The sequence below is a fragment of the Maylandia zebra genome, linkage group LG3 (assembly GCF_041146795.1).
Source record: "Maylandia zebra isolate NMK-2024a linkage group LG3, Mzebra_GT3a, whole genome shotgun sequence".
In the NCBI taxonomy this organism is placed as follows: Eukaryota; Metazoa; Chordata; class Actinopteri; order Cichliformes; family Cichlidae; genus Maylandia; species Maylandia zebra.
In genome coordinates, this window is record NC_135169.1 from 34,235,181 (window position 1) to 34,349,583 (window position 114,403).

The window sequence follows — 114,403 nt, forward strand, 5'->3', positions numbered from 1 at the left end:
TACAAGACGAACTGCCAACTCTTGAGTGAGGATTGCTGTGTGTTAATGCTTAAATGGAAACATTTAAGAAGCTTGTGTGAATATGGGTGAATATTCCATGTTGTATAAAGCACTTTTAGTGCTCCACGAGAGTAGAAAAAATGCTATATAAGAGTCATTTTGTTTACCATTTAACAACAGGCTGTGTTTGACTAATTTGTGCCAACTATTTTTTTTAATTAATTTCAGGTGCGGAAACTTGAGGCTATAGGCTACAAGCCCATTTTATTTATTGCCAAAAAAGACAAGGTTTCACATAAGTGGGTAGCAGATGTTATTACCCATTTGGACCCCACTTCTACTACAAGAAGTTTCCTGGAGAAGATGCAGAGGGCTTATGAATTTATACTGTCTAAGGGTAAGAGTGTACCCCGCCTTTCGCCCTATGACAGCTGGGATAGGCTCCAGCGCCCCCCGCGACCCTGAAAAGGATAAGCGGAAGCGAATGGATGGATGGATAAGGGTAAGAGTGAAGTCTGTTGTATACTTTCAGTTCAGGTAATTCATACTAATTAATATAGCAACATTTCACAACAAGTCGTCTCAACTTGCTTTCACAATCAGAATACTTCATTAATCTTTAACCAAATTGTGTAAGTATATTTTAAGGTCATTAAATAACCATTGAAGGATATGTTATCAAAGGCTTTGTTCACACTGCAGGTCTTAATGCTCAATTCTGACTTTTTGATCAAATCCGATTTTTTTGTCTGCTTGCTCACACTACAAATAAAATGTGACAGCAAACGCGCTCTAGTGTGAACCCTCAAAGCAGCCCGCATGCGCAAAAGAAGAAGTCACACGCACACAAGAAGACGTCTGTTTAGACCCAGACCAAACAGTATTGTTTGACTGATGGCCGTTAATATAAAGACTTGTTTCGGACTTTACGTTTCCCAATTTTGCTTTAAGTTAAAAAGTTATTTTGTTACTTACATATGGCCTAATAATGATCCTTATTGCTGTTTTAGAGAGGAGCGGTGCTTCAAAGGATAGTTGCAGATTTCTGTCAGAATCTGCAGATTACACAGTACAAAGAAAATGTTCACGTTTCTCCAACGTTGTCTTCCCAACAGTTTCACTGGATGGCCAGGAAGCGTTCACAATGTCTTCTCTAGCGCTGATAATTGGCGTCTGTCTTGTGTCAGTGACGTAGAAGACGGATTTAATGCGACATGACCATTCAAACAGCAAACTTTCTAAAACATCGGATATGTATCGGACACACACACACACACATACACTGATATGCACACACTGATCCTCCCTCCCTTTCCAAACGCCTTCGATGCTTGTGCCCTACCGGGGAAGATGGCAGTCGACTGGACCAGCACAGATATGCTGCAGGACCAGATGCGCTGTCTACACCGGCTCTCTCTTACCCTTTACCCGCCCCTGTTGCTTGTCTTGTGTTTCTATGGTGTATTGATAGTCATGTGCTTTTTGTGCTGAGGTGTTTTTTCTGTTATCAAACTGTTCTCCCACTAGGTGCTCAGTCTGAGTGGAGTTTTTTTTCTCCTCCTCTTACCTCATGTTATGTATTTTTTCGTTGTTTTTTTCCTATCAGCCTACCTTTCTGACATGTCTCCCCAATGTGATGTTTGTGTCAAGTTGGTCAGAAGGTTCCTTTGTAAGTGCGCATGCGCCATTAGCATGCTGCCTGCTGTAACCCTAATTTCCTTCGGGATTAATAAAGTATTCTGATTCTGATTCTGATTCAGTACCACATACGAAAGTGACCCAGGTCGGATTTAAAAATATCAGATTTGTGCCGTTCACACTGTCATACCATGATCAGATATGGGTCGCATAGGGTCAAAAAAGTCAGATTTGATGCGCTTTCGCCTGCAGTGTGAACGTAGCCAAAGTGTAGTTCCTGCTAAATATAAGGCCTTTTTTGTGAAAGATTTTTTTTTTTTTTTTTTTTTGCCTGTCCCGTTTGGCTCTTTTGCCATCAGAATTGTTGTCTAAAGGCAAACAAAGATGCCCAACGGATTTACGTTACCAAATTGACCATCCCAGCCTTGCCGTAATGGTCCATTTGATTCACCTGTTATTGTTTATTTTTTTTTCACTTACTGAATACGGGACAGACTTGACTGGGGAAAAGAAGGGGAGAAAGAAAGAGGGAAAGAGAAACAGCTGAGAAGAGGGACGGGGGAGAAGGGCAAAAGACAAAAACCAACAGAACGGGCAGAAAAAAAAAAAAGAAATAAAAAATGCATATATCGATCACCTGGATCACCTGCTGAGAAAGAAAAAAGAAAGCAAGCAGAAGAGAACAAGAGTAATAGAATAAACAACATCACAATGATATATGGGAATATGACAGTAAATACTAAATATTAAACATTATTGTGCAGCACATAAGATCAACAGAACACAGTATGCTTTGAGGTAGGAGCCAAAAAGGGTGTAGTTTGTGGGTGTGATCACCCGTGTGTACACCTGTGAGCATGGACGCGCTTGTTTTTTTTTGTTTTTTTTTAAAGGTTCCTTCATGTAATAATCTGCTAGAGGGTGTGGGGGGGCCACAGCCCCGTCCTCCAGGGCATGAAGCAGGTATGGAGGAGATCAAAACTCCAGACATCCAGAGGCCCCCAGAACACAAGAGACCAAGGAAGACCAACAGAGGGGCAGCCGCGCCACTGTCCCAGAAAGAGCTGAGGAGAGTCCCAGATGAGGACTCACTCAGCAGCCGCGGAGCAGAAGCCAGGGGGAGTTGCAGTGACGCGCCCGTGAGCTCCGCCGGCAGCCAGCTGCGCCTGAGTGACCGAGCCCCCGGCCAAGAGGCCGGGGGCACCCCACCTCCGAAGTGGCCCGAGCGAGCCCCAGGCTCCAGGCCCCGATAAGCGGCCGCCAAGGAGTGAGCCGGTGTGTACCTGGACGCCCATCCCCGGACACAAAGAACCACCAACGCACCGATGTCTGAGGGAGTCCGCCACTGGCAGGGGAAGTGGTGGTAGGGGGAGATAGGCCTCCAAACCTTGGAGGGCCTGAGATGTCCCCAGAGAGGTGGCGCCTGACACCCAACCTGACATATAGACACAGACATACAGGCACACACAGATACAAACATCCATTCCCACCCTCATGCTCTCATATGCACTTACTCCACACTCAACCAACGTGGAGACAGACATAAAGAGACGCTGTACACACGATCACACTCCCCAAGCGTACTCTACAAACCGGGTCTAGGTACCCTTGCCCCTGGAGGGGGGAACTGCACCCAGACCCAGGTGGTGTTACCCTTTTCCCTGTGGTGGGGGGAGGCAGACCGCCCCGACTCCGCAGCAGCAGGAAGGCCCCACACCCCAGACCGCAGTCGGACGGCCAACTCCTCCTCCTAGCCCCCCCGCTCCAGCAGGTCGCAGAGAATGGGGGTGAGAGAAGACTCCAAACCTCCCTCCACCCGCTCATTGTAGTGTTGATGCATGTGTGTTCTAAGGTGCATTTAAAACCCAGGAGGGCTTGGAGCTACCTGCCAGAGAGCAGCAGGTAAGCGCATGGTCCCTCCTGCTAGCCCTCAATGTCTACGTGTATTTAAAATTGAGAGGTGGGCAACGACGCTAGAGGTGAGGTGTACACCCTGATGGTACTTTGGATTCCGTGTATCGTGCCCACCCCCAAGATCCTATATGTATGTGTAATGAGAGTGTGAGTAATGTGAATGTCTAAGTTGTGGGATAAAATTGTGAAAGATTTTTATGAAAGTAAATATGTTTTATAGGACCCTCCACACCAGTGCAACCCAATACCCCCACAGAACAGCAGCTTGTGCAGTCCAAGAATGCCACCAAGGAGCACTGTGCCGACAAACAGACCCACATCAAAGAGCACGCAGAGATCCCCAGTGAAGAACAGGCAGAGACCCTGATCAATAAGCAAGCAGAGAGCCTCGCCAAGGAGCAGCCTGAGATGACCACCCAGGAACATCAAGCTTCTAGGCTCCTCGAGGAGCACCCAAAGAGCCTGTCAGACGAGCAGACAGAGACTGATTTTGTTCTCAATCTTGTTCCTTTATCTCCTTCTTCTGTTCACAATTTATAGTATGTACTTTAAAAAAACACTCAACTGAGGTGGGTTCACTTTATGACCCCAGAAGACAAATGGATTATGGCAATCAGGAGGACATTACAAATTTTGACTTCTTGAGTGAAAACTTGATTTCTTGTGTATACAGAGTCTTATGTTTTTTTAAATGTAATTTTTCATTTCTTAGGCTGTCGAAGATGTAGTAGGCCGCAGGTGTTCCAGTTTGAAGCAGTCACTGAGAGCAGGATAAATGAGGTAATACTTAAAATGTTTTAATTTGCTTTTCAGTAGACTTTTTACAGTAAGCCTATCTCAAGTTGTTTTCATACATATACTACAGCCATGAACTGTGCTACACGGGGAAATTCAAATGTACTTTTGAGACTAGTGAAGGGAAATGATTAATGGAATTACATTAAAAGATTGTATTTCATGCGTATGTTCTTAAACAATTCTGCAAAATGAATCACAGATATTGAATACTTGCTACATCTAAGCAGCAAAAACCTACATGGCTAACATAGAAATGACTGTATATGAGGAAGGATCATAGTGTTTTCTGTGTAAGCCTATATCTTTAGTTGGTCTTGTTGAATCAGGATCATAGAAAGCACAATTTATAGATCCTGATACATGCTGACCAGCCCTGTCTCACTGTAAATAGTAGATAATCATGTGTAGTTTGACGTGTTTAAATGAACACAATTCTAACAATTCATAATGGGATGATATTGATTATGTCAGTGTATGATGTTACAAGTACTTAAAACTTTCAGAAGAAAAGAACATAGCCAGAGTCAAAAACAGATGGACGCAGTAAACTAAACCTGTGATCAAAATAATTTTTTGTAAATGCCACAATTGGATAGATGCTTTTCAAATTCCTATTATTATTATTTTTTATTAATGGAAATGCCTTACATACACATACCTACACATCTATTAAAGTGTGTTTACATGGGTCTGTGTGTGTCTCAGGTGTGCACACTGGATTACACACAAGCTTTATGAAGACACCTATCCATTAACCATGTTATTTAACGATTGCCTCTCTGATTCCTTCTGTCTAGGGGAACGCAGAAGTAAAAGTGCGTCGGTTGCCTTGCTCTGTTTGGTAAGAAGCTCTTGATATTTCTTTCTCTGAGAATGTTCTGTTTCCATCTATTACCTTGTTGGAGCAGAAATGAAAATGGAAAACCAGGTATTTTGTCACGTCTTACTTCTCGCTTTTTTTTCTTATTCTATCTCGATTATTTAATCAATTAAGGATTATTGGAAAGTTTCTTGCCATCTTTGTGGAATCATAAAATTTAAAAATGGAATACGAAGTATTTTTGAAACTGTTCAGAAAACACACGTAGTGTCTCACTTAGATGCAAAAATACTGGGAATAATTCCAGCTGGACTGTGCTGTGACCATAAGAGCCCTCACATTAATGGTAAGAAATATATGAAAGCTATGAGGACACTGACAAAGTGGAGAGAATATGTCCATGTCTTGCACAGATTTATGTGTGTCAAAGGATAAATTGCCTAAGCAGTGGAGGAAGTATTCAGATTCTTAACTTTCCAAAGAAGTACTAATATCACACTGTGAAAGCTTTCAGTTGTTTTGCATCCTGTATTTCTAGCATTACAATTGTGTGACAGCAATACATCTCTACAAATTAAAGAGAAAACAAGCCTTTAGAATGATCAAAAAGAAATTAATTATCACATTTGGACAATTTTTATTTTCACTTCACAGAAAGGATATTATGAAATGTTAAACTGAAAAACAATAACTAAATCTTTCATATGTGTTGAGTGTAACTGTACACTAGTGTTTTGTTTGTAATCCATCTAAATTACAAATAGTGTAGCAGAAGTTAAAAATATCCATAAAAATGACAATTTGCATTTTAGTACAGTACTTAAGTAAATGTATTTATCATGTTCCACCTCTGGGCCCTGTTTCAGGAAGCCGGTTTAGTGGAAAAACTGAGTAAGTATACCCTGAGTTAACGAAAACTCTGGGTTTTCGGTTTCACAAAGCGAGTTCAGCTGCAGCCTGAGTGAGTCACTATGACGACACACTCCGTGAAGCTAACCTGCCCCCTAGCAGGTTTACTACAACTAACCCTGACTGTCTCCGCCCCTTTGTCGGAAACCTGACAGTAGGAAGTGTCGGACATGGCGTGCCACTTCCTTGAAGAGCCAGTAGATCGTGAAGCCCAAATTCTCCGCAGAGCTCTCCGCCGGGAGAGAGTGATCAGAGCGCGTTTGGACATTTTATCATTTCCTGATGATTTTCTGTGCGAACGTTACCGTTTCTCAGCACTTTATTTGGATAACATCCTCAGGCCATATATTACGCATGTGACACATCGCGGACATGCTCTCAGTTCATTGCATATTATTTGTATTGCACTTCGGTTTCTTGCAAACGGGAGCTTTCTGTATAATATTGGTGACGCTGAGCACGTTTCCAAGGCTACCGTCTGTCGGGCAGTCAGGAATGTTACAGTTGCACTGAAACGTCTCCTGTACTCGTCTGTGGTGTTCCCCGGTCATAGACCCACAAGATTTATCAAAGAGGGATGCCACAAAATTGCAGGTATCAGGATGAACAAAACTTAATTCATGATGTGGTGATATTTGAACTACTACTTAAATTGCACATTTATTTTTAGGGTTCCCAGGCGTGATTGGCTGTATAGATGGCACTCACATTCCAATCATTGCTCCTTCAGTAAATGAAGGAGACTATGTGAACAGGAAGTCTTTCCACAGCATTAATGTACAGGTACATAGTTCCCTGTAGCATGTCAAACTAACAAATTATTTCATTATAGTAATGGATGCTAATTTGTGTTCTCTGCACTGTGAAGATCATATGTGATGCTGCCAACATTATCACAAATGTGGAAGCCAAGTGGCCAGGCTCTGTCCATGACTCACAAATATTCCGTGAATGTACACTGAGCACAAAATTTGGACATGGTGAGTTGAGAATACTTTAAAATATATAAAGACCAATTGCTTCAGGGACATTTGAACTGAAGTGTACCCTTCTGTCTTAGGAGAGTTCACTGGCTACTTGCTTGGTGATAGGGGGTATCCATGTTTACCCTATTTGCTTACCCCTTACCCTGACCCTGAACCGGGCCCACAGCAGCGATATAATCTGGCTAATTGCAGGACAAGAGCCAGAATTGAAATGACTATCGGAATGCTTAAGGCCCGGTTCCAGTGCCTGCAAAGACTCAGGGTCACCCCAGAAAGGGCATGTGACATTATTGTGGCATGTGTGATTCTTCACAACATTGCCACAATTAGAGGAGAACACTGTCCTTCTGAACCAAACATCAGCAGTGATCCAAACCATGAACATCCTGACCCTCCCACGGACATACAAGATGGAAGAGCAGTCAGAGACACCATATGTCACAATCATTTCTTTTGACCCATCACCTCAACATGTTGAAAGAAGAATAAACAGATTTTTTGTTCAACTGGCTTTATTGGTCACCTGTGTTTCCTGTACACAAAGTATTAAAAGATGTAAACCTCATAAAGTGTCTCTGTTGCTTCCTCCTCTGTAACAGCTGTCAATGTTTCTTCATTATTTTCCTGTAGTAAAGAAATAAACAACATTGCTGTTCTACTGTAAACTCATCTAATCTGTGGAGTATTACTCACAACTGCATGTTGGTCTGGCTCAACAGGAGGCTGCACCAGATGCAGTACACCATCACCATCAACTGATAGAATATGAGGTTTATACAGGTCACTTATAACTTACAAGGGACCAAATGGCAATTAACAAACATACCAATCACCTTACACTTCATTGTCATTATGCTCTCAAAGACAACCAAGACTGAGGGAAGGCAAAATCAGTCGGAAAATAACTTCACTACAAAATAATTCATTATGGTAAAGAGTTTATCAAATGAATGTGTCGCACTGCAAAGGTGACTGTGAAGAAAGGATGTATGCACATCATGTATTATTTTGAATTTACCCCCTATGTAGGCACTTGTGTCTTGCGGGGTTATTGCCTCAGAGGATGTCCCCGCAGAGATGCCTTCGGCCACAGGGCGCCCACTGTTTTGGCTGAGGGCCAACTGCTCAGCCTCTGTGAGTGGTGGTGGTGGAGGACCCCCACCTGTTTTTCGGGCCTCCGCTTTTTTTCTGTTGGCTATAATGGGCCACATTTGAGCATACAGAGTAAGCAAATATGTACTTGTAATGTGCTCAGATAATTTCAATAAGTGCTTACAGAGGGGAAATTAATGTAGCCTCTAACTGCAATTGATTTACATCGGACAAACAGACCAAGCACTATGGCTCATACTACAATTACACCTTACCTGTTTGGACTATATTTTTATATTTCATTTTTACTTGCTGCCAGGAACGTTTGGGGCCTGTTGGGTTGCACCTGCGCTCACATCACGTCACAAAATAAAATGTATAAAATAACAAATAAAATAACATATGATAAAATAACGTGTTAAATGGGTGGAAATCCCTCGATCAATGTTTAAATTAACACTCACGCATTGACTCTGTCGGCTATGTTTTGCCATGCATGCTTTTGCAGCTGTGGCTGTGTTACTTTTTTCCGCGGAATTTGCATGTTATCGGCATATGCTGCCATCAGAATTTCGGCCTCAAGCGCTGTGAAATACATTGACCGCGCCTTCTTTCCCTCCGTCTCCATGGTGACTCGCTTAATCTGTGCTCCGCTTATCAGGGCTTTATGTATCCTCGTCCGCGCGCTTCACTTGGGGTTAAAGCAACTCCGCGTTGACTGAACTAATTGTTATCAGCCTTTCTGAAACGGAATATTCCGAGTTGGACAGTTCGGGGTTACTCAACCGTGAGTGTCGTTTTTCACTCTGAGTTTTCCAAACCGGCTTCCTGAAACAGGGCCCTGGTGTTAAACATAAAAAGCATGAAGTAATCCCCAACCTGATATTAATGTTTTTGGTGTTGTTTCTTTCAATAATTATATTTTCCAGTGGGAAAATCTAGGATGACACGTGGGAGCCGGTCAGTGAATTTCAACACCACTTTGCCATGCCAGATGTGCCACCTCCTTCAGCCACTGAGGAAGTATTTTTATGATGTTGTGATGTTTGTTTTTCCATGTTATAAACAAGTAACATATAATGTCTGAAAACTGCAGTTGTGTACTGTCTACAAGGAACAGTTTCAGAAATATGTGGAACCAAAGGTCCATACATCCAGATGTCACATTGATCTTCTCTGTTCCCAGACAGGATGTGTTCATTTTCAGCAGTTTTATTGTTTAGAAATGTTAGACAGATATTTATACTTCTTTAAATGCATTGTGTTACATAAAAAAAGACTTTATCTTATGTTGTTAACTACAATAGTAGTTCTGTGTTATTAACTTGAATGTTTTTGTACAGCATTTATATTTGCTACATTCTTTAAAAAGTGAGTGTAGACTGTTCAAATTTTTACGGTGAATATGACCCGCAGCTAGCCGCTGAATCCATAAACCCATCAGTCTGTTTCCCTTTGTTTCTCATATGAAGTTGTTATTATAAACATGTACAGGGAGTGCAGAATTATTAGGCAAGTTGTATTTTTGAGGAATAATTTTATTATTGAACAACAACCATGTTCTCAATGAACCCAAAAAAGTCATTAATATCAAAGCTGAATGTTTTTGGAAGTAGTTTTTAGTTTGTTTTTAGTTTTAGCTATTTTAGGGGGATATCTGTGTGTGCAGGTGACTATTACTGTGCATAATTATTAGGCAACTTAACAAAAAACAAATATATACCCATTTCAATTATTTATTTTTACCAGTGACACCAATATAACATCTCCACATTCACAAATATACATTTCTGACATTCAAAAACAAAACAAAAACAAATCAGCGACCAATATAGCCACCTTTCTTTGCAAGGACACTCAAAAGCCTGCCATCCATGGATTCTGTCAGTGTTTTGATCTGTTCACCATCAACATTGCGTGCAGCAGCAACCACAGCCTCCCAGACACTGTTCAGAGAGGTGTACTGTTTTCCCTCCTTGTAAATCTCACATTTGATGATGGACCACAGGTTCTCAATGGGGTTCAGATCAGGTGAACAAGGAGGCCATGTCATTAGTTTTTCTTCTTTTATACCCTTTCTTGCCAGCCACGCTGTGGAGTACTTGGACGCGTGTGATGGAGCATTGTCCTGCATGAAAATCATGTTTTTCTTGAAGGATGCAGACTTCTTCCTGTACCACTGCTTGAAGAAGGTGTCTTCCAGAAACTGGCAGTAGGACTGGGAGTTGAGCTTGACTCCATCCTCAACCCGAAAAGGCCCCACAAGCTCATCTTTGATGATACCAGCCCAAACCAGTACTCCACCTCCACCTTGCTGGCGTCTGAGTCGGACTGGAGCTCTCTGCCCTTTACCAATCCAGCCACGGGCCCATCCATCTGGCCCATCAAGACTCACTCTCATTTCATCAGTCCATAAAACCTTAGAAAAACCAGTCTTGAGATATTTCTTGGCCCAGTCTTGACGTTTCAGCTTGTGTGTCTTGTTCAGTGGTGGTCGTCTTTCAGCCTTTCTTACCTTGGCCATGTCTCTGAGTATTGCACACCTTGTGCTTTTGGGCACTCCAGTGATGTTGCAGCTCTGAAATATGGCCAAACTGGTGGCAAGTGACATCTTGGCAGCTGCACACTTGACTTTTCTCAGTTCATGGGCAGTTATTTTGCGCCTTGGTTTTTCAGAATCAGAATCAGAAAGGGTTTTAGTGCCAAATGTTGAGCAGGTTTACAACATTAGGAAATTGCTGCGGTGCTTCAGTGCAAACATACTGTCATAAATTACGCCTAAATAGACATGAAAATAAAAATAAGAATAAGAATTAAAAGTGCTAAGTAGATAGATATATACATGAGTGCAGGTGGTGATCAGTGCCAAACATGGAATGATGCAGTGCACACAGCGTAGGGTCATGTGTTAGTGGTGGGAACAGTCATACGGTTATTGTTCATGTGTCCAACAGCAGAGGGGAAGAAACTGTTCTTATGGCGAGAGGTTCTGGTGCGAATGGACTGGAGCCTCCTGCCTGAGGGGAGCAGGTCAAACAGACTGTGTCCAGGGTGAGAAGGGTCAGCTGAGATCCGAGCTGCACGCCCCAGTGTCCTGGAGGTGTACAGGTCCTGCAGAGATGGGAGTCTGCAGCCAATCACCTTCTCAGCAGAGCGCACAACACGCTGCAGTCTCTGTTTGTCCCTGATAGTGGTGTCACGGCGACTGAGATAAGCCGTGTAAAAATAATAAATGAGGATCCAATTGCAGGCAGTCGTGAAGATGTGACGGTGGTTTATTGAATAAATGGCAAAGGAAAAAATGGCAAACGAAGACAAACTAAACTATACTGGAAAACAACTAGTGATGTGTCCTGTGTGTCGAAGCGTCGATACCCGTGTCGGGTAATCTCGGGGGCGTTTTTGTGAAGCGCGTATCGAGGCTTGCTTTGATTACGTATGCAGTGACGTTCGAGGCCTCGCGGCAGTCCGTACCACGTGACTTTTGTTCAGGGACTGGTTCACTGGTTCGCGCCAGATTCGAAATAAAATGGGCAGAAAAACAGATGATTCCCCATCACACTTCTGGAATTGGATTACGTACGTGCTACATAGTTACTTGTGCATTTCTTCTTCGATGGAACCAGCAAGGAAGAGATGTTTTTTTTTTTTAATTTTGTCTCTCCTAATAAAGTATGCACACAGTAATAAATATCACAAATGATAAACACCATAAATAAACAACACTACACATCCTATAATCTGATTTCTGTCTTTTAGCTTATTAAAAAGTGAAGCACCAAACACTAGTTTGTGTCATTATAAGCATGATTACACAGGTACTAGGAGCGGGTTTTGATTATCGATTAAAATCGATTCTAGCTTGGATAACGTGATATCGATTCATTAAAATCCTAAATCGATTTTTAATATAAATATTACTACATTTCAACCACCACCAAACAGCTAAAACAGTAAATGAGAGGAGGTACACCGATTCTGCACAAAGACGTAAACACAAGGCGCGGACCTGACGGATCAGAATCAGTGAGATGTCGCCTTTCTCACCAGACAGCACGGACACGGTCGGGGCTGAAAGCCGACAGTTCACTGATTCTGATCCGTCGGCGGGTCCGTGCTTCGTGTTTACGCCTTTTTTGCGCTGATTCCGAAGCTGCAGGTTTTATTTCTCTTCAAACAATATTGACCGAACCAGCAGAAAAAGGAGATCCAAACTACGCTTCACATAAACATCGCCATGAATTTCCTCTGACTTTTGCTGTTTTGCTTTCACCAGGATAAAATCACACTTCATGCACAGCTTTCTCTCTCTCTCTCTCTCTCTCTCTCACACACACACACACAGTATACTTCAAGAACAGTTTCCCGTCTAAAAATCTGTTTTCTGCATTATTCGCTTGTTTGTTACGCATAAGACCTCCGTTGTTTGTCAGCCGCTGTTCTTTCCCATTTAAATACTTCCGAAAAGAAAACCTAATTTCTGCCGTTCAATAGGCTACTAAAATAATTTAAACTTTTTAACATTATGCAAAATTGCAAAACGCTAAGGTGTGTCTCTAATAAAACCTCTATTTGCTCTGCTTCAATTCAGCAGCATCAGGTAATGTTCATTTGTTGATTAATGGTTTTCTTTCGGTTTTGATCTACTTTTTTATAAAATCGTTTTTCTGTTTTAGCCTCAGCTATGTTGACACAAAGGCATCTGCTGTGATGCTTACACATTAGATAAAGTCTCGAAAGTGTCAGCTTTCTTTTTATAGTTATACAAATATGCAAATGTACTGATCTATGATCTGAATTATACTATTGACTGACTGTCTGAGGCTGACAGTTACACAATCATACCAAAACGCTGTTCTGATACTTTCCACTTTCTCTTTTGTATCACACATACTGAGACAATATTCGGGATAAATAACCAAGAAAACAATTTATTTATTCAGTTTAGAGGTTTATACATCATTATAATCACAGAGCCCGCTTCACTTGAATTGTCCACTTGATGGCGCAGTAGAGCAAATGAATCATCACAATGCTTCGAACCATGAGTCGACCAATTGGGTGGAAAGCTTCAGTTCATCATGAGGCTTCATCTTACCATCACTAAAAACAACTAAACTACAGAGCACAGATCTGAATGAGAACGAGCAGAGAATGACGATGGACAGCAGGGAGAACACACGGGTGAGACATGGTGGATACACAGACGGACCAGCAACTACAATGACAGAGGACACAACTTAAATACACAGAGAAACACAGTGGAATTACACACAGGTGGTGGACACAGCTGGGAATAATCAACAAGACGAGACAGAGGTAAAACTGAACACACTCACATGAGACGCAGACCTTCACAATAAAACAGGAACAAGAAATCACACTAAGATGCAGACTCGACATAGAGAGACAGACAGAAAATGACACATGCAACTAAACTAAACTTGCAAAAACATGACAACTCAAAATACTGGTTCAAACTGACCCAGAACCATGACTAGTGGCTCCAGCGTACCACACGGTGATGGAGGAGGTGAGGATGGACTCGATGATTGCAGTGTAGAATTGCATCATCGTCCGTGTTGGCAGGTTGAATTTCTTCAGCTGCCTCAGGAAGTACATCCTCTGCTGGGCTTTCTTAATGACGGAGGTGATGGTGGGCTCCCACTTCAGGTCCTGGGTGATGGTGGTACCCAGGAAGCGGAATGAGTCCACAGAGGTGATGGGGGTGTCAGTCAGGATGATGGGGGGGGAGTGGGGCTGTGTGCTTCCTGAAGTCCACAATAATCTCCACTGTCTTCTGGGCATTCAGCACCAGGTTGTTGTGGCTGCACCAGGACACCAGACGCTCAACCTCCCTCCTGTAGGCAGACTCATCCCCGTCCGAGATGAGTCCAATAACGATGGTGTCATCTGCAAACTTGATTAGCTTGACAGACTGGTGGGTGGAGGTGCAGCAGTTGGTATACAGGGAGAAGAGCAGAGGAGAAAGAACACAGCCCTGAGGGGAGCCGGTGCTGATGGTCCGTGAGTCCGAGACATTCTTTCCCAGCCTCACATGCTGCTTCCTGTCCGTCAGGAAGTCAGTGATCCACCGGCAGATGGGATCAGGCACATTCATCTGGGAAAGCTTGCCTTGAAGATGGTCTGGAAGGATGGTGTTGAAGGCAGAGCTGAAGTCCACAAACAGGATCCTGGCGTAGGTTCCTGGGGAGTCCAGATGCTGCACGATGAAGTGAAGGGCCATGTTAATGGCGTCATCTACAGACCTGTTGGCTCTGTATGCAAACTGCAGGGGGTCCAGGAGGGGGGCCGTGAGGGTCTTGAGATAGGAGAGAACCAGGCGCTCAAATGACTTCATGACCACAGATGTCAGAGCCACGGGTCTGTAGTCATTTAGTCCAGTGATCCTAGGTTTCTTGGGGACAGGGATTATGGTAGAGGACTTGAAGCAGGCAGGCACATGACATGCCGGGAGCTTTTCGAGCATTCAGACTCTTAAACTGCTTCTTCACATCTGCTTCATGAATATGAAGAGTTGTGGTGGGAGGAGGTGGTGTGAAATCCTCTTTTATGTGGGGTGAGGAGGGGGGTATTGTAGGTGAAGTGTTTGAAGGTGGTGATGGCTCTATGGAGGGGGAAGGGGTGGGGGAATGAGTGTCCAAAGTGTCTCTATTGTTGGGGCCGTTGGAGGTGTGAAGGCTGCCTGATGGCTCGTCAAAACGGCAGTAAAAGTCGTTAAGGGTGTTGGGCAAGAGCAAGTCATCAGTGGAGTGGGGGGGTTTTAGGCTTGTAGTTGGTGATATTCCTAAAACCTTTCCACACAGAGGCTGAGTCATTCTCTGAGATCTGCTGCTGCATCTTCTCAGAGTGCTGATGTTTAGCAATGTCCACTTCTTTAGTGAACCTTTCCACACACTTCTTGCGACCCTGTTAACTATTTTGAATTAAACGCTTGATTGTTCGATGATCACGCTTCAGAAGCTTTGCAATTTTGAGACTGCTGCATCCCTCTGCAAGATATCTCACTATTTTTGACTTTTCTGAGCCTGTCAAGTCCTTCTTTTGACCCATTTTGCCAAAGGAAAGGACGTTGCCTAATAATTATGCACACCTGATATAGGGTGTTGATGTCATTAGACCACACCCCTTCTCATTACAGAGATTCACATCACCTAATATGCTTAATTGGTAGTAGGCTTTCGAGCCTATACAGCTTGGACTAAGACAACATGCATGAAGAGGATGATGTGGACAAAATACTCATTTGCCTAATAATTCTGCACTCCCTGTATTTTGTTTAGTTTGAAGTATGAAGGCTGGTGAAATTGTACTGAGTACTGTCAATGAAAAGTAAACTAAAAAAATCAATGGTTTTTTGAGATGTGAGAACTTGTTGAGACTGAAAGTTTCCATTACTATTAAGTAGTATAAACTTTCATAATTGTCTTAGATGCTCAACATTGACTTGGCATTGGTCCACCTACACTGTTATATAACTCCATTCTCTATGCAAATATAATTTTTTTCTGTTTTGTACATATATAATGTATACATAGAATACAAAAAATGTTTAATTGCACTACCAGTAATTATTTCAAGTTTGATGTCCCCACAAATAATAAGCATTTTAGATTATGTACACATATTTTCAAATTAAAATCAACATTGAATGTGGCTTTGTCCCATTACCATTGACAACATTGTTTTGCGTATTTTAACTACATTGATTATTAGAGGGTTAAGTCAATGCTCTGAGCTCTAACAGCACTTAAACCTGTATTTTTGGAATATGTCATTTCTGGCTTTAGAAGATTACTAACAAATACTGGCCGTCACAGGACAAAGGGAATTAAGCTGTTTCTGTAGAGAGATACTTCTTGTACTATCTATGGAGAAGATGGCGCCGGGTGTCATGGCACGCCGTCTCTCGGTTCTGCAATATTTATGTTTTGTGTTCTTAGTGGTGTCTCTGCTAGTTTTAAAAACCCACTCTTTGTTGGTGTATGAGCGACAGACGCTGCTTAATATCCGTGACTCACTGCTGAAGTTTCCCAGCGTTAGCGAGCGATGTGGAAGACTCCCGCCGCCTCTGGCGTCGGTACCGGGTACCGGGAACTGCATCGCCGTGATCCCCCCTGGAATCCTTCGAAACGGAAGCGCTGGAGAAGTGGACGAATGCGCGGAACACGCTCTAGAAAGCGTGTTCGGGTTAGAACTCGGATGCGGCGGGTTCTTACCATCTGTGACCCTGGCTGTTTAGGACTTTATTTTGGCCTCAAACAGCGCTGCCTTCTTCCTGTTTACCCTATGTCATCGGAGCACGCTCACCCAAGGCTGCTTTATTGGTCGCCATGCCGACGGGATATGAGGGGAGGTGGAGCAAATATAAACAACCTACAATTACTGCCTGCTGTGGATGGACAGAGAGTTAAATTAGCTCTCTTAAATGCAAGATCTGTATCAAATAAAACTCATGTTCTTCGGGACTTTTTTGATACTCACAAGCTGGACATCATGTTCCTAACTGAGACATGGCTGCGTGTTGGTGAAGTGGCACCCTTGCTGGAACTTTGCCCCTCCGATGCCAGTTTTTTCAGCTCCCCCAGGTTGTCTAGGAGGGGAGGCGGGGTAGCCTCTATCATCAAAGACGGTTTTAAATGCAAACAGATACAAAGTCCTGGTGTTTTTACCTCATTTGAGTCCCAACTCCTGACTTTAAGCTGTCCTGTGGTTCTAATTATAGTCATCTATCGTCCACCTAAATATAATGACTTGTTTATTTCGGAATTTTCAGACTTCTTGACATGTTTTATCGCTCACTACGAAAGGATTCTTATAGTGGGGGACTTTAATATTCATCTGTGTTGTGAGGATAAACCCCTGGTCAAAGATTTCTTAAATGTAATTGATTCCTTAAACTTCACACAATTTGTGTCTGGGCCAACACGTAAGGGCCACACCCTAGACCTTGTCTTGGGTTACCGACTGAATGTATCAATGACTGAAAATTGTGTTTTACCTATCTTAGACCACTCAGCAATTTTATTTGATATTTTAATCCCTAAATCTCCAGCTTCTGCGAGGGGAAGATTGCCCCTCAGATCATCTCGTTATATTAGCCCCGAAGCATTGCTTGGAGTTAAATTACATCTACCTGATGTGTTGGACCCTATTTATACCCAGGAGTTATGTGTAGACACCTTGACTGTGAACCTTAATAATACACTTCTTGAACTACTGGACTCTGTTGCTCCCGTAAAGAAGTCGAAATGTCAAAAAAAGGAACCCTATGCCTTGGCTAAATGAGGAACTCTTGAACTTGAGAAGAAATTGTAGAAAAGCAGAGCGTCACTGGAGATCTTCCAGACTAGAAGTATTTCTCCAGGCTTGGAAGGACTCACTGTCTTCTTTTCAATCAGCGATGTCGGCAGCGAAAGCTAATTATTTCTCAAATCTTATCATGAGTCATAAACATAACTCAAAACTCCTTTTCAACACAGTGTCCCAACTTACAGAGAGTAAGTCAACTCTCTGCTGTTCTAATTTGACAGCTCATGACTTACTTATGTTTTTCAGAGACAGGGCTGAAACACTTAGGAATCAGATTACTCCCTCCTCAAGCTTTTCATTAGACTACTCTGCTGCTTTGCCTGTTGGTGCTGATAAACTATTTTCTGACTTCGAGGTTATTTCCCTGTATGGATTAACTAAGGTTGTAAAAGCAGCTCGATGTACAACCTGTTCTTTGGATCCTCTACCAGCCTGGGCTACAAAGGAACTGTGGTCAGCATTAGGACCCTACATTCTGTTTCTTTTAAATACTTCACTGACGACCGGAGTCTTTCCTGAATGTTTTAAATCAGCTGTGGTAGTGCCAATCTTAAAAAAGCCTGGACTGGATGTTGATATGGTCGTAAACTATAGACCTATCTCACATCTGTCTTTTTTATCTAAAATCTTTGAAAAAGTGGTTTTTAAGCAGCTCACTGAGCATTTGTCAACAAGCAATCTGTTTGAACCATTTCAGTCTGCTTTTAGACCAAATCACTCCACAGAAACAGCTTTAGTAAAAGTGGTAAATGATCTGCTGGTAAATGCAGACAACGATCGCACTTCAGTTTTATTACTGCTGGATCTAAGTGCTGCGTTTGACACTGTGGATCACTGCATTTTATTAGATAGGCTTGAACATTTTATTGGAATTACAGGAAATGTTTTATCGTGGCTGAGATCTTACTTGTCTGGGAGGTCTCAGACTGTTAGTTTTAAAAATGATCTCTCTGAGACCTGTGCAGTGAGGCATGGGGTCCCTCAGGGCTCTGTACTTGGACCATTGCTGTTTTCTATGTACCTGCTGCCTCTTGGTGTTCTTTTACGCTCTTTTAATGTAACCTTTCATTTTTACGCTGATGACCTGCAGCTTTATGTTCCTGTAACCATTGGAAATTGTGCTGAAGTCTCTAAACTAGAATCTTGTCTATCTGCAATTAAGGGCTGGTTATCGGATAATTTCTTGCTCCTAAATACTGATAAAACAGAGTTGATGGTCATTGGGCCACACAAATTTCAGCACTTGTCCCAAAATTTAATCTTGAGAATTGATGACAGTGTCATAGGGACAAGGTAAAAAACTTGGGCGTGTGGTTTGACGTGGTGCTCTCTTTCGAGTCTCATGTAAAAGAGATAACAAAGACCGCCTTTTATCATTTGAGGAACATCGCCAGAATCAGACAAGTTTTGTCAAGCGACACTGCAGAGGTTCTTGTCCATGCATTTGTGTCCTCACGTATTGATTATTGTAATGCTCTTCTTTCTGGGCTACCAAAGAAAAGTTTTAGAGGTCTACAGATGGTGCAAAATGCAGCTGCTCGCATTTTAACAAGAACTGGGAAATTTGAGCACATTAGTCCTGTTCTGAGATCTCTGCATTGGCTACCTTGTCAGGTTCGAGCAGATTTTAAGGTCCTGCTGCTCACCTACAAGGCTTTAAACGGACTGGCACCTTCATACCTCTCCGACCTTTTTACATCTTTACGTTCCATCCCGTGCTCTCCGATCTCAGGACTCTGGCCTTCTAAAGGTTCCTAGAGCCAGAAAAAAGACAATTGGAGAGTGTGCTTTTTCTTTTCGTGCCCCGTTTCTGTGGAACAACCTCCCTCAAGATGTTAGGCAGGCATGCTCCGTGGAGGTTTTTAAAACTAAGCTAAAAAAAAAAAAAAAAAAAAAAAAAACTAAGCTGAAGACACATTTGTTCACCTTATCTTACAAGTCTTAATTCTATGGCTTTTAGTTTTTAAATTCGTACTGTTTTTAACTTGTATTGTGTCTTTTACGTGTATTGCTATGTATCGCTTTTTATTATTATTATTTTTTTTTTTATCTCTTTAGTTTTAAACAGTTGTACAGCACTTTGTTTGAAAGCGCTTTATAAATAAAGTTATTATTATTATTATTAAAATTTAGGGTTAGGGGCCAGTACAACAGCAAAACTGCTTAAAGAGATTGGAGCCAGAGGACAGGTGCTGCGGCAGGCTATAAGAAAATTAGCTAACACTGCTGAGTGGGCGATTCACTGGCTGTGGTTAAAGAGGGCTGAGATCACTTGGGCAGTCAGCTAGCCGTGACACACATGCCCAGAACTGATCAAACCGTGGTGGAGCTACCTAAGCAGAGGGCATCAAAAGGGTAGAAAACCTAACACTATAATTTGTACTGTGATAAACCAGAAGCCTTGTTGACTGATCCAGCTGTCTCAGGGCCTCCTGGGGCTGTGCAGTTAACCTCATGGTAGTGAAACATAAGGGAGGAATGTAAAAACGTTCTGCTCTTCTCCCTTCACCTCTTTTTCCTGTTTGTGGGAGGCAGTGGAGAGGTAGAGGGTACAGCCTGATCCGGGCAGGGAGGTATGGGATGCCAGATCAGATGCCCCACTTCCAGCTCTCCTCTCTCCTATCTTATCTCTTTTCTCTTACTTTTCTCTTTCACCTTTTCTATCTCTTTAAGAAGTGAGGCTCTTTAAGTACTAAAGAACTAAATATTACTTCTCGTTTTGCAGTGAATTGATAGAAGAAAATAAATTGTGGAAAACTAAACAGAAAAAAGTAGGAGAGAAATAACAATTTCACATCAACCAGTGACACACCCCGGGGCCTGATCAACCCTGGCAGGGCCTCCATTTATGAGGGTGTCTACTGGTAAGGGCCAAAACGCCCAATGAATCCAAGGCCCACTACCGATGATGTGTCACAATATTTTAATATTATAATCTGGATTTGGTCTTTAATCCCTAAACCTAATCAAGAACTTTAAAAGAAACTAAAAAATGGCAAATAGCTTTTGATAAAAGACCAAAAGACACGGTGAAGTTGATGCACACAACAATTTGTCCTCCTGATGAAGTTTCCAGACTGCCTTTCCTCATATTGGCCATCCATCTAGTCCTTTTGTGGAATAAATTTATGTGCTGCATGTGTCACAAATAGCTAAATTTCATCTGGTGTGGGCTGTAGTATTGAAAGGGTTGCATAATAAGAAATTGTTTTTGTTTTTAAAATAGATTTCTACATTCTTTTTCACAAATTACTTACATAATCTGCAGTCATTTTCAGTTGTTACATATCAAGTCTACAGTCATAACTGTATTAAACAGAAATGTGTCTTATGTCTTTGTCATGGAAACATAAATGTCGCTAAATTTTAACTGTAGTGACAAAATGATCCATTGAAACTGCATGAAAACATCAAACTGACAGTTATTTTTCAGCTTTATTTGATTGTGTTCATTGGTAATCTCAAAAAAATAAATAAACTACAGTGATACAGACAATTTCAGGAAATTCGGTGGGGATAAAATGACAATGATGTTGGTCCACCCCAACACACTGTAGGCCTAGTAACCACTGGATCAATTAAGACAGTAAATTTGAAAAAAATATGGTTGAGCACATCGCTGTACAACTGGAACTAAACAAAAAACGTTATATATCTGTCAATGGAAAATTGTATTTAGTAGTCAGTATAATCTTTTAGTGATATAAGTTTGCATATGGTAGAATGCTGCATGTAATCATTTGTGTGTAGAAGTATATAGTTGGTGGCATATTGAAAGAATGTCTCATCCTAGGAGGTCTGTAACATTCTAGGGTGTTCACCCCCACATCCTAGGAGCATGAGAGAGGTCGTACCTTGTCTTATTGTTTTACGGTAGGATTAACGTAGCTATGTCAGTTTTAGTTTAAGTGCTTCTTTACATATAGATGAACTGTTGGATTTTCCAGACCAGCAGGTTAAGGGAAGTCGTTTATGGGGCCACACTCTGACCCCACACACACACACACACACACACACACACGTACAACTCCACATTCCAATGTAAAGAACAAACGCTCACTGAAGTATAAATAAAGACCGGGGCAGTTTCTCAGCGCGAGTCTCTCAGTCTGGAGGCTGCCCTTGCTAGCAAGAAGTTCTGTGTGTTTCTCTTCTCTGAGTCTTTACTGAAGAAGTGTTTTAGAACATTTGCCTTAACAATATCCAAAAGTTAATTTGTGGATCAGGGTTGTTGTGACATAATCAGCTGAACTGCCTACTGTACTGTAGTATGATTATTTTAAAAAATAAGCACAAGTACTACTAATGCACTCTAACATTATTGATACTGTTGATACTAATGATACATACCATGAAAATATACTTAACATGTACATCAAGATACTCAAGAATGAAAAATATCACCTGTGACAAGCATACTTGAAATTTGCTTACAAAGTTCTATCAATCACATTTCAATATGTCTTGTAAATTCCATGAGCCAAAAATATATTACAGTAACTTAACATGACAAAAATGTAAAAAGTACAAAATCTCCCTCTGATACATACCAGTCTACTGTTCTGTATTACCAAAATGCATGTTTAAAGTGTAACAGGCTCTACGAATGACATTAAATAAAAATGTGCCAGCTGTAATTGTAAAAAACTATATGCATTGATGTGATGAAGTCTTGGGAATGCACTGTCAATGACTGTTCTATGGCAGACATGAAAAAATTTGGGTCCCCAGCATTAAACCTACTAGGTAGGAAGTTGATATAAGTTTGAAGACAAACTGATTTATTACCGACTTTAATCAGAAGATTCAGAGTCACTGTAAAAGTCATCATCGGAAGTATGATCAAGGTTAATGTTCTCTGCTCCTGACAAAACTTGCATATAACACTGTCTTGCGTGCAGCTTGTTTTGTTTCACATTATGTCGTTTTCTGAGGATGATGCTCTGTAGACCTCTCAAACCCTCCTCACTTAGGCCACAATGCGAACCTTAAAAACAGAACATATAATTTAGTCTGCTTTACTGTCTTCAGAAACAGTCAGTGTTTTGTATGCATTACTTAAATACATACGTTTAAATATCTCACTGGAAAACAGGCGGGACAGCTCTTTCAGGGTATTATCATATTTTGAAAGAGATTTCCAGTGATGGTCCATCTCTCTAACAAGGATCTTCTTTTCCTCCTTGGAAAAGTCTTCTTATTGCCATGATGATATCAAATGCCCTTCTCTTTGTTGTAAGGCTGACAGAGTCTGAAATGCACAATTCACAAAGAACGTCTGAAGTTGTAAATGATTTTAGGTTAACACCTGAAGCTTAGGGTTTCATTATATGTCAGATATGCTGAAAGTAGACAACATATTTGTACAACTACCGCTGTGTGCTCGCTGCCACAGCATTTTTTCCACAGCAGAAGTCAAGATTCCTTTCTCCTCTCGGATCTTGCGACAAATCTTGGCACGGGCTTTATTTCCACTGGTGTCTTTATAAAGACGCTGGGATCGTCTGTTTATGCTCGCTACGAGCACTTGAATTCTGCTCACTAAAGGATCAACATCACTTGTCCTTGTTGTTGCTGCTTAGAAGAAATAAGACAGCTGCACTTACAAAAAGTCATTGTGCAATTGCATCACATTTTTGAATCAGTTTATGCTCACCTTCTGCCCACTCCTTTACATCACTGACCCATTCATCCAGTTGACTGTCAGTCACTGCTAATTGGACTTTTAAGGACTCCAGGTTCTGAAGCTGGGATAGAAGAGCTTTTGTGGCCTATTTGAGATTAAAAAACAAACAAACAAACAAAAAACACATGTTTACTCCAAATAATTTGAACACAGAGGAGTAAGCATCTAAAAATAAAGTACCAATACCATTACCTTCTGATATCGATGGGTCAGAGAGGGGGCCAGCTGCTCTAGCTTTTGTTGATTCCAGCGCATGGCCAAAGTTATACAAGTATAACACACAGTGAAATGTAGCCTAACACGCCCCTCGACATGTGCAAAAATTGGGGGGGGGGGGGGGGGGGGGGTGTAGAGGAAGAACATTATATATATATATATATATATATATATATATATATATATATATATATATATATATATATAGTATATACACTGGGTGAATGTGCAGTAGTAGCAGCAAGCAGGTGAATTCTGTACATTAATATGAATAGACATCTGACTATTTTACAGGATAGACAATATAAACATATTTAAAGTTAAAGTAATTTGAAATGTACATTGTGCCTGGGTTTAGAGTGTCTGGAAGAGAGTCCTGTCTCAGTCAGTTATAGATGATGTGAGAGGGCGGGTGTGTGTGTTTAGGGCCCGGATGGCTTGGGGATAGAAGCTCCTCTTGAGTCTCTCTGTCCTTGCCCGGATGATGCGGAACCTTCTACCAGATTGCAGAAGTTGGAACAGTTTGTTGCCAGGATGGGACGGGTCCTTCAGTATCTGCGCTGCTGAGTTAGCATGTCCCTCCATCCTGCAAACACAGAAAACGTAATGTTACCACTTTCGTCATAATTAGACACTTAAATATAACTAGTGCAGCATTTGCCTTCTCACCTGCTTTGGACATATGTTTTGTGGTAACTGCAATCCTTGACAAAAAGGCATTACACTGCTCCACCTCCTCACCCAGAGTCAAACCAGCCTCATCTTGATATGCTCCACTCCATTTCACCAGGAAAAAACACACACACAGATGCACATACACACACAGATAAAATACAAAGTACACAAAATGTTGATGTGCAAGTGTTCAGATAAAGTTATTAAAGTCAGAATTTCATACCTCACATTTGAAATCATGGGCTTTAGCATGAAAGACTGAAAGAAATGGCTTCATGCTAAGAAGGTGCTGGAGCTCTGGACAGCTTTTTGTTACTCTTTCAAGATATGGCCAATACTTGCAGGTAACATCCTGTGATGGCTGCACTTATAGCCACACAGTGGTAATACCCACCATGTTAGTGTAGAGGCTTATAAGTAACATTGCATTCACATTTGTCTTTCTTTAAATATAGGAATTTATTTACAGGACAATAAATAACTGGTTTTGGTTTAGAATTCATTCACATATCCACATAACACTGCACTCTAAAATAAGCACGCACATTTTAGTTTACACTGTTATGTATGATTAATCTTTTGTTTTCTGAGTTACCTTAGTTGCAGCTGTTCCAGTCCCTTGATTAAGGAGCCAAGAGGTGGAAAAGGGGCGGAGCGAGCTTTAAAGGAAGACTACAAATTGGTAGTGATGGTGAGATGAAGCCTCATGATGAACTGAAGCTTTCCACCCAATTGGTCGACTCATGGTTCGAAGCATTGTGATGATTAATTTGCTCTACTGCGCCATCAAGTGGACAATTCAAGTGAAGCGGGCTCTGTGATTATAATGATGTATAAACCTCTAAACTGAATAAATAAATTGTTTTCTTGGTTATTTATCCCGAATATTGTCTCAGTATGTGTGATACAAAAGAGAAAGTGGAAAGTATCAGAACAGCGTTTTGGTATGATTGTGTAACTGTCAGCCTCAGACAGTCAGTCAATAGTATAATTCAGATCATAGATCAGTACATTTGCATATTTGTATAACTATAAAAAGAAAGCTGACACTTTCGAGACTTTATCTAATGTGTAAGCATCACAGCAGATGCCTTTGTGTCAACATAGCTGAGGCTAAAACAGAAAAACGATTTTATAAAAAAGTAGATCAAAACCGAAAGAAAACCATTAATCAACAAATGAACATTACCTGATGCTGCTGAATTGAAGCAGAGCAAATAGAGGTTTTATTAGAGACACACCTTAGCGTTTTGCAATTTTGCATAATGTTAAAAAGTTTAAATTATTTTAGTAGCCTATTGAACGGCAGAAATTAGGTTTTCTTTTCGGAAGTATTTAAATGGGAAAGAACAGCGGCTGACAAACAACGGAGGTCTTATGCGTAACAAACAAGCGAATAATGCAGAAAACAGATTTTTAGACGGGAAACTGTTCTTGAAGTATACTGTGTGTGTGTGTGTGTGAGAGAGAGAGAGAGAGAGAGAGAGAAAGCTGTGCATGAAGTGTGATTTTATCCTGGTGAAAGCAAAACAGCAAAAGTCAGAGGAAATTCATGGCGATGTTTATGTGAAGCGTAGTTTGGATCTCCTTTTTCTGCTGGTTCGGTCAATATTGTTTGAAGAGAAATAAAACCTGCAGCTTCGGAATCAGCGCAAAAAAGGCGTAAACACGAAGCACGGACCCGCCGACGGATCAGAATCAGTGAACTGTCGGCTTTCAGCCCCGACCGTGTCCGTGCTGTCTGGTGAGAAAGGCGACATCTCACTGATTCTGATCCGTCAGGTCCGCGCCTTGTGTTTACGTCTTTGTGCAGAATCGGTGTACCTCCTCTCATTTACTGTTTTAGCTGTTTGGTGGTGGTTGAAATGTAGTAATATTTATATTAAAAATCGATTTAGGATTTTAATGAATCGATATCACGTTATCCAAGCTAGAATCGATTTTAATCGATAATCAAAACCCGCTCCTAGTACCTGTGTAATCATGCTTATAATGACACAAACTAGTGTTTGGTGCTTCACTTTTTAATAAGCTAAAAGACAGAAATCAGATTATAGGATGTGTAGTGTTGTTTATTTATGGTGTTTATCATTTGTGATATTTATTACTGTGTGCATACTTTATTAGGAGAGACAAAATTTAAAAAAAAAAAACATCTCTTCCTTGCTGGTTCCATCGAAGAAGAAATGCACAAGTAACTATGTAGCACGTACGTAATCCAATTCCAGAAGTGTGATGGGGAATCATCTGTTTTTCTGCCCATTTTATTTCGAATCTGGCGCGAACCAGTGAACCAGTCCCTGAACAAAAGTCACGTGGTACGGACTGCCGCGAGGCCTCGAACGTCACTGCATACGTAATCAAAGCAAGCCTCGATACGCGAAAATAAAAGCACCAAAACGTCGACTACAAAAAACAAACAGTAATGTACAGCTTAAACAATTTACAATCATGACATGGATCTTGACAAGATAAATAAATAATCCAAATTATATACAATGTCATCATGCCAACAGTTACAGACATACTGCAACCACGCTTGTGAAGGTTTAGTTTTAGGTGAATTGTTTACAGATGGTTTTCAGTCAGGACAAAATTAAGTTCTTCTTACCATTCATTGTGACCACAGCAACAACCTTTCCTGGTCTGACCCTCAAACACTCTGGTGGACAGCCACAGATTCTGACTGGGCTCTCCACAGGTACAAGCTGTGCTAAAGAAGTCAACATGTATGCGTAACATATGATTTAAATAAGTTGTATTAACTAGGAAGTAAAACATTGAAATGAGACTAAGATATGGTAGGACCGACTGAGCCTTACTTGAAACAATAAAAAAAACTTAACAGCTGACAGCTAACAGTGTAGTTAGGAGCTGAGGAAGCATCAACATTTTTAAAAAATGAGAGAGAGAGAGAGAGCGAGAGAGAGAGAGAGAGAGAGAGAGCGTAAGGGAAATGTGTAAACAGTAAACATAATAAGTTTAGTCACAGAACTTACCATCATGGCAAAGAGTCTAATTTACAATGTAAGTTGTTGGAGGCAATGGCTCGAAGAATCCGTCATGGCACGTCTATTGTGAAGGACATATCTGGTGTGCATGATGACATCACAATTATCACAAAAAAGGGGGCGTGGTAGACAGTCACGACAACGAAGCACAGCTGGATTGCTCCCACATTGTTGGCATATATGCTCCGATACACTTTCTTGAGCTGCCATTGTATTCACCAGATGGGGTCATTCTTTTGGCCCTCCAACTCTATGAAAAAAGAGTTTTTCTTGTGCTCCAGTTCAAGGAAGCCAGAAGAGGAGTTTTTGGTGGTGGTGCTTCATGTTGATCGTCTGAAGAATCATTCAGTGAGCTCTGGAGTTCTTGTAGAAAGTGCTCTGTTAAAAAACAAAAACAATATTTCTATTAAAATTGATTAAATTATAAAAGTGTAATGGACAGAGTAGCTATGAGAGTAAAGCTTGATGGCTATAAACATGCTAGCAATTGCTGCAAACACATGAACATACTGCTTTGGTCTAGTGAAGACACAGTGGAGTACATACCAACAGTCCCTGGGGCAAATGCCACCTCACAGTGACTGTTATTAGTGGTAGAATTGGTCTTCTGACTGTGGCCAGCTGTATAAAACATCAATGGCATATCAAAAACACAAATCAAATCCACATTTATAACACAGAAACAATTTAGAATCACCAGTTAGCCAAACTCCACATCTCAGGCCTGTAGGAGTAAACCAGATAACCTGCGAGCAGAGAAACAAGGGAAGAACACGCAAACTCTACACGCAAAGACCCTGGTCTGATAATGGAATTGAAATCAGGACATTTTTTGCTGTGCCACTGTGTTGCCAAGTACCAATATCTTTTACCAAATTCCTTGTGAAGAGGTAACTGTCAGCCACATTTTGTTACTGCACTAACATAATGTAATGAATGCCATACTTGCTAGGGGGAGCATTCAGTTTTATGAGACAGTTCTGTGGTTTATTTAATGTGCTTTTGTGTCAAAACAAACAAATGACTTTCCTGTTTCTCTTTAGAGATATTTCAATTAATTAATACATTAAATTTATGGATTTGTGTCCGTAATATGTATATCTTCAAGTTATCTTGTATGAAAGAGTACTGACCCTTATGTAATTGATCTTGGCCTCGCATAGAGTTGGTTTCCATCTTTGTCTCTTTTTTTCCATTTTACTGTTGGTTCAGGTGGCTTCACTGGTACTGGAGCTTCCTCTTGCTTCAGCTCACCAAGCATGTCATCGAGGGGATCGAAAAAAAGTATTCAGAATTCAGAAGCACCTTATAAATAAATATATACATTACATCCTTTTGTAATGATTTAGATAAGCCTTGTTTACTGTCCATTTGTATTTCATTTGCATTTGCAGCATAGATGACCAGTCTGCTATTTAATGATTACGTAATGCTGTTATTAAGTTTTTTATCGAGAACGAGAGAGAGAGCCAGAAAGAGAGAGCTAGATTGATAGATAACGTCTATCTTGATTTTGAGCATCAACCCAATCTGGCAACACTGACCCTTATTAGAACCCTCAAACTTTACAAAGTGGCAACAACAGCAAACGTCAGCACACACTTCGCTGTACCCTGGATGATGATATATGATAAGCTTGACTTGATTGGCTAACAGAAACTAATTTAGCTAGCTTACAGCACATGTGGTGTGGCAACATATATGCAATTAAATGTTAAGTCATTCGCTGTTCCACGAAATTGCTCATCTTAACCCATAGAACTGCTAAAAGCAACTTTGTGAGCTCACGGTTTCAGCTTTTTTTTAGTTGTAAATAAGAAAAATAATTTTTAAAAATCTATAGATTCAGATTCTTACTTACCTGTGGTACGATCGAGTGCGGTGACGTCACTGCCGCTCATATAATATGATAAAAATAAAAATCTTTCTCAAAAATAAACAAGTGAGTCGCTGTGAATTCTTTAACAGCACCGAAAATGTTTTGCCTAATAAAAAAGCTGTTCTTTTTTATTTGTTTAATTTAATTTAATTTAATTTAATTTAATTTAATTTAATACATAAGAGCGTGATTATCCAAAGCAGATGGTAAAATGACTGCGTAAGTTGGAGAAGATATGTTACAGCTGTAGCAGAATGATCGACAGGTTAAAATGTAAATGGATTTCCAAATATGAAAAGGATTGTAGAACAGTTTATAAAACCGGTGCAATAAATTCACCCAATCGCTAGCTGTGCCATTACCCAGCATACATCACTCACTGCATCAATGCAATAACGTAATAGCCTGTAATTAGTTGTATCTGCAGTAATTTTCTCTCAGGTAGTTGCCTGCATTATATAATTTATTGTGTTCAGTATAGGTCGTTACAATATAATTTGGAAAATGTCTAAATATACTGACAACAGGCACTTCTGCGGCAATCTCTTGTCGTCAATAAACAACGTTTAAGGAGCTCTATAGTATTCAATAGGAGGACCCTTCACTTCAATTCCCGGCGCGAGGGGGGTACCCTGCGCGTCGATAAGTGAAGCAGAGGGAGCCTGACCATGCGTCACACATTTGATGAGTTGGGAGCAGTGTTGGGTAAGTTACTTTAAATTAGTAACTTAGTTACATTACTAGTTACTTCTATCAAAAGTAACTCAGTTACTTCAAGTTACTCGTTACTTTCAGAGTAACTAGTTACTAGGGAGAGTAACTTTGGTTTTACTCAGAATTCTCTTGTTAATGTGTTGCTTCCGTAACTGGATACCCAGCAAGATTGCCAGTCTTCTAGCTTGCTTACTTGCCACAAGTGCACTGTGCCACCTACCAATAGAAAGGAAAAAATAATGTGCACATTTCCACGAGAGAAATCCCACGCCTGATTCTATCCTAGCCTGCTTTTTACATCCAACACAAAAACTGCAGTCGTGGTGCTTTCGATTGTACTCAGAACTCGGAAATTCTGCCTTCTGAATAGGAAGATGTAGGTAACACCAGACTGCAGATGAGCTGCATACAGGGCTGGACTGGGACAAAAAAATCCTCCCGGGCATTTTGACTACACAGCAAATCCAGCATGTCCAAATTAACACTGTCGGATTTGATTTCAACACTATTAAAGTGTCTATATGGGTCCACACCAGAGAGTGTTAATTTAACTCTTTTTGGAGAGTTGGTACGTTAACTCTGATTTAGTGTTAAACACCAAATCTGTCTGGAGTTGATAATTTAACACTTGGTGTTAAGAGTTTATATATTAACTCTCAAAGAGTATTTTAGTTTAACTACGTAAGAGTTATCTTCTAATTCATTCTAAAAAGCGGGAATTTTACTGTTCTGAACTTCTAGAAATTTCTTTTGGAAATAAACATTTACTAAAAAGATGCAATGGTTTTTGGAAAACATTTATTCTGAACTGTGCACCACAATTTCAAAACATTTTCTGAAAGATGTAACAGTATACATGTTCTCACTTTCATTAGAATTTTGTTTATCAAAAGGTCTGACATGGTAAATGCAAATAACAGCATTCTCATCACTTATTTCTTCAATACAATATGCATGTCCTTCATTCATCACTTTGTGGAACTTCAACGCACTTCTGCTCTCCCCCATATTCCATCTTCACAAGCATATCCTGTGTGGAGATTGAATAAAAATTAGTTGACACTAATTAACGGCACAAATAATCCAGTAAACAATTGCAGCACAGTAAAAAAAAAAGGAATCCTCTTTGAGCCATTACTTGTGTAAAGTATTTTCCCAAAAGACAAGGACACAGGCAACAGGTAATACTGAACTAAATGTAAAACCTCAACCTTTTTCATTTTTACCTAAACCGTGTGCACAAAACTCTGGAGGGATCTATGCTAACGTAGAATCCAGTCAGGACGTCAGCTACTGCTGTTTGCTCGTTTTTTTATTTTTTTTTTATGGGCGATCGTTTTCAGGCTTCAAGTAGCACCATTATACCAACATTTCACATTCTACACATTGTTTTAGGTGTATTTGACCAAAAGTTTGACTGAAAATTCACATGCAAGCTTTTTTTCAAGGCTGTGGTATTTGCCCGCAAACAATACCTTTAGCTAGCTAAAACAGAATATTATGCTATCAGCGAGCAACATGGCTAATGCCTTTCACACAGCTTTGTCTCAACTCCAAAGAGCCACAGAAGTAAAAGCTAATAACAATTGAAACAATCTTTGAAAAAATGACTTACCAAGCATGGCAAACAACTCAAATATGTAGAGCAAAATGTTCTGAAACGGCTTCACTTCAGCTTCGATTGGAGCCGTGCTGGGGGCGGAGTCTGTGAATTTACTCTCTTGGTGTCATAGCCCCTCTAGGAGTTCAGAGTTAAGAGGTCAAGAGTTAATGTTTCCATTGTAACACCTCCAGATTTGAAATAGAAACACTCATTTTTAACACTCGATTTTAACTACTATCATTTTACACCTCAGAGTTACATTAAAAGAATGTGACTCTGCTTAGAGTAAAATTAACTCTACTTTTGCAAGGAGACTATTAACACCAAAAAATTTAACACTTTTGAATTTGCTGTGTAGAGACCAGCCCACCATTATAGGAAAAATCATAAAGCCTTTGAATGAAAATAAACACTGTTGTGACAGTGATGTACACTGTTCTGATGGTATATACAGGGAGTGCAGAATTATTAGGCAAGTTGTTTTTTTGAGGAATAATTTTATTATTGAACAACAACCATGTTCTCAATGAACCCAAAAAACTCATTAATATCAAAGCTGAATGTTTTTGGAAGTAGTTTTTACTTTGTTTTTAGTTTGAGCTATTTTAGGGGGATATCTGTGTGTGCAGCTGATTATTACTGAGCATAATTATTAGGCAACTTAACAAAAAACAAATATATACCCATTTCAATTATTTATTTTTACCAGTGAAACCAATATAACATCTCCACATTCACAAATATACATTTCTGACATTCAAAAACAAAACAAAAACAAATCAGCGACCAATATAGCCACCTTTCTTTGCAAGGACACTCAAAAGCCTGCCATCCATGGATTCTGTCAGTGTTTTGATCTGTTCACCATCAACATTGCGTGCAGCAGCAACCACAGCCTCCCAGACACTGTTCAGAGAGGTGTACTGTTTTCCCTCCTTGTAAATCTCACATTTGATGATGGACCACAGGTTCTCAATGGGGTTCAGATCAGGTGAACAAGGTGGCCATGTCATTAGTTTTTCTTCTTTTATACCCTTTCTTGCCAGCCACGCTGTGGAGTACTTGGACACGTGTGATGGAGCATTGTCCTGCATGAAAATCATGTTTTTCTTGAAGGATGCAGACTTCTTCCTGTACCACTGCTTGAAGAAGGTGTCTTCCAGAAACTGGCAGTAGGACTGGGAGTTGAGCTTGACTCCATCCTCAACCCGAAAAGGCCCCACAAGCTCATCTTTGATGATACCAGCCCAAACCAGTACTCCACCTCCACCTTGCTGGCGTCTGAGTCGGACTGGAGCTCTCTGCCCTTTACCAATCCAGCCACGGGCCCATCCATCTGGCCCATCAAGACTCACTCTCATTTCATCAGTCCATAAAACCTTAGAAAAATCAGTCTTGAGATATTTCTTGGCCCAGTCTTGACGTTTCAGCTTGTGTGTCTTGTTCAGTGGTGGTCGTCTTTCAGCCTTTCTTACCTTGGCCATGTCTCTGAGTATTGCACACCTTGTGCTTTTGGGCACTCCAGTGATGTTGCAGCTCTGAAATATGGCCAAACTGGTGGCAAGTGGCCTCTTGGCAGCTGCACGCTTGACTTTTCTCAGTTCATGGGCAGTTATTTTGCGCCTTGGTTTTTCCACACGCTTCTTGCGACCCTGTTGACTATTTTGAATGAAACGCTTGATTGTTCGATGATCACGCTTCAGAAGCTTTGCAATTTTGAGACTGCTGCATCCCTCTGCAAGATATCTCACTATTTTTGACTTTTCTGAGCCTGTCAAGTCCTTCTTTTGACCCATTTTGCCAAAGGAAAGGACGTTGCCTAATAATTATGCACACCTGATATAGGGTGTTGATGTCATTAGACCACACCCCTTCTCATTACAGAGATGCACGTCACCTAATATGCTTAATTGGTAGTAGGCTTTCGAGCCTATACAGCTTGGAGTAAGACAACATGCATGAAGAGGATGATGTGGACAAAATACTCATTTGCCTAATAATTCTGCACTCCCTGTATGTATCAATCTATCAATTGTTTGTTGTAAGACTCAGATAATTATTTTTTTAAAAGTGAGACATTTTAAATGAGAATAAGAAAGCATTTCCTTGTGCCCCCCTTTCCCTTTTAATTCCCTACATGGACTCTTGGCAACACTTTGCTAGACCCGCCCCTGCACAGTTACCAGCTGTCAGCTACTTAGAAAAGGATCCTGGTGTAATATGTCTCTCAGAAACAGTTCATAACTTCCCTTCAACTCATTCATGTTAACTAAAAGGTAAACCTGTTTCTCCATCACAGCTCTGATGATTCAGTAAGGACATCTCCTGGTTTCATCTTCATGTTTCCCTCTCATCACATAACCAAACCGATATCATGACCAGCAGGTTTACAGCTGTGGCTCCAGCCAACATCAGCTGATACTAGAAATTAATATTAAATAAATTCTAACAACAGCTGATCAAGCTTAAAAGTGCTGCTGTTTTTTAGCGCGACATCCGCTGGTTTCCTCTTTCGGCGCAAAGTGGGCAATAAATAAACAAGAGAGAAAAGCCGATCAGCTGATCATTGATCAGTTTCATGATTGAAGTAGAAACAGGAGAGGGAGGGTGAGAGGATGAGAGAAGAAGAGGCAGCTGTGCAGCGTAAACACAGAATAACTCCAGCTTTGTGTCTTTTTCCATTCTAGCTGAAGTCCGGGACAAACTGTGTTCCTTTTCACCTCAATACGAAATGCGTAATATTTTCTCTGAATACGAGACGATTCCGTTTTTTTCATCATTGAAAGAGTGTCCACTGGTCTGGAGGGTCCCAAGCTGAAGCGTGGGGGTTGGAGGGCAAGCGGACGAGTAGGCTGGGAGGCAGGGACTGTCCCCGTAAGGTGAAAGCCAGGATAGGAACTCCGCTGTACCAAGGGAAGACAGAAATTACTCCGAGAGCTAAGTCACACAAGGAAAACCACAAAGGGAAACGTCATTTACCACCGAGACGGGTAGAACAAACTGGCACAGAGGAGCCGGTTAAGACAGCTGAAGTAGGTCTCCAGCTGATTGCTCGCAGCTGAGGCTCAGTTGAAGCACCGAAGTCCCCGCCCCAAAGGGATGGTACAGCAGCCACAGAAGGAGACACCCTCCAGGTACCCCCACGGACCATGACAGTATGTAGCGGAGATGACAATAAAGTTTACTTTGACTTCAGCAGCAAGCAGGCGCACCGAGAGCTCTCGCGCTCACTTTTCGAGTATAGAATTTAGAAAAACCATCGGTGCAAATTATAAGTCTGTATCATAATGTCTGGTGTTTTCATGTTTGTTGGTTTGTTTTTATTTTGTTTTATTTTGCGAGTTGGTTATTAGATGCTGCTCCAGCCGTTCAGAGAATCCCCCGCCGCCACGCCCTCTGCTCTCTGCGCCGCAAGCAGCAGGCGCACCTCGCAAATGAAGGGCACCCTTACTCCCAGCAAATGGGCGATAGAAAACCGATCGGTGCCTATGCCATTCCCAATATGCGCTGGCATGAGTATGAGCATTTTTTATTTATTTTTTTGCCGATGCCCGTGATGCCGCCCCCCACCCCGATGCCGCCCCCGGGCAACCGCCCGTGTCGCCCGTATCTAAAACCGCTACTGACCACATTTACTCAGGCCCTTCTTGATGTGATGTTCTTCTGCCTCCCTGGCCGCTGTGTCTGTGGGGATGTCCCCCATTACTGATGGAAATCTCCCAGTCTAAGAAGGCTAACCTGCCACTTTTCATATCCTTCCTGGTGAATTTGATGTGTCGGTCCACCGAGTTAATGTGATCCATGAAGTGTAGTACGTCCTCAGATTTGATTTTCACCCAGGTGTCATCGACATATCTGAACCAAAGGCTTGGTGGTGTTCCAGAGTAGGATAGAAAGGCCCTCTTTTCCACTTCTTCCATGTACAAATTGGCCACGATGGGTGAAACTGTGGAGCCCACGGCACACCCATGTTTCTGCCTGTAGGACTGACCCTTGTCTGTGAAGTAGGTGGAATGAAGACACAGTTCCAAAAGCAAACACACTTGGTCGATGCTGAGAGTGGTCCTGTTGCTGAGGTTGGTGTCATCGTGTAATCTCTTATGGACTACCTCCAATGCTTCCGTGACCGGGATGCAAGTGAAGAGAGAAGTTATGTCGTACGAGACCATGGTTTCATCTGTCTCCATAATGACATCTCTCACCTTCTCAACAAAATCCAGGGTGATCTGGATGTGGTGTTCAGAGCTGCCCACCAGCGGGTTGAGGATCGAAGCCAGAAACTTAGAGATGTTATAGGTGACAGAGTTGATCATGCAGACAATCGGTCTTAAAGGTGCACCCTGTTTATGCAATTTCGGTAAACCATACAGACTTGGTGTAGACTCCCCTGGGTACAGCCTGTGGTATGAGGTCCAGTCGATAGCCTTGTCTTGTTCTAACTGCTTCAGACAGTCTATCACCCTCTTCCTGTAGCCACTTCCTGGGTTTCGTTTCAGGGGCTCATAAGTATTTTCATCACTGAGTAGTGACAAAATCTTCTCATCTTTCGCCATCTTACAATGCTGTGATTTCAGCCATTCCCCAATTCTCGGTGAATGGTACTCATGGCCATTGATCAGTGGTCTTTGATCAGTGGGTTTTGGTCAGTGGTTGTTGATCAGTGGTTGTTGATCAGTGGTTGTTGATCAATGGTCATGAGAATTTGCATAATTATGATTAAGGAACTGACCTCCCAGCCCATTGTTCCTTCAGTGGGCTGGTTTCAGTCATTATGCAAATGTACTGTTTATAAGATTGGGGAAACCTGCAGTCAGCTGAGACTGAAGAAGTCACTTGGATGAGTGACGAAATGTTCCTCCCACAAAACGCTACGTCCAGATGAACAGAATCAACTTTTGGAGATTTACTTTCCTGGATGATTGAGAATCTATCAAGACGTTGGACACTTACAGTTTTAAATTTGCAGTACTCTGTGGCAGCTAGGATGGCGATGTTCTCTTAAAATTACTCTCTTTTCTGTTGTTAGTACTGCCAGCCTGCGCACCTCTTGGTAGGACCACACTGCATCACACTTATATAGCGTACCATCCTTTAAAGCTGGGCCCTTAAATTTGTACTGGCCCTGAAATGTTAAAGATTTAAGGTCACCTCGTTGATGTTCTTAGTAGAAACGAGTTCTAAATATTGACACAACATGAAGATTTATTTGATTTTTTCATTGATGTACTGGAGTTGAGTACTTACACTTGAAATTTATGATTTTTGTCACCGTGTTGGCTATGACTATCTTTAAAATACAGTACAATGTAAAAATTCCCCTCTCGTGCCTGTGGGCGGTCTATAGTTCAAGCTTGGGTCCTCTACCAGAGGCCTGGGAGCTTAAGGGTCCTGCGCATTATCTTAGCTGTTCCTAGGACTGCGCTCTTCTGGACAGAAATCTCTGATGTTGTTCCCGGGATCTGCTGGAGCCACTCGCCTAGCTTGGGAGTCAGTGCACCTAGTGCTCCGATTACCACTGGGACCACCTTCACCTTCACCCTCCACATCTTCTCGAGCACTTTTCTGAGCCCCTGGTAGTTCTCGAGCTTCTCGTGTTCCTTCTTCCTGATGTTACTGTCATTAACACATTTTAAATAACCGGGTTCTGAAAAGTGTAAATAATTGTCAATCATCTAGCTGTGTTTTGATGATTTCGAGATTTCCAACACAGCATGAATGCAACATTGCAACAACTCCACCCTAAGAGAAAGAGAAAGTGAAAGTGTTCCGGGTTTTTTTTTTTTAAAGCACTGGATCTGCAGGTCGCAGTTAGTTTGTTTGCGTGAGAATAAACTCAGTAGTTTCCAAAGGATCCAGGGTAATGCTTTGAATTAATCGGAAGGAAGGATTGTATGTGTTGTTGTTTAGCATAATTGCTAACATTTGCGGTTTATTTCTTTTTAGGGGGCAGTTTCTTCAGCAGTGCAGAAGTGAAGTGATTGCAATGAGCGGAGCGGACACAGGTATTGTTTACAGCAAATATTTCAAATATTTCAGAAAATATTTCGAAGTTTTTTGTTTGTTTGTTTTTTTGTTTTCCTTCTTAAACGTATTGTTGGAGTACATTTATCCAGGAATTTCGATGTTTCCGTTTTTTCTTTTTAGCACTGGTGTACCTAGAGTGCTGGCTTTTTTTCCGTTTAGCCTTCATCAACAAATCTTTAATAGATAGAACATTGCTGATTTATAGATCTCTCTCAGGATTCCTGAAGTTATGTTCCAATTCTTTTTCTAACCAATTTCCTGAACTAGTCTGATTACTTAGTTTGGACAGACACTGGACTTTAAGAGAGAGTTTTGCTTGTTGTAGTTTACCAGTTACGGAGGCCACTATACTCCTGGCAATGCTCCAGGCTTAAATTGCCCTGATCTATGGGTCAGCGTATTGCAGAGGCGGAGCCAGACATTTGAAACACCCGGGGCTTAGCCCTAAAGGGTAGTATGCATGCAGGATTTTTTTTTTTTTTTTTTTTGGGGGGGGGGGGGGGGGGGGGGGGGGGGTAGAAATGACTGAAAGATTAATAGGCTCTGTTTTGAGTTTTGTTCAAAAAAGAATGACTTCATATAGGGAAAAATATATATCACATGTGCAGGACACCTTAAACTAGTTTTTTAATTAAGCAGCAAGGCAGAACAAAATTGGGGCTGTATCAAGTCATGAGGACTAAACCCCAATTCAACCAGACCCAGAACTGATCCGGAATTAAAACAGGACTACAACAGTTCAAAATCAGGACTACTGAGGATTTAACAAAGACAGAACCAGAATCAGAACTAGATGATAGTAGCACTAAAAATCATCATAGACCTGCACTACACTTATTTTTTTAATTCTACCAAAGTCCACTATTTAGATTTAGAAAAGTTTATATCATTATTTAGCCTTGTTGTGCAAACAAGCCTGCATAACTTAATAAATGTAGAATTTGAAAAATAGCAAACCTAAAAAGAAACACTAGGTACGAGATACACGACCATGATACGGTGATACTTTTGGTAAACAACCATTTGACTAACATGTGTGTCTCACCTGCTCTTGTTCCACCTCTGTTCTGTCCTCATTCTCCATCTCCCTCTCTGTCCCTCTCTGTTCCTCTCTCTCCCTCTTTGTGCTGACAATCATCAAATATACAGTTGAAACCACATATTTATGTACTCTTCAGATCAAAACACAAACACTTTTTTAATTGTAACATCAAATCAGACTAAATGTTTATTTTTTTAGATTGATAAATATAAAAAACATATTTGTTAACTTTAAGAGTAAAGAGAGAAACTATCTGTATTTCTTAATTGCAAATGGCACCAAATTGTATTCAAAATTGAGCCACATTTATGGAGCTCCACAGTTCTTTTCCTGGTGTTTTGGTTGACATCTCTTGATTTTCCCATGTCAAAGAAACAGGCTCTGTGTTTTGCCTTATATGCATCCACAGCTGTGCCACCAATTTACTCACATGGACTCTACTAACCTATCAGAAGCTTTTTCAGCTCAGGATGGAATCGTCTGGAGTTTTCTTATTAATTAACAAACTTAGTGTATATGTACTCCTAAATTTGATCAAAGTGATAAAAATAGACAGCTCTGTCTCTCTTTATTCTGACATTTAACTAATTCAAAAGATATTTCAATATTTATCTAAAACAAAAGTTTAATCTAAATTGATGTTGTACAGTAAAAATGTTTTATGTTTTCTCCCTAAAGTGTATGTAAATATCTGGTTACAAATGTGAATATCCTGCTTTGTACTGAAATCCCTCTTGTTTTGCATAGAAATATACTGAACAACATACAAAGCATAATATATAAAATAACATTTACCTGAGTTTTTTCTTTGAAAGAACCCTCTAATGCCCATTCTTATATTTCAGTACATAACTGAAACCGATTTAGTCGGGGAGGGTAAGAACTGAAAATATGAAATAAACACACGTAAGACTCTCTAAAAAAAAATAGCATTTGTTCGGCTTTTCATTTCGCCATTTGTTGATTCACTTGAAGAGCAAGTAACGTAATATTGGTCAAGTGATCAGTTTGATATCAATGTTTCGTGATTCACCGTCATATTTACATTATTTGTACGGTACGAATGATTTGCTTTCGTACCTGGTCAAACTTAAGCTCTCCTTAGTACGGCTGGCTCCGTTTCTCCAACAGCGCACTCACAGCAGGCAGCAGCTGCCCCGCCCCCTCGCTCAGTCGCTTAGTGCCTGAGCTCGGATCATACCAATATCAGGGGGGATTCACGCACAGTCGTAAATTCCCACAGTGTGCACTATGTGCTTCGAATATTGTGTGTACTTTTTGTTTTATACAGTTGTCAGCCAGGCATCTAACTATGAAAAAATTACACTCCAAAAGACCCCGGGCTTCTGACAAAACAACCCGGGCTTAAGCCCAGTAAGCCACCCCCACGCTCTGCCCCTGGCGTAATGTATTTTGGAGGTTTACAGGCAGTAACTTATTGACTCTTCCCCTCCTCCCCCCGCACTGTAAATTTGGGCACATTGCTTTCCCAATCAGTAAATCACATCAAACTACTGAATTTGACTAGAATTGGCAAATTAGATATTTTAGAGTAATATTAATATTGAAAAAGAAAATGCCCAGTTAAACTCCTAATGTAGAAATTATAAAATATAAATGGGTTTTTGGTTTATTTTTCTTTGGTTATTTTATGATCGAGACTAATGTTTTAAATATATATCTTCTTTGTATGCATTCTCTCTTCCCATCAGCTGACAGGTACCATGGACTGATAAACCAAGGATCCACAAGTTACTTGAACAGTGTGCTGCAGGTGCTGTTCATGACCGAAGACTTCAGAAAGGCTGTGAAAAAGTTTGTTGTCCAACTTTAAGCATGATTCTATATTTGCTATATATGAAGTCTATTGTGCATTTTTAATCACTCATCTTCCCTTTCTGTTTAGGAACTCTAAACAGAAAAATCGTCACCCTGAGTTCCTTGATCAATATCTGAATACCTTATTTGATGACTTACAGGAACATGAAGCTCAAACATTTAATATAACACAGAAGCTGGACATTGAGAACGGTACAGAACAACAAAACTTGAATAGTATACACTCAAAAAAATAACTCTTTGAATGAACATAAAAAGAAATCATGGAGAGAATTTCCACATGATTAAATTACTTATGTAGTTCTGTTATTCCAACTTAATTGAGTTACTTGAGTTGGACCAACTTAATTAAACAATGATGAATCAACTTATTTACTGCAGGTGAGTCCAGCCTAATTTAATTGAGTTGATCCAACCCATGCAAATTACGTTAGTCCTACAAAAATGCTTAATGCTAATAGAAAGCCATTTATTAATGTGGAAGTCCTTTCCATGATTATTTTAAGTTCATGAGGGTTCATGGGAGGCTGTGGTCTATCCCAGATGTGATAGAGCAAGAGGCAGGGTACACACTGGACAGGTGCCAGCCTATCACAGAGAGAGAGAGAGAGACAACTATTTACACTTACATTAACACTTTTGGGTAATTTCGAATCACCAATTAACGTAATTAAGTATTGGAGGAAACCAGATATCCAGAGAGAACCCACTGCAAACTCACTCCAATGGTAAATTTGAACCCAGCTTTAAGGCAACAGTGCTAACCACTTCACCACCGTCAATATAGTATTCAAAAACGTAGGACAGCTATGATTAAACCACAATAGATAGTAACAGCATACATGTTGTGTGTGTATGGTTTTCTGCCTCTTATAATCCCAGTGATTTTCCTGTGGTTTGAAATCTTGTGTGATCTTGTGAATTTCATGAGTCCAGGCAACCAACCCCTCTTACTAGATTGTATCATGTCACCTCAACTAGAACAAATTAAGTTGCTGAATTTAATGCAGATCCTATATGATTTAATTACCTTCAGCTAGAAACATAAAGTTATTTTGTTCAAATAACAAGTTAGAATCTTGTAAATGTGACACTTTACTGATGAAGTTTGGAAGGTTTAATAGCAGTAAACCATCAATCTCACCGTAAGAGCTGGGGATGTATAGACAGAAACAGCAAGTAAGTTAAAAATCCACACTGTTACAATCGTAAACCTTACAACCAATGTTCCCTCTAAGGTGCGCGCATGCGCAATTGCGCACTGTTGTCACGGTCTCTAATCTAACCTGAATTGAAATTAAAATTAAAACAATTCTGTTTTGCAGTGTTAGTCAGTAAGTGACTGGCTGCTCCTGTATGGAATTAGAATGATGCCACCTTATCCCATAGTCCAGCCAATCTCGTGATTTACATTCGTATATACGCAGCTAATCAACGTTGTTGACAGGCTGACAGAGTCCTTATGTGCGGACACCGGTGTTTTAGCTAGGAAAGTGGCATGACTGATGTAAAGTGAAGCAACGTTAATGACAATGTGGAGATGTGAGCAGGACAGATGGAACGATTGACGGAAAAAGTCTGGACTTTATACCAGTTTTTAAATTGTGTTGATAGGCCACGTAAAACCAGAGTTATGATTAAAAAAATATGCAATGTTTGTTTTTCCTTAATACTATCGTTGTTTATATTTAATGCGTGAAGAAACGGTAAAACAGCGTTTTATAAGGAAAACGCTCGAAAGCACTCTCCGCCTGGGGGTGGGGTGACGGCTGTGTTTTGTGATGTGACAGATTTGCGACGTTTAGCGCGAATCTCGTGTAGTTAGTGTGTAGTGTACTCAATAGCTTTGTCGTGTGTGTCAGTACAGGACACAGGAGTGATACATTTCCTGTTGTCAGGCCTACAGGTATCAGGCTGTTGTTCTCCTTTATGTCATAGTGGACAGAAATTATTTTTTGGAGTGGCACAAACATTTGTGTGGCATCCGATTTGATGCAGAACAGCTGATTGTTCTGTAAATAGTTTGAAATGTTAATTTAACTCATTCACTGCCATTGAAGTCTATAGACGTCAATTGAAAAACTTACGTTGACTGCCATTGACGTCTATAGACGTCAATTACGTTTTTCAATGGGAGGGGCTAGAATACAACCCCGGGCAGCTTGTCAGTGAATATCAGACTTGCATTCATGGTATGTAATGACAAAATCGACCTGCAAGTGGCAGTAGTGCGATTTAGGTAGTGCGATCAGAGTAAAATGGTAGAAACAAGCTTTTTTTTTGGATGAAAGAAGAGAGTCTGTTCTTCATTTTGGTAGGTTCAGCGTTTATATGATCATAACACACAGTTTTCTGTGGCTCTTCAAAAATGAGTAAAAATGCTCAAAAACCCTGGCAGTGGGGAGTTACCTGATTTGAAAATGGCTGGCAGTGAATGAGTTAAAAAACGCCTTGGCAGCATTTTTAGGTAAACAGCGGAAAAAAACTTTGTTGTTTGCAAAACTCAGTAACTTTTTTGAATAAGTAACTATTAATTGCCCAACATTGGTCATTATATACTGTATTTTGCAGACAGAGAGTTACAGGACTCTCTCCAACACCACAGAATCATACTCTTTATACGCTTTATATAAAAAAAAAGAAAGTTATGTTTTCAGAATTGGAGTTCAAGTTATTTTTACTTCCAGAAGTGTTAACATACTACACAGGTCATGAACATTTTTTTTATTGTAAGTGGGCTAAAGCAGTTAATTAAAAGTAGTCTAGCATGATTGTAAATGCTGTAATTTGATTATTTTAATAAACCATGTAATTTGGATGGATTTGATGCTGGCGTGACCACAGTGCACACGTCTGCTGTTGCTCACAGCGGTCCAAGGGATCGCTCAGGGAGTTTGTGTGTTTGCTCAGACACATGAAAAACTAGAGGGAACATTGCTTACAACATAAAGTTATCTTCTACATAAAATTTAATGAATGTAGCCTCTGTCACACAAAACATCTAAACATGTCCTTATCTACGTCATGAACATACCTTGTGCCTCTATCAAGGGGGCTACTGACAAAAGAAATCTCCATGGTCTCCTTTAAACCATCACACTTCAAACTCCAGTGATTTCCACTAAAACGGCCCCCACAACAGTTTCACAGCTTCAAAACTCAGACAGGAAGCTGATAGTAGATAACGGCCATAAGTGCCAAAATAAGGAACTAAATAAAAGTATTTACGGTTATTTACAGTGACAACCACCCAATTAATTTTTTTTAATGTAATCTCCTGAGTACTGTATGACTTTATTAAAATAAAGTTATATACATAAAACATTACTGTTATTGATCTAATTATTCAATTATTATAACAATGGAAAATTGTATGTTAAGAATAGATGACTTCTTTTTTTTTTTTTTAATTATATGCATTTATCACAGTGTATGAACAGCGTGATGCTGCAGACTACTTTGAGAGGGTTTTAAGAATGACCAGCACTGATGCATCACAGGTAAGGTCTTCATCGATGTCAAAGGGTATCTATACACTGGATCAAAATATTACTTTTTAATTGTGGGGTCTTCGCCTTACAATATAAAATGCTTTGGACAACTTTTGTTGTGAGCAAGTCCAATCTAATTGAAACTGAACTCAAATGAAATGAACAGGTTATGTGCATTTATATTTTCAGATCTTCCACGGTCAGTTAGCAAACAAGACCACCTGTTCTAAAGGTCATATACAGACTGATGGAGATGCACCATTTTGGCATCTTCCTCTTCCACTGGTGAATTCCTGCAGTGAAGACTACAGTGTGGTAAGGATCTGAAAAGCTGCAAACTTCGCATGCACTTTGCATGTTTCTGGCTGCCAGGACATGACAACTGTGAAAAACGTTTTGAGCTTACATGCTTTTTCCAGTAAAAGATATATAATATTTTTATATTTTCCTGAGTAACTGATGACTGTTTTATTCTATGCACTGCATAAAGTTTAACATTTAGCTTTGCTTAAGTGGATTCTGCAAGGCGCTTTGTCCCACCAGGAGTCTGAAGCTGTACTTTCAACTCAGTCTCCCACTGTTGTTTGATATTAATGAGTGGAAAGGAATCATTATGAAGAATATAGGTATATACTATATATGTCCACCCTTATGACTTTTCTGGTTTGTCTAAAGTATCTGATATTTAGTAGGAGAATGTGCAGCAATGATCTGTGAAAAAAATGGAAACTTGAAGATAGTCGGTTTTTCAGCCTAATCATGGTCTCCCTGACATGCACTAGCATGTCTTTGGGTTTTATAATTAAAATTAAATGGAAATTACAATAATAAGCTATAAAATAAAGATTCAACACTTTGAATCAATGTCTGCACAGTCTGCACTTCAGTCACATATTTACTGATTTTCAATCCATTTTGTTGGTATACACAGGCAAAACTACAAAAGAACTGCTGTGGCAATTCTTTATAGGGTATCTGGTTTGGCTAAAAAATATGTAAATCAGCTCCTCCTTTGCAGTCCAAATGAATACTAACATGAGAAGCTGTGTATATGTTCACTGCTTTAGATTTGGCTCTATTAGACAATAGATCTTACCCCTTGACTGTGAAATGATAAAGTTAGTAGGTCATGTTTAAAATCTTTTAAATTCGTTACGTCACTTCCCTGGTCAGCACGTCTTTGTTCGATCCGATTTTAATTAACATGAGTGTATTTTTTCAGGTAAAAGGAATTGAGGAGTTTTTTAAACCTTCAGATTTCTGTGGAGAAAATCGGCTGTACTGTGATCAGTGTGGTGACAAAGTTGATGCTACTATGGTGAATTTTTTTTAAACATTTTTTTTTAAACATATTAACACATATTGGGAAATAAGAAAAATTCCTTCAGGCGACTGTTGCTGTGATTTGGTGCTGTATAAATAAAACTGATGTGAATTAAAAAAATTTCATTCAGAGAGATGAAATAAAGCATCAACCAGATGTTTTGTGTCTGCTGCTGAAGAGGTTTGAGTTCAACTATAATTACATGTCATACATCAAAATCAACTGTTCTGTGGAGTTTCCTAAAACCCTGCAGATACCAGAGGTATATTTACAGAATATTTTGTATTTAATCATAATCCATTTCATTTTCTTCAGTCATTCTCATATTTGCCATTTTTCCTTTGGTAATCAGTGTCAGACATATGAACTGTATGCGTCTGTGGATCATTTTGGGGATCTGAGAGGAGGACATTACACCGCAACAATCAAGATCCAGGAGGAACATGGAGACAGATGGTATCAGTTTGATGATACCAGGGTCACAGAGGTAAGACTGATCACTTATTCACTGTTGATACTAAAATATGTTCCTGCATTACTCCTTTATACAACTACATGTACAGGGACATATCCTTCATGTTATACTTGATTATTTTTTACATCATCAGCTTGATTATCAGCAATTCCAGTTCGGTAACACTAAGAGGTAAGTTTTTTTGTACTTTTTATTTCCACTGTACATTATTTTCCAATTATTTCTTAACCTTTCACATAAGTATATACTAGACATGCCTTCAATACACTTTTTTCACTGTTCTACATGCTGAAGTATCGTATAACACTGTTCTATAATCACAACTGCAGATTGTCTATGTAGTTAATTCAACTCTACCCCAAATCTCTGCTGTGCAAAGCAAAACAATAAAATTAATGAAAAAAATCTAAACAGGTGTATCTTTAAATATTTGCACTGTTAGAAAAATATAAAATATGCAGACACATATTAATTTGTAGGAAAACACTGCTGCCAAAAATAAATCTGTTATAAAATGTTAGCTAAACACATCACTGCATGTGAAAGTAACACATTTATTACATATCATATTTTTCCACTAGGTCCCAGACTGCATATCTTCTGTTTTACAGGAAAAAGAAAGGTAACAGCAAATATTCTTGTTGTGGTTTCTTCAGCTGTTTGGTGCCTGAATGATTTTGTTTCTACTTTGTGTTTCATGCTGCAGATACTGGTACTCAAGATAGGAAGAGAAAGCAAGAAAAGGGGGAGGAGACAGACATGGAGCATAATCCAAAGGCTCCTAAATTAAGAGAAGCGGAGGGATCACCTAACAACCCCTGTAACGTAGATCCTCTGGACAAAGAACAAAATGAGGACAAAGAAACCACTGGAAGTGATGGTCTGGATCAAAATAATACAAAAGTGGACGATTATAGAAAAGAAAACCTACTAAAAGATAATAAGAGTCATGAACATGGAAACACACACAGTGATCACAGTGATACACTGAACATGATCAGTGTTACAAATTCAAGTGATAATGATGTTCAGGGAGTCATAGAAGATGTGGAAATAGACGTTGAATCAAGTTCAGACGACGAAACAAGTGTACATGTCCCTGCAGAAGCTGCAGGTTCAGAATACAGTGAAACAAATGAGACAAGTGTAGTTGTCCATGCAGAAGCAGCAGGTTCAGAATACAGTGAAACAAATGAGACAAGTGTGGTTGGCTCTGCAGAAGCTGCAGGTTCAGAAAACAGTGAAACAAATGAGACAAGTGTGGTTGGCTCTGCAGAAGCTGCAGGTTCAGAAAACAGTGAAACAAATGAGACAAGTGTAGTTGTCCATGCAGAAGCAGCAGGTTCAGAATACAGTGAAACAAATGAGACAAGTGTGGTTGGCTCTGTAGAAGCTGCAGGTTCAGAATACAGTGAAACAAATGAGACAAGTGTGGTTGGCTCTGTAGAAGCAGCAGGTTCAGAATACACTGAAACAAATGAGACAAGTGTGGTTGGCTCTGAAGATGCAGCAGGTTCAGAAAACAGTGAAACAAATGAGACAAGTGTGGTTGGCTCTGTAGAAGCAGCAGGTTTAGAAAATAGTGAAACAAACGAGACAAGTGTGGTTGGCTCTGTAGACGCAGCAGGTTTAGAAAATAGTGAAACAAACGAGACAAGTGTGGTTGGCTCTGTAGACGCAGCAGGTTTAGAAAATAGTGAAACAAACGAGACAAGTGTGGTTGGCTCTGTAGACGCAGCAGGTTTAGAAAATAGTGAAACAAATGAGACAAGTGTGGTTGGCTCTGTAGAAGCAGCAGGTTTAGAAAATAGTGAAACAAACGAGACAAGTGTGGTTGTCCCTGCAGAAGCAGCAGGTTCAGAATACACTGAAACAAACGAGACAAGTGTGGTTGGCTCTGAAGATGCAGCAGGTTCAAAAAATAGTGAAACAAACGAGACAAGTGTGGTTGGCTCTGTAGACGCAGCAGGTTCAGAAAATAGTGAAACAAATGAGACAAGTGTGGTTGTCCTTGCAGAAGCTGCGGGTTCAGAATGTAGTGAAACAAACGAGACAACTGTGGTTGTCCTTGCAGAAGCTGCAGGTTTAGAATACAGTGAAACAAACGAGACAAGTGTGGTTGGCTCTGTAGACGCAGCAGGTTCAGAAAATAGTGAAACAAATGAGAAAAGTTTTGTTGTCATTGTAGAAGCTGCAGGTTCAGAAAACAGTGAAACAAATGAGACGAGTGTGGTTGTCCCTGCAGAAGCAGCAGGTTCAGAATACAGTGAAACAAATGAGACAAGTGTGGTTGGCTCTGTAGAAGCAGCAGGTTCAGAAAATAGTGAAACAAATGAGAAAAGTTTTGTTGTCATTGTAGAAGCTGCAGGTTCAGAAAACAGTGAAACAAATGAGACGAGTGTGGTTGTCCCTGCAGAAGCAGCAGGTTCAGAATACAGTGAAACAAACGAGACAAGTGTGGTTGGCTCTGTAGACGCAGCAGGTTCAGAAAATAGTGAAACAAATGAGAAAAGTTTTGTTGTCATTGTAGAAGCTGCAGGTTCAGAAAACAGTGAAACAAATGAGACGAGTGTGGTTGTCCCTGCAGAAGCAGCAGGTTCAGAATACAGTGAAACAAATGAGACAAGTGTGGTTGGCTCTGTAGAAGCAGCAGGTTCAAAAAATAGTGAAACAAACGAGACAAGTGTGGTTGTCCTTGCAGAAGCTGCGGGTTCAGAATGCAGTGAAACAAACAAGACAAGTGTGGTTGTCCTTGCAGAAGTTGCAGGTTTGGAATACAGTGAAACAAATGAGACAAGTGTGCTTGGCTCTGTAGACGCTGCAGGTTCAGAAAACAGTGAAAGAAACGAGACAAGTGTGGGTTTCCCTGCAGAAGCTGCGGGTTCAGAATACAGTGAAACAAATGAGACAAGTGTGGTTGGCTCTGTAGAACCAGCAGGTTTAGAAAATAGTGAAACAAATGAGACAAGTGTGGTTGTCCCTGCAGAAGCAGCAGGTTCAGAATACAGTGAAACAAATGAGACAAGTGTTCTTGTCCCTGTAGAAGCAGCAGGTTCAGAAAATAGTGAAAGAAATGAGACAAGTGTGGTTGTCCCTGCAGAAGCAGCAGGTTCAGAAAACAGTGAAACAAACGGGTCAAGTATGCTTTTCCCTGTAGACGCTGCAGATTCAGAATACAGTGAAACAAATGAGACCAGTGAGTGTTGTTCATGTCCTCTCAGTGTGGTAAGGTATTGCTTTGAGCTCTGCTGCCGGAGATGGCTGACACACACCTGAGCTCAATTAGTTCATTATTTTTCTCTTATAATGTATGTACCAGGACCTGAGGTGGGGTTGTGTTGTGTTATAAGAAACAACAAATAAATACACAAAGTGCGAACTGTGTGATTGTGTCCGTCATTCTGTCACAGTCACAAGTTGAGAGGAAGTGTAACCATAGAGAAATTCTAACAGGGCTGCTCTGAGAGACGTGTCAAAAATAAAGAGGCAATATTGAAAATAAATCTCAGATAAAAAAATGGATTCAAGCCCATAGGATTAAAACAAAGTGAGTCAGAGCAGCAGAAAAGAAGAACCAAAAGAGAAGAAAAAAAATCACCATGACACAAATTATTTAATATTGTGGCGTGTTGGGGGAACAGCTAGTTCTCTCCCATCATGCCTTGGGACATGTGCTGCTTTAGATGTTCTTGTTTTATTGTTTATGGTTACACTACTTTTAACTGTTATCTTGAATGTTGTGTTTGTACTGCGGTTCAAAGTCACTTACAGTTATTGTTTTATAGAATGAATGCAACCATAAGTGAGTTCTGTTATGCTGTTAATGACCCTCGAAGCACAGTGTAGCATCAGCAAGTGTTGTAATAAAGAGCTCCCCCTACCAGCTTGGGGTTGAATAAAAAGCTCAATCACTCTCTGTGAGCTTCTTTGTAAAGATTCCTCTGCATGCCACATTGGTGTCAGAAGTGGGATTCCAAGAGCATGGCCACTATTCTGAAAGAGGAAGAGGAGCTGAGGAAGATTGAGGAGCTTATCACTCGCCTGGAAGCGGTGAATGGAGCACGATCGAAGAAGCGGGGAGAGCCCCGGGCAGCTGCAAGCCAGCCAGGGGAAGATCTGTGGGGCTTACCAGATGGAGCCTCACACCCCCGCCCACTGGGGAGCTGTTGGAGCCGCCAAGGCATGCTGCAGGCTCCAAGACCACGAGCAACCAGCCATCCTCCACTCATGGTGATGCCTGGGAGCAGCACACCCTCACTGATGGCAGCCGAGGGGGACAACGCCAACTGTCTCCAGGACCAAGTGCAGCCGCCGCTGCCATCAGGGGCTCCTGTTCGGGGGAGCATGAAGCTGCCACGCTATAATGGGGAGGCACCTCCAGAGACCTACCTTATCCAGGTACAGCTGGCTGCTCAGCTAAACGGATGGTCAACAGAGGAAACAGCTGTCTAAGTCGCCCTCGCCTTGGAAGGCAGGGCCCTGCAGATCCTCACAGATCTTCAGCCAGAAGAGCGTTTAAGTTGGCCTGCTGTTGCCAGAGCAATGCAGAGCAGGTTGGGCCTCTGTACACATGCAGATGATGCCTGAGATAAACTTGCTAGCCGCCCACGGAGACAAGAGGAGAGTCTGGGTGCCTATGCTGCCGACCTATGTCTTTATGCACGTAGAGGGTACCCTGCTTTTGATGCTGCAGCACAAGAAGAGCTTGCCCTCCAGGCTTTTGTCCGGGGTCTCCAGCCAAAACGACTACAAGAGCACATCCGTCTGCATGCACCAGAAACCCTGGTGGCAGCTCTAACTGAGGCCGAAAGAGTGGAGCATGTGCTCAGCCCAGGTGCACGCAGCCCTGGCATAAGTCACCAAGTGCGCCAAACGGACTACGAAAGGAGCGACCAGGAGGAGGAGGCCTGCCAAACCACCAACACACCACCCTGGCGATCTCGGCGAGGGAATAGGCGAGCAGGAGGCCAATCCAGGGGTAACTGCCATCGGTGCGGAGAACCAGGCCACATCGCACGCTACTGTCCAGCACCAAGCCCACAAAGCCTGGCACCCCAGCTGCCGTTAAACTAAGGCGGGGTGGCACAACGGAGGAACTGCCCCCTGCCACCACTCTGTCCTCCGAATCACACTTGCAGGTTGGCCGGCTCGGCCAGACACGGGGACTGTATCTGGACTGTGACCTTGCCGGCACCACCTGTAGAGCCCTGATAGACACTGGATCCACGCTTTCCTTGGTACAGGCTGGAGTCCTCCCTGGTACTGATGGCCCAATACCGCAGGGTTGGCAGCCTACTCAGCTCCACATCACCACAGTCACGGGGGAGCGTGCCAAAGTTAAGGGGGAAAGATCCCTCCCGGTGACTGTTGCTAACTGCACCGTGGACCACCAGTTCTGGCTAGCCAGCATCCAGGACCAATGCATCATTGGCCTGGACCTGCTAGCCAAATGGGAGGCCACAGTGGACGTGTCCCGAGCAATCCTTTACCTGGGCACGGAGGCTGTGAAGCTCCACACCACAGAGGAAGTCCCGCTGCCTGCCTCCACTTTTTCAGCCAGCGTCAGGAAGCCTGAGGACCTGTTGCCGCTGGCAGGGGAAGGGGCCTCCCCTTCACCAGCAGTACCGCAACTGTCTGCAGAGACCAAGCAAGCTGTCGAGGACCTATACCAGAGGAGCTGCGAGGGTCTCCAGGCTGATCAGCGATGGCAGCTGCGAGAGATACTTAACTTGTTTGCCGACATCTTTGCAGCCAAGGATGAGGACTGCATGCAAACCAGCCTGGTACAACATGACATTGACACTGGGGATGCACGGCCCATCCGCCTCCGCCCTCGTCGCCTTCCCCTTGCCAAGCGTGCCACAGCAGAGCAGAAGATCAGGGGAAATGGCAGAGGCGGGCATCATCGAACCCTCAAACAACCCCTGGGCAGCCCCGGCTGTACTGGTTCAGAAAAAGGATGGTACCTGGCGGTTGTGTGTCGACTATCGTCTACTCAACAGCATCACACGCAAGGACTCCTACCCATTGCCCCGGATTGACGATGCCCTCGACGACATTGCTGGGTCCTGCTGGTTCAGTTCCCTCGATTTGCGCAGTGGCTACTGGCAGGTGGAGCTGACGCCAGAGGCCCGCCCAAAGACTACTTTCTCCATTGGCCAGGGACTGTGGCAGTTTAAGGTGATGCCCTTCGGCCTCTGCAATGCCCCAGTCACATTCGAGCGCCTAATGGAGAGGGTTCTGGCTGGTTCTGGGTTCCCCCGCGACCGCTGTGTGGTCTACCTGGATGACCTCCTCGTCCACGCGACAGACTTCGAGAAAGCCTTGGCTAACCTGACTGCTGTTTTCCATGCTATCTGCCAGGCTGGCCTTCGCCTCCACCCCAAAAAGTGCCACCTCTTCCGAAAGGAGACGACCTTCTTGGGTCACGTTGTGAGCGGAGCAGGGGTTTCCACTGACCCTGCGAACGTGGCCGCTGTGAAAGACTGGCCCATTCCGGGCAACACTGCTGAGTTGCGGAGCTTCCTTGGCCTGGCATCATACTACCGACGTTTCGTCAAGGACTTTGCTACCATTGCAAGCCCCCTGCACTCGCTCACACAGAAGGGCCGGGAGTTCCATTGGAGTGAGGACAGTGCCGTGGCATTTGATCGGCTCCGATCTGCACTGGTTGAGGCACCGGTGCTAGCCTACCCAGACCTGCAGCTCCCTTTTGTTGTGGACACTGATGCCAGCAACACAGGGGTGGGGGCTGTACTGTCGCAGGAAGGCCCTGAGGGGGAGCGGGTCATCTCCTACTACAGCCATTCCCTCAGCAGACCGGAGAGGAACTATTGTGTCACCCGTCGAGAGCTGCTGGCCATCATCCTGGGTCTCCGCCATTTCAGACCCTACCTCTACGCGAAGAAGTTCCTCCTGCGCACAGACCATGCGTCCCTCACTTGGCTGCTCAGCTTTAAAGAACCGGAGGGACAGCTAGCCCGGTGGTTGGAGACGTTGCAAGATTACCACTTTGAGGTTCGTCACTGGGCGGGACTCCTCCACACCAATGCAGATGCCCTTTCCCGACGCCCTTGTGAGGAAAAACAGTGCAGGTACTGCCAACGCTTGGAGGACCGGGAGGGCATGACTTCAGTGATCGCGTCACCACAGGGCGGCCCTGAGAATGACTCTGTTCCAGGTGGGCATTGTAGCAGTCTTCAGGTCCAGTCCGCCGCAGGGGATACTGAGGGTCTGGAGGCCATGGATCCCCAACAGCTGCAACACGACCAGAACCAAGACCCTGCCCTTTCCCGGGTTCAGTGTTGGATTGGAGCCGGTCAGAGACCATCATGGCCAGAGGTATCTGCACTGGACCTCGAGACCAAGGCTCTCTACTCCCAATGGGCCAACCTCACAAACCGAAATGGCCTCCTCTATCGCCGCTGGCAGGCTCCCGGGGGTCACCGTGAGGTCTTCCAGCTCGTGGTACCTCAACAGTTGCGGTCCAGGGTGCTCCAGCTGGTCCATGGTGCAGCGGGGGCAGGACACTTTGGAATTACCAAGACTCTGCGGCGACTTCGGTCTCGGTTCTACTGGCCAGGACGTAGAGCTCCATGTCCATCGGTGCGATGCCTGCATGGCTCAGAAAGGGCCTTCCTAACGCTCTCATGCCCCCTTGCAGCAGTGTCAGGTGGGGGCTCCCATGGAGCGGGTTGGTGTGGACATCCTGGGACCCTTCCCCACCACTGACCAGGGGAACCACTACATCCTGGTTGCCATGGACTACTTCACTAAGTGGCCTGAGGCCTATGCGGTCCCTGACCAGAGTGCTGTTACCACTGCTGAGCGTCTGGTCAACGAGATGTTCTGCCGGTTCGGGGTACCAGAGGAACTGCACAGCGACCAGGGCCGGAATTTTGAGGCTGCGGTGTTCAAGGAGGTCTGTCAGCGGCTGGGTATCAGGAAGACCCGGACGACGCCACTGCACCCCCAAAGCGATGGGTTGGTGGAACGCTTCAACCGCACCCTGGCCACCCAGCTTGCTATCCTGACCTCCCGCCAGCAGCGTGACTGGGATCAACACCTTCCCCTGGTCCTAATGGCCTACCGTTCTGCAGTCCAGGAATCTACTAAGTGCACTCCAGCGGCCTTGATGTTCGGTCATGAGCTTCGTACCCCAGTGGACTTGGTGTTTGGATCCCCTCCCGAGCAGGAAGTGTGCGGGGACCCCGGGTTGGACTACCTCCACAACCTCCTCGCCCGGCTCCGAGAGGTGCATCAGTTGACCAGGCAGGCTCTCCGGGATGCGGGCTCCCGGCAGAAGCGAGCTTATGATACCTGCTGCAAGGGGGAAGGACTTTCACCCGGTCAGCATGTGTGGGTCTACAGCCCGGAGAGGAAAAAAGGGCTTTCTCCCAAACTGATGAGCCAGTGGGTTGGACCCTGCACTGTTCTTGAGAGGCTGTCCGACGTGGTCTACAGGGTGCGGCTGGTCAAACAGAACAGGGTGGTCGTACTCCATCGTGATCGCCTGGCACCCTATCAGCCCTTGAGTCCATCCAGGGAGGCGTCAGGGTCCCAGCTTAAACTGCAGGCCCCCAACCTGGCCTCGGAGGCAGCTGGGGGACCCACGGAACGTCCTCAACGAAGCCATCGCCTTCCCCAACACCTCAGAGACGTTGCTATGGACATGCTGGTTGCTGGGGACAGCTAACCACTCAGGTGGGGGCTGTGTGGCGTGTTGGGGGAACAGCTAGTTCTCTCCCATCATGCCTTGGGACATGTGCTGCTGTTTAGATGTTCTTGTTTTATTGTTTATGGTTACACTACTTTTAACTGTTATCTTGAATGTTGTGTTTGTACTGCGGTTCAAAGTCACTTACAGTTATTGTTTTATAGAATGAATGCAACCATAAGTGAGTTCTGTTATGCTGTTAATGACCCTCAAAGCACAGTGTAGCATCAGCAAGTGTTGTAATAAAGAGCTCCCCCTACCAGCTTGGGGTTGAATAAAAAGCTCAATCTCTCTCTGTGAGCTTCTTTGTAAAGATTCCTCTGCATGCCACAATATGCACTAAAGCTCACGAACTAAATGATGTAGAAATAGAAGCTGAATCAAGTGCAGACAACGAGACATGCGGGTGGTGGTCATGGTTTGTTGCATTGATAAAGAAAAAAAAAGGAAGTAAAGAAACAAGTCAGGTATTTGTTGTCAGATTATTTATTTGACAAGTCTCCACTTGTGGTAACTGAACATAAATTATTGATGTTTATTTTAATATTTTACATTTTTTCAACAGAGATCAGTGGCATACAGACCATATGGAGAGCACTAACTGAAACCAGCACACTAACTGAAACAATTTTTTGTTGATTTATTTGGAGAATGCAGTGTGAATGTTGTGCTCCAATTTTTATCAGCAAGTATTATGTTAAACAGTCAGTGCAAAGAAAACAAACAAACAAACAAAAAAGAAAGTCTGCGCAACTCTGAAAGTCTCCATGTAATTAACAACAGACACACGTATTCCTGTACTCCTTTGCGTGTGTACCTGTTAATGTGCAAGCAGATAGAGAGAAGTGAGTAGCTTCTATAAAGCAATATCGATTCAGTAAATCCTGAATCAACTTTTAAATATACATGTATTTTGCCAGAAACGCCAGAATCTTAGGTTAAAACTGGTAACCCTTTAAGACCTACCATAGAACCAACTCCACCAGAGCTCATCTTTACATTTTTACATGCCGTAGAGCCATTTTTGGGAGCATTTCAAGTTCCTATACATCAATACAACCGTTATAGCCCAAATTGTAATAATATGTATGCAGTAAGTCCATAGTAACTACATAAAAGCTACACATTGCCATTTAAAAGCTACACATTGCCATTTAAAAAGCTAGAATACTTTTGTTTGCTTCCTATGTAACCCATGAATATGTGTATGTACACGACCTCCATAAAGGGATTAAGCAGCCTTGAGAAGAACAGACTCTATTCAATGAAGGAAGCCACCTGGCGGGACAAGATAACGACAACATCCTGGGAGGGCTGCACTCACATCGTATAACCACGCTTGCACAACACACTTTGTAACCATATATAGTAATTTGTCTTAGTTAATACAGCAACAAGCTTTATGAATATCCATGTGTGTAAACAATAAAAACAACCTGCAGGGGGAAGCAAGTTGAAGTGGGTTGAAGACAACTACTTCCGTCTCGCGAGTGAAACCTTGAGCTCTGTGTGACCTCTTTCCTGAGAGAGTTTCTGTTTATCCAGCAGTATCAGCGGTAAAACTCTGACAGGTTGTATAACAATACAAAAAATAAAGCATTTTAACATCCAGTTTAACATCCAGTTTGATGCACATTCAGAACACCACAATGGCAAAAGCAACACAATAAACAGTGTGTGAATGTGTGTGTGAATGGGTGGATGACTGGATATGTAAAGCGCTTTGGGGTCCTTAGGGACTAGTAAAGCGCTATATAAATACAGGCCATTTACCATTTTTAAACCCACAAACTCTCCAAGTAAGATAATCCACCCAGAGTTAGATCAGGTATAGTTTGACTACATGGTGCCAGGTTCCAAAAGTAGTGCAATAAAACCCATAAGTCATAAAATAAATGCATAAACCTCGACTCCCAACAGCACTAACAGGGATTAAGTAAAATAAAAGTGTATAAAATAATCACGGCTGCTAATCTGTAGTCACATGACTTCTCATAACTGCTGGAGAGAAACTGAAAGTGATAAAGATTAAATTAAAACAAAATGGCGGGCATTCTGTGGTGTGTGTAGAGGACAGGTTCGGTGTTTACTTTCATTAAAATAGGTGAAAGGATAACCGGTGAAAACCAAATGAACCAATTGGCAACGTTCTCGAGAAAACTGAAAGGACAGGGGAAGGAGAGGGAAAAGCATGCAGCCTCTACAAACACTGAACTTTCTGTTACTGAAGTTTCAAAACCAGAGTTAGTTTTTCTAACTTTTTCAGTTTCTGAGCCTAATAATATAGACATAAGACTTTCAACTTAATTCAATTCAATTCTGTTTTATTCATATAGTGGCAAATCACAACAACAGTCATCTCAGGGAACTTTATATTATAAGGTAAAGAGCCTACACTCCTACAGAGAAAACCACAGATTCTATCTTGCTTTCTTTTCATAACAATTTCAATACTTTGTGATGCTGAATAGACAGAGTTTTACACAAGATTTTACAAAACATGTTTAAAATAAAGGGATGCCATTTCAAAATCAGAGATTGATGGAAAACAGAGCAAAGCAAACAAAGAAGAGAGAGAGAAAAAAGACGCTGTTAAATCTATTGCTTTTGCCACGTAGGTATAGAGGTCTGTCTTGGGGCCACCATACCATCGGCACAAGGTCCGAAATGCATTCCTCTTTTTCCTGCACATTCACTTGTGAGTTTCAGGCACACAAAACAGAACTCCTTCTTACATGTTGGGCAGACAATATTTTTACACTCTTTTTTGTTATGCTCCACCAGCACGCCACAGGTGGGACAAGCACGGATGCAGGGACAACCACTGACATTATTCACAGACTCAAAGATGATATCTTCACAGTTTTTCAATATTTGAAGTGTTTCGTTGGAGCAGCCAACATTGTCACAGCGGTCTGACCGAGGCCGTGGACCCTTCCATTCCTTCAAACACTGCCAACAGAACTCATAGGTTCTGTCTTTTTCTTTGCTGCACCAGCTGCAGCAGACACTCAGGTTAGATACATCCTTTCTCACAACAGATGAACTGCATCCAGGACACTGTGATGTGGTTGATGGTGGAGGAAAAAACAAGGCAAATAGCTTTGTTTATTCTTCAATTTGGTGGCCAAAGACATAATTACAGCTAATCTACAGTATGAAAAATGAAAAATAAACTAGTACAATTATTTGTCAACATGTAATAATAGCCTGCTAATGCTTCATGATTACAACATTCCAGTACTTACTAATTTGTAATCAAAATGATGCTTCATAGCATTCAAGGCCATGGTTTGTCCAAAGTACTCCTTTTCCTCAGGGGTCAAAAGAGCCATTTTACAAACCTCTTCGTAAGGCCATATGATATCACAACCAGGTAGAGCACACACAAAGTTGCTTTCACCCTGTAGTAAAACATTTTTAAAAATATATTTATTAAAACGATAGTTTCTAAATAAACCCTAAACGCTGTTCTTAAGTGTAAGCCATCTAACCAGCAGTTTCAACATCAGGATCTGAATCCAACAAATTTAAGCTATAGTTTACTAACTTTAAATACTGAAACTACAAAAAACATTATATTGTATACTCTTTCTCACATTCAGCAATATCTCACTCCTTCCCCAGTAACAGTTAATGCACAAGAGAAGCTGAGAGAGATTTTCTTGAAACCATACACACCAGGGATGTGTCCAGTTATTCAAAAACCAAACCAAACCAAAATAAGTCAGATTGTCTCCACTAATGTGGACACTCTGACTTCTTGTAGATTCAGGCATAGTTTTAGCATTTAAAGTCACTTTTTGTGTGTGATTTGTTAACTTCAGTTCTACTTGTTGCATTGATTTTGGTAGGAAATTACTGTCTTTTACCAAAGTGAATATCTTGAAGTTCTTTCTGTCTTTCTTTCCTTCTTCTTGTTTTACATGTTGTTTTATAAGAAAACACATCCAGTGATCCAAGAGGCCCTCAAACTGAAAGAGCTTAAATAAATTTGTCCGTTTTATTTCATCATATCTGATTTTGCTAATGTAGAATTTCGAAATGCCTCTGGTCTAATTAATCATTAGTTTACAATAAAGACGAATAATAATGTAGCCTACCTCCTCCAACAACCAAAGACACCAGTTGGTTAGAGAGGATGGGGTCACAGCATGACCGCAGGACATCAGAGCTCTTCCAGACGCGAAAACATCACAGTAGACTAAAAAACAGAATAAAGAGTTTTTCGCAGACTGAAAAAAATGAGAGCGGACTAAACAAGAACATTTTTGGTTACTTACAGTCTAATTCATCCTCTCTATCTACAAGATTAAAAGTGGAGTTGTAACATTTCTCTTCTTTAGTTTTCGAAATTGAGCTCATCTTTCGTTCTTTATTGGTGTCGACTGCAAAGTAACTGATGCAGCTGAAACACTTTCGCTTTCTTTTTATACTAGGTGTCACATTACGTTGCGGGGTTTTCCAGAGACTAACGAATAAACGCAACATACCGGAAATGCAGCGGGAGGAAAGCATGTTCAGTTATGATATGTAATATCAACCTAAACTATTTTAGTAGTTCTTAGAATGATGAGGAGATGCTGAGGAACGCATGCTGACTACGATGGATTTGACACTAACTATGCGATAGACTCAATCAGAAAACTGCAAATACCCAGTCCCCTCGTCTCTTATGAAATGACCTAGAATTTTCTGTGTTACACCTAATAACATAGTGGGTCGCTGGTCAGGTTTGAAAGCGTATTAAATTCACATCTGTTGTTGGTTAGGCTTTAAACTAGGCAATCAAAAGAAATCATACGGTAGCATTTATGCCTTTAATTATGATTCGTACAAAAATGAAAGCGCCAGTCTCACACAGCCCCACCCTCTGACGTCGGGTTCAAAATTAGACCTGAAACAGCTTCAGCTCACATTCAGAGATTAGGGTTAACTAGACGGGATTTACTGTTGCCTCTCACGGAAAAAACAAAACAAAAACAGTGCTACATAAAACATGAGTAAAACCCGCCAGGTCATTGTGTATGGGTTGGGAAAAGAGAGAAGGGTGGTTGATCTCTGCGACACAGAGGAGACATTGAAGAAAATGCCTGTCCGGCAGCTGAGAGAGAAAATAGCAGACCGTTTTGGTATGAAAGCAGGTAAGCTAAACGCTGAAAACGTATGGGGCCAAACATATAAATCTTTGAATTCAGGTGTTTTCACGTGTATAAAATACAGCACTTAGCCATGCAGTCTGCCTTTACAACATGTTAAGGAATGGGTTATTCTAATCAGAGCCGTTGAGTAAGTCGGAGTTACATCAGCGGGTTTTCAGAATTCGGGTTGTTGTCATTGGCTAAGAATAATTCCGGTAGTGCTTATCGGCAAATTTAAATGAAGTGTCAGAGAGACGGGTAATTGTTAATCTATAAATGCATCGAATTAGGATATTTGCATACCACAAAAAATAGTTGCATTGATATAAATGCATTTTAACTGTAAACTAGCCTTTGTGAGGATTTGTCTGAACAGTTTCTGTTACCCATAGCTGTTAAGTCAAATTTAATGTAATGTATTTATGTAGCATCCCCGGTTGAAAAGATGGTCTCTCAAACTGATGGTTCACAATCCTTTTATTAAACAGCCGTGTATGTGAACACACCGTAAGAGCTACAACATACAGAATAAAAGACTATTAGTAAATCAAACAGTGTGTTACCTTTAACCTTTTGACTTATTCATTAATCACAAATTAATTCTCCTTACCTTACGTAACAAAAAACACTAAAACTTGTAAATTATTGCATATAACAGGGAAATCGTTGCATCGCTGCCTAAACATGACGAGGTACGTTAGCGCCCTCTAGTGGGTGAAAACTTAGCCTTTATGCTTAGTAGCGGTCAGCAGCTATATGCTCCGTAAAACAACAAAATACATATCTACAGGACAAACTTTGTTACAAACCTTGTTCCCTCATCAACCAGGTGCTAAGAAACTGCTTTCAACTCAGTGTTGCAGTGTTCCTTTAACTGATCAAACACACACATCCATACATATGCAATAATACTAAGTGCAATAATCCTTTCTGTCATCGTTGTATTTTTACTCAGTTGTATATAGCATTTGTATTTGTATTCTATTTTTATCTTATTGAATATTTATTTTATTTTATTCTACTGTATATAGTATTATAGTATTTTATTTTATTCTATTCTGTACAGTTGTGTACTGTATTTATTCTTATTGTATCCTAATTTTTGCCTCATAACTTTTGCACTGTCCACTTCCTGCTGTGACAAAACAAATTTCCCACGTGTGGGACTAATAAAGGTTATCTTATCTTATCTTATCTTAATAGCCGTTCTTTTTCCCATTCCCGTCCATTAACCTTAGAGCACACCTTCTCTCTGTGCATTAAAACTCGCGCTTCTGCTATATGGTTTACACCACTTGATTTACGGCACCTTGTCGCTCTGTGACTTTCAAAATAAAAGCATTCACTCCAACAATATAATAGTCACTCATAACTTTACAAAACACTTTACAAAATATTAATGAGGTCATTTACAATTTATACAATTTTAACTTCAACTCCACCGCAAAAGCTTGTATTCTCCAATTCTGTGATATCTGGTAAATGGGCATTAAAATAACAGAATACCAACAGACTGTGACTATAGTTAGTCCTGCCAACATAATCACATATATATTGATTGATTGATATACCTTTATTATATATATATTTACAGCACTTAAATCTCCCAATGTATTGGTAGATAATCTGCCAATACATCCGGTATGCATTGTACAGCACAAGTTAATTTTATCTGAGTGTACTGATAGCAAAGAATTTATTTCCAAAAATATTACCTTTAAAAAGTACATCTCAATCTTCTGCGCTGCTTTATCTCCATTGTGAACCCAGCTTATGTTGCTAACTTCCAGAACTATTGCAATGATCTGCTATTACTGGGTATGAATGGAGATGACACGACTCTTCCATTCATCGTCTCTGGCTCTAAAGCACTCAATAACTTTGATTATGTTACTGTAAAAGGGTGCCACCAGTGGAACAAGTCAGTTTGTAAAGTTTATTCTCTCCTTGATATTTGACTGCAAAGTGGAATTTTTTTTTGAACCATCAAGACTTACAGCTTTGATGAATCTATGTAGAGACCTACAAATGCTACATGAAGTTACAGAGCGGGATCACTGATCGATGAAGAAGAAAAAATTCACCAACACTCTGCTGACTTAAAAGCTGCAGGCCTCCAAACGTCCTCTGCCATATATTGACATTTTAAGTAATTTGTTTCAGTTTTATTTCAGAGTAATGTTTATGTTTTGCCAAAAAATATGCACATGCTTTGATTTTGATTCTCACTCCCAACTGCATGTGCTTGGACAGATGATCTACAGATGATTGTGAAAGACAAGCGGCTGGACAGAGAAGACAAACTTCTGTCTGATTATGGAATTGGACACTTGTCTGTTATTCGCCTGGTCTTGATGGTTGAGGGAGGACTGGCAGCTTGACAGAAGGCAACAGCGAGCACAACCAACAGCTCTTTACTTTTTTATCTTCAAGTGCTTTTATCTTTCTTTCAAAAATGAACAAAACTGGAAGTGAAACTGGAATGAAATGAAGGAAATATTGGAATGAGCTAAGAAAAAAATAATGAAAATATGAAAAATCTCTCTTGAGAACAAGGATTCATGTCATACATAAGATGCCTCTTGAGACCATACACTTTTATCAAAGTTTTATTACATGTTACAAGTTTTATGACATTACAATTGAAAAGTGAATGGTTTCTGACAGAAATAAAAATATGCTTCACTCTGATTCTTCATCTCTTTAAAAGTGCAAATGTAATCAATTAGTTTTTTTAAATAGAGAGTGCAAACTGTAAACAGTTGATCCACTTTTCAACCCCTATTAAAACCTTACTCTAGGCATTTCTCTGACCACAAAGAAGCTGGGCGTCAGTGGTACAATATGTGTTAGTAAGTGTTAACAGCATCTTGAAATTTTAAATGTACAATTTACTGTGACAACAGCTAAGGGAGGTGGGAGGCCACAGCAGTCAGTGCTTGCAGTGTATTCTACTGGTGAGCAAATTACAATACAACAAAATGTCATGGTCCTGGGTTGGTGACCCAGCGCTTTGAGTTTATTATTATCATTTTCTAGTTTATTCTGATTTTGTATTAGTTCTTTGGGTTTGGTCGTCGTGTTTATTATCCCTACCTGTGTCTTCCCTCTGTGCTCAGTTCAGGTCCCCACGTTTGTGTTGCAAAATAGTCTGTGTGTTTCCTGTTTTACTTTGTAGGTCTGTGTCTCGTTATGTCCACGAGTCCCATCTGTGTGCCCACCTGTTCCTCGTTTCCTCATGTGCCTGCCAGTGTATTTTAGTCCCTGTCAGTTAGTTCTTGTTGTCATGTTGTTAACGGCGGTTCCCCTCTCGTGCTGCAGTTTCTCTCGTGAGTTATATTCTTGGATTTCCCAGTTTAGTTTGTTATTGTTTTGTATTCCTTCCAAGCCTGCATCAAAGCAGAGTTTTTGAGTTCACATTTTTCCTCTGAGTCCTGCATTTTGGGTCCAATTCCTGACTGCCACACTGCACATCATGGCACAAAATGTGTTGGATAGGCATACCTTTGGTGGTGATTTCCACACCTGTTCACTGACCATGGGGCAGTTTTTGGTCCATGGGTGATGGGAAAAGTCAACCCTCAAGCCTTGTTGATTGATTTTTAAAGATTGTGATGCTAAATGCATGAGAACTTATGCTGAACAGTGGGCACGTCAACAATATTCCTCTATTCAGCTGCTCTGCAACTCAAAGGTTTGACAGTTGCGAATATTTGTCAGCAAAAAGGATGTCAACGGAGCCTCCTGCAGTTAGCACAGATTGAACGCTGGTGCCAGCCTACACACCACTGCCACTACACTAACAAAATGGACTTGACTGACAGAGAAGGAGAAGGTAACACTGGTATGTAACCTGTGTTTTAGTGCTGCATGTTCCTTGTTTGACTCTCTATCTAGTCTGCTTCTCCCCACCCCAGGGAAAAGGGTAACACCACCTGGGTCTGGGTGCAGTTTCCCCCTCCAGGGGCAGGGGTACTGTGGAGATCAGGGAAATTATTTTACTGCTACTGTTCATAACTATCATCTTTATCATTGCATTAATCATCATTTCATCAAAGCATTTATTGAAGCTGTTGGCATTATGTTATAATTTGTATTACAGGTGCAGGTATAACCCCTTTAAACTGAGTTTAAGTTTATAATCTTAAAAGGCCCAACTCTGAGTACACTCTGTGCCGAAAGTCGTGACCGGAAAGTGCATACTTTTGCAGAGCATGCTTTTGCACCCAGAAAGTGAAACTAAGCAGAGTGTAAGTGACGTGGAGCTTAGAATGTTAATTCTACAGTAAAATAGTAGCTGAGCAAAGGCTTGAGTGTATTCAGCAACCTGCTGCGTTTGAGTTTGCTTGGTAACAGATGACTCAGAATAAGTCAGGAAGTGTACTTCTAAAATGTCTTTGTTTCCTCTGTACAGTGTGCACTTTTGTTTGGTTGTTATTTTGAGGAGCAGTTTGGATGAGGCTATTTGAAGAATCAGGTTATTTGTTTATATTCTTTTTATTAAGCTTTTAGTAGTGGCTCTTGATGAAAACATTTATTCAATATATTACGCGTGTGCGCGTGCGTGTGTGTGTGTGTGTGTGTGATGAATGGAAAGATTAAAAAAATATATATATTGATGCTGTGCCAGTGTTTAGAACTTGTTTCTATCAAAAACATCAATTAAATGTCTTTACATCTTTGACATCTTTTTAAAGGCCAGTACAAATTTAAGTGCCCAGCTCTAAAGAATGGTACGCTACAGAAGTGTGATGCAGCGTGGTCCTACCAAGAGGTGCGCAGGCTGGCAGTACTGACAACAGAAGAGATGGAGTACTTGGAAGAGAACATCGCCCACCTAGCTGCCACAGAGTACTGTGAATTTAAAACTGTAAGTGTCCAAGTTAACCTCATTTACTTAAGAGTTTAGTAGAGAATGATTGCCCTACAAAACAAAAGGCTATTTTGGGGATAATTTTCTTTGTTCCCTGATTTATATCAACAGCAGAATCAACACACTGAGCTGTAAATTTAATAAATTATCTCAATCAAAACCACCTGCGCTGTCATGAAGAAAAAAAGACTGAAATTTTCAACTCCCACTCACGTTCTCTATGATGTAACGTGTAACACTGCAATTGGCCATTATTTGGCTGATAACTTGATAAATGACTTTTTTGTTAGAAAGAAAAGCATTTTTAGTCTTTTGTTTATTTAAACATTTATTTTGATAAGTAAAAATAAAACCTGAAGAAAAAAATATTTTAGGCAACCAGGATAGGCCCATTGTTGAAGTGAGCAGGTCCTGGCCCCTTAGGCCCACTCACAGTATTCAAACTGTGCTTAAAAAAGGTACCATTTTCACATGGTAAGTGGCTTAGAAATTATTGAATTCTTTAAATGTATATTTACAAGTAATCCTTAAAAAAAAAAACAGGAAAATGTAACTAAAAGTATTTTGGTTAAAGGTGGTATAAATGTAGTCATTAATCTTTGGTCAAAGCAGTGCCAGCAATTCCCCACTGCTCTTAGTTTGTTTTTATTATGATGACTAACTTGGTAAGTTTACTGCACTGATGTGAGGATAATATCAATCTGATCAGTTTCAGTCATGTGACTCTAAATAAAGTTTATATCCAAAAACACTGAACTTCTTGAATGTTTGTCATAACAGTGTCCTGGTTGCAAAACCTATGTGGAGAGAGAGGACCTGACCAACCTTAATGTTCAGTGCACAATCTGCACAGCTGACAAGAAGAAAGTGTCCCAGTTCTGCTGGCAGTGTTTGAAGCCATGGAAAGGCAGTGCTCCACGCTCTGACCGCTGTGACATTGATGGATGCATCAATCACAACCTCGAACTTCTCAAGAACTGCAAGACTACCACTCTCCCTCAGGTTCAAGGGGTCGATGCCTGTCCCTCCATCCGGGCCTGTCCCACCTGTGGTCAGAGGGTGGAGCACGACAAAACAGGCTGCAAGAACATCATCTGTCCTCGCTGTCAGAAAGAGTTCTGCTTTGTGTGTCTGAAACTCACTCCTGAGTGCTTGAAGAAAAGTTCTTACTTCAACCCCTGCAGTGATGGTGTAGCTCCCAGACAAACTTCAATACCTGTGTGGTGCAGAAACTAAGACACAGCATGCTCTCTGAGTCATATCCTTCTCTCATGTTAGACTTTTTCTTTTATATTTCATTCAGAGAATTTCATTGAGAGAAGCCAAATGTTTTATAGCCTGACTTGTTCATATGCTTTAAATAGTGGTAAACTATGTTTCCTGTAGTCAAAGGAGCTTGCAAAGAAAAGCGTCTGGACTTTAAGTTACTTGCCAAGGTGAGAGAGCCAAGGTGTGAAACTGGGTGTGGGTCCCAAACAGGACCCACACCCAGTTTCACACCTTGGCTCAGGCGATTAGAGGATCATCAGGGGGTCCTTTTGTCCCTCTGTGGGGGGTCACTCCCACTAGGTTTATATCTGGGACTCTCCACCATTTGACCTTAGAACTGAAGAAGCTTCTCGGATGAGAGGTGAAACGTCTTCAAGTAACTTAAAGTCCAGACGCTTTTCTTTGCAAGCTCCTTTGACTACGATGACCTGGATGACTGAGAACCTTCACAGACATGTTTCCTGTATGCATTTTTATGTTGTACAGACTTTTTAAAAAAAGTTTTCTTTGATAAAGATTCCTTGCAAATAAACAGAATACATATTTAGTGTCTGACAAGTATCAGTTCATGTAGATATTTATGTGTTAATCAGTTTCTGCAGCTTTAATATAAATGAAATTAACCCTATAGGTGCAGTAGAGGGCCAACAATGAGACAACCACAAAAGTAGGAATGGTTTTACTGGTGGAGGATGCTGATATTTCTTTTGTCATCATCTATTCTTTTTTTACTAGTTTTCATTTGGTTACGGTCAGTTTCACTGCTTTTAGCGTGAGGTGAAAACTCGACCCTACAGAGGTTGAACAAACAGTCCAACTCTACCGGATGCCACAAAACTACATGCCACTGCCAGAAGGTTTTCTGTGTCTCCCAGCACAGTCTTAAGAGCATGGAGCAAACTCCAGGAGACAAGTGGTTACTCTAAGAGAGCTGGAGAGGGTTGTAGAAGGCCTTCCACCCATCTGCAGGACCGGCATCTGTTCCTTTGTGGAAAGAGGAACAAGTTGAGTACTACCTTAGCTTCAAAATGACTTCCAGCACTGGTGTGAATGTCTCTGACCAAACAATTAGAAACAGACTTCTTGTGAGTGGCCTTAGGCCCTGATGTGTCCTTTAGTGGTCCTGTGCACACTACTCGGCATTGTGGAGTAGAAATGGCCTTTGCCAATGAATACCAGAATACTAACAGAGTGACAGTAACAATAAAAATAACTTTCCTTTCCAAATATTTTTGCCACTATGATTTCATCCCACACACCCATTCGCCTTGTTCTGTGTTTACTAGCTGACTGACTCGTGTTTGTGCTGAAAAACTATGGGAGTCAAATTAAAGTAATGAAACACACTCTCCTCTCTGTTGTCCCATTTATTATATTTCAATTAGGAAGTAAAATTGTTTTAAGTAATGTCCATTGAATTCACGTTCATTTAACCATGTTAAGTTTATCTGGAATAATTTCTTCAGCTCAGCCATCGTTACCAAAATTATTTTTAATTTGTAAATTTTAAGTTTAAATCTGATCTAAGCTAGGGGAATTTCTTATTGGGTCCAGAGGTAAAGTCATATACAATTATATGGAAAACATTTTAGCCACGATTGTAATCAAAACATACTGTAAAATGAGTATTTTTGTATTTATTAATTCAGAGCCAAAGTTAAGAAAATCAATATATAAATGACAAAGAAATGGCAACAGATGAGCTCAGAGGGCTCTGCTGAAGAACACAACACATTGCAATGCTTAAAAAGGAAATGCACAGCAGATTGAAAAGTAATTAAGTAATACTGCAATTAAAATCAGGCATTAAACATATAAACACAAAAGTTTACATTTAAATATTTCCTTGTGAAATTTCTTGTCTGAAATCATTGAGACTTTACATTCATTGGTATGTTTGTTTTTGGTTTTTTTTTTACACAAAGAAATGTGAAAATAAAATGAAATCGATAATACACTAAAAGACTGCATAAAAATGAAACCATTAAGAACAAAAGACAAAAACACTCAGTGATAACAGAAATATGTGTTAAGGTATATCCCAAGTTTCTTTGAACCTTTAAAAACGTTACGCCAAATAAAGCCTTTAGTCAATTCTAACTTAAGCATTTTGTAGCTGTTAAAATGAATGAAAAAGAGACAAATACAACACTCAAGCTATATTTTTCAAAAAGAACAGTGGAAAAAATGAGCAGTATTATAACACTTTCTCTGCGATCTTCAATGCAATTTTGGTATCAATCATATTCATGAATGAAAATGTGTATTTTGTTGACATTTAAAGAGTTTACATTTTGCCCAAAGTGACCTCTTTATCTATTTCAAAATTTAAACTTCTTCTAATATTTCTTTGTTTTTCTAACCATTTCGTCATGTGTTGTGTGGTTTCATCCGTAGTTTTCTTTATGATGATCTTTGTCTGACTGTCGTCTTTACAAGCACTATCAATTTCTGTATGCTCTTCGTCAATTACTCTAACAATAGGACTTGAATTCACTGAAACATGTCCTCCTTCTGTAAGTCACTGAGCTCCAATTCTTGCTTTTGGTTGAAAACACTCCAGTCTTATAATTTCAATATTTTCCTCACTACCTCCGTCCTGCTCCTCTGTTAGTCTTTCCTTTGTTATCTTATTCCCCTCACTCTGATTCAGTTTGGTATCACGTTCATTTTTCTGTTCTTTGCTCTGTATCTGCACACCAGAGGTGGGACCAAGTCATTGTTTTGCAAGTCTCAAGTAAGTCTCAAGTCTTTATCCTCAAGTCTCAAGTCAAGTCTCAAGTAATGTCAGGCAAGTCAGAGTCGAGTCTCAAGTCACTGGTGTAAAAGTCCGAGTCAAGTCACAAGTCTGAAACTTTGAATTTCAAGTCCTTTCGAGTCTTTAAAAAAAAAAAACAACGAAAAAATAATGTTGCAGTTATGCTAAATGTAAATATTAGACCATGTAATTTTAAAATCTGTGTTTTTCTCAACACATGACAAAATAGTGAACTTAGAAAATATACACAAATTGTGAAATTGCACCTCTATAAAATGCAGCTCAATTAAACCTAGCTCCAAGAATAGTTTTCACCGACAGTTCTGAGATAAGCTGCATGTTATTCTTGGATGCGGTTGTAGGACCGGCTTTAAAATCGCATGACAAAAATATCATACACATTAAAAAAAACTGTATCTCCAACGTAGCCTGGACAACATTTGCTAGTTAGATGAAGTCAACTATCTCATCTTAGCATATTTATATGCATATTTATAATCATACGGTTCTTGGAGTGAGTGCATACACTCATGAAGTTTAGTAACTTCAGGTCACTGCAACAAGCCCAGGTACAGTTTACCGACGGATGGGTGCAGGACCTTGAAATGCACCGTGTAGAAAGTAAAGACCATCGTACATATCATAAGTTTACCAGTCTCACAAATCGTTGTCATAAATACACATTAGTTAACCGTTTATTAATAGGACCTTTGAGCTCAACGGTAATTAATTAGTAGTGGAAATAATTTCTGGTTCATTACAGAAATGTAGCAGTGACAATAATACTGTATGCTGTAATCGCACTGGGCAATTAGTGATACAAAAAACCTGTTTTATCCTGTGAATAAAAGTATATGTTTTTGTCAATGTACCATAATAACAGAGGCGAAACACAATATTGTGTCAGGACAATTCACTATTTATGCACAATAAATAAAGGAGCATAGCGCGACAATTTCTGTTCAGCGCCAGACTTGCTTGTAACCTATATCACCAATTATGTTATGAAAATGACGTATTAACTACTAAAAAACACTGACCTTCGTGTAAATGCTTGGAGCAGACTAACCTGTGAGCTGGAGTGTTCTGGGACGTTATATTTGACCTTTGAATGGCTGCAATCCAGGCCACCCGTTGCCTCTTTGTTACTTCGGAAACATGGCTCGAACAATTTCTCTTCAACGAGGTAATCCGATAACAACCGATCTCTTTACCCGTCGGCTTCCCGTGGCTGTCATGCGACCGGCTATTGCAGTTAATAATACAACAGCTTCTTGACATTTTTGTGTTTCTTTTTATCGCTGTATAACTGATTTTAATTGAAAGCCTGCGTGCGCTAGTACCTCTTGCCACAAGTTCCCAGAATCCTTTGCGGTTCTACCCGTGAATGACGTCACATTTTCAATCTCTATATAATATGCATGTTAAATTTTGTATTTGGGGTAAAATATCAAGTCTTTTCAAGTAAACCGGTTCAAGTCCAATTCAAGTCCCAAGTCATTGGTGTAAAAGTCCAAGTCAAGTCACAAGTCTTAGAACATTTTTTCAAGTCAAGTCTAAAGTCATAAAATTAATGACTCGAGTCTGACTCGAGTCCAAGTCATGTGACTCGAGTCCACACCTCTGCTGCACACCACCAATACTTTGTGATGTACAGGTAACACTGATAATCTTCTCAGCTGTTTTCTGCCCTCTACCATCTAATCTCATGCTAACATGCTTCACAGCTTCACTGTTGTCAGGATTTTCAATGGTGATTTCACTCATTTGAATATATTTATCAGCTTCTTTCGTTTCTTCCCTGTCATCCCTCACACTCCTCCTCTGAGTTTGCACACTAACATCTTTATGTGCTGAATGTGTAACATCATGATTACTGGCTTCACCCATCACATCTTCTTTTATTGGTTCATTAAGAAACCTGCTAATGCTCCTCTGCTCATTCATCTGATTATCTTTAGGTATGATTTGTATTCTGTCACTGCCTGTTTGCTCGTCCTGAGATCCATTTAAGAGGTCATATCTTGTTAACAGCTTTCCTTCTCCTGTCGTTACTTTATCAGCTTCAACACTTACAAATTTAGAGCTGTAATCTTTTCCAACATTTGGTCTACCTCCCCCATATTCTCCTGTATCCTTTCTAGAGTCGTCTGATACTTCACCACCCTCACAGTCTGTGTGATTTTTATGGCGTGCTGTCAGGGACAACTGCTCCATCTCCTTGATCTCTTCACCAACAGCATCTGTGGGATGAATTTGAAATTTGTTATAAAAGCATTTAATGCACACCAACAAAACATTAATGGAAAGCATTATAAAAAGATTTGTCCTTACTTTTCTTCTTTCTGTAAAAAAGTAGATAAGCACTCTCAGATCTAAAGAAGAAAAGAAACTGATTTATTTTTCAACTAAATCAAAATGTGTAGCTCATGTATTCAATACAGTGGTTTGAAAAGTATGTTAAAGCTTTGTATATCTACAGACTGCGATATTTGCCCTTTGAAAATTAGCTCCAATTCAGTCAGATTAAATGGGGAGCAACTGTGAACAGCAATGCTTAAGTCTTGCCATAGATTCTCAATAATATTTAGGTCTGGACTTTGAGTGGGTAATTCTAATCCATGAACTTGCTTTGATCTAAACCAGTAAGGACTGAGGCCTCCTGGTGGGTTGCCAAGGTACTGCAGGTGGGCCTCAGCGATAACAGAAATTCAGTTAGAAATACTCATGTACTGATACATATTTATATAAATATATTTATATAAAAAAAACTGAATTTAAACCGGGAGTATGGTTGCTTTATTATATTATTATTCTAACCTAAATTTTCTGCTCTTGATTTGAAGTTTGTGTCTCTGGATGACACATTGACCTTAACAACTGGCATATAACTCGGTACAGCCTGTGTTGTTTATGTTATTTAATACAATTTTTAGAAAATACATGTTTTTTTTTTTTTGTATTTTGATTAGACTGAAGATTTAAGAGTGAGTGGGCCCCGAGGGATGTTCTGTTTTTTTTAAGTGGGCCTCAGCACTCTTGACTTTGGGAATGGCTGATCAAAACCATTCCTTTGTTTGCATCAGCAGAATGGTATGACATAGTAATGTGGTATAGTGCATTAAATTCAATGCCAGTGCATTCACCTGCATACATGAGATCTAATATATCTACAGTATGCACTTGTGCAAAATAAAGAAATATTTGCAAAAAAACACTATGTGGATATAAGAAAAAGACAAAATCTTACTTCTCAGTGTTGTCTACTTGGAACGGTTCATAATCAAGCTGTGATGGAAAAAGCAAAGAAACATATGATCGATCTCTTTCTCCTCCTCTGTAATACATAACTGCGCAACATGGCTGTTTTGTATAATGTTTCAGCAATAGTGAAGAAAGGACTAACAGTCTTACCTCTGTGACTCCAGCATCATCGAAATTATACCATCTGTCTCCGTGTTCCTCCTCGATCTTGATTCTTGCACTGTAAAGTCCACTTCTCAGATCACCAACATGATCCACAACTGCATACAGTTCATATGTCTGACTCTGATCACCAAAGAAATGACAGCCATTAAAATAATGAGCAAAGAAAATTAAATGGATATTGTATAAATATTAAAATATACTGTTATACATACGTCTGGTATCTGCAGGGTGTAGGGAACCTCCACAGCACAGCTGATTTTGACGTATGACATGTCATGATAGCTGAACTCAAAGCGCTTCAGAAGCAGAGGCAAAACATCTGGATGATGCTTCATTCCATCTTTCTGAATGAAAAACATCAGAATATGTCATTATGTTTTTTTCATTATAACATTATGAAGTAATAATTCTACAATAACAAAATCAGCTAATGTGCATAAATCAGAAACAAGTTTTCTCTTTACTTACAGTAGTAGCATCAACTTTGTCATCACACTGGTCACAGTACATCTGATTTTCTCCACTTAATTCTGTCATTCTGAAAAAGTCATCAATGCCATCCACCTGGAAAATGCACACATTTCATTTTATTCCTTAATTCCCTCTGACATAAACCCGCTGACTAGTTTCATGGATGTACGGTATTCATAAATGTTTTCTCAAGAAGGAATGTGTCTAACACGAGACAATTAATTAACCCTTGAGTCTAACTTCCTTTTGAAGGAGATCTGAGAGAAAGCAATAAACCCTCACTTTAGTAACAAACTACACAACCAGCACACAATTACTGGTGTCAGTAGGCATTCAGACTGCAGACTTCTGCATCAGCTGCAGCTGATTTATAAAAAATCTGTAGCTGATAACTCAAACCATTCCAGTTCCTTTGTGTTACTTAGAAAGAGACAGGGTTGGACTTTAGCACCCCTGTTATCATTGTGGCCTACACTGTTCTGAGTTGTGCTACTACTCTCCCCACCCCCACCTTCCCATGCATGTGGATTTAGGGCGGGAGGTGTGTTCTTAGATTTATGACACGGTCTAAGGAGCTTGGAAAGAAAAGCGTCTGGACTTCTTTAAGTTGCTTGAAGACGTTTCACCTCTCATCAGAGAAGCTTCTTCAGTTCTAGGGTCAACAGACACAGAGACTAGTGCTCCTGTAACTCAGACAAACTCACTGTGATGAACAACTGAATGTAAAATAGCAGCAATCCTAAAGAGAGCCTGATTGAAAATGCTGGTTTAAAGATTTATAACACATTAGTTTGCATCTGACTGTGCTTGGCCTCGTAGTTTAGATCAGCAGTTCTCAAAGTGTGTGGCAGAGTTCTGACAGGTACAAGTTACCTGGCAGATAAGTTTTGCGGACCTCATGTTTAACATCTGCGGCTGTCGACTTACACACGCAGCTGCAGCTTTTTGGCTACAGCCTACACACATCAACAACAACAACAGTTCATTCTGTTTTAAGCCGGCGAGGCATGATTGGGGATGCCGCTCAGGTGTGTCCGCCTTCCCCGCAACCACGCCGCAGACCACACCCCACCAAAGCTCTGCAGTCAAAAACAGGCTCACTACAGCCAATAAGAGTGAATAGTATAAACTCTCAATAAATTCTAAATTTTTCATCTGTGTTCACAAGTTTCTGGATTTCTTTTTCTTTATAAGACTAAGACTGAACTTTATTTTTGTTTGTCAATTTTCACATTCTGTCTAACTTGTTGCTTGTTTGAAGAAGTGGTGCAGATTAGTGAAGCAGTTTAGTGACAAAAGTTACAAATAGTTGTTTGAAATGAAAGTTATTTGTTTAAAACAAGTTACTGAAGGATTCATTGTGAATTTATTAGAGTTTATTATCTAAATAAAGTTGCAGTTAGGCTTTTCTGTCATTGTTTTTATTAGACGGTGTGTGAAAACATTTCTTCAAAGTCAGAGAACCCCTGGTTTAGATCAAGGAACTGTGAAAGTAGTCCAGGCCCTTTGATCACATTATGGTTAATTTTTGGTGGGGATGTACCAAGTGTGGCAAGAAACAGGTTTGAATGTGATGATTCAAAACTGCTCATGTTTATACTGTCTTGATTTTAAATAGTTAAAGAATAGGTATACTTTCTAAATATATGTATCTTATTTTATTTAGAACTTTAGTTTTGGATATTCATCTTTAAGTGGGAGATATTTCTTTGTCTTTTGTTTTCTAGAAAAATATTTTTCTTTGTTAGTTTTTCTTAGTTTTTCTAAAGTATGGCCAACTAATCTGCACTGTAATTATGACTTTGAATAAGCCACTGCTGTGAAGTAAAGGGAATAAAAACTGGTGAAAAGCCACCGACACGCTCAGGGGCAAAAGTTAAACCAATTGAAAGTGTACAGTGGAGGGAATAATTACTGGGTGCCCTGCTGAATTGCTCACTTTCAAAGAAATGAACAGTCTCAAATGGAGAGAGACAGAATATAAACCAAAAATCCAGAAAACAACTTTTATTTGCACTGTATAGAGCGAAATAAGAATGTAGTCTGCAAACCAGCCAAAATTCTGGCTCCCACAGATTGTAATCTGTGTGCTACATGGGTACACAGCCAATCAGTGAATTGCAGATACTCCTGGTCTCAGTATAAAGCTCACCTTTTCACAGAATCTGTTTGTTTCATTCCAACATCTCCACCACCATGGGTGAGACCAAAGATCTGTCAAAGGGACAAGACTGTAGATCTGCATAAGGTTGGAATGTGCTACCACACCATCAGCAAGAAGCTTGGTGAGAAGGTGACAACTGTTGGTGTAGTTTTTCAAAAATGGAAGAAACATAAAATGACCATCGGTCGCCTTCAGTGTGGAGCGCTTGCCTCATATGTTGAAGATGATCATGTGCCCAAAAGTACACGGGAGGAGCTTGTTAATGATATCAAGGCAGTTGTGACCACAGTCACCAAGAACACCATTGATGACACACTAATGGCATAATGGACTAAAGTCTTGCAGCACCCAAAAGCTCCCTCTGATCAAGAAGGAGCGAGTACAGGCCCATCTTTAGTTTGTCAGTGACCTCTAAATAATATAGAGAAGGTTTAGGATAAAGCGCTGTTGTCAAATCAGAACCAAAATCGAGCTCTATGGCATCAACTTGACCTGCCATGTTTGGAGGAAGAGGAATGCTGAGTATGGCCCAAAGAACATCGTGCCCTACAGTCCAGCACGAATGTGGAAACATTATGCTTTGGGCTGTTATTCTGCTAAGAGTACAGGATGACTCCTCCGTATTGTACCTTCGTCCCTCAGCCAGAACACTGAAGATGGATCCTGGATAATCTTCCAGTATGACAATGACTCAAAAATACAATCAAGGAAACAAAAAGAGGAGCTAATGAAAAAGAACATTAAAGTCATGGCGTGGCCTAGCCAGACCTCAGTCCTTAAAATCTGTGTAGGGAGCTGAAGCCTCAAAGTGCTAAGTGGCAGCCAAAAAACAAACAAACAAACAAACAAAAAAAACAGGATTATGAGAGTTCCTGTAAAGAAGAGTGGGCCAAAAATCCTCCTGAGACATGTGCAAGCCTGGTGACCAGCTACAAGACCCTAAAACTTTTATGTCATGTGTTTTTATGAATTTTTGGTTAACATGTTGTCTCTCCATGACACTACCACAAATATTAGAGACTGTTCATTTCTTTTTAAGAAAATTTTCAAATTCAGCAGGGTTTGAAATCTCCCCTACGGTATATATTGAAAACAGAAACATGCTCAGAGGTTTGAGGCTTGTCAGATCCTTACCACTCTGTATCCTTCACTTCCTTTTGTGTGAGTGCAGGAATCCACCAGTGCAAGAGGAAGATGCCAGAACGGTATATCTATGTCAGTCTCTGTCAGGCATTTACAACAGGTGGTCTTCTTTGCCAACATGCCATGGAAGATCTGAAAAACAAATGAACAAAAACCTGTTAACATCTATTATTTTTTTCCATCCTGCTTATAGTTACCCTTTGATGAAGACTGTACCTGTGATGCCTGAGGACTGGTCAGTGTTAAAATCTTCTCAAAGTACTCTGCAGCATCATGCTGTTCAGACACTGAGTGCAGAGATGTTCAACAAAACAAGTCAATTATAAAAATGTTTCTTTAACTATGAACTTTAATTATGGGTTATGAATGCAACACTTCAAATGCACAGGTGATTTATAGAATTCAAATGTTTTGTTGTCCAGTGTGTTAACATACTGTACCATTGTCAATGCCCAGCGTCTTTATTATTGCATCCGTCTTTGCAGTATGATTCTGTAAGTCTTCAAACAGTGCTTTAAGATGTTGGTCAATAAACTGAGAATTTTCATTGGTGTGCCTAAACAAAGACACTGCTGGTCATGAGTGATACAAAACTCAGTTTTAAACTGCTAATCTAGCTGACATGAATACATTATGGTGCATGACAAGTACAACGGACAACAACAAACCTCATCACAGCTTGTCTGAAGTCTTTGGTCATAAACAGCACCTGCAGCACACTGTTCAGATAGCATGTTGCTCCTTCTTTTGCCAAGCCATGGTACTTTACATCCGCTGCTGGGGAGAGATTGTTATGAAAGCATGCAAGTAGCAGAACTGCTTTCATACCATAAGCATGAATTATAAAACAGCACAGACAGCGAATAGTTGCACCCGTTCATGTTTTGCACAATTTACTGTTTTGTAGATTGAATTTTACGAGAAAAGCGTCAAAATCTTTGTTGATCAGTCCACATTCTAGTGAATAGGCTGCTTAGTATTACATTTTAAGACCCAGTTTGCTGCAAAAGAGGTTGAGGACACTAAACGCACTGCACCTACCTGCAAGGTTAAAGGTTCCGTCGAAAAACTGTCGACCCGTGTAATTCATTTTCAGTCACTTTAGAACCTCAGTCCCGTTTTACGCCGCCAGCGGCCACAAAGACACGGCTGGTTAACAGCAAAACAGTGGCAACGATTCCGCAAATACCTTTTCTACAAATACACTAATGCATGTGAGCATGCATTACGATTGCAACTTCGAGACACTCCCTGGGATTCTTCACGGACAAGAGGATTAAGCTGTTTTCACGTCCAGTTAAGTCGAAACTGTGGTAACAGTTTCTGTTTGACCTGTTCGTGCTGTATTCAGGGTGCACCGGAAAAAACAATTATTTCTATTAAAATAAGCGTCACATGACCGAACAATGTTATCCTCTCCAAAAGGTAGTGGGCACTGCACCCTTAAATGTGATATTTAAAATATGAACCCGTAGTTATTTAGTCAGAAATAAGAAACCTGTTAATATGTTACATGTGTACCGATTCTCAAAGGAAGGCGGGATAACTGAACTGAGCAAACAATGCATTCCTTTGGAATACGTCAGTCATCTATTTTTAATTCAGAAAGTGAAGCAATCACTGTTGGCACAGGGTGTTAGTTATTAGAGATGTAGAGCAGGTAAAACAATGACTTGTTGTTCGGGTTACTCCACAGTACACCAGTAAAAACAAATACCTTTATGCAATTTTCTTTTATGTCCATTTCTGGGAAACACTGCTGCTGTATGCTGAAATGTATATAGTGATATATAGTGTATAGTATATACGGTGGCCCCTAGAGACAAAGCACGTACAAACTCCAAAACACGTACAAACTCCAAAACACGTACAAACTCCAAAACACATGCAAATTCCAAAACACATGCAAACTAAAAAACACTTGCAAACTAAAAAACACATGCAAACTCCAAAACACGCACAAACTCCAAAACACGCACAAACTCCAAAACACGCGCAAACTCCAAAACACGCGCAAACTCCAAAACACGCGCAAACTCCAAAACACTTGCAAACTCAAAAACACTTGCAAACTCAAAAACACTTGCAAACTCCAAAACACTTGCAAACTCAAAAACACTTGCAAACTCAAAAACACGTGCAAATTCCAAAACACAACGGAAGTGCTCCAGGACGCTAGGGGCAGTGTTGAGCTTTTGTTACCTAGTAACTACACAAGCCAGGAAGTACCAATGACCGGATTTGGGGTTTGCAGCCTTAAAGGCCGCATTTTAAGGCCGATTACCTCACAGCGACAAGAGAAGGCTTTCCCAATTCAAAGGCTGCCCGAAATGCGGCCCTGAAAGTGTCCTTAATTTCCCTGAATTTTAAGGATGGGTCGGTGTAGCCTTCATGGCCCAACATATCCCAGACTTCATAGTGCGGTGGTGGTGTGGATAATTTTGCCGAAAAAAAACGGTGGAAGCGGAGCGGAGGAAGAGTAAACTTTCAGAAGTAAGTACTGAATATTATGTCACTTATTTATGCGGAAATATTTTTTTAATGAAGAACATTAAACCATTATTGTTGGCCACATGTCGGGAAAGTTGACATTAGCGATGTCTGTACTTTCAGAATTAACTTGGTTTTAAAGCCTTTACTTTAATAAATATATATATAGTCGACCTTAATCTTACAGAGATTGTGATGATTTTGTGGATAATTAAAGTCAGTCATATATCCACAAACACAAGCTGAAAGTCAGTGATGCTGCTTGGTTTGCAGTCCTGAATATCACGGCACAAGCAGGATCCACTGCACTGTTAATGTTAGCTATGTTATATTGCTGCCTCTGTTCGGTGGTGTCGAGCCAAACGGACTTTAACGTGTGTTTGAACGAGCTGACGGTTCACTCGTTAAGCTGAAAGAAAGATGCTTTAATCACAGCAGTCACACATGTGTCCACTGCACCATCTGGAACTCTTCTTGTTTCGTAATAACACAAACTAAATCCTCCTTCTTTTGTGCTGTTTTGTAGCAGTGTATACACCTGAGACTGCCACCTGTCTGTCTGTCCTGCACTCTCTCTCTGTTTCTTTCTCTCTGATTGTGGAATAAAAGTATGAACATTCATTTATAAGTTACACTTGTGTTTGAATCCTGCAGCTTATCACACATTTGATTTCCATGTGTGACAACTGCAAGTGTCCAGAGTGAGGACAGACTGAGGGACCCACTGCTGCACATCATCTGTGAGGCTTTGCATCCCTGATGATCCACCGAACTCAACAGTGTGTGAGGAAGAGGAGGAGGAAGAGCCAGCAGCAGCTGACAGATGGAGAGAATAGACAGACTGTTCCCTGTTTGTGAAGGACTGCTAGGAAAGTTTAACATAACTGTCTGTGCTGAATCAGTCTTATTAGGTAATGTTCAAATAATGTGATCATGCCAGTGTTTTCAGTGTGGGAGAAAGTACTCAGGGCCTTCAAGTTACACACTATGAAAGGCAGCAACAAGTTTAACATTCAGAAACCTAAAGTATGTATCAGCAGCAGAATGGAGCTAAAAATAAATGTTTGTTTCAGTTCTATGAAGCTTTGAGTATTTTGGATTAGTAGCACTGCTGTGTTTGTTGCATCATTTTGCTGTAATTGTTTATATGCTTTATATATTCTGAGGTAGGTTGATCTATATTGTTACATCATATTCTATAAGGATGTTATGTGTTTGCATACTTTCTGCCCAGTTTGACCCATTTAGCAGAAGTCAGCCTGTTTAAGGCTCTGATATCTATTCTGTATGACTTAAAGCAGTTATGACATGGTCTGATTTTCTCACCCAATAAAGGAATATTTCATATATCAGTCTACTCTTCATTCTATCAGAAACAGTTATCACAGCTTGTACATTTTCTTTTTATAAATATATGTAAGCAATGAGCCAAATTTAGTAATGCCAACATACTGAAGTAACAACATTTGTCTCTTATATATGATACACCTATATATACACTGTCAAAGATACTTGTCTTTGAGTGAAGATTTAAGGTGATAAGACATATAAATAACTGCAACTTGAATCTGTACTGAGGCTCAGTATTTGACACAGAGTTCATGTTCACTGCTGTAATAGCTAATAATGATTAATATAATAACTATAATATTGGCCATATTATATTTACATTACCAAAGTGATATGACTTTAGTCTCATGAACAACATTAGCTAATTCTTATTTACTAACTAATCTTGAAATAACTGTTCAGTACAGAAATGAAGCACAAAAATCATGTTTTACTGCCCTGTGATCTCAGCCTCAGATACTTATCAAATCACACAAAGCTCTTGTAGAAACAAACAAACAAATGAACAAAATATATTCTCCCTCATTTCTGTCAAACCAAGTTGTATGACACGTTTCCAGCGGTTAGTATCATGGTTGCTAGGCAACCTGGGAAGCGCGACAGAGACTAGACCGTCCCATACAGACAAACTTGCCGTTTATTTTGCAAATAGAGCTCAACACTGCCCCTAGCGTCCTGGAGCACTTCCGTTGTGTTTTGGAATTTGCATGTGTTTTTGAGTTTGCAAGTGTTTTTGAGTTTGTGCGTGTTTTGGAGTTTGTGCGTGTTTTGGAGTTTGCATGTGTTTTTTAGTTTGCAAGTGTTTTTTAGTTTGCATGTGTTTTTTAGTTTGCAAGTGTTTTTTAGTTTGCATGTGTTTTTGAGTTTGCAAGTGTTTTTGAGTTTGTGCGTGTTTTGGAGTTTGTGCGTGTTTTGGAGTTTGCATGTGTTTTTTAGTTTGCAAGTGTTTTTTAGTTTGCAAGTGTTTTGGATTTTGCAAGCGTTTTGGAGTTTGTACGTGTTTTGGAGTTTGCATGTGTTTTGGAGTTTGTGCGTGTTTTGGAGTTTGTACGTGTTTTGGAGTTTGTACGTGCTTTGTCTCTAGGGGCCACCGTAGTATATATAGTGATATATACTGGGGGACACTACTTTTTACATTTTAAGGTATCTTTTCTCTCATAGCCTGCTTCAACACTAATATTCCTACAGAATGTGTTTTATCCTCATCAGCACTCATCTGTTGTTGCATGTGTGTTTGTCAGTGAGTGCTGTGGAAGCTGAGACACTCATTCTGTGTTAAATGAAGAGACTAGAGTTGACGTTCAGCCGGCTTTGTTGACTTAGAAACCAAAAACACTGCCAAAATGATGAGCTCATGAGATTATAATTACCAGGAAATTCCACTGAACATGCAACGTTCAGTCAAAACAGCCACATTGATTCCAGCTGTGAGGGTGTTTACTTGATAAGATTCCCGATGAGATCATTCTTCTTTGCAGGCAGCACATGCCTTTCCTCTGTTTAATAACAATCTTTAAGAAAGTTTCATCAGCTGCATTGTCTTTCCACCACAATATCTGTCAGAAAGCAGAAAACGTAAACTTATTTAATGCATTTAATGTTAATTTGTCTTATTTCTTTCCTGAAGACCTCCATATATACTTACAGACAAGGATGCATTGAAGAGCGCAGTTTTATTTTATACAACAATAAAAGCTGATCTTTTTCAAACATGAGCATATTAATGGATTATTGTCACTTATTATAAACAGTCTATATACAAAGCAACTTGCAAACAGTGGCTGAAGTGCAAGCAGTGGCAGCTGAAGTCATCGGTGGAGAAGATCTCAGTCAAGGCTTCAGTCCTCCAGGAACCTTCATCACCATGTGGATCACAGACATGTGCTGGATTCCATATTCAGACAACTTTATCTCAGATCCATCCAACATCTTATCTGTGAATATCAGCCGCAGAGCTTCCTCTCCTGCACACACACACACACACACACACACACACACACACACACACACACACACACAGTCAATACCATTTTAATACATGCATTTTAATAGGCACATCCACAGAGATGTATTAGATTACTAGCCCACATTTAGAATAAGAATCAGAAAGGGTTTTATTGCCAGATGTTGTGAAGGTTTAAAACATTAGGAAATTGCTTCGGTACTTAGTGCAAAACATACTATAAAACAAACACTTAAATAAACATAAAAATGAAAAGTGCTGAGCAAATAGATATATACATAAATGCAGGTGATGATCAGCGCAAAAATGGAGCAGATGCAGAGAACACAGTAGAGAGTCATGTGTTTGTGTTGGGAACAGTCTTATGGTTATTGTTCACGAGTCCAGCAGCAGAGGGGAAGAAACTGTTCTTATGGCGAGAGGTTCTACATTCAGATGGACCGGAGCCTCCTGCCTGAGGGGAGCAAGTCAAACAGACTGTGTCCAGGGTGAGAAGGGTCAGCAGTGATCCGAGCTCCATGCCCCAGTGTCCTGGAGGTATACAGCTCCTGCAGAGACCTACTCTGCAGGTCTATTAAGTAATGTACTTAAAGTTGGACTTGCTTGTTACTAGACTGAGTTTCCACATTATGTGCTTTATCTCCAAAGGTTGATCCAGTTCAGCTGGACGTAGCGTTTTCAGTGGAACAATGGGCTGGGAGGTCAGTTCCTTCATCATCAGTTCCTTCGAACTGACCTTCCAGCCCATTGTTCCTTCAGTGGGCTGGTTTCAGTCATTATGCAAATGCTCTGTTTATAAGACTGGGAAACCTGCAGTCAGCTGAGACTGAAGAAGTCACTTGGATGAGTGACAAAACGTTTCTCCCACTGAAAACACTTCGTTCAGATGAACAGAATCAACCTTTGGAGATTTACTTACCTGGATGATTGAGCATGCATCAAGACATATGTGCTTTATCCTTCTACTTCATCTCATTTACTCCCTTTACAATATTTTAAAGAAAAGTACCTAAAACTGCTGCTTGAATAGACCTAGCAGAGCCGGAGCAATATACTAATATAGTAATGTTAAAGAAAAAAGCTTGTCGTTGTGCATAATGCTGTCTACTTTCACTTTTGATTCTTCCGTTTACTAAAAGAAAAACAACATTTTAAATGCTACTGTGAGCGCCTTCGTCAGCCACGGGCTACGTGGTGTCACATGATGTAAGTAATGGAAGTCTTAATGTCTCAGTGTATTTACCTGCGGTCTCCGGAAGCCTTTGACTTATTTTTTCCTTCAGCTGTTTCACTGTCATGCTCTGAAACTGCTCGTCAGTGTTGCACAGGTCAATCATCATCTTCTCACCCCGTAGTCCATGAACTACAACCTGGTAGATCTTTCCCATTATGTGCTGGTTTCTGTGCCCCTGGTTTTGCTCTTGCAGTGCCTGTTGCTGAAACTACACTCAACAAAAATATAAACGCAACACCTTTGTTACTGCTCCCATTCCCCATGGGATGGACGTAGAGACCTAAAATTCATTCCAGATACACAATATAACCATCCCTCCCAAACAGTGGTCACAAATCAGTCCAAATGTGTGGTAGTGGGCACATCTGCCATATTGAGATAATCCATCCCACCTCACAGGTGTGCCACATCAGGATGCTGATCTGACATCATGAGTAGTGCACAGGTGTACCTCAGACTGCCCACAACAAAAGGCCACCCTGGAATGTGCAGTTTTTTGCGCTATTGGGGGTCTGGGGACCCAGAACCGGTCAGTATCTGGTGTGACCACCATTTGCCTCATGCAGTGCAACACATCGTCGCATGGAGTCTATCAGATTGTCAATTGTGGCCTGTGGAATGTTGGTCCACTCCACTTCAATGGCTGTGCGAGGTTGTTGGATATTCATGGGAACTGGTACACGCTGTCGTATACGCCGGTCAAGCACATCCCGAACATGCTCAATGGGTGACATGTCCGGTGAGTATGCTGGCCATGCAAGAACTGGAACATTCTCAGCTGCCATCTGCCCTGAACAATGTGAACCATGATTCATCCGTGTTGTTCTGTACCGTTGTCGATGCCCAGCTTGTTTGTTATTTTATATGTGTATGTTGTATACTTCTGCAAGTCATCAAATAAGGCTTGCAAATCATGATCAAGGAATTCAGAGTGGGAATTTTGTTCGGAGTACCTACACAGGAAGTAAACATGAGTGATTAACAAATGCACCGTAAACTTCATATATGATAAATGCAGAATCATGCTTAAAGCTGGACAACAAACTTTTTCACAGCCTCTCTGAAGTCTTTGGTCATGAACAGAACCTGCAGCACACTGTTCAAGTAACATGTGGATCCTTGGTTTATCAGCCCATGATACCTGTTAGCTGATGGGAAGAGAGAATTCATACAAAGAAGAAGATATATATTTAAAACATGAGCCTGGATCATAAAATACCCAAAGAGAAATAAACCAAAAACAGTCAAACCCATTTATATTTTATTTATTTATTGATAATTTATTCTATAATGATTACATTTTAATTTCTACATATAGGAGTTTAACTGGGTATTTTTTATTTCGTTTTTCTTTTGTCGATATTACGCTAAAATATCTAATTTGCCACTTCTAGTCAAATCTAGTTGTTTGATGTGATCGGCTGATTGGGAAAGCACGTGCCGATTTATATTGTGTTCCAAACTTTACAGTGCGAGAGAAAAAAGAGAGCCAATAAAGAACTACCAGTAAACCTCCGAAATAAATTACGTTGACCCATAGATCCAACACGTTCTCACTCCCAACTCGTCAAACGTGTGACGCATGGTCAGGCTCCCTCTGCTTCACTTATGGACGCGCAGGGTACCCCCCTCGCGTCGGGAATTGACGTGAAGGGTCCTCCGATTGAAGAGATTGCCGCGGAAGTGCCTGTTGTCGGTATATTTAGACATTTTCCAAATCACATTGTAGTGACGTATACAGAACACAATAAATTATATAATGTAAACAACTACCTGAAAAACAGGTAGAACGATACTTTTGTATCGTTTATTGCATTTACGGAGGGAGTGATGTATGCTGGGTAATGGCACAGCTAGCTACTGGGTGACTTTATTCACCCGCTTCGGCTGTTATCAGTCCATACAATGGGCGTTATTAGCACAAATCAGTCCCATAGATATGGGCCATCTCCTGCTAGATTGTTCAGAAGGTTGTTCTCATCCATCCAGATGGAGGATCACTAACAGGAGCGTGGAAGACTCCAGAATCCACTCTGGCTGGAATCCGGTGGATATGCAGTGTGTACAGGTAAGACCATTTAAACGGACAGCATTTATAGAATGACTATTAAAAGTCAGCGAGTGTCAGTAATGTTAATGTGGTTATGTTAGTAATACACCGAGTGCTAATATAACAGCTTTAAGATGCATTTGTAGATATTATTACGTGTTTTACCGTCTTTATGGTGCTAGCTTAAAGTTACGGTGTAAACGTTAGCTTACATTGGAGTAAAGCTGTTACTGGTTAAACGATGTTAGCACAGAAATATTAGCTTCTGTCATGACTGATGAAGTTACTAGTTAATAAAGTTTCCAGTAAAGTGTTTAATCGCAGCCACAGACTGACAGCAAATATCTCGATTAGCTTCAGTGCATCTGTAATAAATATGTGCAAGTTTCAGTGCTTCGTTTAAACTGTATGATACTTATACTGACCCAGGGTCAGTGTAAAATACAATCCTAGCTGTGTGAACAAAGCCTGGCTCCTTTAATCCTGCATGACAAACCTCAGGATGCAGCTTATTATTACTCTTTCCTGCTGGCACACCTGTCACACCTGAGAGTCAGCTAGAAACTTACAGTGACGTGGACAACATGCAAAGACTGCCAGACTCTGTAATACTGCAAATGATCAGTGACTCAGGTTATCACTAAACTTTAAACGGCACCTCTGTGTCTCTGTGTGCTGAACATTTAGGATTGAGTCAGGCTGCATTGACTGTGGGACTTTAATGTGTTAAAAGCAGGTTGAAGACGGCTCAGAAACATTTGAAGATTAAAATTTAGCATTATGGCTGCTGGTGGTTTGTAAAGCCTCTACTCAGCTGTATTTTTGTTACTAATTTATGTTTGTTGTTGTTTAACACAGATTTCAGAAGAGCAAAGATGCTTAATAGTTTAACTAGATTTCATTTGTCAGTGTGGGACTGCTGAGTCACCTGAAGAACTCATTTCATTCATTCTCCACATGATGTTCATTTACAGAAATGTTTCACAGGAACTGATTTCTCCCAAAGGGTGAACTAGTGTGTTTCCATAGATTACCTCTGTATGAATGTACTTCTTAAATGAAGGCAAGTGTTTGTCCTTTTTTGTTCCTCAGGTACAGTACGTGATATCAAGGGCAGGCGGTCAACACTGGGGGTAGACAAGAAGCAGACGTACTTCCAAGAGGGAGCTGCAGTGAGGTCAGAGGTCAGAATCTGAAACGGCTCAGGTTTATATTTTAGAGGTTATAAAAAATCAAAATGTATTTATAAAGAAACCTTTAAATAATAGTCATAATTATGATTATTATAAGAAATATCAAACATTTAAGTGGATTTTCTGTTACACATATTGTGTTAGCCCTGCAATAAACTGGCAGCCTGTCTTCGTCCTGTATCAGCTGGGATAGGCTTCATCCTCCCGCAACCCTGAATTGGATACATTGTATTCCAATTATGTAATCTGATCATTTACAAACTCAAGGTATCTAATCAAAATGTAAGTAATAATTATAAAATGGGAAAGCACTTAAAATGATACTTATACTGACCCAGGGTCAGTGTAAAATACAATCCTAGCTGTGTGAACAAAGCCTGGCTCCTTTAATCCTGCATGACAAACCTCAGGATGCAGGTTATTATTACTCTTTCCTGCTGGCACACCTGTCACCAGGGCTGGACTGGGACAAAAAATCGGCCCGGGCATTTTGACTAGAGACCGGCCCACCAAAATGTGACGTCATTCAGGGGTAAAACCGCAAAGGATTCTGGGAACTTGTGGCAAGAGGTACTAGCGCATGCAGGCTTTCAATTGAACTCAGTTACACAGCAATAAAAAGAAACACAAAAAATGGCAAGAAGCTGTTGTATTATTAACTGCAATAGCCGGTGTTGTGCCAAAAAGTGATTGTCTGCAAAAATCTGATTTCTTGTATTTAAATTGCTATAAGTAACTTGTTGGGCTATAATATGTGAAACATATGTCAAATGCATCCCTCATGGATGACATAAAGTCATCTCTCCATCTCCATCTCTCTCTCCTGCTCTTTTATTTCTCTCTCTTGCTCCATCTCTCTCTGCTGCTCTTCTGTCTCCTCTGTCACAGACTTCTCCACTTTTGATGATAAATCAGCCTGGTGCAACATGTAAGGATTGGCACAATTTGTTAAGATTTTGAGGAGTTTGAGAAACTAACCTTAAGCATAAAATAAAATTTACTATCAGTAACTTCATAGCACCCGCCCAGCAGTATATAAACTCCGTCATGCTAGCTAGTACGTAGTACCAGTTATTCTAAGCGACTGTAAAAAGTCAGCACAACGAAAACAAACTACAACTAAACTTGGTTTATATCTGACACAGATAGACAGCAGGTCATAACCAGCTATGCCTGTCACACCTGAGAGTCAGCTAGAAACTTACAGTGACGTGGACATCATGCAAAGACTGCCAGACTCTGTAATACTGCAAATGATCAGTGACTCATGTTAACACTAAACTTTAAACGGTACCTCTGTGTCTCTCTGTGTGTGCTGAACATTTAGGATTGAGTCAGGCTGCATCAGCTGAAGCTGTTATTTGTATATATCAGTATTTTTTATTCAGGTGTGGGGAAAATACGTAAGACTGCTGTGAAGCGATGTACCAGATTAATCCCTGGCCAAAGGTATCGTACTTAAATCAGACTACTGATCCAGCCACATCAGCCTGTTGTGGGGTCTGTTTAAAGTTGACTAAAAGTGAACTGCAGGTTCCTGAGAGGTGGACTGTGAGCACAGAAACACATGTTCATACATACAGCTGCAGCAAACTTACATTAATTTTAAATAGATTTGTTACTCTGATGTCTGTCTCTGTGTTAGTCCTCTGACAGACTGGTGACCTGTCCAGGTGTGCTCTACCTATGACTACTGGGACAGGCTCTAGCCTTTTTAATAGAAATTTTCTGTTATTCTCATTTAAAGTATTTAAGTGCTTATGCATATGCTTAGTTGTGACACTGTTATAGACTGTTCAGTGAAAGTTTCTAAAACTAGATGAACTTACTTCAGCGTCAGCAGTTTGAGAAAACAACTCCCTTTACAGGTGCTGATAAGGCCAAGGGCACAAAACAGCATAACCATTGATGCGTTAGGTTTCATAGCGAGACACGTGAAGTGTGGTAGGATCAGTTTGTAACTTTCTCCCTCTTCCGGGCGCGGGCGATCGTGGCTCAAGAGTTGGGAGTTCGCCTTGTAATCGGAAGGTTGCCGGTTCGAGCCCCGGCTTGGACAGTCTCGGTCGTTGTGTCCTTGGGCAAGACACTTCACCCGTTGCCTACTGGTGGTGGTCAGAGGGCCCGGTGGCGCCAGTGTCCGGCAGCCTCGCCTCTGTCAGTGTGCCCCAGGGTGGCTGTGGCTACAATGTAGCTTGCCATCACCAGTGTGTGAATGTGTGTGTGAATGGGTGGATGACTGGATATGTAAAGCGCTTTGGGGTCCTTAGGGACTAGTAAAGCGCTACATAAATACAGGCCATTTACCATTTACCATCTTCCTTGGAATGCATAAAGGAGGAGGAGCACAACTTCTGTGGCAGCGCTGACATGACTGAACTGTGATGTTTGATGTGTGTTGGCGCAGTAATAAATAGCTTGATCACAGCTCTTTCTGTGTTGCAGACTTTATTTAAAAAATTCCACGACACCCCCCCCCCCCCCCCCCCACCCTCCCACTGTGAACATGAATTGAATATTCAGAAGACATTTGTTTAAATAGTTCTACAAATCTGAGCTGTTAGTGTGTCCTTGGATTGTGTGGTAATAATATTAGAGCCTGCAATCTTTCTTACTGAAACTCTACTCTGAGTCATGTTACCTGAGATTAATTCTATGTTTACCTGTCAGCCTGGACGAATGTGCTGTGTGAAGGAAATTAAATTAAATCAGATCTGAACTGCGTACATTTAAGGAACCTGTTCATATTTAATTGAAATATGAACCAGTGATTTTTTTGATTGCTGATTCCAAGAGAGTCTTTGTGGAAATCCTGTTTGGCTTTTTGTTATTTTAATTCTCTTCTCTGTTTTCCAGAACAGTTCTCCACAGTCACTGTCCACATGGGTCAGTGGCACCAAGAAGCACTCTGCTAATGTGGGACTCTGACCAGCAACATCCAGCAAGACCCAGACAGCGTTTTCTATCTCCCAGCTGGAGTTTTTGTTTGTCTGTGACTGGAGAGTCAGATTTTTGTTGAGCTTCACACTTGCAAAGGTAAGTCAGTTTGCAGAGATCCCTCCCACCCTGGCTTTTAGATTTCTTATCTGAAAGAGTAATATTTCAGTGACTGCTGCTTATACCACAGGTTAATACACGCTACTGATCCCTGATAGGAGAATCATCAAATTTGGCAACAAAGAGCCTGGTGGATGTTTGTTTACAGTCTGATGATGGGACATCATGCTCTGCATCTTCAAAGTTTGCCTCCTCATTATTATTCATACCCAGTAATGTGAAGTATGCTCATATCTACTATAACTGAACCAACCTGGTGCTCTTCATTTATGGAGGCTGTTGAGTCTGAATGTTGGATGTTGTGTATCTCGTGTTCTCTGGGCTTTGTTGTCCTCAGTCTTTTCGCAGGATCAGAAAACAAAACCAGGGGGCGCGTAAATGTTTCTTCTCCATGATGTTTCTTCAAATGTTTCTTCTGGATGATGATAAGACTGTGACACGGGATGCCACCTTTGGTCTTGTGATGAAGCAAAGCTCAGGAAGAAGTGGGATTAAATGGTACCCACATGTGTGCTGCTAAGAAGGATGTACAGGGGCACCTGCAGCCAAATCCAAGCCTCAGGTTAGTTGTAGTTGCAGAATGCTATAGACTGAGACAGCTGAGGCATCAAATGTTTGATTAAATGGATGAAAAAGAGAAGTTTCTTCCCCATAATTATCACTTCTTAAAATCTGTAGCAACTTCAAGTCTGTCAGCGTGCTGAGCATGCTCAGAATGTGACAATATATTTTTGTTCAATATTTAATTTCTTTCAGTTGCAATTGTTAAATGAAAAATAAAAATAAAAAATGTATTCTTATAATTTAACAAATGAATTCATCAAAAAAATATATATACATATATACATATATCTGTATTAGTTTTAATAAATTAATTTGACACCTGTATTGAAAATACCATATTGTATTCATACAGAATCAGTTTGGTATCATTGTTTGTCTGATTGTTGAAACTAAGAGCTGCTTTGATCTGTTTAGATCTAAAGTATCCAAAGTTGAGCTCTGATGTTTCTTCACCCCTGTGTGTGATATGTGATTCCTACATGCTGGCAGAGCAGAGCAGCAGTTTGTGCTCACAGGTGACGGTGTGGAGAGACGGTGGTGTTTCCTCAGAAGAACCAGCAGAGTCACAAAGGACACCAGTCCATCTCACCACCTTGACTTGCTGACTTATGTTCGTCTGCACTGCACAGAGGAAATCAACTGACCGAGGTTTGTCCAGTGACGTGTTATGAAATGTATATTTGTTTTATGCTTACAGATATGTTTTTCTTGACAGAGGCTCTGCAGAGGTTAGACAAAGAAAACATGTGCTTTACATTTTACTGTGATTTATTGAGATATGTGTTGCCTGATGTTCAGCAGGAATGGAGAAATAGAATCAAAGGGAGATGTTTTTGATGTTTTTGTAATGATGTAAGTAAATCTTCAATATTATTTATTTGCTTGGTTATATTAGGACTGTTTCTGAGTGAGGGGAGAGGAGTCATCATCCAGGTAAAGTGACGTGGATCAGTGGATACACTTGTCTCCCCTTTAAAGGAGACGATCCAAGTCATCCTTAAATGTTAGTGCTTTCAAATACACAAACATTTTAAAGGACAGAAATGAACATCCAACTTTGACTGTAATACAAAATAAATCTTTGCATGTGTGTTTTCAAACTCTCAGATGGGCAGCATATCAGTCTTGGACTGTCTAACCTGCAGCACTGAATGACCACCACACATGAGCATGTTCCTGCAACATTCAGCATCTGATCCTTCATCTGTGTGCTTCTGCTTTTGGTAAGTAGAGTTACCCAACTCCAGTAACTCTAAACACATGCCATCCATTTCTAACAGCCTGGTTACTTCCTGTCAGTTACTTTAGAAACCATGTGGTCACCTGACCTAACACTGTTTCTTCTTCTTCCCCTTAATGTTCAAGTGTCACATGTCAAACAGCTGGAGAGGAAACTACACCAATGTACTGGGATGTTTCACCAACACGTGCCAGATGCTGTTCCTTCATGGTGACATCACCAGAGACAGCCCCACCCACCTCAGGACCTCGCCATTGATCATGATGATTATAATGATGACAGCGAGCGGAACTAAGACTGTAAAAATCCACGACCAGAATTTTTCTTTCTAATTATTAATGAATACTGAGAGCCTCTTTCTGTGTTTTGTCTGTTTTGGGGTTGTTTTTTTTACCTCATTTGTTACTAACAAAGTTCACAAACTCACACAGTTTACATTCTGCATGTTTCCATCTTTACCAGCCACACTCTAACTGCATTTAAGAAAACAATCCTTAGAAATCGTCGTTTTTCTCTTTTGTAATTGATGATAATTCAGTGAATATACTGCGCTGCTTCCTTTTATTGCGTCACACATTGCTTTAAGTTTTTCAGTGTCCAGTTATTTTTTACTGCTGTTTGAATTCTCTGTATGTTTGACCCTGTAGACTGTTTGATGGACTGCTTGTCTTCCTGTTTGTTACCGCCGCCTGTTTTTTAATAAAGATTTGGATTTCTGACTTCAACACAGCCTCTGCGTGTCCTCCCTTTGTGTCCTCTTCCTCTGTGAATGTGTTGCATGTGTCACAGATTCATTTTATTAACAGCTTTCCCACAGTGAGTTGCATCAGCATTCATTCACAGCACATTTCAGAAGGATTCAGATTAATACAGTGATCTTACAGTCAGAATGATCCTGACAGAGTGCCACTGTAAATGATCTTTCATCAGGTCAATTTTAAAGTTCAGTATTTCAAAGCAGGAGTTATGAAGAATCATGCTGGCATTAGGACTAATAATATGTACTTACAAAGTCAAAGTTTTTTAATTATGCTAGAATACTGGAAGACAATCAACTTTTAGTGTTTTCCGCATATTAATTATTCTGAAATAGAGACGTGACCCTAACTGTACAGAAGCACTAAACAACTGACAATCTAACAGACATCATTGGCCTGAGCCGTCATGCACAGTGAGTCTGATCCTATGCTGTGAGAGTCTGACAAGCATGTTTCTGGTCAGTTTGGAAGAAATAATATCACAATGTTGATCTTTCTTTCCAATATTCCTTCTCTTTTACAACATAAACTGTGATCAACGCTACTTATGTTCACAGCATGTAATAATACTGACAGTCCAGGGCATTGTGGTCTGTTGAGCTAGGGTTAGGGTTAGCAATTCAGACATATGTAATCAATATTAAACGTCTCTGACGTGGGCCACTGTCCACAGTGTTGGGAAATCCATACCAGGCTGGAACGAGTCAAGGTAGGTGAGCATCCACGAGAAGACACAGCAGATGCATCCTACTAATACTGACAGGACCAGGAGACTCCAGAAACCGAGCATCTTCTCTTCAGTGCCATCCTCGCCTGTCACCCTCTCTGCCCGCAGCTCTTTGAGTATGGGGTAGATAAGGGCGCAGAGAAACCCTTATTACTAATTTGTATTATAATTCAATTTTCATGAAATATTCATATTCAGTATCGGTCCTTTTATATTAATAACCACGTATCCACCCAGGCTCATGGTGGGGCAGGGCTCTGTCCTGGGATGCTTGAGTGAAAGGTAATGTACACCCTGACCAGGTATCCAGTCTGTCAGAATTGTTTTCAATATTTGGTTCAAAAACATGAGTGACAACAAAAATCCAACTAGGATTCTTGCATATGATGAATGAAGTCTGTCTTTGACTGTATTGTCCAGCTGATCCATCAAACCCCCAGCAGGTGAACCTTATTCATGACATAACACGGCAACAATGTAAAAGATGAAACAGCAACAGTCTAAATGTAAAGTGCATTCTAAACTCCTCTTCAATAAATCATATGCAAAGAGTCATTCAGGACTGTAAAACGTGAACTACAGAACCCAGAGTCTTCATCATTAAATCTCTGGTTGCTTCGTTTTTCTATCCTATATCAGATACTTTAAGGTTAGGTTAGGTAAAGTTGCATTCTCATGGTGAGGCAAAGTGCTTTATGTGTGTGTGTGCGTGTCATGAACGGCTATAAAAGGCCTATAATTACAGAACAAAGCGGGGTTTGAGTTCGAGTTGCGGCAGACTGTCACTACTTGTAAATGGAACGCAGCCTTCCTGCGGCGGACAGCTAATAACAGGAATCGGACGCGGTCCAGCCAAGTCCACACCAACCACCATAGCAACCGCCTAGCATGACCTTAGAAACATATTCTGTCTTCATAACTATCAAAAACGTGAAATGATTTGCAAAGTGTGAAAGTGTTACAGCTGCAGAGAGCTATGGCGGTATCTTTGGAAGCTGTTTACATAGCTAATAATATACGATGTAACCATGGAGACAGTCAGTCACGTGAGCTAGCGGTGCATGTTTACTACAGTGAATAAGGTGATTGCGTGCACAGCGTCCACACGCTGCAGAGGGTAAAGACATTACTTCAATATTGTTTTATATTGATATATATTTGCCTTCTGTTGACCATCACCTCAGGTTCACCATTACAGTTTCAGCATACAGATGCACACTGTCTAAATATCAACACATTCTGAGTTAGAGACTTTAACGTCTCTTCTATGTAAGAATGTCTCGTGCTGATATACCTGCAAACTTGACAACAAAGGTTTTTCAGACTACATGTAGCTGTCCTCTATGTCAGCTCACAATTTACATTCATGTCACACTTATTTCTGCTTTCCCATTTTATAATTATTACTTACATTTTGATTAGATACCTTGAGTTTGTAAATGATCAGATTACATAATTGGAATACAATGTATCCAATTCAGGGTTGCGGGAGGATGAAGCCTATCCCAGCTGATACAGGACGAAGACAGGCTGCCAGTTTATTGCAGGGCTAACACAATATGTGTAACAGAAAATCCACTTAAATGTTTGATATTTCTTATAATAATCATAATTATGACTATTATTTAAAGGTTTCTTTATAAATACATTTTGATTTTTTATAACCTCTAAAATATAAACCTGAGCCGTTTCAGATTCTGACCTCTGACCTCACTGCAGCTCCCTCTTGGAAGTACGTCTGCTTCTTGTCTACCCCCAGTGTTGACCGCCTGCCCTTGATATCACGTACTGTACCTGAGGAACAAAAAAGGACAAACACTTGCCTTCATTTAAGAAGTACATTCATACAGAGGTAATCTATGGAAACACACTAGTTCACCCTTTGGGAGAAATCAGTTCCTGTGAAACATTTCTGTAAATGAACATCATGTGGAGAATGAATGAAATGAGTTCTTCAGGTGACTCAGCAGTCCCACACTGACAAATGAAATCTAGTTAAACTATTAAGCATCTTTGCTCTTCTGAAATCTGTGTTAAACAACAACAAACATAAATTAGTAACAAAAATACAGCTGAGTAGAGGCTTTACAAACCACCAGCAGCCATAATGCTAAATTTTAATCTTCAAATGTTTCTGAGCCGTCTTCAACCTGCTTTTAACACATTAAAGTCCCACAGTCAATGCAGCCTGACTCAATCCTAAATGTTCAGCACACAGAGACACAGAGGTGCCGTTTAAAGTTTAGTGATAACCTGAGTCACTGATCATTTGCAGTATTACAGAGTCTGGCAGTCTTTGCATGTTGTCCACGTCACTGTAAGTTTCTAGCTGACTCTCAGGTGTGACAGGTGTGCCAGCAGGAAAGAGTAATAATAAGCTGCATCCTGAGGTTTGTCATGCAGGATTAAAGGAGCCAGGCTTTGTTCACACAGCTAGGATTGTATTTTACACTGACCCTGGGTCAGTATAAGTATCATACAGTTTAAACGAAGCACTGAAACTTGCACATATTTATTACAGATGCACTGAAGCTAATCGAGATATTTGCTGTCAGTCTGTGGCTGCGATTAAACACTTTACTGGAAACTTTATTAACTAGTAACTTCATCAGTCATGACAGAAGCTAATATTTCTGTGCTAACATCGTTTAACCAGTAACAGCTTTACTCCAATGTAAGCTAACGTTTACACCGTAACTTTAAGCTAGCACCATAAAGACGGTAAAACACGTAATAATATCTACAAATGCATCTTAAAGCTGTTATATTAGCACTCTGTGTATTACTAAGATAACCACATTAACATTACTGACACTTGCTGACTTTTAATAGTCATTCTATAAATGCTGTCCGTTTAAATGGTCTTACCTGTACACACTGCATATCCACCGGATTCCAGCCAGAGTGGATTCTGGAGTCTTCCACGCTCCTGTTAGTGATCCTCCATCTGGATGGATGAGAACAACCTTCTGAACAATCTAGCAGGAGATGGCCCATATCTATGGGACTGATTTGTGCTAATAACGCCCATTGTATGGACTGATAATTGCCGAAGCGGGTGAATAAAGTCACCCAGTAGCTAGCTGTGCCATTACCCAGCATACATCACTCCCTCCGTAAATGCAATAAACGATACAAAAGTATCGTTCTACCTGTTTTTCAGGTAGTTGTTTACATTATATAATTTATTGTGTTCTGTATACGTCACTACAATGTGATTTGGAAAATGTCTAAATATACCGACAACAGGCACTTCCGCGGCAATCTCTTCAATCGGAGGACCCTTCACGTCAATTCCCGACGCGAGGGGGGTACCCTGCGCGTCCATAAGTGAAGCAGAGGGAGCCTGACCATGTGTCACACGTTTGACGAGTTGGGAGTGAGAACGTGTTGGATCTATGGGTCAACGTAATTTATTTCGGAGGTTTACTGGTAGTTCTTTATTGGCTCTCTTTTTTCTCTCGCACTGTAAAGTTTGGAACACAATATAAATCGGCACGTGCTTTCCCAATCAGCCGATCACATCAAACAACTAGATTTGACTAGAAGTGGCAAATTAGATATTTTAGCGTAATATCGACAAAAGAAAAACGAAATAAAAAATACCCAGTTAAACTCCTATATGTAGAAATTAAAATGTAATCATTATAGAATAAATTATCAATAAATAAATAAAATATAAATGGGTTTGACTGTTTTTGGTTTATTTCTCTTTGGGTATTTTATGATCCAGGCTCATGTTTTAAATATATATCTTCTTCTTTGTATGAATTCTCTCTTCCCATCAGCTAACAGGTACCATGGGCTGATAAAGCAAGGATCCACATGTTACTTGAACAGTGTGCTGCAGGTGCTGTTCATGACCAAAGACTTCAGAGAGGCTGTGAAAAAGTTTGTTGTCCAGCTTTAAGCATGATTCTGCATTTATCATATATGAAGTTTACGGTGCATTTGTTAATCACTCATGTTTACTTCCTGTGTAGGTACTCCGAACAAAATTCCCACTCTGAATTCCTTGATCATGATTTGCAAGCCTTATTTGATGACTTGCAGAAGTATACAACATACACATATAAAATAACAAACAAGCTGGGCATCGACAACGGTACAGAACAACAAAACCTTTTTAACACTGTAAACTCCTGAGCACTGTATAACTTTAAAAATATTACTATCATTGATCTAATTATTTCATCATTATAAAAATGGAAAATTGTAGGGCAAAATTACAAAATGACTTTTATAAAAATGCATTTGTCACAGTGTATGAACAGCGTGATGCTGCCGAGTACTTTGAGAGGATTTTAAGAATGACCAGTCCTGATGCATCAAAGGTAAGGTCTTCATCGATGCTAAAGGATATCTATATCTACACACTGGATCAATATATCACTTTTTAATTGTGGAGTCTTTGCCTTAGAGTATAAAATGCTTTGGACAACTTTTGTTGTGAACAAATGCTTTCTAATTATAACTGAAAGAAAATGAACAGGTTTTTGTGCATCTGTATTTTCAGATCTTTCACGGTCAGTTAGTAAACAAGACCACCTGCTCTAAAGATCATGTAGAGACTGACAGAGATGCACCATTTTGGTATCTTCCTCTTTCACTGGTGGATTGTTGCAGTAAAGACTACAGTGTGGTAAGGATCTGACAAGTTGCAAACTTGTCAGCATGTTTCTGTCTGCCAGGACATGACAGCTGTGAGGAAACATTTTGAACTTACATGCTTTTGCCAGTAAAATATATATAATATTTTTATATTTTCCCCAGTAAATGATGACTGTTTTATTAAATCCACAGCATAAAGTTTAACATTTAGCTTTGCTTAAGTGAATTCTGTGCAGTGGTTTGTCCTACCAGAGGTCTGAAGCTGTACTTCCAACTTAGTCTCCCACTGCTGTTTGATGTTAATGAGTGGAAAGGAATCACAATGAAGGATATAGGTATATAATCATGTATGTCCACTCTTTTGAGTTTTCTGGTTTGTCTAAAGTATCTGATTATTTAGCAAGAAAATTTACAGCAATGATCTCTGAAAAAAACCTGTAAAAGCTGTAATTCTGATACAGGTCATACAAATTAAAAAAAAGAAAAGAATTAAACCTAAAAGTCTGCACTTTAGTCACATATTGACTGATTTACACTCCACCGTGGTGGTGTACAGAGCTGAAACTACAAAAAAAAAAAAAAACCCTCCAGTGGTAATTTTACTTTATGGCTTTTCTTTTCACTTTTCTCTTAAACAATACATCTTAACCTTTGAGTCTGAATTAATAAAGTTAGTAGGCCATGTTGAAAATCTTCTTCCTTGAGGAAAGATTCTTAGCTTCACTTCACTGGTCAGCACATCTTTGTCAGAGCTGATTTTGAATACCATTTTTCAGGTGAAGGGCATTGAAGAGTTTTTTAAAACTTCAGATTTCTGTGGAGAAAATCAGATGTACTGTGAGCAGTGTGATGAAAAAGTTGATGGTACTATGGTGAGTTAAAAATGTTTATGATTCTTTTATTATTCTTTAAATAAAATTATGAAAACATATTGACTTGTAATGGAAGCAGACAAGCTCCTTGAGGTGACTGTTGTTGTGATTTGGTGCTGTATCAGTAAAACTGTCCTAAATTAAATGTTTTTCATTCAGAGAGATGTAATAAAGCATCATCCAGATGTTTTGTGTCTGCTGCTGAAGAGGTTTGAGTTCAACTATAATTACATGTCATACTTCAAAATCACCTGTTCTGTGGAGGTTCCCTACACCCTGCAGATACCAGAGGTAAATGTGCAGAATATTTTAGTATTTAATCATAATCCATTTTATTTTCTTCAGTCATTCTGATGTTTGCCATTTTTCCTTTTGTAATCAGAGTCAGAAATATGAACTATATGCGTTTCTGGATCATTTTGGGGATCTGAGAGGTGGACATTACTCCGCCACAATCAAGATCCAGGATGAACACAGAGACAGATGGTATCAGTTTGATGATACCAGAGTCACAGAGGTAAGATGGATCACTTATACATTTTTGATACCAAAAGACATTCCTACATTACTCATGCGTGACAGTGGCCCAGCTGATCATTCATGTCATACTTTATTATTTTTTACATCATCAGCTTGGTTTTCAGCCATTCCAGGTGGATAACACTGAGAGGTAAGTTTTCGTACTTGTTATTTCCACTGTACATTATCTTCCAGTTATTTCTTAACTTTTCACACGAGTATGCACTAAACATGCGTTAAATACACTTTTCTCAATTACAGTGTGCTACATGTTGAAGTATCATATCACACTGTTGCTATAATCACAACTGCAGATTTTTTCTGTGATTGATTCAACTCTGTCCCCAAAACTCTCCTGTGCAAAAGCAAAATAATAAAATCAATGAAAACAATTAAAACATTTATGTGTCTCTTTTAATATTTACACTGTTAGTAAAATGTAAACATACACAGACACATATTAATACGTCGGAAAACACTGCTGCAAAAAATAAATATGTTATAAAATATTAGCCAAACACATCACTGCGAAACTGTGAAAGTAACATATTTGTTACATGTCATATTTGTCAATTAGGTCCCAGACTACATATCTTCTGTTTTATAGCAAAAAGAAAGGTAAGAGAAAATATTTTTGTTGTCGTTTCCTCAGCTGTTTGGTGCCTGAATGATTTTGTTTCTACTTTGTGCTTCATGCTGCAGATACTGCTATTCCAGAGTCCACAGATGTGTCCACCAGTGGACTACCCACCATCAGTAATGAACATGATCAGAGTCAAGATGGGAAAAATAAGAGCAATAGAAAGAGAAAAGGGGAGAAGACAGACACAGCGGATAATCCAAAGACTGCTCGCTTAAGAGAAGCAGGGGGATCACCTGACACCCCCTGTAACGTAGATCCTCTGGACAAAGAACCAAATGAGGACAAAGGAACCACTGGAAGTGATGACCTGGATCAAAAACATACAGAAGTGGATGATGCTGAAAAGAACAGCATAGATATTAATCCTGATTTTAAACTTGATATCAGTGATCGATCAGCAGTCTGTGATGATCTAAGCAGACAGTATGAGATGAGTAAATTAATGGATGATAAAGCAGAAAATGATGAAAAGGCTAAAGATAAACAGTCAGAGAAAAAAAGCCATGCAGAGCATCCAGCTGACACTGTTGGAGAGAACATATGTGAACATCAGGAGAATAAACAAACCTGTAGTCCTTCTCATGCTGAGGAGAAAACAAAAACAGATTTTCAACATGACACAAAAGGAAAGATTAGTGCTGATAAACCAACAGCAGAGATGTGCTGTGACACATTTCAGGATAAAGAAAAAGTTGATGAAGGAAAAGAAAACATACTACAAGATGATCAGAGTCATAAACATGGAAACAGACACAGTGATACACTGAACATGCAGGAGATCAGTGTTACACATTCAAGTGATAATGATGTTTGTGTAGAGAGAGAAATCAGAGATGTGAAGGAGGACAGGAGAGAAAGAAAAGGAGACGAAAAAGGTGACCACAGTAAGTTTGAACAAAACACAGTAGAGGAGGTAAGTGGTGCTGCTACAACACAGAAAGATGTCGATGTGGAGGAAAAGAAAGAACATGAAGGAAATACTAAACAAATTCAGATGAGAGAGAAACCCCATCTGAGACCAGCAGGAGCAGAAATAATAGAAGCACCCAAAGAAAACCAGGATGATGCTACTAATGAAAAAACTAAAGCAGAGAGTTTTCAACTAAAAGCCAGACCAAAAATTCAGGGAGTCACAGAAGGAGGACGTGGTTCACAGAAGTCAGGAAAAGTTATAACAAATACTAACAAACAAATAACTTGTGAAGAAAATAGGCAGAATTCTCACGGTGAATGTTTTGGGACAAAGATGAAGAACACGGGAATAGAAAGTGTAGGGAAACCCTCACAGGACAGCTCTGCTAGACATGTCAAATATAACGAAGGACACACTGAAAATAAATCTCAGACAACAAGTGCAGCCAAGCCCAGAGAAGAAGAAAAACAACATGGCACAAACCATCCAAAATACACCAAAGTTCCACAAGTGGATCTAGAAATAGAAGCTGCTAAATCAAGTGCAGACAATGAGACAGTTGGGTGGTGTTCATGGTTTGTCACTGTGGCACAGCGTTGTTGTTTTTCTTGCTCCTCTGCTGCAGGGAGAGACACACCTGAGCTGATTAGGTCTCCTATATAAAGGATGTGCCGGGACCTGAGGTGGGGTTTTGTGAGTGGCTAACAGCTGAAAAGCTAAGACTGAGAGTTGTAAGAAGCAACAACCAAATAAAAAGTGTTGCAAAGTACAAAATGTTTCGTTGGGCCTGTCATTCTGCATTGATGAAGAAAAAAAAAAGCAGCTGTTGTCAGATTAAGTTGAGAGAAAGTGCAAGCATAGCATTTAATGATTATTTATTTGACAAGTCTCCACTTGTGGTAATTTTTGCTGTGTAATATTTCCCAGTATTGTTTTTAATATCAGTTATTTCATGTGGCTGTGCATATTCTTTGGATTTTGGTATATCTACTATAAACTATAAACTGAGACAGTAGCTTTGAGGCAAAAATAATATTTCCAGTGGCATATTTCTACTTGATTGTTACTGAAGGGAACCAAGGTAGAAATTTTACACTGAAACTAGTGGTTGTGAAATTAAAGTTATTGTTTGCAAAAAGCTAATTTCACACTGAACAAATGATGGACTATTTAATATTTGGTTAATGGAAAATTAAATTATTATTATCATTATATATGAACTGAAGTGGTTTGGCTCCTTGGGGTATGTTGTCTTTGGTACCGGCAACATGCAGGAGGTCTTCCACAGAATGGGGACCCTCTCCAGACCGAGACTGATGTTAAAGATGTTAAAGATGTAACCTTACAGAGTTGATCTGTACAGTTCCTCGATAGTCTGTAGCTGATTCCATCTGGACCATTCTGGAAGATTGCAACCATTTTTTTCTTTTATTATTTTTTATTATTATTATTGTATGACTTTTGCTGGTTTTTATTGTTCTTTTTTGTTCTTAGTCATCATTCATGTTTGAGCTTTGTTCTATAAAATCTAGTTGATTTCATAGATATCACATAACCTGGTCAGGAGCAGGTTGTGTTCAGAGTTTCAGTTTCAAATTGACTTGAAACACCACATTTTCACTGATTGTGAACCTGCTGAGTTAATAAAAATAATTTCACTTTTCAGTTTACTTTTACTAAAAGGTTTTTTCTCTAATATGCAGAAATTTTTGACCATTAAACTTTTTTAACTACAACTAAAAATAACATTTTCTTGAGCAGCCTGAAGTTTTAGCTACTTATTCTTGGGTTAGCTTAGTTTCATTTTGGGCTTCATTCAGTTTCTGTTGACAACAACATACTAGTATCTAGTATTCATCTGACCAGTGAGTGTTTATCAGCTGATCCCTGTAATATGCATCTCATTTAAAGTAAATATTCATATCCTGTGGTAGGCAACTTAAAGCTTTTATCCAGAGCTGTTCTACATATTAATTGTACATGGACTCTGAATATATTAAAAGGTAATGCAAACCTGTCGTAATGCGCCATATAATAATGGATTGGATTTTTATATAGCACTTTTCAAGGCACCCAAAGCACTTTACAATGCCACTATTCATTCACTCTCGCATTCATACACTGGTGAAGGCAAGCTACGGTTGCCTTCAGACTGATAGCCCTGGGGCAGACTGACAAAAGCGAGGCTGCCATATCACGCCATCGGCCCCTCTGGCCAACACCAGTAGGTGGTAGGGTAAAGTGTCTTGCCCAAGGACACAACGACGGGGATTGAACTGGCGACCTTCCGGTTACAGATGCGCTTCCCAACCCCCTGAGCCACGGTCGCCCATATGACTTGTTGTAAGTACCCTGGAGAAACTGAAAGTTCAATGGGTTGCTTAATCTTGGTGCGTTAAATGAGTAGATAAAGTTATACCCTCGGTTCTAATTTCACTTAGTGTACCACAAGGGCGTAGATTTGGTTTTGGCATTGGTGGGGACGGATGATTCAACCACCGAACTCTGCCCTGTTTCTATTTTTCCCCTTTTTGTCTTTGCTTCTTGATAAAAGGTGAAATATACTTGCCTACATATGCTATTCTACATGCTTTTAAACCATTTAAAATGACAATTCATAGTTTTACATTTGAATTATATAATGTTAAATTACTATTAAACAAATGACTGACTAAGTATTTTATACTTCAGTTTACTTCAGCCATATTTCATATAAATCAGGTATCATACAAAAATAAAAATAGCTTCAAATACAGTCATGACAATAAAAGAATATGACTTTAAGGACTTAACAACATTACTTCAGTTTTATTACACCAACATCTCTTATATACATTAGCAGTAAGGGAACACTGAATGACCTGGTGGGTTTTGTCCATAAAACTACCCATCTAAGATGACCACAAAGTAAAAGATTTCTCAGCAAAATTATGCAACATTTTAGGCATGTTTTTAGGGTGAGTGCATTTTTAAAACAATTTCTGCAAACTGCACTACAAGTTGGAATATTTGCAAAATCATGGCTACCTCATGATATATTGTCTCAAAATTAACTCTATGAATATGTAAGTACCATTAGGATGAAATTTTAATGTTAGACATATAATGTTAACAGCCGCTATAAACTAATATCCTGGCTTGCTCGAGGCTGCCGTTTTCTCTGACAGTTTCAATCAAAATTAGAAATGCTGCTCTGAGAGACTGAGATAACTAATAGTGCTTCCTGTTGTGCAGTTAGTTTCCAAAACACATTATTCATGGTTACAATTTTAGACTGATGTGGGCCAAAGCCTAGCACAGCCTGTAACGTTATTATGACGGACACATTTTATGAGTGAACTTGACTTTAAGTGATTTACAGGTTTCTTTGAAAAATACTTTCTTATATCCAGGTTCTTCCTTTTTGCTGCAGTCCTCCTCTCCTCCTGGAAGCGCAGGCTTGGCGCTGCTAAAACTAAACAGAGCTCCCTGAAAGGCACAGCCAATCACATTGGCCACATTTGTCACATGAGGCAGGACTCCAGTAGAGGATATAATTTAACTCTTTCTGCACCGCTGGGTGAATGAGACGTTGACAGATCGTTATTTCTTTCTATCAGGTTTGTTTTTCTTTACTCGAAGAGATCAAATTATTGGTGGGGAAAATTCAATAATTGCTGGATATTGGTGGGGACATGTCCCTTCGTCCATGCCAAATCTACGCCCTTGGTGTACCAGTTAAGCCAACTAAAGCAGTTATGTGCACTTGTTATGCTGGTGTTAGGTATATCAGAAAAATGCTCACATATATTCAGTGTTTTGGTATTTCCTTATATTGGTCACATGTAGACTGTTTGTGATGCCGATATCAAACTCGGTGTCCTTTGTTTTTGCTTTGTGCAGCCGGTGAGGAGACACTCTAGTAGCAGAGATGTCATGTGGTCATGGTCATGCACCTGGTGGTGCCACAGTCTGCTTGATCAAGTTTCTTTCTTTCTTCATTTGTTCCTTCCTTTTTCTCTCACTTTCCAAAATGTGGCTAATACTTACATTTCTAGCATTAAATTACAGAGCATGATAACGCTGAACTTAAAAAAAGTACTCACCTGGCTTGATGGGACTTTGTAAGATGAAGCTCTTTGTTGCCAGGCCTGCTACTTTATTGTTTTGGTTTATTTTCACTACCCTCATATTTTTAAGAGTTGTTTGCTGTTTTTAAACCACTTGCTCCCTGCAAGACCAGTAGAAATTTAACTGCCCCGCTTTAAGTGAAATGATGGGAAAGTGTGGTGCAGTGGTCCTCAGGCTGGCAGTACTGTCAGTTGAAGAGATGGCCTACTTTGAAGAGAAGATTGTAATTTTATTTTTAAGCAAATCAGACTGATTATACAATCAAGTTTCTAAAAAAGTGGGAACAAAATGTGCACAATTTATAGACTATTATACGAGAATTATTTGCAAAACTTTGCAAATAACACCACATTTAGGTGAAAAATCTGCTGAGTTGAGAAATCTGCACAGCAGACAACAACAAACTGTACGACTTCTGCTGCCAATGATTGAAGTCATGGAATGGTGCTCCATGCTCAGACCACTCAAACCACGAAGTTCTCAACAACTGCAAGACTACTGATCTCCCTCAGGTTGGAGGAGCTGACGCCTGTCCCTCCATTCGTTACTGTCCCACCTGTGGTCACTTTAGCCTCCAAAGTTTTCAAGGTATCATTTTCAAATTATTTGTGATGATAGAAAAGACCAATAACAGCTCGAGCTGAATTAATTCTGGTGAAAATCGGGTCAAAATCACAGCAAATGTGAAAACTTTGCATTAACTTCATGTTTTCATGGATCGTCTTCAAACTACCTACAAATACCCAGGTTGACTAGTCATATGACCTCAACCTTCACTGTTAGTACCCAACATCAAAACTGAGACATAATAAAACATTAATGTTTAATTATACCCCTTCCAGTGCGGGAGGAGTTGCTTTCTCTGAAAGCTGTTGTTTAAACTAGTTTCTACACCGTTCATTAAACTTTACTCTTTCTAGTAATTACCACGCGGTGACTTTGTTTCTTCTTCCCTTCAGGCAGGTGGACATCTAGTTTGTTTTAGGAAATAACCAGCATGTTATTCCGACTGTAAAACATTTCAAGATGAGCTATACTTATATAAAGTACAATAGTAAAATGCTGTTTAATTATGTATTTTGCTTTTATATATGTTCCTTTATTTTGTTTAAGGCACATTTCTAATACAGAACTTTACTAATCTTTGTGCTGTACTGGAACAGGTAAGTGTTACATAAAGCAGTTTCACCCCGGTTCTTTTTTATTCCTCAGGCCTCCAGAGACTGCACCGGACTCAGTAGTCATTTCACAAAACCTTTATTCATCTTCAGTTACGCATGCAACTTCCAGAAGGGAAGACATGTAAGGCCGGTGTCCGTCTGCAGATCTTCACTTCTTTGTCTGTTTCAACCAGTTTTATAGAAGCGACCCCATCACAAAACCCACATGGTGTGTTGTAAACTCTGTGTTTGTGTATGTATGCGCAAGAACGTGAGTGCCTGTGTGTGCGCGTACCTGTGTATGTATGTGTGTGCATGTGTGTGTGCATGTGTGTGCGCATGTGTGCACGTGTAGGTACCCCTGCGTATGTGATTCCCTGCCGGTCATAAAAGTCCATCTCCCCTCCAGACCACAATCATCAGGTTACAAACACTGAGAGCCCCACCCCAGGTATCCCCTGGGGAATTTCCACTCAGCTATAACTTCTCTTTCTCTTACTTTCCCAACTCAAGGGGGGGGGAGGGTCTCCTATAAGTCTACTCCTAATTTTATGACACGTTCAGGCCTATAGCTAAACCAAACTGAAGCACACACATTCACAAATCCTTTCCTATTCATCTGATCTACAGCTGGACCCTCTCATCTAAGAAAATTTAACACATTATATTTTAATTATGTTTTCTTTTACTCACATAAGGATAGAATAGAATAGAATAGAATAATCCTTTCATTGTCCCACAAGGGGAAATTTGGGTAAAAGCAGCAAGAAAGACACATATACAAACAAACAGTACACAATGTATCCTTACCTTACGGATAAGGATACATTGTGTACTGTCGAGCTTCAGGCCTGTAAAGCAGTGACAACATGACAGGAAATGCGGGGAGAAATGATGACGCTGCTATATCCAAGACTGACTCTGTTTTTGTCATGCAGTACTTCGCATGACTATAAAACTTCCCAATTAAACATGAGTTGAACTTCAACTTCTTTATCAGCAGAGAGATGCCTCAAAACATAATCTGTGATAAGCTTTCTTGTTTTGGCAATCTCTAAAGCAACATTCACCTCTCTCGAATGTGGGTCAAAGTTTGGTAAATCTTTGCTGATCTGTAATATGATGAAACGTACGTGTGAGTATTACATTTGCAACATGGAAGCAAATTCAGATCATTTAAAATTACCTAAAAAAATAAAAAACACTCTATTGCGCCAATTTCATATGCAGGTCTGGAGTATAAGTTTCTACCTTTCTGCCAAAACTCAAACAGAAAGGTGAAGCTAAGCTAAACCTTGTTTGCTTAGTTCTTCATATCAGCTGTCCTGGCTCTGCCAAGTGAGTCATTAAATAACATACCGTGTCTTTGTGCTTCTGGGAAAGATTTCTTGACTGTATCAGTAACTTCCTGGAGTGTTTTACACTGCGTTTTTGGTTAAAGCTCAGCTTATCCTGGTGTATTTTCTTACCCTTTATTTTAGCCTATGTAAGCATTATTTCCAAACAAACTATTCAGGCTTAAAATTTCTAAAAATGTGGTAACAACAAACAAACCTTTTATGCAGCATCTTTGATCGTGTGACACACCTGAAGCTGTTCAGTGGCACTACAATCTAAAAACATAACAAGGATATAAGGAACACAACTGCAACATCATCAATCTCACATAAGTGTGAGCCACGTGTTTTAACAGTGGATTTTACACCACTTACCTGCAACAGGAAGCTTTTTTAGCTTCTTTGTGAACATTGCACCAAATTCTGGATTTAAGCTATGTCCCTGTTAATGAATGTTTGATGGTTTCACACCTTAACTTTTGTTTCACATGTATGGATTCGCCCTGGCCTTTTGATACACTGGCAATTTTCCACTCTGGCCAAATTGTATAAGATGATAAGAAAACTGATGCATAGATACAGTATTGCAGAAGTTTAAACGCTGCAAGTAGATCAAGACCAAACATTTGGTGTTAAAACAACTTCAGAACATGTACAGAAAACCAACCTTTTTGTAAACCTTTTTTTTAAGCTTCTCTGCTTATAAACTAGAGGGTTTTAGTAGCAGCAACATCAAAAAAGTACCTTTTTGGTGGATTTAAGAAAATGAAAGTGTTTGAGAAAAACGGAGACACAAAGTTTGAGTTTAGCAGAGCTTCACGAGGTCTTTTTAAACTCTGCGTTTATTCATGATGAAGGTAGTTGTGTGTGGAAATAGACTTGCGCTTAATATTTACCATCTCTGCTCTTTAATTAAATCTCTGTCAAGTTCACACAATCGGTGACTTAAAATAGTGTTAATGAAATAGTTATCATTTCACCGTTAATAGAGTGTTCTTACAGGTCTCTTTAAATTCAAAAGAATACGAAAGAATACGCCAGATTTTCAAAATTCCGACACACACTGAATGCAACACTAAGGTGTAGCAGAAGTGAAAGAGAAAGCGCTACTCCAGTGTTTTAAACTGCACTAGAGATAGAGATATCCTATACTCAAATATTCCATAAATTAAACACTTTTATTGCCATAGATCTTAGAAAACATCTTTAAGATATCTAAAATATCCCTGTTACCACTGAAGGTATGTTTGAATCTTTTGTTTTTGTGTACTTGTGTATTCCATTTGAAAATAATTAGGTTTGTTTTATTCTTCATCAGCAATTTCTTTGAAAAGCACTGTCTGTCTGGGGAAGAAACTTCTTTTTTGGTATTGTTTTTGTTTATTATAGTTTTTTTTTTCCGTAGCCTCGTCGAAAGTCATTAAATGTAGCTTAGAAAAGCAGCGTGTTGTAGTGGTAATATCGTAATACTCAAAGTGTTTTCTATTCGAGATGTTACTGAAAGCCTGTCACTGGCTGTGGATTTGGCACCTTATGTACAAAAACATGGGCCTTTGTTTACCTGCTAGTAATAATTAATAATAAATAATGTTGTTGTTGTTGTTTATAAACAAATACTGACTGGTGTATAGACTTTGAATTCATTTGCAGCTCTCCGTAACACAGAATTGAAGTGACTGAAAATGTCTCTGTTGGAGAGTACTCGGCGGCTATTCAGCAGCACCTCTCTGGGTAAGATCTGATGCCAGTTGTTTTTTTTTTTTTTGGTTTTTTTACACACATATATTTAACATCTAGGTCTATTGTTTTTAGATGACTTTCAATAACCGGCCCTTACAGGTAGAAACACTTCTCTCAGACGCTCCTAGTTTAGACTGTGCTTTTCACACTGTGTGTGAATGTGTGTGTGAATGTGTGGATGACTGAATGTGTGAAGCGCTTTGGGGTCCTCAGGGACTAGTAAAGCGCTATACAAATACAGGCCATTTACCGTTTACCATTTTCTCTAGCCGCACTGCTATAAGAAAGCCGGTTTCTCTGAACGTCTTCCATTTTACAAATAAAGTTTTAATGACAACCTTGACCTTAATGGTTCAGTTTGAATAATTCTTATTGTTTCATTAATTCATTGATTTAATTGATTAGCAGAAGGGGTTTTAATCTATGATCCACCATAATTATTTGCTCATCGTTCTGAAATTTACATGATCAGTCTCCTCCCAGTAGCTAACAGGTACCATGGACTGATAAACCAGGGAGCGACAGATTACTTGAACAGTGTGCTGCAGGTGCTGTTCATGACCAAGGACTTCAGAGAGGCTGTGACAAGGTTTGTTACAGCCCAGCTTTAAGTGTGATCCTGTATTTATCAAATATGAAGTCTATTGTGCATTTTTAATTACTCGTATTTACCTTCCATGTAGGTACTCTGGAGAAAATCCTTACTCTGAGTTTATTGATCATCATCTTAAAGTCTTATTTGATGACTTACAGAACCACACAGCATGCACATATAAGATAACACAGAAGCTGGGCATTGACAATGGTACAGTATGTTAACACACAAAACAGCACAACCTTTGAATTGTTTGAAGAGTCTAATAAATTCATCTAAAGTAGATCAATTTACAACAAGTCTTGAAGTAAAGTCTTCTTCAGCCTGTGCAGTTTTTTAATGTAATTTAATAGTTTAACTTGTTTAAATTGTTAGACTGGATAATTCTAAAACATTTTTAATTAAATAACTTAATTGTTTTGTTGAAAGCATGCACATTTATTTCCCCACCCAGTGTATGAACAGCGTGATGCTGCAGAGTGCTTGGAGAGGGTTTTAAGAATGACCAGTCCGGATACATCAAAGGTAGAGACTGTTCTCTTTGACTGGTTCCAAAAGTGAGCCTATCAATATGAAAGCTGGGTAAAAAATATCACTTGCCAACAAGTATTTGTGCTTTTTTCAGATCTTCCACGGTCAGTTAGTAAACAAGACCACCTGCTCTAAAGATCATGTAGAGACTGACAGAGATGCACCTTTTTGGTTTCTTCCTCTTTCACTGGTGGATTCCTGCAGTGAAGACTACAGCGTGGTAAGGATATGACAAGTAACAAAGAGACATGCAATACATAATAATTTTTCTGCAGTAAAATTCTGATTTATGGCACTGATGCAGAGAAAAATAATTAGATGTCCATGTTTCAGTCAGAGACCAGCACGCCAAAATAATTTTAACATTAACACAACTGAAAGACTGTGTTCAAAAACCAGTAGAGTGAGTTTATTTGATGGCAGCTGCTAATAATGCAAAACTTTTTTACATTTTTTTTATGTTAAATAAAGTTAGTGTATTGAAAACCTTCCTCCCTGAGAAAACATTTACCAGCACTTTACAATCACAGCCTTTATGCTGGTCAGCACATCTTTGTCAGAGCTGATTTTGAATAATATTTTTCAGGTGAAGGGCATTGAAGAGTTTTTTAAAACTTCAGATTTCTGTGGAGAAAATCAGATGTACTGTGAGCAGTGTGATGACAAAGTTGATGGTAGTATGGTGAGTTAAAAATGATTCTTTTATTATTCTTTAAATAAAATTATGAAACCATATTGACTTGTAATGGAAGCAGACAAGCTCCTTGAGGTGACTGTTGTTGTGATTTGGTGCTGTATCAGTAAAACTGTCCTAAATTAAATGTTTTTCATTCAGAGAGATGTAATAAAGCATCATCCAGATGTTTTGTGTCTGCTGCTGAAGAGGTTTGAGTTCAACTATAATTACATGTCATACTTCAAAATCACCTGTTCTGTGGAGGTTCCCTACACCCTGCAGATACCAGAGGTAAATGTGCAGAATATTTTAGTATTTAATCATAATCCATTTTGTTTTCTTCAGTCATTCTGATGTTTGCCATTTTTCCTTTGGTAATCAGAGTCAGAAATATGAACTATATGCGTTTCTGGATCATTTTGGGGATCTGAGAGGTGGACATTACTCTGCCACAATCAAGATCCAGGAGGACCACAGAGACAGATGGTATCAGTTTGATGATGCCAGAGTCACAGAGGTACGATGGATCACTTATACATTTTTGATACCAAAAGACGTTCCTACATTACTCATGCGTGACAGTGGCCCAGCTCATCATTCATCTCATACTTTATTATTTTTTACATCATCAGCTTGATTTTCAGCCATTCCAGCTGGATAACACTGAGAAGTAAGTTTTCGTGCTTGTTACTTCCACTGTAAATTATTTTCCAATTATTTCTTAACTTTTCACACGAGTATGCACTAAACATGCGTTAAATACACTTTTCTCAATTACAGTGTGCTACATGTTGAAGTATCATATCACACTGTTGCTATAATCACAACTGCAGATTTTTCTGTGATTGATTCAACTCTGTCCCCAAAACTCTCCTGTGCAAAAGCAAAATAATAAAATCAATGAAAACAATTAAAACATTTATGTGTATCTTTTAATATTTACACTGTTAGTAAAATGTAAACATACACAGACACATATTAATACGTCGGAAAACACTGCTGCAAAAAATAAATATGTTATAAAATATTAGCCAAACACATCACTGCGAAACTGTGAAAGTAACATATTTGTTACATGTCATATTTGTCAATTAGGTCCCAGACTACATATCTTCTGTTTTATAGCAAAAAGAAAGGTAAGAGAAAATATTTTTGTTGTCGTTTCCTCAGCTGTTTGGTGCCTGAATGATTTTGTTTCTACTTTGTGCTTCATGCTGCAGATACTGCTATTCCAGAGTCCACAGATATGTCCACCAGTGGACTACCCACCATCAGTAATGAATATGATCAGAGTCAAGATGGGAAAAATAAGAGCAATAGAAAGAGAAAACGGGAGAAGACAGACACAGCAGATAATCCAAAGACTGCTCGCTTAAGAGAAGCAGGGGGATCACCTGACACCCCCTGTAACATAGATCCTCTGGACAAAGAACCAAATGAGGACAAAGGAACCACTGGAAGTGATGACCTGGATCAAAAACACACAGAAGTGGATGATGCTGAAAAGAACAGCATAGATATTAATATTGATTTTAAACTTGATAGCAGTGATCGATCAGCAGTCTGTGATGATCTAAGCAGACAGTATGAGATGAGTAAATTAATGGATGATAAAGCAGATAATGATGAAAAGGCTAAAGATAAACAGTCAGAGAAAAAAAGCCATGCAGAGCATCCAGCTGACACTGTTGGAGAGAACATATGTGAACATCAGGAGAATAAACAAACCTGTAGTCCTTCTCATGCTGAGGAGAAAACAAAAACAGATTTTCAACATGACACAAAAGGAAAGATTAGTGCTGATAAACCAACAGCAGAGATGTGCTGTGACACATTTCAGGATAAAGAAAAAGTTGATGAAGGAAAAGAAAGCATACTACAAGATGATCAGAGTCATAAACATGGAAACAGACACAGTGATACACTGAACATGCAGGAGATCAGTGTTACACATTCAAGTGATAATGATGTTTGTGTAGAGAGAGAAATCAGAGATGTGAAGGAGGACAGGAGAGAAAGAAAAGGAGACGAAAAAGGTGACCACAGTAAGTTTGAACAAAACACAGTAGAGGAGGTAAGTGGTGCTGCTACAACACAGAAAGATGTTGATGTGGAGGAAAAGAAAGAATATGAAGGAAATACTAAACAAATTCAGATCAGAGAGAAACCCCATCTGAGACCAGCAGGAGCAGAAATAATAGAAGCACCCAAAGAAAAACAGGATGATGCTACTAATGAAAAAACTAAAGCAGAGAGTTTTCAACTAAAAGCCAGACCAAAAATTCAGGGAGTCACAGAAGGAGGACGTGGTTCACAGAAGTCAGGAAAAGTTCAAATAACTTATGAAGAAAAAATGCAGACTCCAGATTTTGAAATCATCAGGACAAAGATGAAAAACATGAGAATAGAAAGTGTAGGGAAACCCACACAGGGCAGCTCTGATGTAGATGATGTAGAAATAGAAGCTGCTAAATCAAGTGGGTTGTGTTCATGTTTTGTCGCTTTGAAAAAATACAAATAAAAAAGCCAGACCAGGATTTGGAGTCAAATTAAGTTGAATCATTATTAAATGATTATTTATTTTATGTCTCCACATCCTTATGCTAATTAAACATTTAATTGAATGTTTTATATTTTTCAACAGAGATTGAAGCTCTTTAATAACGCTTATGCTTTTGTCTTGGTCTAATTGGAGAATGCAGCATGAGTGTTGTTTCCCTTTTTTATTTAATATAATACATTACCAGTCTGCCCGAGACAGTAACAGTAGTGAAATTGAACTAATATAAACAAATCATGTTATGTTAAGGTGCTTTAGAATCAGTTTAGAATAAGTATGCACTATTTATCTTATTTGTTGCTTTATCTAATTAAATTTTTGCTTTTTAATGTTGTGGCTCTTTAACTGGGATGTATATTTTTAAATCATCTGGTCGATATCTTAAATACATTGTTTCCCTGTTTAATATTTCCTAAATTGTTTTTCATATTAGTTATTTCACTTTCTTTTCTGCAAAGAAACTGAGGCATGTTTCATTATTGAATATGCAGCTGTCACTTTAGCAATAAACATCAGCAGAGAGAGCACATTTCTTTGTTATATACCCCTCTGAAGTCTTACTTTTGAAAAAAATCTGTAAAAACAGCATATAAGGACATAAAGGAAGGAAAAAAAGTAAACTAAACATGTGAACACATTGGAAAATTGGAATGCAAGTCAAGTACTAATACTACAAGTTACAAATCTGAGTATGCACATACAGAGATTTAGTTTTAACAACTTTGCTACAGTAATTTTCACAGACCTAGTAAAACAAGTATACTTGGTGATGTGGCAAGTCCTTTGTACACAGGTGTTTCTCCCACACCTTCTTTTACTGCTTCAGTCTCAGCTGAGATCATATCATGCCAGAAAATTTGCTGTACCAGGAAACATGTCTTTACAACTATAGTATAAATACATCTGTCTGTAACCCTGTGATTCAGCCTGATAATACCTTACAGGGTTATTTATTAATTTTCAGAAACAAAGTCTTATTTTAGAAAATCTTGTTTGGTTTTCAAGTGGTCAAGTCATTTATTGCTTTGTTTTCATTGCAGAGATAGGTGCCAGCTATCACTGACTTTGAACTGGATAAGATTTCAAGAAGATATATTAGAAGATTTTTATATGCTTTCAGTTTCTTTGTGGCAATAATGGGTCATGTGTCCACAGAACAACAGCAATTTTAAACTATTACTAACAGTTCAGTTTTTCTTTTTTTATGTCAAATAATGGGTTTTATGTACTGCAGTTGAAGTAAACCTTTGCCCTTTGTGGTAATGATAATGCTGTCTGTGTGAAGTTCCTTATTCACCACTCACAGCTTAGATTAACAGATTACTTCAAAACACTTTTTTATTTAGTCAAACAGAATGTGGAGCAACAGGTTGCCACATACCAAACACCACAGTTGGGTAATTTCCCTTAATTTTTTATTTTCAGAGAACAAAATGCCTGGCTCACATAATCCTCATAAATTCTCAAAGCACTTAACAGTATCAAACATATCTTCCACTGGATGGTTAAACAGGTGTGTCCACCCCACTGTAACTTTAAAGTAAGCTGATAAAATATTTCCAGCAAACACACACATTGTCATTCAGATGAAAACTGGAAACTACTTAACACACTCTCATTAGTCTCATATGTAACCAGAACAATGATATGTGTGTTTTCTTTCTTTTCTTTCTTTCTTTTTTTTTTACTGCTTCACATCCGGTTTGTTGTGCCAAATGATGGCCATGAGTGAATTCATCAGTCCGGTTATGTTAGGTTTAATGTATGTGTTGTAGGTTGCCATTTAAAAGCTACACATTGCCATTTAAAAAGCTAGAATACTTTTGTTTGCTTCCTATGTAACCCATGAATATGTGTATGTACACGACCTCCATAAAGGGATTAAGCAGCCTTGAGAAGAACAGACTCTACTCAATGAAGGAAGCCACCTGGCGGGACAAGATAACGACAACATCCTGGGAGGGCTGCACTCACATCGTATAACCACGCTAGCACAACACACTTTGTAACCATATATAGTAATTTGTCTTAGTTAATACAGCAACAAGCTTTATGAATATCCATGTGTGTAAACAATAAA

General features: G+C 40.0%; 4 protein-coding genes and 6 long non-coding RNA genes across 16 annotated transcripts; 6 read left to right on the forward strand and 4 right to left on the reverse strand.

Moving 5' to 3' along the window:
• Positions 1-22,057: 22,057 nt before the first annotated feature.
• LOC143417074 (uncharacterized) lies at positions 22,058-24,213 on the reverse strand. The gene is made up of 7 exons (XR_013097291.1): positions 24,062-24,213; positions 23,734-23,978; positions 23,369-23,471; positions 23,147-23,261; positions 22,864-23,064; positions 22,561-22,741; positions 22,058-22,477 (listed from the first exon to the last, which is right to left on the reverse strand). It is a non-coding gene; the product is annotated as an uncharacterized LOC143417074 (long non-coding RNA).
• A 6,239-nt stretch (positions 24,214-30,452) lies between these two features.
• Positions 30,453-31,619, reverse strand: LOC143416497 (uncharacterized). The gene is made up of 2 exons (XR_013096880.1): positions 31,287-31,619; positions 30,453-30,701 (listed from the first exon to the last, which is right to left on the reverse strand). It is a non-coding gene; the product is annotated as an uncharacterized LOC143416497 (long non-coding RNA).
• Positions 31,620-56,492: 24,873 nt separating this feature from the next.
• LOC112431850 (uncharacterized) lies at positions 56,493-58,568 on the reverse strand. Its single transcript, XM_076881756.1, has 4 exons — positions 58,469-58,568; positions 58,289-58,389; positions 57,434-57,589; positions 56,493-57,245 (listed from the first exon to the last, which is right to left on the reverse strand). Exons 1-4 carry the CDS (start codon positions 58,548-58,550, stop codon positions 56,784-56,786), a joined length of 801 nt encoding a protein of 266 aa, XP_076737871.1. The 5' UTR covers positions 58,551-58,568; the 3' UTR covers positions 56,493-56,783.
• Positions 58,569-59,092: 524 nt separating this feature from the next.
• LOC143416499 (uncharacterized) lies at positions 59,093-62,017 on the forward strand. The gene is made up of 2 exons (XR_013096883.1): positions 59,093-59,329; positions 61,580-62,017. It is a non-coding gene; the product is annotated as an uncharacterized LOC143416499 (long non-coding RNA).
• A 1,116-nt stretch (positions 62,018-63,133) lies between these two features.
• Positions 63,134-65,572, forward strand: LOC112431843 (putative E3 ubiquitin-protein ligase RNF144A-A). Its single transcript, XM_076882230.1, has 3 exons — positions 63,134-63,161; positions 64,024-64,196; positions 64,980-65,572. Exons 1-3 carry the CDS (start codon positions 63,134-63,136, stop codon positions 65,433-65,435), a joined length of 657 nt encoding a protein of 218 aa, XP_076738345.1. The 3' UTR covers positions 65,436-65,572.
• An 818-nt stretch (positions 65,573-66,390) lies between these two features.
• LOC112431848 (ubiquitin carboxyl-terminal hydrolase 12A-like) lies at positions 66,391-76,961 on the reverse strand. Its single transcript, XM_076882231.1, has 12 exons — positions 76,475-76,961; positions 76,102-76,207; positions 75,874-75,989; positions 75,650-75,720; positions 75,425-75,565; positions 72,124-72,219; positions 71,868-71,999; positions 71,641-71,775; positions 71,477-71,514; positions 70,561-70,601; positions 69,816-70,469; positions 66,391-66,452 (listed from the first exon to the last, which is right to left on the reverse strand). Exons 1-12 carry the CDS (start codon positions 76,521-76,523, stop codon positions 66,391-66,393), a joined length of 1,641 nt encoding a protein of 546 aa, XP_076738346.1. The 5' UTR covers positions 76,524-76,961.
• Positions 76,962-84,022: 7,061 nt separating this feature from the next.
• Positions 84,023-88,736, forward strand: LOC143417075 (uncharacterized). 7 transcript variants are annotated; one of them, XR_013097293.1, is made up of 3 exons: positions 84,023-84,166; positions 84,460-84,538; positions 88,572-88,736. It is a non-coding gene; the product is annotated as an uncharacterized LOC143417075 (long non-coding RNA). The 7 variants fall into 7 exon arrangements; XR_013097299.1 differs by having other exon boundaries at positions 84,023-84,162; positions 88,567-88,736; XR_013097297.1 differs by lacking the exon at positions 88,572-88,736 and adding an exon at positions 85,613-85,742.
• Positions 88,737-90,244: 1,508 nt separating this feature from the next.
• On the forward strand, positions 90,245-91,316 carry LOC112431844 (uncharacterized). Its single transcript, XR_003022681.2, has 3 exons — positions 90,245-90,334; positions 90,439-90,554; positions 90,697-91,316. It is a non-coding gene; the product is annotated as an uncharacterized LOC112431844 (long non-coding RNA).
• A 5,002-nt stretch (positions 91,317-96,318) lies between these two features.
• Positions 96,319-97,530, forward strand: LOC143417076 (uncharacterized). The gene is made up of 3 exons (XR_013097300.1): positions 96,319-96,390; positions 96,573-96,698; positions 97,444-97,530. It is a non-coding gene; the product is annotated as an uncharacterized LOC143417076 (long non-coding RNA).
• An 11,492-nt stretch (positions 97,531-109,022) lies between these two features.
• LOC106675334 (ubiquitin carboxyl-terminal hydrolase 50-like) lies at positions 109,023-111,041 on the forward strand. The gene is made up of 7 exons (XM_076882232.1): positions 109,023-109,081; positions 109,182-109,307; positions 109,674-109,769; positions 109,923-110,054; positions 110,146-110,280; positions 110,889-110,899; positions 110,984-111,041. The coding sequence occupies exons 1-7, from the start codon at positions 109,058-109,060 to the stop codon at positions 111,039-111,041; spliced, it is 582 nt and encodes a 193-aa protein (XP_076738347.1). The 5' UTR covers positions 109,023-109,057.
• Positions 111,042-114,403: the final 3,362 nt, after the last annotated feature.

What these genes read in the sequence shown, in the direction of transcription:
- LOC112431850 (XM_076881756.1), bottom strand. Translation starts at nt 58,550, where the DNA reads ATGAGCTCAATTTCGAAAACTAAAGAAGAGAAATGTTACAACTCCACT. An exon ending in GTCTTTGGTTGTTGGAGGAG is followed by an intron (nt 57,590 to 58,288) that starts GTAGGCTACATT and finishes GTTTTACTACAG; the next exon opens with GGTGAAAGCAACTTTGTGTG. An exon ending in ATCATTTTGATTACAAATTA is followed by an intron (nt 57,246 to 57,433) that starts GTAAGTACTGGA and finishes ACCACATCACAG; the next exon opens with TGTCCTGGATGCAGTTCATC.
- LOC112431843 (XM_076882230.1), top strand. Translation starts at nt 63,134, where the DNA reads ATGGACTTGACTGACAGAGAAGGAGAAG. An exon ending in GACTGACAGAGAAGGAGAAG is followed by an intron (nt 63,162 to 64,023) that starts GTAACACTGGTA and finishes ATCTTTTTAAAG; the next exon opens with GCCAGTACAAATTTAAGTGC. An exon ending in AGTACTGTGAATTTAAAACT is followed by an intron (nt 64,197 to 64,979) that starts GTAAGTGTCCAA and finishes TTGTCATAACAG; the next exon opens with TGTCCTGGTTGCAAAACCTA.
- LOC112431848 (XM_076882231.1), bottom strand. Translation starts at nt 76,523, where the DNA reads ATGAATTACACGGGTCGACAGTTTTTCGACGGAACCTTTAACCTTGCA. An exon ending in ACAAAGTTGATGCTACTACT is followed by an intron (nt 72,000 to 72,123) that starts GTAAGTAAAGAG and finishes TTTTTCATTCAG; the next exon opens with AAAGATGGAATGAAGCATCA. An exon ending in ACACCCTGCAGATACCAGAC is followed by an intron (nt 71,776 to 71,867) that starts GTATGTATAACA and finishes TTTGGTGATCAG; the next exon opens with AGTCAGACATATGAACTGTA.
- LOC106675334 (XM_076882232.1), top strand. Translation starts at nt 109,058, where the DNA reads ATGACCAGTCCGGATACATCAAAG. An exon ending in GCAGTGAAGACTACAGCGTG is followed by an intron (nt 109,308 to 109,673) that starts GTAAGGATATGA and finishes AATATTTTTCAG; the next exon opens with GTGAAGGGCATTGAAGAGTT. An exon ending in ACACCCTGCAGATACCAGAG is followed by an intron (nt 110,055 to 110,145) that starts GTAAATGTGCAG and finishes TTTGGTAATCAG; the next exon opens with AGTCAGAAATATGAACTATA.